The sequence below is a fragment of the Hemicordylus capensis genome, chromosome 5, assembly GCF_027244095.1.
Source record: "Hemicordylus capensis ecotype Gifberg chromosome 5, rHemCap1.1.pri, whole genome shotgun sequence".
NCBI classification, from domain to species: Eukaryota; Metazoa; Chordata; class Lepidosauria; order Squamata; family Cordylidae; genus Hemicordylus; species Hemicordylus capensis.
In genome coordinates this window covers 186425672-186547567 of record NC_069661.1, presented here as the reverse complement: position 1 = coordinate 186547567, position 121896 = coordinate 186425672, and the positions used below count along the sequence as shown (strand labels likewise).

Genomic DNA, 121896 nt, shown 5'->3' with positions numbered 1-121896 from the left:
AACATAACATCAGCTTCAATTCCCCTTGGTAACAGTTAAATGGAACAAGATAAATACAAGGGAGGCAAGAAAAGCATAAAAGTAAAATATAGCATAATCCCTATATTTAATAATTCCACCTTTTGTGGGGAAATACTAACTTCTCATGACTCATAAAAACATTTTATTATAAACCAGACATTTATTGTTCACACGTTGATGTGCATCCATGGACATTTTTATTGTTGGACAATAACTAGGTAACTAGGTACCAAATAACTAGGACAATAACTAGGTACCAAAGTATTTACATTTTCATAATTTTAGAATCCAGTACTCCAAATTAAACAAGTTATAAGATCTGGTTCTCAAGACATATAGGATATTTCCAGATAGCAATAAACTATGTGTTGTGAAGAGCTTGCATGCAAGTTCTAAGTGAGAGCTGACTCACCATCCACACACTCCAGCAAACCTCCTATCCTCTTTCCCAGTAGGATCAGACATGCTGTTGAGATGCCTAACACGGAACATGCACCATTTCTGCAGCACCACCTGCCAGCCAACTTATGTTTTCCAAGAATTACCCACACCTTTTCATTACTACTTTTCTGGCAAATGGGGAAAAGGTTGAGTTATTCTTGGAAAACTAGAGCTGACCAGAGGGTAACACTGTGGAAATTGCACAAGGTCCCTGCTAGGTGTCTAAATAGTACTGGGAAACTAGATTGAATTCTGTGGGAATGTGTGGATGACAAGTCAGCTCTCGTGAAGATCTTGTGTGCTGTATTTACCCAAATCAAAGACAACTCTGAATTTAAGATGACTCCCTTAAAAAGTAGAAGTTAAATACAGGTTATACCTGCATTTACTCAAAAAGAACAGGATTCTGAATTTAAGATTACCTCCTGATATTGAATATCCAAAAACTTTGGGGAAAAACCTAGTCTTGGATTCAGGTAAATAGAGTAATTCAAATTCTCCAGAATTAGATGGATATACAGCAAAACAATGTTAGGTTTTGGAGAATTTGAAAGCTTGCTGCATACTACTTTGTAACATTGTAGTTGGCCTGCCTAATAAAAATACTGCCCTACTTTGGTTTGTTTGTTTGTTTATTTATTTATTTGATTTCTATACCGCCCTTCCAAAAATGGCTCAGGGTGGTTTACACAGAGAAATAATAAATAAATAAGATGGATCCCTGTCCCCAAAGGGCTCACAATCTAAAAAGAAACATAAGCTAGACACCAACAACAGTCACTGGAGGTACTGTGCTGGGGGTGGAAAAGGCCAGTTACTCTCCCCCTGCTAAATAAAAGAGAACACCACATTAAAAGGTGCCTCTTTGCCAAGTTAGCAGGGGTTCATAGATATTTATTTATTGATTTCATACAATGGATCAGCATGGCTGCCCTATTATTTTTAGGTACAATTGGAAGTTATGTTAATGCAGACAGTGTTGATTGTTTTTACAATATAATAGATTATGACTTCTACAGTATTCTATAACAATCCCTATGGATTATAGCTGCAGACTGAAAGATGAAGCAGCTGCAAACCTTCAGACTGCATATCTTGCAACTCAAAATATTTCTCTGTATTTTATAGGGTATAAGTATATATTTAGTTTTAGCCAATAATGCTGAGAGTTATGTATTTTGTAGCATCAACCCCAGCAAGTAATAGACTGCATTTAAATGATGTCCCATAAAAGACAGACTTCCACATAAGTGGTGGTAGGAGAATTTTTTTACATGAAATTTGTAGCAACAGATGTGTCCTGTTAGTAAGGATAATCAAACCATGGTGCATTTTTAGTTCTCCAACATTCCTCTTAATTATGATGATGATGATGATCCTGTAAAATGTTGGCAGGGTCAGGAATATTAAAATCTATAAGATGGAAAGCAGGTGACTTAGAATGTTCAACTAAGAGCTGCTCTTAGAGCAAAATGATAATAATCTTTTGGGTGAAAGGAATGCCTTTTCACTAGTACATGGATTTGAAAAGTTCAAATGCTGGAAGGAATTTGTAATAGCAGGGTCACAAACATGAAAGCAATGATATTCCTTCAGATCTTGCAAAAAGGTACATTTCTACTGAATTTGATGAGGATGCTTCCAGATTGGCCCCATCCATGTAAAAACATGTCTGTCTTTAACATTAGTTAATTATCTGTTTACATGCTCAATAAATATGCCACTTGAATAAATTGTCATATCTAGTTTTTGGAAGATATGATGTCTATTTATGGAGAGTCACAACTGAACATGGATGAACGAACAAAATCTTGTCTATATACCAGTTTTCAATGAAAATGTTTCCAAAGCAATTTACTACTACTATGACGACGACCACCATCACCTTAAGTGGTGCAGTGGGGAAATGCTTGACGAACAAGCAGAAGGTTGCTGGTTCAAACTCCCGCTGGTGCTATATTGGGCAGCAGCGATATAGGAAGATGCTGAAAGACACGGGAGGAAGCAATGGTAAACCCCTCCTGTATTGTACCAAAGAAAACTACAAGGCTCTGTGGGCACCAGGAGTCAAAATTGACTTGACAGGACACTTTACCTTTACCTTACTACTACTACTACTAGTAGTAGTAGCCACTGGTAGTAGTAGCCACAGCAGCAGCCACTGGAGGGATGCTGTGTTGGAAGTGAACAGTCTCAGTTGCTCTCCCCCCACTTAATAGAAAGAGAATCACTACTTCAAAAGTTTTCTCTTTGTCCAGCTGGCATTAATCCCAGCATCTCCCATGGCTAGCATCTCCCATGAATAGATGAGCATGGTCTTTCATTTTCAAAAATCTAGCTAATATTTTTTTAATCAACTTAAAATCAAACTGAAGATGTTTCCTCCCCTGCCCCATAACAAAGAAATTCCAATACTTGGGAATTACTGTTATCCAAAGGTGGATAAATATTTCATTTAAATGATGAAAGTAATTTTATAATGCCACAAGACCTGGTATGATAGGGAAAATATTTTAATTACAGGAAAGAAGAGAAATAAAAGATAATATATTCATTCAGAATTAATTTCTTTTTTCATTTTCTTTGCATTAAGTTGCCTATACTTATTTCCACCTCCAAATGTTAGACTGCCCCACCATGAGGCATTTTGCATGGGGAAAAGACACATCTCAAATGTAAAACACTGAAAACAGATGTCAATTAATGTGGGCTAGAACGCTCTGAAGCAGTGAACTCAATAAATCATCAGTTATGATGGGCTATGTCATCTAGATAGCATTATGAAATACAGTAATGTTAAGATATTGCATGTTTAATCATCTTTTTTGTGTGAAAAACACAGAGGGATTATCCAAAGAAATTTAGTTGGGATTAAGCAGAACTGAAATCTGTGAAACAAGCTAGTTGCAGCTAACTGAAGCCTAGTGACCCGCATCTGGACTAAGTTACTCAGTAATACTACTCAGGAGTTATTCTATAGGACTACTTATTTTCAGCAGGACTACTCAGGAGTAATTTAGTCTGGATGCCGCTCATTAATTTCAATGGAACTTATTTATCACTAACTTTCTTTGGATGCAACCCAGGATATTTTTAAACATGTGAGTTTAATTTATCTGCATGCATTTACTTCAGCTGTGTTGCTTAAAAAACACACACACTGAAATTTTAAGAAAGCATTTATATTTTCAACCCCCTTAATTATTTTTATGTCTTGTGCATGAAGTCCAAATCAAAACATGCACTACTTATTTCAATGAGAAGTGTATTGTGTGTTCTTTTTATTTTTCTTGGATTGTAGTATAAAAAGAACAGAGTCTGAATTCCTGCTCAAAGATCTATTTCTAAACCTTTTGCCAATGTGACCCCATTCTGAGATTTACATTTTCTTATGACCACAGGCAGCAACAAAGGCCAATCTAGCACCAAAAAACCCAAAGAATCCAAGGAATTTCACCAAGCATGTTGTTTAATGTGCTCACCTCTCTAGTCCAACATATGGCCTTGGGTGGGCTGCAATCACTCAGCTATTCACCTGCCCTAATTCCTTTGTCCAGAAATCTCCATGGGCCTTGGGCCTGATTCAAATGCCTCCATGTATTTCCAGTATAAATCAAATCCAGTTGTTGTTTTTAAGATGTACACTCTCAGAGGGATGCATTGGTATGCCAGGACTGACACACAGACATACACACTTGAAAACAGAGAAAACACAAAGAGACACATTACTTTAAAGGAGATGATGTAAAACAATACATGTGGTCTGCATATACAAGAAGGACAAATGAAAGAATAGCATGTACTTAGAGCCATAAATGGATGAGGAAGAAGCAGGTAGAAATAGTATGATTTCATCATAAAATAAAGAAAAGAAGGGGGAAATAGTTGGAAACCAGTAATATAACAAACAGAGAGCGCAAAATGCTAACTACAAAAGGGACAGTTCAGCGTGAATGAATCCATCATCCACACTGACCTGGATCTTTCCCAAACAGCTAGCTTTACTGTGGGTTTACTACTGCGAGTTTGAATTTGACCAAAAAAAAAAGGCCCCCCAAATTGATTTTTTTACCTCAGACATAAATAGGGCTAGGCTCTAACATACAGTGAAAAACCTGAATCATGTGTGAAGTGCTCTCCAATATCTTGCATAGTCTTTGGTGGCACACCCTCCAATCCGAGCTAAAAAGCCCTGTCTGGAAATACTCCTGGGGAGCAATGAAAGAGGCTTAACCTCCAAGCTTTCAATTTAAAGGAGCAGTTCCCCTTAAAAGCCCTAATAATGCTTTGCCTGGCCCTGTTGTTATTAGACAGGCTGCTACTGCAGCTGCATTTTATAGATGAAAAATAGCCACAAATCAGGTCTGAAACTGTGGGAGGGCAAGACAGCAAACACTGGAATGCAGTGATCTGGAAATGTTGTCATGTAGATGCTCCACAAAAAGTGAATGGATAGAACATAGAAGAAGAGGAGGTCTAGTGTAGAAGCAAAGGAACATAGGAAGCTGCCATATACTGAGTCAGACCAATACTGGTCAAGCTCAGTATTGTCTACCCAGACTGGCAGCGGCTTCTCCAATGTTGCAGGCAGGAATCTCTCTCAGTCCTATCTTGGAGATGCCAGGGAGAGAATTTGGAACCTTCTGCTCTTCCCAGAGTGGCTCCTTCCTTAAGGGGAATATCTTACAATGTTCACACATGTAGTCTCCCTGTGACCCTTGATGTGCAGTGATAAAATCTGCAGGAACACAGAGCAGGGCTTTTTTAGTTTTGGCACCTTCTCTTTAGAATTATTCGCCTACTAACTCAAGTTGGGCCCCTGTTTGTATACTTTCATAGGCAGCTTAAGATATTTTTCTTTTCAATGTTTATTTTCTTTTCTTGGTTTACTTCTGATCCATTCTCTGCACCCACCCCCCATGACTGTCAAGTTAATTTGCTATATACTAGTCAAGCAAGTACCCCCTAGAAAAGTGGCTCCCCCCCACCGGTCCCCCACTTTTGACTGAGAAATCGAATATAGAGCTCACCCACTCATAAATGCATGTTTCCTTTTCTGTGCCCTCCTCCCCTCCATTTTTCTTTCTGGTGCCACCACTGATATTAGCTTTAAATGTGTTACTGTTTTAATTGATGCATTCTGATAGCTAACATACTGATTTGCACTTTGAGGGACAGGAAAAACAACGTCAACATTTCATAAATAAAATAATAAACACATTTCTCCCTCCAAGCACCCATCCCTGCAAGCAATTCTATGTGAAGGAGTAGGCGGCCAATAGATGCGGGAGCCATGGATCCTCCAGAGAGTCATAAAACAACATGATGCTGTAGGTACTCGGCTTTAGTATATTTTAGCTTTACAGCTTGGAACTATATGAAAGATATTTGTTAAAAGCTCAGTTGCTAAGGCAGAACCATATTGGCTACATATGTACTTGTGAGGCCGCTTAGGAGAGCAGGTTAATCCTTCTGAAGTCAGCAGAATCTTGGGGCTTTCTAAATTGGCTCCACTTCTGACAGACCTGGATGGCAGCGTTTAGCAATATTAAGCTCTTTTGCTAAACTAGACCATCACACATGCAGAGTGGGTGTGAAGTACCAGGCTTTTAGCAGGAAGGCTGTGTACAATTGGATTATAGCTTCTTTGAAAAAGCTAACCACAAGCCTGACATAAATTTCCTTCAAAAGTTCTGACCTGAGCAAAAGAATTGGGAATGAGATCCATTGAAATTAAAGGGACTTGCTCTAACTACATAATGCGGGATAACTTAACATTTGGGACATTATTGGATGAGGTTTGGCCAATAATTCCTAATGCAGATACTGTGCTTAGTACTTCCAAAGAACATGGGCCTAACATGGGAAATTATTGTGTTGTTGCAACTACAAATAGGATTAGGGCTTCCTTGTTGGAGATTCCTTGCGGGAGATTCCTTGCTGGTAGATCTTGCTGCAGAGATCATCTTAAGATGTTTGAAGCAACAGAAAGAAATTCTGGCATGATCACTTTTAGGATGAAATGTGAACAGGATAGCGTATGTCACTAAATCTCCTCCAATGTTAATAGAACATACCATCTGAAATAGAATGATTTCTTTATTTGGACTCCTTTGTGGGATGGTCCCTCGTGAGCACAGGTTTTCCAGAACTGAATGGGCAAACAAGTGCAGAGCACAGAGAGTAATTGTGAGGGCATTCAGCATGGGCAGAGCCAAAGCATTACGAAAATAACTGGTAGTGGGCATCCATAAGTACTAGCAGAATAATGGGAGTGCAAGCAGGATCAAAGATCAGGAATAAGCAAACATTCATCCCCAATGCGAAGTCCAGAGATCAAAAGCAGAGAATATGTCCAAGAACAAATAAGTTTATAATTCTGCAGTGCACTTTTGGAAGCAGGAGAAGGCGAAGGAGAAGAAAAATAAAATTTTAATCTACAAAATCTGCCACAAGTCATAAAATGATTTTCCTATCAACATTCTCTCTGTAAAATATCTGTTTTGGGGATATGTTCCTATAATTGGGGAAAAGAACAAGAAGTTATGGTAAGAACTAATCTGCGTACTTTCCTTTCACTGTCCCTACAACTGCACTAAATTTGGTCCAAATAGGTTAGGCAGTTCAGAAGTTAGCCCGCTTGTGCCTCAAACGTCCGTGCATCCACCATCTTGAACTGAGGTGGATGACATAATCACAGACTACACCATGGAGGTGTCCCTATGTGTCACTCACTACAACTGTACCAAATTTGGTTCAGATTGGTTAGACGGCCCACAAGTTAGCCCATGCTCCTCAAATGTTCATGCGTCTGCCACCTTGAATCGGGGTGGATGACATTATCACAAACTATGCCATTGAGGTGTCCCTGTGTGTCCCTACAACTGTACCCCAATTTGTTGATATTGGTCCAGGCATTGCAAAGTTCACACACACACACACACACACACACACACACACACACACATATACACAGAGCCAGGTGATTTCATAAGCTTACTTTCCTTAAGGAAAGTAGGCTAAAAATTAATCATAACAATTTATCTTTCTCCAGTCCTCACACCACCATTTATTAATCACTACCAGTCTATGATGCTCTACAAATGCAATCAAAATATTTTGTAAATGCTATACAGTCCATTTCACTGGTATGCAAGCCCTTTCTCAATAAGTAGCTATAGTACTAGTTTGATTTGCTTTTTGCTAGTTGTGTCCACTGTCTAAACTCTTCAGTTTTAGTTTTGTTTCTCATGGTTCTGGTATTAATATCCATGCATTTCTCCAGTCTCTTGTAATTGGGTGCAATTATATGCACACACCTAAATAAATTTGATACAGTGCTTCATAACAAGAGGAGGGGACCCTGAGATGGCACTGTGTATAGTAGCTGGGTTCCAGGATTGTATCAGAGCTAGGTTTAGCTTCTGCAAAAGGAAATCATGAGAACAGATTAGGTGCCTATGGTGACGGGGGCAACATCTTCTTTTAGCATCTTCTTTAGCTTAATACTTTCGTGAATTGAGACAGTAGCTGACATTCAGAGCAAGGATACACTGGAGCAGTAAGAGACAAAACTTCCCAACTGACTGCACAGGTGCGAGGGTGGGAAGTGGTAATTTTTGATGCCAACTCTTGTCTTTGAGGTTGGAGGTTGGGCAGCCCACAGGGATATAGTTTTGGATGGCACAGAGGGCTCTCTGGGGAAGGGGAGGGGTCAAAAATGGTTGCTTCCCCACTGCACTGGTGGTGGTGCAGTTCTTTGGGAAGTTCTGTTAAGCTGCTCTCTTACTAGATGGTAGCCAGAGCTTTTAATTGTTTATGAGCACCTTGAAGGACGGATTTCTTGTGGCATAAGCTGCCATCTCTTATAATACACATGTATGCCAACTTCAAGTCTACAATAAAGGTATTGCCACATTTAAAGGGACGGGCTTTCTCAGTTGTCGCTCCGAGACTTTGCAATGCGCTTCCCGCTGACATAAGACTCTCCCCATCTCTAGCGGTTTTTAAAAGATCTTTGAAGACTCATCTTTTTAACCAGGACTTTTCGCTTTTGTAATTTTAAATATTGTAAATTATTTTCATTTTAAGCAGCTTTTTGGAGTTTTAATTGATTTTAATGTTGTATTTATTTGTATTGTTGTTTTATGATTGTGAACCGCCCTGAGACTTTGGTTTGGGGTGGTATATAAATGTTTTAAATAAATAAATAAATAAATAAATAAGTGCGGCACCTTAAAGAGCTAACAATAAAACTGTTCATCTTTAAGTTTGCATATTTTAAATGTGGCAATAGCTTTATTTATAGTCTTGAAGTTGGCATACCAACTTCAAGTATGCAACCAGGGTTCCCCCCCCGCTTTTCTTTTTTTCTTTCTGCGTTTGCAGTTAGACTAACAGAACTCCTGTCCACCTCAGTCGCTGGAACATTTTTGTCCCTTTTGCGCCCGAGCCTCTGCATGTTTACCCGAAAATAACGCCCACTAAGTTCAGTAGGGCTTGCTGCTCGCAAGCAAGGGTGCATCAGCTCTGCAGGCTTCCACGTGCAGCTTGTGCGAAAAACGGCTAGGTGCACCCCAAGAAGCGAACCTAGAAACGCCTGGAAAAGTAACAAGGGAAAGACCAGTTTGTGTTGCGGCACTCTGCCTTGTCGGTGACTTTAGCAACGCACGCGGCGGGCAAGTTCCGTCCAAGGTCCCTGCTCCCGCGACAGGCATACATTTGGTAATAGGGTTATCGTATGTGTCTGTGTGTGATTTGGCTTGCCTCCTCCCCCTGGGCGCAGCACGACAGCTCCGCGTCATAGCACATCGATCTGTGTGTGTCAACGCTCCACAAAGTACTCGGGACAGCCTCCAGTTGGCGCCAGGTAACCCTTGTTTGTCCTGCACTTTTGCATAGCGGCTGTGTGCCTTGCCAACTGGGCCACTGTGGTGATCGGGAGGGCGGCGGGGAGGGAGGGAGGTCACACACAGGAATGAGACGGCAGTTTTTGTTTGTTTGTTTTTAAAGGAAAGGCATAGTGCAGTCTGCTTGATTTCAGCGTTTGAAACCATGCCTCCTTCCCGCGCCTTTCTCTTCCCCCAGCACAAAATCTGCACAGCCTCTTCTTGATTGGGTTGCTTACTTGGGGCCCGGCGCGGCTCTGTAGCCCCTTTGCTCTTTCTATTGGAAGGGGCGGGGGTGCTAGAAGCCGAGGGGGTGGACTAAGCGCCCTGGCGGCGAGCTGATGCGGCTCCCGCCTCGACCCCCAACAGCCAGCTCTGCCTTTGAAGTTTTCAGCCCCTCCACTTGAAGTGAGATCGATTACAGAAGAACAACAGGCACAAAGAATCCGCTGCTTTACAGGCAGCCACTTTCCCACGATCAGGGCAGCCGGCTCTGCATCAGCAACGGATGGCCGCTCCCCCCACCTCACTCTCTCTCTCTCTAGACACACACACCCCTCTCCTCCTATCCCTTCAACCTTCTGTAATAATTTAAACGGAAAAGGAAAAAAGAATATTTCCTCCATCTATATTAATTTCAAAGATCTGCACGAGTTGGACAATAGTAACATTGCTGCTGCCTTGACATTTGCTTTGAAGAGCAGAAAGAGCAGCAAGCTAACTGCAGATTTTAAAAGGCAGAACGACAAGAAAAACCGAGGGCAAACGCGCACCAAAACAGCGCCCGGAAGTGGTAAAGCTGAGCTTAACCGGAGACAAGCCCCGCCTCCTCTTTCCGCCGTCTTACTCATGCTTTGTGTCACATGGGGTGTAACACAACAAACACAGACTTGCGCGCTCATTCATTCATGGCGCACGATGAGATTAGGACAGGGCACTGTAGCTGGTAACAGTTCACAGTACAAGAGAGTATATACGTGCGTGCTTGAGGCCGGGAATAGGACACGCCGTTTACCTCGATGGCCGAGAAAACAGATTTTGGTTGGGTGTCATTGGAGGTGCTATTACTGTTTGGACGCGGGGGAGGGTGGAGCGAAGACCTTAGTAGAGGGGGAAACAGACATCCAAACACAGACAGCAAATCCTTCCACGACAGGGCTCTTCCACCACTCCTCCCGATGGAATTATTTCCCCCGAGTATGAGTGATTCACTGCAGGGCTCTACCTGAACGAAACTACAAATGTCTTGCCCGCGGCCTCGGGAATTTAAGCGGGCGGAGCTAGGGACACTGCGATCCTCACAAGCCTTAAGCCAGTTGTGCCAAGGATTGTGGCCTGGGAGTTATCTTTAAACCAGCTTTGCGTCTTGGTCTGAGCTGGCTTGAATTAGAGAACAGATTCAAACGGCGGCTTGACTGGTTTAGGGACCGTGTTCCCACTGTGATCTCTAACTTAGTTTAGCCAGAGCTATTTCCTGGTTTACTCGCACTAGGGTTAACTGGATTATAAATCACACAACGCAACCAATCATTGGGGGGGGGGGGGTTACGAGCTTTAAAACTCGCCAGACGGCCGAGGTTTCGGCAAGCTGTCCCTTGTGAGCAAGACCCTCTCCCGCTCGCTCCCTGCTGCTCAGAAGTATAAGAAGCACGGCTTCCTCCTGAATTTCATTTCAGAATTTCTGTATCTGAGCTCTGGGGGCGAAAAAGGGCTGGAGCAGTTTCCTCTGCGCTGCTAGATGTGGAGGAGTCCGCGTGTGCTCTGGAAATGGAGGGTGGGGGGTGCGGGATCTTGATGCACTCGGCGAGCCCCAGAGCGGCACCCCTTCCTCCAGCTGTTCGTTGACTCGCTGCTTGAATTGAGAGAGCTGGAGAGTGTGTTATTGAAGCTCCATGGGACCTCACCACACGTCACAAGCAACGCAAAGCGCTGGATTTGTCACTGGGCCTTCAGTTCATTCATTAAAACCAGCCCCAGAAGGTGCGGAATGAAGACACAGCCTGAGCCAAAGAGTCATGCCTTTCCGGCTTTCAGAAGCCATTCACTTATTAGCTGCGGCCCCGCCCCCTTCCCGGCTGGTCTCCCCCCCACCCTCGCGCCCGCCCAGACTGTTTGGCGTCAGAGCTGCGAGCGAATCGCGTGAACCCAATGAATAGCCTTGGTCACCAACTGCGGCGGCAGGAAGTGTTAGCCGTTCACTACACTAACTCCCGTCCTGAACAAGATCGATTACTTTTCACTGTCTCTCGCCGATTTCTTTTCTTTCACGGGGCAGCGGCCAAGGGGAAGGGAGGGAGGGAGAATACCTTGTTATTCGCTAGCTGGCCAATGTAAGGTCTAGGGCTATTCATCCTGTAGTTTGTAAGTGAATGAATTCTTGAACGTATTTCATCTACAGAAAATACAAGGGAAGGAGAAAGAAAAACTCTTTATGAACATTAAGGGAAGTCAGATTACATTCAATAATGTGATTCGATTCAATTTATTGCGGTCAATGGACCAGAAGTAGAAATAAGCAACAATCATGTACACAACACAAAATATGGAAATTAAAATTCCAACAATGAGATTAATAAATACAGAATAAGTGACTCTAACCCCCACCTCACAAAAGAGTCCTACCATCTGCATTAGTTCACAAGTTGCTTCCTCGTTCTTATAGCAACTGAGAGAAATTTAGCAACAGCAAAAACCAATCCACAATTGAACCTGCCCTTGTATCCCATGACTGCTATGTTTACTCAAGAGCCTTTGGTGGGGAACTTTGTCAAAAGCTTTTTGGAAGTCCAAGTTTACTATATCAACCAGATCACCTTATCTTCATGCCTAACAACACTCTCAAAGAACTCCAAAAGGTTAGTGAGGTAAGACTTGCCCTTGCAGCAGCCATGCTGGTTCTCCAAAAGGTTAGAGTTTGCTGGTTCTTCAAGCCTGTTCTTCTATATGTTTTGCAAATTTGTTCATAAGTATGCTTTTCATCAGTTTACCAGGCACAGGAGTTACGCCTGTAGTTTCCCAGATCCCCTCTGGATCCCTTTTTGAAAATCTGAATTACATTAGCTACTTCCCAGTCCTCTGGTACGGATTCTGATTGTAAGGACAAGTTACATATTTTTGCTAGGAGATCAGCAATTTCACATTTGAGTTCCGTCAGAACTCTTGGGTGGATGCCATCTAGCTCTGCCTTATGCAGGGCATTGATTAAGCTTTTATTATCCAGACTGGACTACTGCAGTGCCCTCTACGTGGGGCTGCTCTTGAAGACTATTTGGAAGCTTCAGCTGGTTCAGAATGCTCTGCAAGGATGCTTGGAGGGGGGAAGTTGTTTCGTGAGTATCACACCCATCCTGCGGCAGCTTCATTGGTTACCAGCCCACTTCCAGGCTGTATTCAAGGTGCTGGTTCTGACCTTTAAAGCTCTACACGGCTTGGGGCCGGTGTACCTGTCGGACCGCATTTGCCCATATGCATCTGCTAGGGCCCTCTGCTCATTGTTTTAGGCTCTGCTCACAGCCCCGCCACTAACAGAGATCCAGTTGGTGGGGACTAGAGACAGGGCCTCTTCAGTTGTGGACCCTCGGCTTTGGAACTCCCTCCCTGAAGAGCTTTGCCATGCTCCCTCCCTCAGTGTTTTTAAAAAACAACTTAAAACACACCTTTTTAAGGAGGCTTTTTAATGCTCCATTTTTTGTTATATCTGGTAGGTTCTTTAGCTTTTTATAATTTTCAGTTTTTAGCTTTTAAAATAACTTAATTTGAACCTAATAATGATTGTGGTTTTTTACCTGGCTTTTAACTTGTTTGTTCAGTTTGGTTAATTTTATTACCTTTATTGTGGCTTGTATCTATTTTATTATTGTGAGCTGCCCTGAGCAGTAGTGTACTAGATGGGAGGGGTATAAATATTTTACATAAATAAATAAGGAAACAAAACTTTGCATTGCCAAGGAAAGGGAAAGGAGGAGCTCTTCAAAAATTAAATGCTTGTTTGATAAAATCTGGGAGTTGCTAGTTATAGGACAAGCTCTCTTCCCAGCTAAAAACCTTGCTCATCCCAATTATCAGTGTTTCATTTTAGAACGTTGGTTACCTTTTTAAATTTGTATTGATGCCTAAATAGTTTGGTGTCATCTGCAAATTTGGGCACTTTGGTTGTTAACCCAACTTCTAGATCATTTATGAACAGGTTTCTTTGGTTATTACATGTGCATCCTACACTTTCTCCAAGGTTATGCTAAAGACATTCCAATCAAAAAATGTAATCTGCATTCATCACTGAGCATACCTGTTTTCCAATAATCTGTTTTCCAACGAATAATAGATCTTGGTTTGTTTTTGAGTGCAATTCAAAGTGTTGTTTTTAACCTATAAATCCCTAAATGGCTGAGGACTAGAAGATCTCAAGGAACCCAAGAACAGCTGTTAACAGCTTTAAAAAAGTTATGAATGTTACGATTCAGTATTGTGGCTATTAAAGCAAAGTGCTACGTGTGTGTGTGTGTGTGTGTGTGTGTGTGGTTTTTGTTTGTTTGTTTACAAAATCACTATATGGCTTGGGTACCTGCCTTTCCCTATATGAATCTGTGCAGAAGCTTCTACCTTTGGAGGTTAGGTGAGTGGCTATCACGGACAAGACTTTTTCCGTGGCCCTCCTGGCTATGTAATGCCAATTTCAAACAGATGCATCTGGAATGTACTTTGATTTCTTTTAGATGCTAGATGAAAATGTTTTACTTGGTTATTACATGGGCATCCCACACTTTCTCCAGGGAGCTCAGGGTGGCTTACATGGGTCTTTCCCCACCCCCAACATTATGAGGATAAAATTTTCATTTTATCTTATAAGAGGGGTTAAGCTCAGTGTTCCCTCTAACAGGGATTCCCAGAATCCCCAGCTGCAATGGCTTTTGCCAGGGAATTATGGGAATTGTAGTCAACAAGATCTGGGAATCTCTGTTAGAGGGAACACTGGTTAGGCTGAGAGCTAATCCCTCAGGGTCACTGAGTGAGTGTCATGGGCTGAGGAGGGATTTGAGCCTCGATCTCCACTGACGTAGCCCAACACACTAACCACTGCACTATAATGGACTTTGGCAGCTTTTAAATGTGGACAGTGGCTGTTATTTATCCCCTTTTATCTGTTTAGTGCTGGTTTTAAGTATTTTATTTGTTTTTGTTCTCAGTCTTGTTTTTTTTTTTTTTAATTGATGTAAGCCACCTTAAACTTTAATGTGATGGAAAGATAGATCTTTTAAACCAATCAATGAAATATTTTCATTGGACAAAAAGTCGGTGGGTATATAGCTATGATCCTCTAGGGAGGATTGTCAGCAGGGACAAGACATGCCTTTTGGTTACTTTTCACTTTCCCACATGTGGAGAGAATTGCCTTCATAGCTGGGCTTTTTGACAACCAAATGGAGATGGCCTCAGCCACTTAAAAATGGTGTATTTCCTCTAATTCCTCTCCAAGAGAAGCAGAAAAAACTGGCAGAGGGCATGGGGATCTAGTTGCTTATATGAAGAAGAGAGGTGAGGTCGGGGCTTCAGGAAGTCTGCTCTTTGCCCACCCACATCGATCAGGCGGTGGGGGGGGGGGAGAGTGGGGGAGGAGGAAATAGGTGTGTGCAGAATCAACCTCATTTCGCCTAAGATTAAACACATCCTTTCCTTGTGGCGGTGGAGGGAGGAAATGCTGTGAAAACTCCAGAGATCCCAAACTCACAAAGTTTCTGTTGCAAGCAACAAAACAAAACAAGCCACAAAGTGTGTGCTAAGTGGTACAATTAAGTTATTTTTCTTTTAATGCCCCCCCACCCAACTGCTGAAATCTGTAGGAATGAATCAATCCAGCTTTGCATTAACCAGCAATTCTTCATTTGGGTTTAGGGAGAGTTATTTTAATCAGCTTGCGTTCTCTCTCCCTCCCTCTCTCTCTCTCTCTCTCTCTCTCTGCAATGCTGAAAACAAACAAAAAGACTTTGCAGTTTATCATCTACAAACAGTATTTGATGAAAAATTGCCATTCTTTGTTAATATGCTAATATGTTCTATACTAAAACTTTGTCATACACTTACCTATTTAAAAAAAGCCTATGCAAAATACTTTCATTTGAAAAATACCTGTTACTATTTAAAATCCATCTTCCAAGTAAAGATGTTTTGATTATACAGGGTTAAACTAACATTTACTAAAAATCAGTATGCTTTAACAACCTTACAGATTACACATAGATACTGGGGTGTATGAATGTGTGCATGAGGGTGAGTTTTGACTTGCATCTTAACGGATCTAATAAGCAGCTATTCCTTGTATGATATCTCCTAAAACCGCAATTGTAGAATGCAGAACATGTTCTTAGTTTTCATTACAGATTGATAAAATACCCTTGGGCTGCCAATTCTATCACCTACTGTAGTTATTTACAGTGTCAATAAAGGTTCATGTCAACCGCTACTGCATATATTCTGTACAAAGCAAGCAGGGCATAGCTGGATAGCTCTGTCTTGCTTGTCAAGGAGAAGGAGAAGGAGAAGATTTCTTTGTTATTGCACGATGATGGCTCAAGGCTGCTCTGGGATGGGACAGGAGACAGGTTTAGAAAAAGCTGCTGGAGGAGGGACAATCATGCACATGGTTCACTGAGAAGCAAAAGGGACAGCAGCGGGATAATGCCTTTATAATGTCTGGAATGACATGAAAGAGTGAGCAAGCTTGTGACTTCCTCAGAGCGCTTCTTCAAACTGAATGTAAAGCAGCAGCCAGGAGGAAGAGAGAGCAAACGATGTCGCTGGTTACAGTGAAAATGCCCCTGCTTGTAGTTTGAGGCAGACATTTAGCTTGAACCCCATGCTAGGTCCAAAAAAAATCTTTAAAATCTCTGCTTGTAATTACCAAAGGCCACTAAAAAAAGAAGAAGAAGGAATAGCTGCAAGCCCTCTGAAGATATCAATAGTCACACTTTTTGAGTGCTGCCTCTAAGACTAATTGGCATATGGAAGTGCCTTGTGGAGTGTAGAAGTAAAAAGAAACATGGGAGTCTTTATTTATTTGTTTGTTGTATTTTTAGACTGCCTTCCTGCCTTGGCCAAGGCACCAAAAGTGGTTTACAATATTAAAAATAAACAAATTACATAAGATTAACAAAGCAATGCTGTATCAGGGCGTTGATGGTCTTCGTTCTCAGGAGCTGAGAACAGGAGCTCCTTGGCCTGGGTGCCTCCTTTCTTGCCTTCCTCTTATCCCATTATTAGTAAAACTGGAGATTAATTTTAGGAAGTGTATATAGTCTCACCCCTTCCCCTGCTTGAAACCCCCTTGTATAGTGCTCTATTCTATATAAGGACTTCTTACCACCTTGTGCATAACCACATGGTGAACTGTCCATGATAATGGGGAAATCACTCACTCACGGAACACCTCCCTAATCAGAGCAAAAGAGTAAGCCGAGCGAGTGACTAGCAATGTGCCTCGGGTCCCAAGACCACTTGAGATAGCCCCATAGTCGTCATGGCTGCTATGAACTCCCAAGCTGCTCCTGGCAACTTGTGCCTGAAGTGAACATTGATCCCTTTCTCACTATCAGTGAAAAAGGGCTCCGATCTGCAGTGGAGGAATTCTTAAAGTGCTTACTTCCCTGGCAGACTATCGAGGAATCCTTCCTGGCTAGACGGATCACCCGCCTAGATGACTGCCAGCTACTACTGACAGGGATCCATCTTCCCAGTCTCCAGAAATTCTATAATGCACTGTGCAAAAGCGTGGTGAATTATAGGGATCCTCCTGGCACTCATGTGTAGGTGCCGTGTGGCACCAACACATGAACACTAAGCCTGGTTTAAGGGCATCCTCGTGCCCAAAATCCGGGGTACAGTAAGTGGCAGGCTCGCTACTGTGCTGCTGCTGGAAGCCACACGCACTGGCAAAACCGGGCTGGGCTTCGTTAGCCCAGTTTTGCCTGCATGTGTGAATAGCTCCATTGAATGGGGACTGATTTCTGAGTAAGCATGTTTAGGATTGGGTCATTACACTAGCTGGGTTTCTGTACCTTTCAACAGCTGGGTTTCAACAGCTGGGTTTCTGTACCTTTAAAAGTCAACGGTCTTTCAAGTTGCGGCCACTGAAATTTCTTCTGCACAGCTATGGAAGGTACCAAAAGCCAGTGGTCAAACATTGGCTGGGCTAAAAGCCAATTTAACTGGTTTAGGGACAAGCCTGATAGATGCTCAGATGGCTTCTGTTAAAACAAACGGCAGAGGCAAGTAGAATTGCAGCATCTCTTGTTTTCGTACGTTTTGTCCTATTCCCTGAAAAAACAGTGCTGAGATGTCCCCTTTAGTTTAAGATGAGCTACTGAAAGACATAAAAGGGCAAAGAGGAGCCACACTGCGAGTGGGGGTGGGTGGGTATTGTCACTACAGATAGTAAAGGCTGAACTGAAGCCCTTGATGTCTCTTTTCATTGGTTTGAAGGCCATTATTGAAATGCAAGTAATGTCTTGTCATGGTTCATGCTCATCTTTCTTTTACAATTAACGTAGCTTATTAAAACCTCAACTTTGTTTTGAGACCTTAGCAAACTTGAGGCTGCAGTACACATCTGGCCATTTAATTAATGTATTAATTTATTTCTCTATGTAAACCGCTTTGGGAACTTTGGTTGAAAAGCAGTATATAAGTATTCGTTGTATATGTTTTAAAGTCTCAACAGAAGGAACTTATGCAGTGACAGATAAAAGATCCAAGCAGCAACAAAATGGGTACCCATGATGGAATCCAGTGGCCCCAGGGCTGGTGACAAGGCTTGGAATCTGTAATGATAACACAGATAGCAATGTTCGCTAAGAGGCAGGGAGGGAGGGATAATCTAGCGGGAGTCAGCTGGGTGGCATGGGTTTGAGAATGTGATCTGCATGAAGAGGAGCCTTAACAAGCTACAAGAGCTTAGACAGGATGGGGAATGGGATCCACAAGTCCCAGAATCCTTCAGAAATGATCTTAATATGGTGATATTAATATGGTGTTATTTGCCCTATATGCTTAACAGCAGTTCTTAAATGGGATATTATCCTGTAATATATTCATGTGCATTATATCCCAGGACAGGGGTTTCCAACCTTGGGCACCCAAATGTTGTTGGACATTGTTGAAGTCCCATCATCTTCTGTCACAATGGCCTTTGTTCATTGTGGTTGCGGATGGTGGGAGTTGCAGTCCAGCAATGTCTTGGGAACTCGAGGTTGGGAACCCATGTCTAGGATATATGTTGCAGCTATTGGTGGCAGAGAAACTGAACTGGTATTAGTCCTTAATAATCTTATAAGAATGCACACAGCTATTTCTGTGTTTCCATCAAACGCATGTGAGTACACACACACACACACACACACACACACACACACTCTGATTCAAATTTCCTTTCCAATCACTGCCAGTTACTAGAACATTTATAGGTTTTTTAAAAAACCTATACAGGAATTAGTACTATGTAATTTTGAGTAGATTAAGGGCCAATTTAAATATTATATGTGACCTTCATGGAGATGTTACTGAAAAGTGCTTACCCACACTGCTACACCACAAAGTGCAGCTGTGTGGGTATCTGCATATAACCAGTGCGGGGGTAGGCAACCTATGGCATGGGTGCCAAAAGTGGCATGCGAAATTACTTTGAGTGGCACCCAGGTGGACCCCTGAGAAGAGGCCGCCGCACTGAATTTAGCAGGAGGCAGTTCTTCTGTACTAGATAGTCTTCCTCCATGTCCAGAAAATGACACTGGAATTTCTCCACATGTATACCCAGCATTAGTGCTGCTGTCTATTATAGGGAATAGTTATCAGCAGCACCATCATAGCAATACATAACCGCTTGACACTGGGAGATCTAACTTCCATTTCTTTTGTGACCTCTCACTGTACAGCTGAGAGGCCACCCTGTAGGCATGTCATCATACCTCAGCTCTCTAACTGGAACATAGGAATAAGTAGTGACTTCACTCACCCTAACCCCTGCTAACTTGGCAAAGAGGCACTTTTTAATGTGGTGATTCTCTTTATTTAGCAGGGGGAGCGTAACTGGCCCTATCCACCCCCAACACAGTACCTCCAGTGACTGTTGCTGGTGTCTATCTTCTGTTTCTTTTAGATTGTGAGCCCTTTGGGGACAGGGAGCCATCTTATTTATTTATTATTTCTCTGTGTAAACTGCCCTGAGACATTTTTGGAAGGGTGGTATAGAAATTGAATTAACAACAACAACAACAACATACTTGTGAGGATGCATAGAATAATGCAGTCATAGAATAATGTATAGGAGCTGGCATCAGCGGGTGCCAACTCAGGCACTTGTTCGGGGCCCAGGGTCATCAGAAGGCCAATTCCTGAGCCCTGGGGTCATGCCCAGTGCTTATCTCCTTGCAGCAGCAGTGCAGTTCTCTTAGAAGAGAGAGTCACTCCCTTGCTTCCTTCTTCTCCCACCCTCTCCATCCACAAATGGGACTTTCTCCCAGAGCCACCTGTGATTACACACATTGGGCTCTGAAGAAGGACCTTTCATGAATGGGGAGGGCAAGGGGAGGTGAAAACAGAGTGAGTTGCTTGGCCAAGCAACCTGGAATATAGTCTCTTCTAGGTACCCTCCCCATCTGCGGATGAGCTTCCTCCAGGGTCTCTGGAAGAAAGTTACCATTTGTCAATGTGAAGGATGTTTGGAGGAGCTGCTGCTGCTGCTGTAGAATCTCTGGAAGACTACCAGCCCCGCCCCACATCCCATGCTAAGGTAAACTAGGGTCTGCCTATAGAAGAAGGAATTTCAGAGCTCACTTGCTGAGGGCCCCGCAGACCCTATAGCTGACCCTGTTATCTCTCCTGAACCTTAAGGGTAAGACGAACTGTAATATAAGTAAGACATGGGGTCCCTGTGTTGCCTTGTTCTTAAGCAATATGCATACAATTCCCCCCCCCCCACACACACACAACCACTGTAAATTAAAGTTGAAATTTTATACATTTATTTAGGAGAGTTCAATATAATCGAGTAGGTAAATGTGTACAGGACTGAGATGTAAGATCTGTGAAATGTTTGAAACCTTATAATGAAGCCTGAAAGGCTACCCCTTTCTACCTACCTGCAGATTATCTCAGCTAGGGCTCTGGGCAGGCGGATTAGCAGCACAGACAAGTGGCGGCTCTCTTGCCATCTGCCTGTGCCTTGCCTGGCAGCTCCAGGGGTCGGGTGAAGGGAAGCGGTGCCATGCACCCCCAGAGCCCCAGTAATGCACTGTGCAAGTGTGCGGTGCATTTCTGGGAGCTCCCTGCTCCCATCCCCCCCTCCCCAAGTGTGAGGAGACACACAATCTAATAACCTGTTTTTTGGGGTGCGCTCACACCCAAAACCCGGGTTAAGTGGCAGGCTCCATAAGCAGACTTACGAAGCCACGCAGCTCCCAGCGGTTCTCACAACCAGGAGGAACCAGGCTGGAATCCCTTAGTCTGGCTCCTGCTGGTCGTGATAGTAGCTTCAATATCTAGTTTGACACTACACCCTGCTGTGTCTCTAATGCAAATCTTCGACTGGAGGCAAGGCTGGTGAAAGTGGAAGCAGGCCTGGCACAGCTCATACCTGTATTGCTGCCTGTAATTTCAAGTTACTTAGTTTTATAGATTTTACTTGCAGCTTATCTCTTTTGCTTTTATTGTTATAGCTTATCTCTAGCTTTTTAGAGAGTACAGAGCATCACCCTATTACTATACTTTATTACTTTTATTATAGTTGTCAGACTCCCAGGGGACATGGTGGGCTCCTGGCCCTTCTTGCACCCAGAATGACTGGATAGGTACAGAAAAGGTCAGCCTCAGGAACAGCATTTCTGCATTCAGCCAGTTCCCGCTACTGGGGTTCACCCAGCTCCCATACTCAGAAGCAGCTCCTCCTCAACAGCTGCTTTGTCTTTAAATACCCTAGTGCAGAGCTGACAGGGCTTAAAGCCTACTTCCAGCCCTGCCCCCTTCCTGACCTTGCTTCCTGTTTCCTGTCCCGCCCAACCTAGCTGTCTCCCTGGAGCTGTTCCCTGTAGGTCTTCCTGCCTTGCCCTCTCAACCCCACCAGGACCCGACCAGCCGGGAACCTTCTCACCCCTGCTGTCCCCTGAAGGGAACAGAAGCACCACAGGAGGGATGCCACAGCTCTTCCAGACTCCACAGGGCCACAAAGGAAACCAAGCAACATGGCATCCTGACAATAGTTTATGTTGTTTTTATTATAGCTTATAGTTATTGTTCTAATTTCATAGTTTTTTTAACAGATTTTCACAGATTTTAACTTTATGCTACCACCATTTAACTCTATAGTTATCAAGGCCTTTCATATGACTAGGCAGGCAGATAGGCATGCTGGCAGTGGGGGAAGGCTGTGTCCAACTCACCTTCCCCCCAGACAATTAAGTAAATGTTGCTGGGAGCATGGATCGCTTTCCCAGATTATCCAGCACAGATCTCCAGAGATCAACTTGTCCTGGCCTCCGGATATCCTTCAATGTACCACACGATAAGTGCGGTGCATTGGAGGATTCTCCCAGGAGCTCTAGGCTAGGAATGTACACAAACAGTTCATGCCCTCCCTGGGGGTGCCTTTAAAAGAGCAGGTAAGGAGGAGCTGAGCTCCTTACCGACTTGCCCCCATCCCACCGCTTTCCCTCCGCCTGCACTCGGTTTTTCAAGAGAAGTGTGGGGCTGCAGCACTGCTTCCTGCAGCCCTGATTGGCATTGGCACACACATGGCTTGGGTGCACATGCACCAACCATTTGCATAGTGTGCTGACTATGCAAATGGCTGGTGCACATATGCCCTGGACATGTGTGTGCCAATGACGATTGGGGCTGCAGGAAGCAGTGCTGCAGTCCACACATCCCTTGAGAAACCGAGCACTGTTGGAGGGAAAGCCGAGGGACGGGGGCGATCAGGTAAGGAGCTCCTTACCTGCTTTTTTAAAGGCAACTTTTTAAAAAGCCATGTTATTATTATAAATAAATAATAAATAAATACCCCCCCCCGCCAGTCAAGCCAGTTTGAACCCTGGCTTCAGCCCTCCAGCTCTTTTTGGCCTCCAACTCCCATAATTCCCAGCTACAGGGGCCAATAGTCAGAGCTGATGAGAGTTTTAGGCCAACATCTGCAGGAGTGCCAAAGTTGTGCAGCCCTGCCCTAAGTGAACTCAGTGGTTGAGTATTTGTCTATTTGGAAATGAAATGGGGCCACTCAAAAAAAAGGTAGTGGCTTTCTACATACATAACTAGGGCTCCCTTGTTATACAGAAGTATATATGTTGTAAATTAAAAGAAAAAGAGAATTAAAAACCACTTGTGATGCTCTTGATAGTTAAAACAGCCCTGTGATCTTCCAGGACCTTGCACTTCAAGGATCTGTGGAATACTGAAAACCCTTGACCCAATAGGTTAAAAAAGATGGGGTGGGATGAATGGCAGGGAGAAAGGGGATTCTCTTGCTCAGGTTTGTAGTCACCAGATGGAGTACACAGAAATCAAATTGATTACATTATTAGTGCAATGAGGTGGAAGAGCTCAGTTATAACAGCAAAGACATGGCCGGGGGCCAGTTGTGGAACTGATCATGAACTGCTCATATGCAAGTTCCAAGTCAAGCTAAAGTGGAAAAACAATGCTATTCCGCTTCCACGATATGATCTTGAGAATGTACCCACCATTTTCAAGGAGAACATCAGAACCACTTTGAAGTTCTGAACCTCATTGATAGGGAACCAGAGGAACTGTGGAATGAAATCAAAGAAGTTGTTAAGGATGAATGTGAAAAGAGACTGCCAAAGACCAAGAAACAGAAGAAAGTAAAATGGATATCAGAACAGATGGTGGAAATTGCCCAGAAGAGGAGAAAAGCCAAAGTCAAGAAAGATAAAGACCTCAGGAAGGAACTTAATAGGGAATTTCAGAAAGCTGTTAGAAGAGACAAGGAACATTACTACAATGACATCTGTAAAGACCTTGAGGATGGAAATAGACACGGAAAAACAAGGCAAGTTTTCCAAAAGATCTCTGAACTCAGAGGGAGGTTCCAACCTTTAATTGGTATGTTAAGGGATGCCAAAGGACGGATAGTAACTGACTCAGAGAAGATCAAACAGAGATGGAAGGAGTATACTGAAAATCTGTACAGCAGGGACGTCAACATCCAAAATACTCTAGAAAATATTCCCTACTTGCAAGAATCTCTAGTACAGGAAGATGATCAGCACTCCCATCACTACCAAGTCGGAAGGCTACAGGAATTGATGGAATAGCTACAGAAATATGGCAGGCAACAGAAGAATAACCAGTCAAGACTCTAACCAAACTATGCCAGCTAATTTGGAGAACAACACAGTGGGCAACAGATTGGAAGAGGTCAGTCTACATACCCATACCAAAGAAAAGAGACTTAACAGTTTGCGCAAACCATCGCACAATATCCTTAATTTCACATGCTAGCAAAATAATGCTCAGGATCATCCAACGCAGATTAGAGCCCTATGTAGAAAGGGAAATGCTGGATGTTCAAGCTGGTTTCAGAAAAGGCCGAGGAACAAGAGACATCATTGCTGATGCACGCTGGATAATTGAGAAAGCCAAAGAATACAAAAAAGCAGTCAATATGTGCTTTTTTGACTACAGAAAAGCCTTCTATTGCATCAACCATGTCAAGTTGTGGGATATCCTTAGGAAAATGTGTATCCCAGAATATCTTATTGTTCTCATGAGAAAACTATACACATGGCAGGAAGCCACAGTCCAGACGGAACATGGTGAAACAGACTAGTTCCAAATCAGAAAAGGAGTAAGACAAGGCTGTATACCTTCTCCCTCTTTATTCAATTTGTATTTATTCATTCATTTATTTATTCGTTCATTCATTCAGTAATCACATTTATATACTGCCCAGACTTTGGTCTCTGGACATATACTGAGAGAAGCTGGATTGGAAGAAGATGAGCGTGGTTTTAACGTTGGAGGAAGAAACATCAATAATGCTACGCTGATGACACCAGTCTGATAGCTGAGAATGCAGATGATCTGCAAGCTCTAGTAATGAAGATCAAGGAGCACAGTGAAAAAATGGGACTACAATTAAATGTAAAGAAGACTAACTAATGACAATGGGTACAGCAACCAGCCTCAGAATTAATAATGAAGACAGTGAAGTGGTGGATAGCTTTTGCCTTTTAGGAACAACCATCAACAGTAAAGGATCCAGCAGTCAAGAAATACGCCGCAGATTAGCACTTGGTAGGGTTGCAATGAAGGCCTTGGAAAGGATATTTAGAAGCCGTGACGTGTCTATATCTACAAAGATTAGAATCGTTTGGACAATGGTTTTCCCTGTGACACTCTATGGATGTGAAAGCTGGACTTTGAAGAAGCAAGATAGAAAAAGCATTGATGCTTTTGAACTTTGGTGTTGGAGAAGACTTGAGGATACCATGGACAGCCAGGAAAACAAACAAATAGATCATAGAACAAATCAATCAGAATTTTCACTCAAGGCACAAATGACCAGGCTCAAACTAACATACTTTGGACACAGTATGCGAAGACCCAGCTCCCTTGAGTGAGAAGTCCATAATGCTGGGAAAAGTTGAAGGAAAGAGAAGAAGAGGATGACCAGCAGCAAGGTAGATGAACTCTATTATGACAGCAATGAATGCACCACTGAGAGTCCTTAAAGGCCAGGTTGAAGACAGATAATCCTGGAGAGAATCTATCTATGTGGTCGTTAAGAGTCAACACTGACTTGATGACACTCAGTCAATCAATCAATCAATCAACATTAGACTACTTTGCGTTTACAATTGAAGCAGCTATAAAACAACCCCCACAAACCAGAATAGCTACTTTTCAGAAACCCCCAGAATCAGGGGTTCTCAGACTTGAGTCCCCAGATGTTGTCGCTGGGGATTATTGGAGTTGAAGTCCAACAACATGCAGGGACCCAAGTTTGAGAACCCCTCTGTGAATAATTCTTTTTCCAAATTAGCTTTATATTCCTTACCCTAAAAACTGTTTTGATTTTTGTTAACTTTTGAGAAGAATGAGAAATGATTTAAAATGAAACACATTTCTGCTTTCAATGACTCAGAATGAAGCCATCAGTTTTTATTTTATTTTTAAAAAAATGTTTATCAGCTCTCTTTTCAACAGAGATAATGTAAAAACAACATTATTTACTACCTTTTAATGTGATTTTCATGAATGCATCACCCACATGCAGTTAAACATTCTGATTTTTTTTTTAAATCAACGCTGTTGCAGATCTGCTTAGCAGAGGTTTAGGTAATAAAGTGTTTATGACAAACACTGACCTTTAGAATTACCCTAATAAAAAATGAAAACAAAAGATACTGATGCTATCAGAAAACCCTACTTTGGAAGCATACTGTTTCCAGTTACTTGCTTATCAGCATTGTTTGAATTAACTGTGACAAATATGCTGTACCCTTTTCCTCAATTAACTTTTCATTCATTCACAAATTCAGTGGGGCTCACCCTGTAATAGGACCCTTCATTCTTCAAAGAATTTGGCTGACCTGCTAGAGTCTTCAACCAATCAGAAAAGGAAAAAACAAAAGGCTGAGATTAAACCCCAAGGAATTGCAGTGATCCTTGGGTTTACTTGCAAGAATAACATATTGGCACTTATATAACATGTAGATAGACAGACATTTAGCAAACCTCAGGTTATCCAGTGCAGCACAGCAAAGATTTCATCATTTGGTTTGTCATCTTATCCATCAGAGTGATTTTGAGACTTGTCTCATCAAGAAGTTAGCTGGCTATTGGACAAAAGGAACTTTCAACATACTTGTTATGGATTTAGACAGACATCAATGTCCCAATTCATTAGAAAATCAGAATGAAAAGAATAGGAAGTGTACTTTACTGCCATCAGCAAGACTGGGAAATCATAGCTTTGAAAGGTCAACTAACTTGTGAGCTTGTACATTAACTACTTTTCAGAAACAGACTGTTCAAAATAGGATACTAAACATCTTCAGCTTTAACTGATTTTAAAATTGAACTTTTATTTGTGTTAGACATTTTTATCCCACCTTTCCATCCAATGAATGTCCAGTGTGGCCAACAACATTCATAAAAAATAAAAAGCAGCTAAAATTAAATATAAATAGTAGAATGATAATAAAATAAAGTAAAGATAGATACAAGCCAAAACAATGATAGTGCGATGAAAGCATTTTAAAGCACTGCCAGATTAAAAGCCTAGCAAAACAACAACAGTTTATTATTAATTATTGTTATTATGTTTTTCCAAAGCACTGTACAACAGAAAGATAAAAACAAACAACAAATTCAGCATTAAAATCAGACAAACTAAAACAAAATAGCAGCTGTGGGAGTGGGTGCTATTTTCACTGGAAAAACATTGAGGGAAGGGTAAAAAAACCTCTCTTCCAGCACACAGGTCACAATCCAAATTTCCCCTGCTATTTGCCTCCTGCTATTTGCCAAGACCGAAAGAGGCAGAAGATCCAATGGGATAGATTTTTTCCTGTTATTGGCCCCAAGTTGCAACCTGACAATACTAGCTTCTACAGAATTGTTAAATCCGCTACCCCCCTCCCCTTCACTCTCTCTTTTGGGCACTAAAGAAACAGAGACAGAAATGTAAGGGTGGATTCTCTTAGGCATATTACTTTTGTATGATGTAGTCCATCAGAAGGCCGGTTCAAATGATACCAGCCCAGCACATGTGAAGAAAGAAGGGTGGTCCCAAGAGTGCACCCATCGGGACATCCTCTATGGATGTACGGATGCCATCTTGGTGTGTCTCTTGAATAGTGTGTGGGGGCTGTTCACACACTACAAATACTTGTATTTGTATAATAGTATTTGTTGTGCATGTTTAGAGGCTTTTCAGATGAGTAGCCCCTACATATGATCAAGACATGTGCCAAGCAGGAATCAGGTTGTCTCGGAGAGGAGAGCTGGTCTTGTGGTAGCAAGCATGACTTGTCCCCATAGCTAAGCAGGGTCTGCCCTGGTTGCATATGAATGGGAGACTTGATGTGTGAGCACTGCAAGATCTTCCCCTTAGGGATACAGCTGCTCTAGGAAGAGCAGAAGGTTTCAAGTTCCCTCCCTGGCTTCTCCAAGATAGGGCTGAGAGAGATTCCTGCCTGCAACCTTAGAGAAGCCGCTGCCAGTCTGTGAAGACAATACTGAGCTAGATAGACCAATGGTCTGACTCAGCATATGGCAGTTTCCTATGTTTCCTGTGTTTGAGAGTGTCCCAATGGATGCACACTTGGCACTGAACCTCTTTCTTCATATATGCCAGGCAAGTATCATCTGCTTTTTGCTGATGTAGTTTTTGTATGCGTATTACCATAAATAGTTGCCTTCAACTTCTTCCAGCATGTGCCTGTCTGCATAGTGTGGAATACCACACAGATGGAATTAAGCCTAGCTTTGCATGTGCAAATTGACTCCAAGTAGAGTAAGTCCCACTGAGTTCAGTTCCTTGTTTCCTCATAAGTATGCTTAAGATTGCAGTACAGGAGGCCCTCTTTATTCACAGGGGTTCTGTTCCCACCTATTTCTGTGGATGATGAAATGGCAAATAAAGAGACCTTAGCCCTATGGGGACAGGAGGTGGGGTTTCCTAAGCATACTGGTGTTGAAAATCACAAGAAAAAGCAGGGGGGAGCAGAAATAAGCACAGTACCTTGCTCTCTAGCTCTCCAGGAATGCCCCTCAGACTTCCAAATCCTCAGATTTGTGTTCTTTTTAGAGGTTTTTTTCTTTTTCCCCCTTTTTTTGCAGAAAGCGGCTACAAAATGGCTCAGCATTACAAAATGGCGGCAGGAAATGACATCAGAACTAACTTCCAGCTACTCAAGATCCACGCAAGACAGGTGAAAATAAACTTATCCCCCCCCCCGCAAATAAAGAAACTGGGTCCCTTTGACCGAACCAACCATGGGTATGTACAACTGTGGGACTTCAGATAACGAGGGCCATCTATATTGGGCTGTCTTCCAAATATGGACTTTGATCATTGATGGAGAAAATCTGGAAAGCTTCCAGTGCAATTGTTTAGACTACTTGACTGATGGATATATAGAAACATTTCCCCCCTAATGCAATTAGTGTGCTAATATTAACAACAAATAATATGTATTAATTTTATTGCCTCAAGAAAAAGTTTTCAACTCTTTTCAAGTTGTGAGAAATGTAACATTTCTTCAAAACAAAATATTGGCTGACATCTTGACAAAATTTACTTAAGAAAGCTCTGTTGAAATTAAGAACATAATACTTAAGAACAGCTCTGCTGGATCAGGCCCAAGGCCCATTTAGTCCAGCATCCTGTTTCACACAGTGGCCCACCAGATGCCTCTGGAAGCCTACAGGCAGGAGCCGAGGGCATGCCCTCCCTCCCTCTGTCACTCCCCTGCAACTGGTACTCAGAGGCATCCTGCCTTTGAGGCTGGAGGTGGCCTATAGCCCTCCAACTAGTAGCCGATGATAGACCTCTCCTCCATGAAGTTATCCAAACCTCTCTTAAAGCCATCCAGGTTGTTGGCTGTCACCACATCTTGTGGCAGAGAATTCCACAAGTTGATTAAGCATTGTGTGAAAAAATACTTATGTTTGTTGGTCCTAGTTTTCCTGGCAATCAGTTTCATGGGATGACCCCTGGTTCTAGTGTTATGTGAGAGGAAGAAGAAATTCTCTCTATCCACATTCTCCACAGACCTCTATCATGTCTCCCCGCAGTCGTCTTTTTTCTATACTAAAAAGCCCCAGGTGTTGTAGCCTTGCCTCATAAAAAAAGGTGCTCTAGGCCCCTGATAATCTTGGTTGCCCTCTTCTGCACCTTTTCCAGTTCTACAATGTCCATTTTTAGATGTGGTGACCAGAATTGTATGCAGTACTCCAGGTGTGGCCGCACCATAGTTTTGTATAAGGGCATTATAATATTAGCAGTTTTATTTTCAGTCCCCTTCCTAATGATCCCTAGCACAGAATTGGCCTTTTTCACAGCTGCCACACATTGAGTGGACACTTTCAATGAGCTGTCTACCATGACCCCAACATCCCTCTCTTGGTCAGTCACCTACAGCTCAGATCCCATCAGCGTATACTTGAAGTTGAGGTTTTTCATCTCAATGTGCATCACTTTACACTACTGGTTTATTGTAAATGTTTGCTGGTCAATGACCAAATAAACTTATAACTAACTCACTTTACACTTACCAACACTGAAACCCACTTCCCACTTTGTCGCCCGATCCCCCAGTCTGGAGAGATCCTTTTGGAGCTCCTCACAATCCGTTTTGGATTTCACTACCTGAAAGAGTTTGATATCATCTGCAAATTGGGCCACCTCACTGCTTACCCCTACTTCTAGATCATTTATGAATAAATTTAAAAGCACCAGTCCCAGTACAGATCCCTGGGGGACCCCACTTCTTACTTCCCTCCATTGTGAAAACTCTCCATTTATACCTACCCTCTGTTTCCTGTCCTTCAACCAGTTAGCAATCCACACATTTACTTGTCCCCTTATCCCGTGACTGCTAAGTTTCCTCAAGAGTCTTTGATGAGGAACTTTGTTGAAAGCTTTTTGGAAGTCCAGGTATTCTATGTCAACTGGATCACCTTAATCCACACACTTGTTAACACTCTCAAAGAACCCCAAAAGGTTTGTGAGGCAAGATTTACCTTTGCATACCTAACTTGTCCTTTTAATTTTAACGGGTTTTCTTCAAATAAATGTTATCAAGATGTCAACTATTTGGAAAAAACAAACACCAAACCCTAAGGGTGGATAGCTCCTCAAAGCTCTGATGTGTTTTAGATTTGTTTGTGGTGAGGATATCTGAATCCAGTAAAAGTTGTATAGCACCAAAAAGCACAGCAATAAGCCACAGTCATAAAAGCATGTCTGTCCAGAATTCACAGCCATTTAGAGGAAAGTATTGAAACAGTAATAGGTAGAATCACAGTCTGAAAATTGCCTAACAATATTTATACTTCGTCCCCCTCCTAAAACTAGCACACACAGCAACTGTACAACGTGCACCGTTCCAAACACAACTTCTTCAAATTTATTAGCCAGTCTCACATAGTGGAAAAGATCCATCTGTCAACAGTACAATGATCACTTAGATCCTGAGCATGAACCAAAAGTATCCCACTTCACACATGACATGTTTTCCAACACAGAGATAACATCCATGGTAGAGGTGGGGGAGAGAGTAAACATCCATGTATCCTATGATGTATGAAAAACACAATAATTTATTTTGCCCCAATTACATATATTCAGAAACCATATTATGCTGCAGCTTCCAAATATTTAATCATGGCAAAACAGAGTGAGCACACTACCAATTCAATAGTGTATCCATTTATGCAGGAAAAGTATCATATGAAGCAGCTTGAGTTGCTTCAAGAAAAAAATGTTTTTGACTCACTAGTGACACGTAAGTCCACCTATCCCAATAGCTTATCTTCAGCTGCAATTACAGTACATGCAATCAAATAGCACCTTTGTTAGGCTGCAACGGATTAAGGAAATCTTTGTTAATTGTGTAAGTTTTAGTCAAGGTTGTTCAGCCTCAGCCGCCTCAGCCAAGGTTGCCATCGCCTCAACTGCCTCCACCAGAGATAAATTATCTGAGAAATGTCAGTGACTGTTAGTCATGATGGCTCTGTGGAACCTCCATGTTCAGAGGCAGTATACCTAAATGCCAGTTGTGTGTGTGTGAGTGATAAATTGTAGATAAAATGAATAACATTTGTAGTTGAATCCCACAAATTTTCAACTGTTCTTTTACTTCTCTTTTGCAAGCACATTAATTTAAAAATCTATTACTTATATTTTATTCCTCTATCAGTGTAGTCTCAGGGGGAGAGATTTCAGGGGTGGGGCCATTTATACAAACCAAGTGTCAATTCTGCATGCATATATATATATATATATATATATATATATATATATATATATACACACACACACACACACACACACACACATTCTGCTTTTTTAAAAATAAGAAAGCTAGTAAATACCACCTGCAATCTAAAAGTGCATACACACAAAATGACACAGATAAGCAGCAGATGGTGGAACAATGGCTGTGTGTGAATGAGCAATCGTAAAAAAACTATTGGGAAGAAAAAGGGTTGGGGTGGGGAACTCCCAACATAGGGAATGCCTTGATCAATCTAACTGCATCATAAACACCATCAGTACTCTGAGAGATCCTCAGCACTTCCCCAGTAGCATGCTGAGTACCATCCAACCTGAGGGGACCATCATCCGGCACTACTTCGACAATCATTCTATTTTGTTTATCCATGTGGTTTTCTTGGTAAAATACAGGAGTGGGTTACCATTGCCTTCTCTCGCGCAGTATGAAATGATTCCTTTGTCGTTGCCATTTAAGTGATCATCCGCCTCCAGCACCTTCCTATATCGCTGCTGCCCAATATAGGTACAGGTTTGCTTTAGCTGGGCAGCTGGGATGACCTTCGCGGTTTGGGTGACCCTACTGGGAGTATAGCGTACTTCACTCATCCCTCCCAGGAACACCCCCTCACACACACACACACACACACCACGATAAGGCAGCATAGCAGGACTTGGGGGAGGGGGGCAAACAAAACTTACCAAAAGTAAAAGGACAAGAGAATCAGCACAAGACAAACACATTCGGGCAAATGGATAGCAAGACTTGGATGGTCTCTATGAGTATATATATTCCAATCTCCAAAGCAAGTCTCATGCACACCTCACAAATAAATGCAACATGTTAAGCACACTTCAGGAAATATGTCCCAGAGCACTTATTATGGACATGTGTCATAATTGTTACAACCAGGAATCGCTTCTGAGTAGTCAAAATTGATCCAGGTTCAATTTTCCTGAATCAAATTGTAGAAAGGAAATTATATTTTCCTTTCTATTCCAAGGAAAATAAATATTAAGGTTGGGTTCCAAAGAGCGACCTATGTGCTGAAGGAGTTTTTTACTCCTTGGGATATCAGACTTGAATACATGCTTCAGAGCGTGTCACAAACTGCTTATGAAACTCTCCATTTTCAAACTAGGTTGTCCTTGCATCACAGGGAGTTGTGGGGGGAGGAGTTTTCTACTCCTTAGAGAAGCACAAGCTCTTTGGAGTAGAATTAGGCATGGCGTTATTTGGTTCCAGGTCAATGAATTTGGGGGTGGGGGGATCAGGTATGGTTCACCTAATCCTGTGAATTTTGGATGGATGGAAGTAAGAGCTGGTTCATCTATTATATACAGGGGTGGTCCTTTCACGAGGCAAGGTGAGGGGTCACCTCATGTAGATTACTGGGGAGTCAGCAAGGCAGCAAGATGCCCCCTGTAGAATCCAGAGGAAAGAGTTGTAGCATGCAAGGACAAGGCAGCGGAGTAGAATCAGGAATATTAATGGTTTAACGAAATAGACTGCTTTTTATGCATTTGCTGCTGGTTGTTTGTTAGCCCCGTCTCTACTCCAGGACTGGACTAAAAGTAACTCGAGCACCATTCAAAAGCTGGCCAGGGTCAAGGAATGGGTTAACCAAAAACACCAACGCCCCACCACTGCCATCAGAGCAGCCCTTCAGGACTGATCTGACTACTGCAAGCTTTGCAAGGAGTGCCTCACTTTACACTCCTTGCACAGCTTTCAAGGTGCACAAGAACAGAAAAGGAGGCTGCTGGGAAACTCCCCTCCTCATCTCTTCCCTTGTGCCACTTACCAAGCTTACAAGGATTGGTTTTGAAAGGAGGCTGGTCTCTATCAGAGTTGTGAGGCAAAGCAGCATTTGGTGCCTCACTTCAAGCATGGCAATCCATTGAGTCACCCCGGGTGCTTTCCAGATTACACACTGTCCAACAGTAAAATACTTCAGCTTGGCAGGATCGTTTTGAAACGTAAACAGCCTGCGCAACCCTCCTACAATGGGAAAATACAGCCTTTTCTTTTCTGCTATGCACATGCAACGTTGAAGGGCTAAAACGCAAGAATAAAATCCAAAAGAAGGCATCGGAAATGTGAACGGCACCTTGCTGACAGCGCAGGGACTGCGATGTTGAAACACAGGCAGTACGGAATGTTTCCCAGACTATGGGAGACACCTATATTGGGCAGCAGTGATATAGGAAGATGCTGAAAGGCAACATTTCATACTGCATGGGAGAAAGGCAATGGTAAACCCCTCCTGTATTTTACCAAGAAAACCACATGGCTCTCTGACGACACCCACTTGATGGCACAACTTTACCTTACAGAAGCACACTTAATGGACACATAGTGACACTGTTGTAGCATGTAATCTGGAAAGCACCCCGCTGACATAGAGATAATCACTGTGTTGGAAAAAGCATCATATAGACCTCATTACCATATCTGAAGTTGTTGTGGGAGAGTTTAGTTTGCTGCTCTGGATGATTCCTTCCAATTATGGCAGTTTGATTCACGTACTTGCTGTGAACGAAACTCGCACATAATACACATCCTGGTTAATGATGTATGTCCATACCTTTTCCTGCTCAGGGAGATTTTTTCATGTAGGGAAAATGTTTTGTATGAAGCAGCTCTATATTTAACTATAATTCATGAATATTACAATTAATCTACTCCTGATCCTGACTGCATTTCTTATTTTTGCAATAACAAAGAAAAAAAATCATGCAGATTCTCCAGGTAATTCAACTGATATAGGAGGATACCCATTCAATACCAGGCCAGTCAAAATATGCAATTCTTACATTTAAAAGGGTTATTTTAGTTGTTTTAAAAAATAAATTATTAATATTATATTTTTAATATAAAATGCCCTGTTATGATCTCCCCCCCAAAATCTTTTTTTTAAATGCAGGTCACACATAAAACTACATAGAACAGCTGGTCAGGCCTTGCCAGGGTAGTTTACATTAGGCTTGCTTCTCTTGAGAGAGTCATAGTTTAAACAAATGGTTGTGTCTATTTTAATCATTTTTGTCCTCCTTTGAAGTGTTTCCCCCTCCCCAACATGAGCATCCCCCCTTTAAGAATCAAGTTTAGCTTTACAAATTGGTCTGCTCTGTCACATCTCTACTAAACACAGCTGTGTTACTACAATGTAAACATAGTTTGAGAAACATGGACAAAGACTTACAAGAGAAAGGTTTCAAGTGACTCTCACATATGGGGCTAGCTTTGCTGTCTGTGGCATTATGAAGTTAATGTGGATAGATACTAAGCCATGAGCTGGATGTCCTAAGGTTCAAACTCACCTCAGGCATGAATACACTGGGTGACCTTAAGCAAGCCACTTTATCTCAGCCCCCACCTGCACCCCAACCCCAGGCTGTAATACCAGCTAATTATATTTGCCTGCCTTGCATGATTACTTTAAGGGTGGAGACGAATATATGTGAAGGACTTTGAGCACCTGAGGAAAGTGCTGCACATGAATATACTAAGCATCATTATTCTAAAATTAGAATAGAATGCATTGCACATTTCACTAGAAAACACTCTGATTGTATCTGGTTTGTACCATCAGCAGAGACATTAGCGACACAGTCATCACAGCAATTGTATTAAATGTTCAATATGCCACAAAGCCAGCATTAACATGAAGCCATGTCAAGCAATTACTTCTGGCAGTAAATTCCAGAAGGGACAACCACTTCCTGTCTCCAAGCTCCATTCTCTAGACAACATACTACTTACTAAACAACGTACATACTTACTAAATAAATAATACGTTTGAAAATACAAAGATAAATAAATAAGCTTGGAACCAAATAAGCAATACATTACTTGGTAATTTATTGCACATTTACTAAATAATATTTTAAAATTAACTTCAGTCCCTGTGTGTGTGTCTGTGTGTGTGAGTTTGCCTCCTTGGTTAGGCCACCTAATCTTGACATTGTTGGTTAATGGTCAATGAGCTGCTATTTATTATCTTCCATCACTCTTAATGATTTGGCAGGTAGGTAAGCAATTCAACAGTATTCCACATGGGTGGCAGGTGGGCCAAGGGAGTTTGCACATCCCTTGTTCCAGAAGACTTCTAGCAAAATATTTCCCATGCATAAACATTTCCATGCTGACTTATATGGTGCAAATCCTTTGCATCAGATGTGCACGATACCTGTACCATGGAGCTCAATGATGACAGCTGGTGCATTTGTACAAGATAGGGGCTAACCTGAGTTTCTCCAGCTGTTGTTGGACTCCTGCTCCCATCATCTCCAGCTGGAGTCCAACAGCTGGAGTGCCTCAGGTTGGCCACCCCTGGTACAAGGTTTTTTTGCCCATAAAAAGGGCCACCTGGAATGTTTTAAATATGCCAAATTAACAGGATTCCCTGGATGGTCTCCATCTGTCTGCATCTCCATTCTATTGCAAGTAGAAGCCATCCCTCCTTCTCGGCTTTCTCCTCTACCACCCAGAATGGATCCATCCCTTAAGCTCAGTGCTACTTTTTCCAGGAAGGAACCTTTACAAAATAATATTTATTTTACTACATAATATTTACTAAATGATATTTAAAAATTAACTTCAGTCCCCGTCTGTGTGTCTGTGTGTGAGAGTTTGCCTCCTTGCTTAGGCCACCTAACCTTGACACTGTTGATTAATGGTCAATGAGCTGCTATTTATTATCTTCCATCACTCTTAATGATTTGTCAGATAGGTATGTTCTGCCCTCAGAAGTGCCTGTTTCACCAGAAAGTCCACAAGTGGATCATGGTGGGAAGAATTGAATAGGGAGTACTGGTGGCATCTGTTACTTGTTGTGAATGAGGCAATTTCACACAGAAGTCCATCAAAACTGAGCTAAGTAAGCTGCTTGCTATTCCCTATAACAGCCAGTCTGTACATTCTCATGACCGTTTTTTGATGTAGCCAAGTTGTTTGTTATTGAATGTGAATGATTATCTTCTTTTTATGCTACTGCCCCCATGTGGAGAAGACAAGGGCTATCATGATCCAGGACAAGGGTGCTGACAAAAGGAAAGTGTTGTGTTCTATCCAGCATCTTCTGTTTGTTGAAATTTTGTCACAGTGGGGATCCTGCAGAGGGTGTGTGAGGTGGAGTCAAAAAGGGAAAGGGAGGGAAAGGAGAAGAAGAAAACTGAGTTGTTGTTTCTGAATAAACTCTTAGTTAAATCTATGTAAGATTACTTTGTGTTTGTGAGGGAAGCAGCCATAAAACAGAAAGCTTGAAGAGCAATTCCTCATTTAAACCTTTTGGGTGTGTGTGTGGGGGGGAGATATGGGTTATTAGGTTTGGTGAGGTGTAGTTCAGAAAAATGAGGGGGGGGGCTCTTCAAATGCTTAGCGGGGAATCTGCGCCCCTGCTCAAACATCACTAGAAAACAATATGCTGAGGCTGTGTTAATTTTGATTTTACCACATAGGGGCAGTACAAAATATTCGATGGAAGTCACCTCATAGTGAATTTACCATATCTGACAACTTTAAAAAGTCTCTAAAGACACATTTATTCACCCAAGCTATTGAACTAGACTTGTGGTTTTAAATTATTTTAAGGTTTTAATTTCTGTTTAATGTTCCTGTAAACTGCCCAGAGACAGAAGTTTGGGTGATGTAAAAATATAACAACACCGCCTAGAGATGTACATATCAGACGGTATAAAAATATGATTAATTGATTAATTAATTAATTAAGATTTATGCCACAATGGAACAGATAAAATGTATATTATTAAACTTCCAACCATCAAGACCATCCTAGAGAATTGTACCACTCTTTTCTGTTGGCTACCCTCTTTAAAATAATATTTGGAACTGCATGCCAATGTTTGTTCAAAAGAAAGCAAATATTTTTCTCCTTGAATAAATCAAGTTATTCAATATACTGAAAACCCAGATGTTTTTCTCTCCCATTTTGCAAGGATGATCTGGCAAATAGTATTGCTTAAAGGCAGATGTGTGCCTGACAATCATAGAGGCTATTTCCATGATCAACGGAAAGCGAGCTCACGGCAAGCCCAGTGCTCCCAAGGCGGCTAGCCCCTCCTAGAACACCCTCCTCTTAAATGAGGTTAATGGAGCAAGCACTCCGTTAACCTCATTTCTTTGCAGTATGCCGCAACACATGCGTAGACCGCCGACCGGGAGGTTGCAAGTGTAGGGCATCCTGGAACTTCTGGAGGCCGTGCAGCCTCCAGAGTCCCCGCCGGCTCCGTGATGGAGCCAGCAGCCGTGTGGACGGCTGATCCAGCCGCCCAGCTACGAGTGGCTGCTCGTCTGCAGGGAGAGCGGGCTAAGCCCGTTCTCCCCGCAGAACCCTGTCAAGTGCTTCGCACGTGTCGTGTCAAGCGCCTCACAATCTCATATGGCAAACCAATACCAGCCACCATACTCAACCATCCTCTGCACCTTTGGGGTGGAATAAAGGCAGAGCTTTTCTGAACAAAGTTCTACACCAGAGGGAGTTATATGAACGTGATACAAAGTCACTGAAATGATGGGAAGTTGTATGCAACCATCATGGAGCATAAACAGTATGATCATGCTGTGGATGCCTATCTCTGCAAAATTTCTTCTCGTGAACATCAGACTTAAACTTGCTATGGGCATGATCCAACTACTGGCAAGTTCCTTTAAGCCTCTTTGATATTGATAGGAGAGCGCATAGGAAATCTTTTTATTGTCAGCCTCCGCAAGCAGCAGTGTGTTGGAGGAGCAGGATAGAAATATTTGAAACAAACTATCCTCAACTCTTCCATTGAAATCAGTGGGACTTAAACATGATGAACAGGCTTATGCTCTATATGATTTTCATCTTATGAAGCCAAATGTGGAGGCTATTGAAGAGGAAGCCTCTCCCCCTCCTTTTCTGCAATGTGTGTCCTCGTCCATACTGAGACCAGTGCACATATGAAAATGATTTTATGCATGCAATCTTAAAAGTGAACACTTTTGTATGAAACAATACATTTCTAACATTTGGAACTGTTTTAAGGCAATACTCTAGATTTCCCACCAGGTTTGATCCTGAATAAAGTACATAATGATTGTGATTTCCCCCCCCTCCCGCTAACTTCCATGACCCTTAATATGTGAGTTTTAACATCAGGCTGTTTGATGAAAGGATTCCATTTAATAATTCATCTCCTATTTTCATCCATTATAATTCCTTTCCTGCTGCCCCCTGGAAATGTTACAATTTTCATATTACAACAGCCTGGCTGGTCTGGCTCTCTCCCCCTGTCCTTTCCGCCCACCCCTTTCCTCCGCACAATTCATTCAGTAATGTTAAACTTCTTGCTATACAAATGACATCCAGAAACTTGCCATATACGGTCAGCTTAATGACTTCAGCAGTTAACTTCAAGTCTGGGCTTTGAACCATGGTTGAAACGCTAAAGGGTCAAGTACAGTTTTCCAACATGTTGGCTGCCTTTCTCTTTCTATTTTTAATGTGTTCTTTATGCACTAAATGGATGTTTGTTTGGGCTTTAATAGAACAAAGCCTATATATAGCACTGGTCAGAGCATGTGGCTGAATTATAGTAACATAATGCAAAAAGAGGGATTCCTCATCATTTAAGCCAATTCTGCTAATTAGCAAGAAAATGTATTGTGTGAGGCTCTGCTACATCTGGCTATGCTTCTGCTGCTGTTGCTGCTCTTTGTCTGCAAAATTCAGAATCCATTAGGCTGATAGCCACTGATCTTCTGAGGAAACCATATCACTTGTGGACCTTCCTGTTTCCTTTTAACATTCTTAATGTGATCATGGAAGAGGATATCCTAAGGTCAGACATTAAAATGTAAAGTTGTGAGGTGATGATTAAATGGGAACACAGTGAAAACTTCACTCTTCATTATTTTAATATAGTCCAGCCTGGGCTTTTATAATTACTTCCAGCAGAAAATTGAAGGTACTTGGGAAAATGATGAAAAGTAGAACCTTTTGTTTATTGGTGTGATTTTTAATGTTTTTCATTTCCCCCCTTTACTTCCCTGTGACTGGATTTAAATCTTGCAAGCATTTTTAAAAAGACAACAGTTTTCGAGAGTGGGGCTTTGTTCTGTGATCTGCAAAGTTGAATGGTTCTTGAGGCTCAAATAACACATGACAGTGGCAGACCCATTTGTTTAAAACACAGGCCTTGCCCAATATAAAGTGGGAGATGGGCCTGATTTTTAGAGCAAAATAGCCATGGAGGTGAGGGGAGCTGAATCCTCCCCACACCACCACTTTCCTCACATAGCCTCTCCTAAGTGCCAAGCCTAGCTTTAGGTTTCTGGTGCATTTGGCAAACTATCCTCCATGCCTCCCGACCTGAGTACGCACCAAGGAAGTAACTCCCACCACCAGAGAAAGGCTATGGGCACAGAGGTAGCCTCAGGGATGAGCAGAAGGCTCTTTTGAGGGCTTTGGGCCCTTGGCCCCCATAATGTTGATGCTGGCCAGGCCTCCACAGTGTTGACCCTTGATATGGGCCCTGCTAGGCACTTTTCTTCCCCCTTGGTGCCAGCCATTCGTCTCTACCCCAAGAGGCCTCAGAGTCCCAACTGTCAGAGAGGAGAGGTTACACCATTTCTTTCCACCTTTTTTCTTGCCCAAGCAGCCAACTCAGAGGGCTGCTATCTATCTGCACCATTGTCAGGCTTCGGCCCCTCATCACTGGCTGGCCTGCTCTAAATAGTCTCCCGCAGGCATTGCAACTCTCGTCAGGGTAGGGCTCAGCTCATACTGACTGTGGAATCCTACAAGAACTGCAAGGCCCAGGACAGAACTCTTTCCTCAACACACATCTCATTCTAATGTTTTCTTGGGGTCATTGGGGTCAGATTTGTACAGGCAGGAGAAGAAATCAGCATTTTGGTTATTAGAGCCCATCTGATGTTGAACTTTGAATCTGAATGGTAAGAGGGACATGTACCACCAGAGAGTCTGGGAGTTGTGGTCCTTCTCCTGTGTAACCATTGTAAGAGCACATATTCTGTACAAGGATAAATGAATGATTCTCAAGATAACACTGAAGAGGCAAAACTGCCCACTTAACTGACAATGCCTCCCATTCCACTGTCAAGTCCTGCCGATCCAGTGGGTGTAGTTTCCTGCTCAAATAGAGGATGAGGTGCTCTTCAGCATCCTCTCCTTGGGAGAGCACTGCTCCCATACCCGTGATGGAGGTGTCTGTCTGTAAAACTGGATTAGGGCTGCAGAGTACAAGGAATGGGTTATGGCATCCCACAGGGTAAGGAAGACCTGGATCACCTCCGGTAATGGGAACAAGGGCTACCATTTTGTTCCCCTGGCATGTGATGGTTAGTCTGCCTTTAGTCCCTTTAGTCTGCTCAGGTTCCCAGGTTTCAGTACCAATTTTTTGGTAATGCTGGAAGTCACTCAGTGCCTGGTGACTGGCATCCTTCTCTACCCCAAGAGGCAGCAGAATCCCAGCTGTCAGAGAGGGGAAGTTATGCCACCCTATTACCCCTTCTCTCTTGCCCAAGCATGCCAGCCAGGCAACTGACTCTCAGAGCTGAGTCATATGCCCAGCAAAATTCATATGCCCAGCAAAAAGGGATGGAAAACTTTCTTTGGATTGTGCTCTTTTCTCTAACATAGCTGAAGCCTGTGGTTGAAATCTGTGCCCCACCCATGGTGGGTGTTTTTATGATGGTTATTTTATTCATTAATATATACACAAAAAGCAGTTCTCAAGATTTCATTACTCTTTGGTGTCACACGCCAATATCACACTACAGCTCTGTTCTGACTTTCCCTCCAACATATGCATGGGAGTCCTACACTTGTTTGGAATTTTAAGAGGAAGCCCGTAATATCAGATTTCAAACCAACCATCACATTTCTGGGCATGGCACAACAAGCTGGTAAATTGGCCAGCTTACCATTCCATTGGTTTCACAAAGAAAAATGAGGAGGAGATATTATCTCCACCACCATTCCACATCAACCCATCATTCTCAGCACTTGTGGTTATCATTTTAAAAAAACCAAAACATGCAATTGGCTGCTTGTACCAGCAACATCTGTCTTTGCAGACTCGAGCAAGATCAATAGCTTGCTGGTGCTAGAACAAACCTAAATAGCTTTTTTGAGAAGATAGGCACTAGTTGCTTGGATTTTGGCCGTCCACAGGTCATAGTACCAGGGCATGATCTGAGGGCACATGATATAGTCACCATCCTGAAGCTAAGCAGGTCTAGGTCAGGTGAGTGTCTGGATGGATGATGACCTGGGAACCGCATGTACACTGCCTTGAGTTCCATGATGGAAGAAATGTGATAACTAAAATGTGGCCATCACGGCAGCTTCTTTTTGAAGCTTCACCTGCCCTGCTGACTGTTCCGAATGTTGGTGGACAGGAGTCATACAAATAAGCAGAGAAGGACTTCATTGCACATGTTAGAAAGAATAGCTTATCTGAGCCTCTAAAATGAAACTCAGGCTGGGGCTAAGCAGATCAAGGCTGGCTCAGTTCTCAGGGGTTCCCCATGAAGTTCTACAGGTTTATATCTGGTTTTATATCTGGCCACCAAGGATCATATAATATTAGATTGTTGATTGATGTATTAGTTTTATCCTCCGAGAAGCAAGACCCAGCCATTATAATTTCTTTAGATGTGGAGAAAGCATTTGACATGGTCCATCTGGGTTTCTTGAAACATGTTTTGCTTAAATATGGATTTTCCCCAAGGTTTTTTTTTTTTTACTTGGGTTACTATTCTATACACGGCTCCTTATTCATGAGTTATCACCAATGGGCTATTGTCCCCTTCAATTAGGCTAGAACAGGGCACATGTCAGGGATGTCCTCTATCTCCTCTTTTTAAAAATATGGTGTTAGAATCCCTGGCTTGTGCTATTAGAGACTCAGATAACTTAAAGAGTATTACATTAGGAGGAATTGAGCACAATTTGGGTTTATATGCAGATGGCATTTTATGGTTTTTTGATAAACAAGAGGTCTCAATGCCTAATCTTATTTCTTTAATTCAGAAGTTTGATCATTTATCCAGTTACTCCATAAATTGGGGCAAATCGGATTTGATGCCCTTAGGTTCTACAAATTTTCCTGATGAGTGTAGGGTTTGGGGTTTTAGGTGGTGTCCAGAGTCTTTTGTCTATTTAGGTATAGTAATTTCTAATTAACTCTATCAATTAGTAAATTTAAATTTTTCCAAATTATTGGTTCAAATGAAAAATGACTTAGATCAGTGGGCTACAATTTTGTTGAGTATCTGGGGCAAACTAAATGTGGTTAAGATGAATAATACCTAGGCTCATATATATTTCAAGAGGTCTTCCCATTCAGATACCTTCATCATATTTTAAGCAAGTTTATAAATTAGTCAATGACTTCAAGGAGAGTCATATGGCAAGGAAACCCACCCAGATTTTCACTTCATGAACTTCAACTACCTATTGAAGGAAGATTTAATTTTCCACATTTTCAGGCTTCTCATTGGGCATTTGTTTTAGCTTCAGTCTTAGGGTGGAACAATGACTCACAGGTTTTGGTCACACCTTGGGCACAGCTTGAGAGTTGACCCCATTGAAATCTTGGCAGGTGTTTGGTTCATCATTTGTTTGTGGATATGGGTCACTGCACACCCAGGCTCCAATAATGACAGGACATGAACAAACTGGAAGAACTAGGACCAACTTACAATTAAACTGCAACAAGGAACATACTAAATAGAGTGTATGTCCTCATAAGGAAGACTGCCCAGAATAGGGTGAAGGACTGTATGTGATTCAGCCCGGCTCCAGGTCCAGAAATCGCCACAACCATGAGGTTTATCCCCACTGAGGGAAGGCAAGTCTGCTCCACCTGTCCCAGGCCGCAAAACACTGAGCGGTGGGCTTAGCCAGCCTCTGAGTAGGGGCAGATCCAAGCCCAAGGGCCGCAAAACCTGCAAGAGCTGTTCCTCGGCTTCCCACTCGCCTTAATTGGTCCTCCAGTCAAACACCAATATGTTATTACAAACCTACCCCAATCTGCACTCTTCCACAAAGTGTCCAAAACATCCTAGACAATGAAATCCTACCAGGAAAATCAGTGAGAAGTAGGCAAAAAAAGAAAAAGGGGGGGAGAGGTCACCCCCAAAGCCAATTGGGTGTGACCCACAAAATTTCCTACTTGGTCCTAAAAAGGTGACCGGATAACCCACACTGAAACGGGATGGGTGGGTGTCTCACCCAAGAGCAACCGAGAATGAGCAACAGGAGCCAGCTGCTTATGCAGCCACTCCCCCATTCCCATTGGACAGCCACCATCACATGCCAGGGGAACAAAATGGCAGCCCCCATTCCCGTCAATGGGGCTGGGCACAAAACTCCACCCCGTGCCTTATTTTCAAGTGCAGCAGCAGGGAGCAGTTTTACTAGTGGTTAAAGGCATATATGGAGAAGTCTGGGTTCTAGACATGGTTTTGATCCTTTCAAGCATGAAAAGCTTATGTTGAAAGCAAATCCCTTTTTGAAGTTTGTTTGTATTGGGAGGCTAACTGGGCCTCCTGCATCGTTATTACATTAGATCAATTGCCCTCTTCTGAAGCTGTTTTTAAATATTTTGACACTTTGAAAGCTTAGTTTGATTTACCTTCAAATGCTAGGTGGCAATTTATTTACTATCACTATCATTTACTATCACGACTCTTTCGTCCTGATGTGGTTGCAGCTTCTCAAACTCAATTTTTATTATTAGATCTCGTGCATCTATTGGATGCACCTAAGCCCGTCACCTTGTTCTATCAGAAGCTTAAAGATATTGATAAAATATTGATTATATCTGAGATCTTTGGAACAATGATGATCTAAGTTGAATACCCTATCTTATTAAATCAATGGTGGTTTACTTTGAAAGCAGTGAAACATGCCTCTTTTGATCTTAAAATGTGGCTAATACAGCAGAAACCTTTATTCCATGTTTATTGGATGGAGAATGTTTAACAAGGGATGGTCTCAGACTTCTAGATGTTGGAGGTCTAATCTGTTTGAGGGTACACTTACGCACATGGTCTGGTCCTGTGTGGTTATTGTACCATTTTGGCTTGAAATCCATAAGGTTGTTGACATGATATTGCAGCAATTATTGCCTGTGAAGGACATTCATGTTTTATTGGGGTATATCCCCAGCATATGGAATCTAGCATTATATCTATAATTGTGGATTCTTTGCACTTGGGATGTTGCCAAAAGAATTCTAATACAACACTGGAAGGACAAATCAGTTCACTCCTTAACTGCAACTTTGGATAACTGATAGGTGTTCCTTGTCAGCATTTGAACTGGTCCCTCCCCCCGTCGGCAAGGTAAAGAAGAGGAATTTGCAGCTATTTGGTCAAACTTTAATGACTGGTTTATGCTTTGGAATATAAGATATATATCTGTAGAAGAAGGTTCCCCCCACCTTCTCCTGCAATGGTTGTATCTCATTATGTTTATGGGATTTTTCTTTTTCTTCTCCCCTCCCCCTGTTTTCCTTTTCATTTCCAGTTATATGCACATATATCATTACCATCCTCAATCGTTCTTATGCACGGTAATCTTATTGTAAGAAAGAGAGGGAGAAGAGGAGAGAGGGAAAGAGAGAAATCTATAATATAGTCTGAAGTAGCTGCAATGTTAGACAATTGAGAAGAGGCCAAACCTGCCCCTAACCCAAGCATGGAGAAATTTAGCTCTGACCCCTGAATGTTTTTTAGTGCACCCCTTTACTTTCACTAATGTATATATGCTGCTGTTTTTATAGGGCTCAATTTGTTTTATATTATGAGTGTATTTTCTGGATTGTGTTTTTCATACAATTATTTTGATTTATTGTGAGCTGCCTTGTGAGGCCTTGTGTCTGAAAAGCGGGTATGAAATCTTTTAAAATTAATTGATAAAGCAAATCTATGCCTGAATCCCCAAGGGGTGGGGAAGTAAAGCATTGTTCCTGAGCATACAGTTGCAGTGGCAGCAAGCCTGTCACTTCTGGGTGGCATCACCAGCACTTACTGAGCTCGAACATGGACTCTTAACATGTAGCACAGGGTACGAAAAACTACTTGACTGTTTGATGGTATAATCTGGGTAGCAAAATCTGCTGGTGCTATTTCAAGACTGTGGTTAGTGCTGGATTAATCAGAGCCTAGACATATATTTGTACAAACAAACACAACTGAAGTTCTTCTTCATATTCATACCTTGCTGAGAACTTTCCTGGGAAGCTGGAAAACCTCCTCATAAGCATGTTATAACAACAGACAGACAGTTTCATCTTGCAGTCAGCCCAGACATTCAAGGAAAACATTCATCCTTCCTGGCCATCAAGGCAAAACTTAGTTTATCTCCTTCTGGGGTCATTCCTGGCCCTACTGGCTGCAAGCAGGCTGCTCTTCCCAGGTCTGGTAGGTTTAGTTCCTTGCTGACCTTGCTGTTCCTGTCTCGCATCCAGCCTACCCGTCAGTTCTTCTGACCTGCTTTGCACTCCTGTCCTAGTTCCTGAACCCTGCTCAGCTTCCTGGCTCTGACACTGTGTTCTTCCTCAAAACTGACAACAGAAGGATAAAAATCCCAGGCCCTGAGTCTATGACTGCATGCTCCTGCCTGCCTACCAGGCAGTAGGTTCCTAACAATACCTCCGGATTTCTTTTTGATCAGCCTGATTCACAGCAAAGGTAAACTCTCTCAGCTGCTGATTCACATTAAACTGTAAATTTAATGGCCCTTAAGAGTTAGTAGCCAACACTGTCGCGAATCCGGAAAACTCTGGAAAAACTGCTTGTGCAACCGCCCATTCTTAACAGTAGTGGGGCTGCCTTCCCAGGGGTGCAGTGGTACATCTCTGTAGCACTGGGCATCATATTAGGCACCATATATAAGCAAAAGGGTGAATGAGAAAGTGAAGTGCAATGGAAATATTTGTTTTAGGCTACAAAAGAGGTGGGACATGGAATAGGATGAAACTGATTGGCAGTAGATTCAGGATAGACAAAAGAAAATTCTTTTTCCAGGGGCTGGCCTACTACGGAAGTGTAGGGAGTTGGCCACCAGAAGTAGTGGACTGGCAAAGAAGGTGGTAGGGACAGAGGTGCACCTAGGTGATTTTGGAGCCTGGACCTAAAAGCCTTTGGACACCCCTCCCCGAAGTTAAGCATCATTTTTTAACACATAGTTTCTTGAGGGCACAAACCACACCGCCCAGGACAGACTAAAGATTTGGGGGCCCTGAGGGGGTGTGGAGGCCCTGGGCTTTGGCCCCAAAGTCCAGGGTAAGAGTGCCTCTGGGTGGGGAGCTTCTCATGCCTGTCTCTATCAGCTGCTTGACCATTCCATTAGTGACCTCTCTGCCCCACCCAATCCAGCAGCAGTGGCAGCATCACCATTGTTGCTCCTCTTTCTCCTCCTCCTCACTGACTTTTCAAAAGGCATTTTTGCCCTGTGTTCCAAAGGAGTTCCAAAGCATTGCAAGAGTTGGACTGGGAGCTCTTGATCCAAGATGCAAATCTTTGGAGTTCAAAGCACTAGCCCTCCCCACAACTTCTGACCTGGTGGTGGCAGCTACCATTCTCCTTCCTTGCCACATCCCACCCTGTTGAAAACCAGACTTTCATCATTTCCTGCCACTCCAACACCCCTGCTCTCTGACTAAAAAAACAGGTAGCAGGCAGGATGTGGCAGATATGGAGGAGGGTGATTGTGGTTAGTGCATATGTGCATATCATTGAAATGTTTAGAGCAGCAGCAGTCCAGGGTTGGATGGGGCACTGGGTGATCTGTTAATCTGTGGTGGTGCCCATGTAGATCTGCCACCTGAGGCAACTGCCTCACTATGACTCATTAGCAGGCTGGACATTTTGCTTGGAAGCAACAGCAGACATTGCCTTCAAGCCCTGCTTGTGGGCTTCCCAAAGGCATCTGATTGGTCATTGTGGGAGGATGTTGGATAGATGGACCTTTGGTCTGATCCATTTCTTCTAATGATGAAGATAAGTCAGCGGGACCAAACATTAATTGAGCGGACATGAAAAAACATGTGAGTGTGCACAGATGCACACACCTTAGAGGGAATACTGAGTGCAAGATATTCACTCATCTGCTTGTTGGTGCTTCTCATTATATCATATGCTGCTCTTTTGTTGTTGGTTGTTGGGTTTTTTTTAGCATATTATGCATTGTAATCAATCTCTTTCTTTAAAGTAATTTCAGGATTTATTATGAGTGTCAGGTATGAGTGTATTCAAATTATTGGCTAGATTTTAGTTTGCCTAGGACAGTGACTTCAAAACTGTTCCTAGGAACCCTGTGGTTCATTGATGACAAGACTGGTAATGGTAGGCAAGATGCCTGAAAGATAGCTTGTCCAGCACTACCAGTCATTTACCAATAAGCCATAAGTGTGTCTTAGACACATTACATAGTGCATTCTCAGTCAACACAGAGAAACAGCCTGGAACAATTGGCTTCCCAGCAGCACTGCAAATCAAGTATACCATGACTGAGTATATCCCAAATTGAGTATATCCCACAATCCTCTATAAAAAAGGTGCACAACTTTAGCCTGCCTGAAGATGTTGTACTACAACTCACATGATCCCTGCTCATTGGCCACTGTAACTGGGGATGATGGGAGTTGTAGTCAGACAACAGCTGGAGGCTCAAAACTGTGCAGCTGTGCTCTGTAATATGCAGGCATTCTATGGTCACCTCTCTGCTGGGTTTCTCAGCAGCCTAATCAGTGTGAAAAGGGTTTCTTGTGGATACAAATTTAGAAGGGGGGGGCACCCTGATCAAGGCTTATAACATATATAGGAAGTATGATTTCTTCTATAATTCTTATTTTGTCAGTTCATCTGTGTTTTTATTATTCCAGACTTTACTGGTTGCAGTCTGCTCCTTTTATGCATTCCCACCTGAAAAGCCGCCTGCCACTGCTAATTTAAAAAAGGAAGAAGGAAGGAAGAGAGAAAGAAAGAAAGAGAGAGAAAAAGAAAGAGAGAACGAAAAGGTACAGATTTAATCAACTGGTAGTAAAACAGGTAGCATTTGTTTTCATTTACCACAGTCTGAACAAAGCATGTACTGTAGAGCTTTAGAACCGCAGGCTTACGTCTGGGCCACCTCTGCTGTCCGCTTTCCCTCTTCTATCACATTCATCTCTTGTCTTTGGAAATTCGATTCATCCCTTTCTGGGAGCATAAAATGTTCACCTTGCCTATGGGTGAGAATATTTCCTTCAGGCAGAACTGGGTATCTTGTGGAAAAATAGGTATCATTGACTCCTCTGAGTGTTGTATAACCCATTACTGTTTTATGGAACAAGAGAGTAAACAGTCGCATAAAACCTTGCATACTATAAATGGCATGGGGATAGTTCAGATTTGCCCTTTCACAAGCTAAATTTACATTCAAGCTGTTGAAGCGGGGTGGGGGGTGGGAAGTGTCAACTTTTTTTGGACATAGTTCAGGCTAAGCATGTGAACCATGAAAGACTTTTATTAGTATTTTTTTTGTTGAACTTCACTCACCCTTTTGGTTTGCTTTTGATTTGTGATTTTAACACAGGATAAACCAACTTGCTAACAGGGGAAAAGCAAGTTAACAGGCCAGGGGAAGAAAAAAACAAAAAGGCAAACACACTCCAAAATCATTAAAAGCATATTGCGGTGCTCTCCACGTATGGCATATGAAGCTGATAAGATCTTAGAATCTTTTACTGACTAAAGGCATTTTATGTTATTGGGAGTTTGCTCCTTCTGAAAATCACAGAGCAAATAGTTCACAGATGCTTTTTTTTAATAACCTGCTTTGTTCCACTTCTTTCACTTCTGGTTCAGTATGTAAAAACCATACCAAGCAGGAAGTGGCTGTCAATCAATCAATTCAATCAATTCCTTTATTACCATCACAGACCACCACAAAAGTGGCTGTCTGATTCTGGACACACCCAAACCGTTTGGGATCATTATGGATAACTCCAACAACAAATTGTCAGTACCAACTGATGGCATTGATCTCCCTATGTTTGCACTTTGTCCCTCCCATCATACCAACACCAATGAATTGTCCTCTTTTCAGGAAAAAGAGTGGAAGTTAACACACATATTTTTGCTTATTTATTTAAAATATTTCTATACCGCTCAAAACTTGTGTCTGACAGAATACGGCCAACTTCTCCTGGTAGGTCCATTTATTCTGTCCAAGCCTCAGTCACAATTCTCTTGCCTCAGGGGAGGGCACCATGTCAGAAAGATTCTGCCCTGTTTAATTCTTTGAAACAAATCCAAACTTTTTGCGTCGAGGTAACATCACAGATTCTGGCAATTGTACATTTATATCCATATCCCAGACCTCAGGTGGAGAAGTTTCATTAGAAACATGTCATTTTCTCCTTCTCATCCCTATTTGGCTTCTGTTTGCTTTCCTTGTGTGTATATATACGTTGACAAATAACAGTAAAACAGAAGCATTTGAGAGGATTTCACAGATTTAGAATTTGGATATTGAAGATACGTACAAGTGCTAGTTTAGAATATACTGGCCATTAAGCTGTGCTGCCGAGGATGCTGCGCACGTGAAAAGCAGACCTAGTGTACATGTGAAATCGGTTCTGGGGGGTGTTGTGGAGACAGGATGTTGCACAATGACCTACAACAGCTTATGAACACCTGTGTTGTGCTATTTCCATTGTTCCCCATGGAAGTAGTGCTGCAGATTAGTGCCTGTGTGCTGTTTTAGGTCATTGCACAACTTCTCACCTGTGCAACACCCCTGGGTCTGCCTTTCACTAGTGCAGCAGTCCCAGTGGGTTGCTAACACTGGAGTTCCACAGCACAAAATGTCAGCCTTTGTTTCTAGAAATAGGATCTTAACAAAACAAGCTCATGCATATTTACAGATTGCAAACAAGATAGATTCCAAGCATCTCTCACAAAAAGATCACATACAATCTGTTAACCCATTTCCAGAATGTTGCCCTAAATTGAGGTCCAAAATCAATGCCTCTATGCATAATTTTAGCCTTTTACACTCCATTTACTATTGCAACACTGTGACTCTGCTGACTGAAAAGCTGAGATTATATTAATAGGATGGGCTGAGTTCAATAAGGCATTGTTATGCATGCTCCCCACTTGCCCAATCAGAGACAAATTCCAGTGGCACAGCACTACTTGGATTCTGGCTTCCTCTGGAGGAGGCTTATGATGTCCTTGTAATATTTGGTTTATTTACATATATACATGTTGAACATTAGATGGAGCTGAAATACCAGAGGACTCCTGCAGGTCAGCAACAGGTTACATCAGATTCCAGAGAGTAACCCTAAGATGCTTCTCTTAGATTCCATTCCAGACTCTCTATATTCAGTAGTTGACATCCTGACTAAGCCAGTGCCAGTGCAGCAGGAAGGTATGCCCACACCATGAAAGGCTTCCAGAGTACTGAAGTGCAGAGTGCACAAGAAGCAAGGTGATTTTGGTTAATCAACCATTGCCAGATGTCTCCCGTGCCACCCAAAAATATGTCCCTGAGGGCTGCATCACCTTCAGGGACATATTTTCAGGTGGTGGAGAAGCTGAGATCAGCAAAAATCTACCCGCACCCACCCTGAACACTCCACACTGCAGAGCCAAGAAGGTTCTCTGCAATTCAGGTGTATCTTCCTGGTACACTGGCATAGTCAGGATGTCAGCCAGGGTATCTCTGTCTCACACCTAGCTGGTTCTGAGCTACTTTCTTTAGTTCTCTCTTTATACTCAGGGACTAGTTCAGAGTAAGTAAATCTTCTACTTCTTGGAACAGGAGCAATACCTTGCATTGCTGTTAGGGGATGTGCAAACAGGTTCAACGGTTAATGGGTTCTATGTCAAACCGATCGACAGTTTGGGGTCAAACCAAACCACCCCCTGTTCAGTCTGACCCCAGAGCACCACCACCCCAGCTGTTTGGTGGGTTCATGACTCAATTTTTTAAAAATTGTTTTTAGTACCTATGCCCTCCTGGGGCTTCTCTGAGCCCACAGTAGGGTCCGTAGAGTTTCCCCCTCCCCTCACCAGCCTTGTGGCAAAAATCAACCAGTTCAGGTATTCTTTGGCTTTTTCCGGGTCTTTCCCCCATTGTAGTGGCCATTTCCGAGGCCACCGTGCATGCACAATGGGCTTCTGCATGTGCGGGTCATTACCCCGGCCATGCAGAGGCCCATTGCGCACACACAGCGGCCTCCAAAATGGCCACTGCAAGGGGCGAAGGCCTGATCCGGGCAATTTTTGCCACAAAAAGGCCGGTGGGGGAGGGGGAACCTCCGCTGAGGCCCTCCCCCATGGCCTTGGAGAAGCCCCCCCCACCCCCTAGAGAAGGTAAGTATTATTAAAAAAATCTAAAACATTTGACTCACAAACCCCCCTCAAACCAAACCAAATGTGTGGGGGTGGTTCGCTGGGGGTCAAAAACGAACTGGCCTGGTCCTGTTCAAACGTGAACCAAACCGGGCCAGCCGGTTTTGTGCACATCTCTAATTGCAACTGTGTTCTGGAAGGCCACTACCTACAATGCATGGTCAGACTGTGGCACCCTAAAACATATAAACCCTTTCCTCATTAATCCAGTATTAAATATGCCACCTACACCTCCCTTGGCCTAATGATGATATCACCCTTTGCGCCAAATCCAACTGTCAAGTTTCAGTCCAGTGCAGCTCAAAGCATTTGCTGGGAACATGGGTGGTCTGATCTAGTCAGGGCTCAAGCTGACAGCTGAACTCGGCTTTAGGCAGTAACAGGCACAACAGGAGAAGAAAGGAAAGTTTAGATTTATTCTATGGAACGTTTTGCTAAATCAGCCATGGAGAAGAGTGGAGGGAAGTGAGTGGCTGCTGGCAAGAGTCCAGCAATAGTCCTTAACAACAGCTTGGTGAGGAGCAGTTCAAAAAAATGGAGGTGGCAGGAAAAAGAGCCTAGGCTAGCCATGGCAGGGCGGAATGCTCTATTTGTACTGAGAATACAAATGTTATTGTTTGCCTTATGGAAGGAGTGCCGCATTTTTCTCCTGAATAATCCTCTCTCCTCATTGAGATAAATGACTCAGTCTCTGGCCTCATGGCTTGCTCACTCACAATTATTGCCTTGTAAAAACCAAGCACCCCTCCCGTGATCCCTTTAATGGTAGAATAACAAATACTGTAAGCACAGAAAAACCATCATAGTCCAGCCATGTTAAGGTTCGGAACAACTGGCTCGAGTCTGGCTTGCTATTAAGGAAAGAGAAGCATTTATTTGTATTCTGTGCGATGATTAGTTCCGATTAGCTCTACAGAACTTTAAATAAACAAAAGCTTTAGAGGCTGATTTTTAAAAAAGAGCTCTAGATTATTTGTTTCATGTGAGGTGGATTAAGGGAAATGCCCAGATGTGACTGAAAGGCAAAGGAGATATGCTCATCCTGCTATTGAAACCATGTGTCTAAGAGAAAGAGGTTTGGTTGAGATAGTCAGGTAGATGTTACATGGAGTCCAATTCTCACAACATCTGTATGATGTGGGGGTTTTGCTAGGATTTTGCCTAGGTGATACATTTGTAAGATTTGATACTATCTTTTCTAAGAGCTATGACCTGAAAATGCTTATTTTTGTTGTGTCTATTAGATTGCAAGGCATTATTTTAAATTAGAACTACCTTGAGTGCATTGGTAGAAATAGATAGATAGATAGATATGCTGTACTGTAAACATGGGTTGATTAGTGGTATGCAGTGCTGAACACGTTTTAGTAATGTGAGATATCAACATTGGCTCAATTAACAACATGGACTAGGCTGGTCATCTTGGATGATAGACATTACAGACTAGAGTGTCTTTCTTGATCTTGCTGCTCTTATTATATTGGTGCCCTGTGGTAATCTGGGGATAGTTCAAGAGATTACGAGCATTATTCCTTCTACAGGCATAATTAATGATATAGTTGGTCATGGAGGGTGAGAGAGAGGGTGGGGGAGAGGGAGAGGGAGAAGGAGAAGGAGAGGGAGAGAACGAACTGCTCTGACACAATCAGTTTTTGAAGCTAGTCCATATAGAGGTGAATATGTGCTGCTTTGGGGCTCTATTTTTACCAAGTCATTGGTAAAATATGTACATCATGGAATGTACATATTACAGTCGATTGATAGAAATACCATCTTCCTCCTAATCAAAGAAAAGTGGGGACTATAAACTCTACTCACAACTCCTTGTGATCAGTCCCAAAGCAAAAAGCTAAGACTTCAGCATTGAGTAGCATCAGATTTATATACATTTCATGTTCTCTCTTCTCTAGATGATAGATAGTCTCTTGGTAGTCTTTGTAGGGCCTGTTTCTTTTGAAGAAGTGTCCTTTGGACTCTTTTTGAAATGTACATGTTCTTGTATTGTGGATGAAATCTTGCCTCTTTACACAGTCGGAGTTCTGTTCATTGTGGCTATAATTTCTCCCATTGGTTGCTTTGTGTGCGATTTGTCACTTGGATCACTCATACAACCAAGGCTACTCATCTGGAAATGGACTCTGTGGCATGAAGAAGGAATCTACAATACATGAGCCATTTTTGGCAAGGACAGGAGATGAAAGAGAAGTAGAAACAAAAAGGCAGAGGATTAGAGGATTATACTCACTCCTCCCATTCCACATGTGTGAAAAAAGGGAGGAGGTAACTGGCCCTCATCCACTGGCCACACAGGCCCTGCAATATTTTTGATTTATATACTAAACTGAACAAGTGGAAGAGACAAAGAAGTCATAAGACCCTGCAACGGTAGCAAAGAAAACCCCCAGCAAGGGTATCAAAGAAAAACCCCAGCCTCACCTGTGTCATCCCCAAATGGTCAAGGCAAAGTGTCCTCATTGCTATACTTTTCATCTGCCATCTTATCTCAGTGTTGCTGCCCACAAGAAACCTGCCTTCTCCCAGAGCTCCGAAAGTCTGCAGGGTCTGAGTCTCAAGTGCACATATAGTGTAGTGCTGTCTAAGGCCCAGGGCAATTGCCCTGATCTACCTTGCCCTAAGGCCAAGTCTGCATATAGAAAAGGCTCATGAACTGTTATGCTGTCTGTCATGAGCTCATCAGTGTCTAATCATCATGTTTTTTAGGAAGCTAGGGTGTTACTTGCACATTAGTTAAGAGCACTCATTTTTCCATGCATATGATGGCAGCATTTCCCTATATTAAGGTAAGTTAATGCTCCCTGTGGGTATCTGTTGGCCAAACAACAACAACTACTACTACTACTACTATTTTATTTATTTATTTATTTATTTATTTAGCACATTTTTATACCACCCTAACCCAAGGTCTCAATACTACTACTATTTACCTCTTTTCAACAAATGTTTCCAAAACAGTTTACGTAGAAAAATAAATAATAAATAAATGATGGTTCCCTGTCTCCAAAGGGCTCACAGTCTAAAAAGAAACATAAGGCAGATGTTAGCTAGAGCCACGGGAGGAATGCTGTGCTGAGGTTGGATAAGGCCAGTTGCTCTCTTCCTGCTAAATATAAGAGAACCACCACTTTGGATGTTCTGTTACCTAAAACATGGGGCTGTTTAAACACACGCACATAGACACACAGTGGTCCTTTGTCTAGTTTCCTCTCCTTTCTCCCATAATGTGTAGTAATGAGACATGAGATGTGACAACATCACAACATTGTTCATAGCCTCACCTCTAACTTGCAGCAGCCAATGATGTGGAGCAAGGAGGGAGGATATGAAAATGCAAGATGTGATAAGATAAAGAGGCTCACAAAGCCTCTTTATTTCAAGAAATAAATTGTTGGACCCTGAACTGCTGTAAGAGAAGGAGCCTGTCAAATGTGTGCTGTTTTGAGAGCTAGTCCAAGGGGAGCACTTCATATTTTATAATCACATGTTGTAATTCTAATACCCCATACTACTGCCAAAATAGACTGGCAAATACAATGAATGGTCAGTCATAGGCAGGAGTGAAGGGAGACCAAGAAGAATAAAAATTTAAAAAACAGTGTTGCTCTTTTTCTCCAAACACCATTCAAAGGCAAAGGAACTCGGTTAGCTATTGTGCAGAAAGGGATATCTGTTTAAGATCCAAGCTAGAAAGCCCCAGGATGAGAAAGGCTATGTGAAACAGCAGCTTTGGTTGGGCAGCAGAAACCCCTATGAGTGGCTGGGCTTGCTTGTTTGCCTCAGAAGCCACAACACAGGCCCAGATGGACTTGAGATCGTCCTCAGATCAGTGGTAATTTCATGATGACCACCACCACCTACGATTTATGCACTGAGATTTTCTAGTGAGTTCTAAGAAACAAATGATCGGCTGGGTTCAGATGAAATTCAAAACCGGAGGACCCTTCACCTCTGGTTTCATTAACCAAAGGCCTGAACCCAGTTATAGTGGGAGGAAATGGATGGTTTCCCTCCCCAAACTCCATTTGCCACCTTTGGTTATCTTTAGGTTTCGTTGTCCCAACCTCCGGTTAGCCTGTGGTGTTTGAACGTACCACCATATGTTCAAACACGGTACTGCTGTTAGCCTTTTCCCAAACTAGCGTTCAGAGAAGCTCCACCCTCGCTCCGGCTGCTATTGGCTGTGCGGCTGTTCTCCTCTCCACAACATCCATACGCAGACGGAGAGCAGGGGGAGGGCAGTTCCGTATTATGTCTGAACTGGGCCACTGAGTTATTAGAAGTTTGGTGTGTGCTGCTGTTTTTACAAATCCAACAAGGGGCCAGTTCAGATGATACCTTTGAATGCACATGTAGTGTATCTGTTCTTTTTACCCACTTGGAAAACAGATTCAGATGAACAGACCAATGTGGGTAGAATGTATTCTTCCAATCATGTGTTTAGAATTCTACTGTACCTTCCTTTCACAGATGTAGGCCTATCACTCCCCTCTCTATGGTTCCCACCCCAAGCTTCCTTTGTTGTATTTCCTGCTTCAAACGTAACACCTTTCCATAGATAGAAGTACATAAAATGATAGAGTCATGCCCAGTGATCAGCTGTTGAGATGCAATTCTTTTCCAAAGCAGAAGTGAGAGCTTTGGTTCCTTTGTCTTCTATGGAGACATGCTTACCTGCCTGCTTGTTCCAAGTACACAAATTTAATAGGCATCCCTGGTGATCTCAGGGTGCACCCCAGGTATATATTATTAAAAAGGCTTGTAGTCTGCAAGCATTCTTCCAAAAAGCAACCTCTTATCTCTGTCACAGTTCTCTGCCACAAGATTTGGTGACAGCCAACAACCTGGATGGCTTTTAAGAGGGGTTTGGATAACTTCATGAAGGAAAGGTCTATCAATGGCTACTAGTCGGAGGGCTATAGGCCACCTCCATCCTCAAAGGCAGGATGCCTCTGAGTACCAGTTGCAGGGGAGCAACAGCAAGAGAGAGGGCATGCCCACAGCATGTAGAACACACTCTTTCCTGTGGGCTTCTCAGAGGCATCTGGTGGGCCACTGTGTGAAACAGGATGCTGGACTAGATGGACCTTGGGCCTGATCCATCAGGGCTGTTCTTATGTTCTCTGTGACTCTAGCCTTTCCTATCTCTATGAGGCTTCATTCTCCATGCTTTTCAATGGGAGAGTTCCCCCAGATTTTCTGGGGAAATGATACATTTTTGTGGGGTTTGGGATTCTTTTGGTAGTCTGGGCGAACCATAAACCTACCTGCAAAAACTAAAGAGATGTTTCTTTCTTTTGTATATCGGTCTGGGAGTTTCATGTGCGTTGGTCTGGGAGAGGCCCAAGCAGCAATAACTAGATAGTGAGAGATAGAGAGATAGATAGATAGATAACAATATAGTGAGCTCCAAACTGGAGGAAACCCCTTTTATAGGAAAGGAACCTCAGTTTCCAAGCCCACAACCCAGATTTCTGCTGGAGAATGATAAAAACAACAGTTATGCAATTGTAAGTGGGGTCTTGGAAGATGAGGAAGAGAAGGCAATGGACCAAGGGTGACCCCTATACCTTAAGGGACCTGCCTAGTGATATGGCTTCCCATACCCCTTCTTGGTCTCTCTCCTCTTGCAACCTTTCTCCTCAAGCTCTCTCCTCTTGTCAATCCTTCACCCCCAACCCGACTGGGATCTTCCTGGGCAAAATGCTCAGTCACATCTTAGCAGGGAGAAACATGGCAGTGGGGGACATGGCGGGGGAGTGACTGAAGAGACTTTAAGTCAGGCTCTGGAAGGTGGAGAGAGAAGACAAGGGACCAGGGGTGACCCTTGCTTTTCCTTGGTGGGTAAGGCTGCCCTCTTTTCCCAGCAAATAAAAAAATAAAATAAAAGTTCATGCCTGAAACTCAAACACAGGTGCATACACAGTTTTCCACATTTATTTTATATCAGAAGGTGCATGAAACTTGTAAACACCGCACTTGTCTTGCAAGCAGCACATGGCAGAGATTAGAAGAGCTCTCTCATAACACTCCACCTCAGGCAGGGAGAAAAAATTGTGCCACAAGTAAGTCCCGTCTACATAACTGGATGATCCAGTCCTGGACTTTGTCCTGTTTACAATTCAAACTCTATGGTTAAGGGGGGGAACCCCATGTTGCAATTCACACAATCATCTAATCACAAGATAGTGACTACCCCACATAAGTCCTACATTACATCTAGTACAGTATTTAAATCCAGGATAGAGAATGAGTGGTTTTCCATTTGGATGATCATTTATACATGGGTAGATGAATCTGATCAACTATTGTTGAAAGTGTCGACTGCACTTGCCCAATCTGTACATATCAGGTGGCATAAAACATGACAGACAGACAGATAATCTACCTGTTCCCAAAGCTGGATCAAAAAGGGAAGAGTCTGTAGCACAGGAGTACTAGAGGCCTACAGGCAAACATTTTCCTGGTAAATTCCAATTAACATGTGAAGTTCAGTCCTCTCTAGCTACAGCCTGCCTTTTTAGGCTACCTGGCTCTGAGTTTCCCAGCCTACAAGATTTTCGTTGAATGTCTGCTGCAGCAACATAGAACTTCTCTTGTTTAGGCTGTGCGAGAAATTTTCCCTCAACGTCATTTTCCCAGTGTTGCCAGATGTTACATTTGGAATCCATGTCTCTTAGAGCCTCAACATTCTTTTTTGTTGTTCAGAACTCAGTGTCATAGGAAGGTGCATCCTTCCTATGCTGGCAGCTGGCATCCCCAATTTGTGCTGAAGGGCATGCACGGCCCTTTAACACACCCCTGCATCTGACATCAGACAAAGTGGGCATAGTAAGATGTGGAAATGGGACCACTTGGCCCCGTTCGTGAGCCACTTCAGCCAGTGCTGGGGTTCCAACCTGGCTGGGAGCAGCTCTCTCTGTTTCAAAAGGGGAGCACCAATCTCTGCTTTTTGAGGCAAAGAGAGGCATTCCCAGCCAGGTTGGAACCCCAGGGCTGGCTGAAGCAGCTCGCAAATGGGGCCAAACGGCCCTATTTCCGCATCTGACTACTCCCACTTTGTCTGATGTCAGATGAAGTGGTGTGGTAAGGGCCGTGCATGCCCTTCAGCACAAATTGGGGCTGCCAGCTGCCAGCACAGGAAGGATGCACCTTTCTATGCCATTGAGTGGCCTGACATCAGATGCAGGGGGTATGGCTTTGGTTGTGGGGGCGGCTCCATGGGAATGGCAGCCCGGGTTCTTTGAGCCCAGGTGCACAATGGTGGCCCCACCCATCAGAACTTTTGAAGGGAAAGGGAAAATCCCTAGCGACTTCATATAGCAACTTGGGGATCTTTATTGCAGAAATAGCAAGCAGGGGGAAAAGCTAATCTCTGCTGTCCCTATCCAGTTCACCCCCTTTCAGTTGCTTTTAAACTTTGTCAAAATGTTTAAAGAGATGGGGAGATTCAGTCACACATTTCCATTGTTACATACAGTTTGGTCCTTAAACTCAAGAAGTTGACATTCAAATCCTCACATTGTTTGCTGGATGACTTTGGGCCAGTCACTATCTATCAGATGACCGCATATCACAGAGTAGTTGTGAGTAGGGGTGTGCATGGTCCGGAGTCCCCCCCGGTCCGGCAGGGGGGGACTGTGACTTTAAGCGGGGGGGTGGTAGTACTCCCCCCACCCCGCCGCCGCTCTTCCCCCTCCGGTGCTGGTCCGTTGAAAAATCTTCTTGGGGCGGCAGAGTTCCTCCCTGCTGCCCCTGCCCCCATCATTGTTAGTTAAGGCTTAAAAGAGATGAGCGCTAGCGGCACGCATGTGCGGTGTGCGGTGCGCGCACTCGTCTCTGATGCATGTGCGTTGCTAGCGCTTGTCTCTTTTAAGCCTTACCTAACAACGACGGGGGCGGGGGCGGCAGGGAGGAACTCTGCCGCCCCAAGTAGATTTTTCAACGGACCAGCGCCGGAGGGGGAAGAGCGGCGGGGGGGGAGAGTACTACCACCCCCCCGCTTAAAGTCACAGTCCCCCACCCATCCGGACTGCCAGACCGGTCCGGCGGTCTTTCCCATGGGGCCGGACCAAAACCATGCACACCACTAGTTGTGAGGATAAAAGGAGGACATTCTAACCACTGCCCTGAGCTCCCTAAATGAAGGCAGGATACAACGATTATTATTTCAAAAACAGGGTGTAGCTATAATTGAGCGAAAGGGTTCAAAGAACACGGGCCCCCAGCTCCTGAGGGCCATCCAGTTCCATCCTTCCCTATTTTCTTCATTATCTCCCTCACTCTGAGGGGCTGCCAGAGAGAGGGGTGAACATGGGCCACCTCTCCCCTAGCTACGCCCCTGTTCAAAAGGTTATCTATACAGCCTACTCTCAAATTTCAATGTAGGGGAAAACATGTATCACACTGAAATTAGGAGTAGGCTGAATTTTCTCTGTATCGTTTACTTATTCTGCCTCTCTTTTCATACAGTATTAACTAAATCAATTTCAAAACTAATAATGTTATTAATTAATAATAATCAACTTTATTTGTTAGCTGCCCTCTATAACAAACTGTTCTGTGCATGTCTCACAACACAAAATTATTGATTTTGATTCAAAATAGATTTTAAAATTATCAATTTTAATTCATGGCCTCTACATGTAGGCAGGCAGCCACCCCATAGACAAAGCACTCTCCTTGCTGGGCTTCAGGATGCAGAGAAACAGTCTGAGAAAATTCTCCAAAATTTCTCCGTGAAGAAACACTGAAATTCAGAGAGAATTTCTGTTCCGGAGAAATTTCTCCACATCAGTGTTTGGGGCACATCTGGGCCATTCATTCCAATACAGGCTGTTCTGAACTTCCCATTCCAAGCATACACAAGCAGCCCCAGTAACCAGTTTGGTGCAAATCTGGTGAAGAATGAAGCTGTAGGTGCTTAGGGTGCCACAGAAGGTAAGGAATGGAACTTATCTACAGAATCTTGTGGGATGATTCTACACACTACTCTGTGGGGTCGCACCCAGAGTCCATGCACATTGGTTAAAAATAGACTGAATACAAAATACACAAAAATATCTGAACAAAACATGAAAAAATTAAACACTTAACTTGGAAGGACTCTCAACTTTGATGAAATTATTCTGTTTTGATTTGATTTTAAAAATGCAGCTTGTTACAAATTGTACCACCAACACCAGCACTTGGTACTTGAAATCAAGTTTCCTCTGATATTAGTGCATGCTTTTCTAGAAGTAGAAGTGTTGGTTGATGCTAATCTGTCAAAATGACTAATTTGGAAATGTTTCTCCCTGTGCCATTCATACTGCAATGCAGTGTGTTTAGGACTGTAGTTTATATAGATGTTTCCTGACAAGGAACAGAAAGTAAGAAAACTACTGTGATATGCTGTGCGAATGTATATAAGAGTCTACTGACAGCACTGATTGCCTATATTTTTTAAGTTTTCGGCTGGTGCTGATACAGGATGTGCCTAGGCTCATTTGGAGATGGCTAAACGGGGGTGCATTCATTGGTTCAGTGGCAGCTATTCCCCTGGTGGTAGGGAATAAGAATAATTTGCATTGGCACGTCAGCAGGCTGAATCAGAAACTTAATAGCCGTTTCCCCTTCCAGCTGTTCTGTCAGCTCTTGGGGAACCAACTGTTCCTTCTGGTTTTAATTTTTAAAGCCCTAAATAGCATGGGACTGGGTTACCTGAGAGAGCACCTTGCCCTATATGTCCAAACTTGGACCTTAAGATCTTCTTCGGAGGCCCTGCCCCTGTCAAATGAGGTGCGGCAGGTGGCTACTAGGGAGAGGGCCTTTTCAGTGGTCACACCTTGTTTATGGAACAGCCTCCCCAGTGAGATTTGTCTGGCACCATCACTTTGTTTTTTTAGATGCCAGGTGAAGACCTTTCTGTTCACTCTGGATTTTTAAATTTGATTTTTTTAAAAAGTTTTTAAATTGTTTGTTGTATGGTTTGTTTTTGGTGTGTTGTGATATGATGTGTTTTATGTTTTTATTGCATACTTTAATGTTGTGTTGTGAGCTGCCCAGAGAATAATTTAACATAAAGTTTTATTATTATTTATTATTATTAACAGTTCCAAACACCCAAAGAACCTCACCTTGCTCCTTTACAATACCAGGTCAATACCAGAACAAACCAGAAACCATCCATGATGGCTCCAGAGGGTCTTGGATGATTCGGATTATCTGGACTCTTTTCAATCTTACTTCCGCCCCGGATATGGGACTGAGACTGCCTTGGTCGCTCTAGTGGATGACCTACGCCAGGAACTGGACAGTGGGAGTGCGCCCCTGTTAGTTCTGCTGGACCTCTCGGTGGCGTTTCATACCATCGACCATGGTATCCTTCTGGGCCGCCTCTCGCGTATGGGAATCGGAGGTACTGTGTTGCAGTGGTTCCGGTCCTTTCTGGGGGAGGGGGGGCAGAAGGTGGTGCTGGGGGACTACTGCTCGGCTCCGTGGCCATTGGCCTGTGGGGTCCCGCAGGGTTCGGTCTTGTCCCCCATGCTATTTAACATCTACATGAAGCCACTGGGAGAGGTCATCCGGGGACTTGGACTGAGTTGTCAGCAGTATGCAGATGACACTCAGCTCTATATCTCCTTGTTGCCTGATCCTAGGGAGGCAGTGGATGTCCTGAATCTGGGGCTGGAGGCCATGATGGGCTGGATGTGAGCTAATAAACTAAAATTGAATCCGGACAAGATGGAGGTACTGTTGGTCAGTAGGAGAGCCAATCGGGATGAGGAGATTTTACCGGTTCTGGATGGGGTTGCACTCCCCTTGAAGGAGCAAGTACGCAGCTTGGGGGTATTACTGGACCCGGCTCTGCTTTTGGAAGCTCAGATGGAGGCGGTGGCCAGGGGTTCCTTTGCATGGCTTTGGCTAGTGCGCCAGCTGCGTCCCTTTCTCGAGAAGGCAGATCTGGCCACGGTTACCCATGCCTTAGTCACGTCACGGCTGGATTACTGTAACACGCTCTACGTGGGGCTGCCCTTGAAGAATATCCGGAAACTGCAGCTAGTGGAAAACGCGGCAGCTAGGGTTTTATCTGGAGATGCCCAGTGGGAGCACATCACACCCATTCTGAAAGAGTTGCACTGGCTGCCAGTTTGTTTCCGGGTCCAATTCAAGGTGCTGGTTTTGACCTTTAAAGCCCTTAATGGTTTGGGCCAGGGATATCTGAGGGACCGCCTGCTCCCCAAGGGTTGCTGCCCGCTTGACGAGGTCATCTGAGGGGGCTCTGCTCTGGGTGCCAACAATGAGGGAGGCTAGGTTGTCGTGCACTCGGGACAGGGCCTTCTCTGTTGCTGCCCCCAGACTCTGAAATGCTCTCCCGGTGGGTATCTGCTCCTCAGTCTCCATCACAGTTTTTAGAAAGCATGTCAAATTGTAGCTTTTTACCCAGGCTTTTATATGATTGTCTCCACTGCTGCTTCTTGTATTTTGTACTGTTTTTATGCTTGTGTGTTAATTTATTATTTTTTAATCAGATTTTTTTATAGTTTTTATGCTTTTTAGCTCAATATTTTAATGTGTCTTTTTTATAATCATGTTTTTAAATTTTATTGTGAGCCGCCTTGAGATTTTCTTAATGAAAGGCGGGGTATAAATTTAACAATAAACAAACAAAAAAACTAACAAAAAAACAAATAAAATGATGGTTCAGGTAGTGAAATCCAAAATGGATTCTGAGGAGCTCCAAAAGGATCTCTCCAAATTGGGTAAGTGGGCCACAAAATGGCAAATGCGGTTCAGTGTTGGCAAGTTTAAAGTGATGCACATTGGGATGAAAACCCCCAACATCAAGTATACGCTGACGGTATCTGAGCTGTCAGTGACTGACCCGGAGAAGGATCTTGGGGTCGTGGTGGGCAGCTCATTGAAAGTGTCAACTCAATGTGCAACTCAGTGTGAAAAAGGCCAATTCCATGCTAGAGATCATTAAGAAGGGGATTGAAAATAAAACTGCTAATCTTGTAATGCCCTTATAAAAAACTATGATATGGCCACACCTGGAGTACTGCATACAATTCTGGTCACCACATTAAAAAAAATGACATTGTAGAACTGGATAAGGTGCAGAAGAGGGCAATCAAGATTATCAGGGCCCTAGAGCCCCTTTCTTATGAGGCAAGGCTACAACACCTGGAGTTATTTAGTTTAGGGGGGAAACAACTGCAGGGAGACATGATAGAGGTCTATAAAATCATGCATGATGTGGAGAAAGTGGATAGAGAGAAATTCTTCTCCCTCTCACATAACACTAGAACCATGGGTCATCCCATGATATTGATTGCCAGGAAAACTAGAATCAACAAACAGAAGTACTTTTTCACACAACGCATCATCAACTTGTGGAATTCTCTGCCAGAAGATGTGTTGACAGCCAACAACCTGGAAGGTTTTAAGAGGGATTTGGATAACTTCATGGAGGAGAAGTCTATCATCAGTGGGTGCCTCTGAGTACCAGTTGCAGGGGAGTAACAGCAGGAGAGAGGGCATGCCCTCAACTCCTGCCTGTGGCTTCCAGCAGCATCTGGTAGGCCACTGTGTGAAACAGGATGCTAGACTAAATGGGCCTTGGGCCTGATCCAGCAGGGCTGTTCTTATGTTCTTATTATTTGATTGTAGATGAAGGTGCCGGCCTGGTATGCATTACAAAGACTTGGTTGGGAGAGGCTAGTAGTTTGGTTTGGTCCCAGCTTCTCCATATGGATACTCTATTGTGGAGCAGGTGAGAGGATGTGGGCAGGGAGGTGGAGTGGCTGTGGTCTGTAGGAATAAATATCTCTCTTACCAGGGTCCCTGTCAGAGCACCAGCCTATACTGAATGTGTGTATCTACATTTTGGGACAAGGGATAGGCTGGGACTTCTGTTGGTATTTATACCAATCAACTCACTGCCCAACAGAATCCCTAAGTAAGTTGACAGACTTGGTCGTGGAGCTGGTGTTGGAGTCACTCAACCAATGATTTTGGAGGACTTCAATGTTCACTTTGGGACCAAATTGTCCTGAGTGGCTCAGAAGTTCATAGCAGCCATGACAATGATGGGCCCATCCCAAGTGGTCTCAGACTGACGCATGTTACTGGTCATACGCTCAATTTAGTCTTTTGCTTTGATCAAGGAGGTGTTCCATGGGTAGGGACACCTATGCTTTCCCCATTGTCATGGACAGACCACCAACTGGTTAATGTTTGATTCACAGAAACAATGCACCTCTGTAGGGGTGAAGGCTATTGGGATGGATCAAATAGGATTCCAAAAAGTCTTGGAAGGTTTTAAGGTTGGTTCTGTTGGTAATCCAGTTGATGCCCTGGTGGAGGTTTGGAGTGACGAACTCACTAGGGCAGTAGACATAATAGTTCCTAGGCATCATCTTCGAACTGCTTAAAAACTGACCCTGTGGTATATGGAAGAATTATAGGAGCTGAAGTAGCAAGGTAGATGAAGAGAGCACAAGTGGAAAAAGACTTGACTCAAATCCAACAGATTACAACATACCGCACATTTGAAGACCTATGCTCTGGCAACGTTTGCAGCAGCGAAGTGGTTCTTTTCTGCTTGCATTGCATCCTCAAGCTTGAATCCAGAAGAATTGTCTATGGTTGTGAGAGGGATAACCCGGCTCCCTCCTTCCTAGAACTTGAACCCGGAACCATTGGTTGACCACTGTGATGCTTTGAATGAGTCTTTCATGGACAAAGTCTCTCATATTTGTGCGAACCTAGATACTACAGTTGAGCCAAAGTCTATTGTGGGGGTGTACCATGTTAGAGGTTGTTGATTTTTACCCACAATAGGTAAAACAGCAGAGCACTAAGGAATGAGCACACACTCCAGTTACAGAGTAGGTAGCAGAGGATGGTTTGGATATTGCAGCTATTTAAAGAAAACACATGGAGATCCTTGTATGACTAAACACTAAATATTTATTGGTTAAATACACTTAGATAGGAAAGACCTATCTCTAATCTAAAGGACTACATAGTGGATCGGTAAGGAGAGAGAGAGATGTTTCTATCTGCTCTCTAGGAGGAAAGGAAGAATTGTGACTCAGCACAGGAAGTGCTGCAGAGTCGGTTCAGGGGTCATAGAGTAGGGACAGATAGGGAGACCCTGACTCACTGTCTCTACTCCCAATGCCCCTAGCGGTCATTAGGACAGTTGGTGCAAAAGGTTGATGCACTGGAAGTTCATCTCCAACACACCATAACTCCTCTTGTATGGTCACATTAGATCAATATTACTTTGAGACTACTGAGGAAGTAGACAAACTACTTAGAACAGTGCATCCTACCACCTCTTGATCCTTGCCTCACCTGTCTTGCCTCACCTTGCCTCACCTGTTCGGAGAGGAGAGCTGGTCTTGTGGTAGCAAGCATGACTTGTCCCCTTAGCTAAGCAGGGTGTGCCCTGGTTGCATATGAATGGGAGACTTGATGTGTGAGCACTGCAAGATATTCCCCTCAGGGGATGGAGCTGCTTTGGGAAGAGCAGAAGGTTCCAAGTTCCCTCCCTCGCTTCTCCAATATAGGGCTGAGAGAGATTCCTGCCTGCAACCTTGGAGAAGCCGCTGCCAGTCTGTGAAGACAATACTGAGCTAGATAGACCAATGGTCTGACTCAGTATATGGCAGTTTCCTATGTTCCTATGTCTTATATTATCATCTAGCAGAGGGGCTGCTGTAGAGGGCCTGGAAAATATCATAAATGCTTCTCCGAGGGAGGGCATAATACCTTTCAGACTTAATGAGGCAGTTATTAGAACTCTTTTAGAGAAGCCTATGAGACCCCTCATAGTTAGGCAATTATAGATCAATCTCCAACCTCCCATGGTTGGGCAAGATGACTGAGAGAATGGTGACCTCTCAGCTCCATACAGTCTTGGATAAAACAAATTATCTAGACCCATTTCAAAATGGCTTTCAGGCAGGCTATGGGGCGGAGACTGACTTGGTCAGCCTGATGGGTGATCTCCAGTAGGGAATTGACAGAGGGAGTGTGATTCTGTTGGTCCTTCTGGATCTCTTGGTGGTTTTCAGTACCATCGACCATAGTATCCTTCTGGATTGCCTAATGGGGTTGGGAGTGTTTCTGCTCGTACCTCTCAGGCAGATTCCAGATGGAGTCACTTGGAGACTATTACTCTTCAAAGCGTGAGCTTTTATATGGAGTCCCACATAGCTCCATTCTGTCTCCAATGCTTTTTAACATCTATATGAAACTGCTGGGAGAAATCATCAGAGGATTGGGTGCAAAGTGCTATCAGCACACTGTTGACACCCAAATCTATTTCTCCATGTCCGTTTCATCCAGAAATGGCGCAACTCCCCCAAATTCCTGTTTGAAAGTATAAATGGGCTGGATAAGGGATAACAAACTGAAGCTAAATCCAAATAAGTCGGAGGTGCTCATTGCTAGAAGCTGCAATCCAGGAGTTGGAACTGATCTGCCTGTTCTGGATGGGGTTAGACTTCCCCAGAAAGAACAAGTGTGCAGTTTGGGAGTTCTCTCTGGTGGGTTGAGGCAGTGGCCAAAGTGCTTTTTATCAGCTTTGGCTGACACATCAGCTGCGTTCTTTTCTGGAAGAAAGTGACCTTAAAACAGTGGTGCACCAGGCTTGACTATTGCAATGCACTCTATGTGGGGCTACCTGCCTTTGTACGTAATCCGGAAACTCCAATTGGTTCAAAATGAAGCAGCCAGGTTGATCTCTGGAATAACCTGAAGGGACCATATTACTTCTGTTTTAAAAGAACTACACTGGTTGCTGATAGGTTTCCAGGAAAAATACGAACTGGTTATTATCTATAAAGTCTTTAATGGCTTGAGCCAAGGGTATTTAAGAGAATGCCTTCTAGAACATGAACCCCGCCGCCAATTAAGATTTTTTTATCTATGTATTTATTTAACACATTTATATACTGCCCTATATCAAATCTCAGGATGGTTTACAATTTTTTTTTAAAAGCAACTAAAACCTAATAAACCTATAAAACAGATTAAAATTATCATAAATAAAACTTTAAAACATCATGAACTAAAAGCCTGATGAAACAGGTGTATTTTCAAAAGTTGTTTAAAAACAACCAGAGATGGAGAGATTCTGATTTCATTTGGGAGTGTGTCCCGGAGCCTCAGGGCAATCCTAGAGAAGGTCCAGTTTGGGGCCGCCACCAAGCAAACCAGTGGCAACCACAACTGGATCTCCCCTGATGATCTTAATAGGCGGCAGGGTTCATGAAGAAGATCCTCAGAGGAGGTTCATCTGTGGTTACCTTTGGCTCGTCTGGTGGACTCAGCAGCAAGACTTTTCTGTAGCAGTCCTGGGCTGTGGAACACACTCCCTAGTGAAGTTAGAGCTGCACCATCTCTGAAGAGCATCGTTAACCCACCTGTTAGGCTTTTAGTTGAATTTTAAATATGATTTTAATATTAATCGTCTGTTTTTAACTGTTGTTTTTATTGTTTTATTGTAAACCACCATGAGGATCTTGTGTTTGGCAGTATATAAATGCAATAAATAAATAAATAAATAAATAAATAAATAAATAAATAAATGCCACTACATTCAGCTACAAATACTACGCCAGTGCCGCTGTATGGAGACTATCAAATGCTTCAGTGGTGGCAAGGGACAATAAAAGAGCCCTGTCACATGCTTTTGAATGTCATGTCAAGTATATAAATAAAATATAACTCGATGTTAAACATATACCAAATAATAGAAGAATATTGAACAGATAGAGAAAAGATGGAGGGGATTCAAGATCAGGGTTTTAAAGGAGAAATTTGAGATGCATTTTGGGGAGCATAGTCACAGCTCTATCGCAGAACCTTTCCCAGGCCTCAGCCTACCCCTGTGTGAGGTTTTAATTGCATCCAAACCGATAGCTTTTCCTCCCCTCACAAAATCTGGACAGCAAACTGATTAGTTCCATGAGAAACTGAATATTTTCTTCTACCACTAGACCCACACAACCAGTCAGTGTCAGAAGCTTCACTATGACAACTAAAATACAATACAGATTGTTGGGCTATTCACACAGTGAGGTCATTCATACAAGCAAAAACTGTTCTACCCAATTTTGTGTGCTGTGTGTGCTCCCAATATTAACTTACTTACTTACTTATTTAATTTATTACTTTTGTATCCCGCTCTTCCTCCGAGGAACTCAGAGGATGCTTATTTTTATCCTCACAACAACCCTGTGAGGTACGGTAGGCTGAGAGATACTTGACTGGCCCAGACTCACCCAGTGAGTTTCATGGTTGAATATGGATTCCAACTCAGGTCTTCCCGGTCCTAGTCCAACACTCTAACCACTGTGCAAACAACTAGGTGGGAGAAGTGATTGTGTGGAAGCCAGGTAGGAGGAAAAGCTACCCAGTTTTCCCTCCTACCTTGCTTTCACACAGTCATTTCTCCTACCTCCTACCTAGTAGTTTGCACCCACACAACCAAATATTGGGAGCACACACAGCTCACAAACCTGGGTAGAACACAGTTTTCACTTGTGTAAATTGTCTCATGTCGTGTGTGTGTACAGGTGTCTGGACGTGTGTGCATTTACGTGCGAACAACTACATATGCATTCATTTTAAAAAGTGAACCTGTAAACTGAACCCCTCACATGTAAAGATTATGTTCAGCAGCTACGCAGCAATTGATAATCTGTGAATAGGACTTATATGCACATACAAATGATTAATCTATGTACACTGTAACAAACTGTACATGTGTGCAATGAATGTGTGAATAGCCCTTGTGTGCCACACTGTTTACTTCTTGCATATCTCATCTAAAAGGACCTTTCATCTTCTTGGCTGTCAGCACCTGAGGTATGTCACCCTGACAGAAGTATTTCTATCCTAGAGAATTCTTTATTGACAACACCTTTCACAGCTTCCCAGACCTTCTGGTGGGGCACCACCTTCAGTCTTATTGAGGCACTGCCAGAGATTATATATGAATGTTGTGGAGTGAGGTAGAAGCCACTGTGTAATTAAAAAGACTCCGAAGGTTCCAGAGTTGAATGTGTTCCTCTGTATGCTTTCCAAGATTTGTTTTGAAAAGATGCCAGAGAGACTTCTGCAGTCTGAGCTAAGTGGAAGAAGCAAGCATGTGGGTCACATCCTAAACTTTGGCTCACTACCAAGAGGTTTTTCCAGTGCCAGTGCAATAAAGCTCACTGGCTTTTTTGGGACAAATTACATTTACCTTGTTCTCAGTAGCAGCTTGATTATTTATCTAAGAATCCTTGTTACAGAAATACCTATGTCACAGAGGCAGAAGGAATTGTTCTGATTTATATGAAAAAGCTGACATGCCAGCATTAAGTCAATGGAAAAAATGCATGACATTTGCCATTTTAAAATCACCTCTGGACAGGATATCCAGCCAGACATTACTACAGTCTAATTAACCTGATAAGAACAGGGGCTACTGTTAAGGTTCAGAAAACATCCCACTCTCTCCTTTTCACCTTCCTGAAACAATGAAAAAAATGAGGATAGGGTTATAATTTTTTATCAGCCTGGTGTCTATTAATGATCATTGCAGAGTAGTGGGAGTAACAACCTCTCTCTAAATGGGAAGTGAATTAATGACTAACAGGTTAGAAGCTCTTTGGAATATTTTCCCCTCTACAGGAACAGTTAGGTTCCTGAAGACATTGCAGTGTCTTCCACAAATGCAGCTCCAATTTAATGATTATTAAATTCCAATCAAATTTAAATTCCAGTCACATGTGTCCTCGACCCTTGTCCTTCATGGTTGTTGAAGGCTTGTAGGGCGGGACTGGGTCTGTGGGTGGCGGGGGTGGTGAATGCCTCTTTAGAGCAAGGGGTGGTCTCCCCTTGCCTGAAGGAGGCAGTAATTAGGCCCCTCCTTTAAAAGCCCTCATTGGACTCAGATGACTTAAATAACTTTCAACCAGTTTCAAATCTCTCCTTCTTGGGCAAGGTGTTGGAGAGCGTTGTGGCATCTCAGCTCCGGACTGCTCTGGATGAATATGACTGCTTAGATCCTTTCCAGTCTGGCTTCCAACCTGGATATGGGACTGAAACTGCCCTGGTGGATGACCTACGCCGTGAGATAGAGGGAGTGTGACTCTGTTGATCCTCCTGGACCTCTCAGCTGCTTTTGATACCATCGACCATGCTATCCTTCTGGGACGACTCTCTGGGTTGGGACTTGGGGGCACAGTTATATGGTGGCTCCGTTCCTACCTAGGCGTACTCAGAAGGTGGTGCTGGGGGATGCCTGCTCCACCCCTTGGCCTTTGGCCTATTGGGTGCCACAAGGATCTATTCTGTCCCCCGCCCCATGCGGTTTACATGAAGCCCCTGGGAGAGGTCATCTTTGGGTGTGGGTTGCGGTGCCATCAGTAGGCTGATGACACCCAGCTCTACCTATCTTTTAAGTCAGCAGACACCAGGGAGGCAGTGGATGCCCTGAACCGGGGCTCAGAAGCTGTTCTGGACTGGATGGGGGCACACAAGCTGAAACTCAATCCAGATAAGACAGAAGTGCTCTGGGTTGGTAGAATTGTGCATCTGAGTAAGGAGGTAAATCTGATCTTGGAAGAGATCATGCTCCCCCTGAAAGACAAAGTCCACAGCTTGGGGGTGCTTCTGGATCCAACACTGTCCTTGGAGGTACAGGTGGCGGCGGTGTGCAGAAACGTCTTTTACCAACTATGGCTGGTATGCCAGCTGCGACCCTACTTGGAGAAGTCAGACCTGACCTCAGTCACTCATGCATTGGTAACATCCAGACTGGACTACTGCAATGCGCTCTACGTGGGGCTGCCCTTGCAAGTTGCTTCATGAGTATTACACCTATCCTGCGTCAGTTTCATTGGCTACCGGTGTGCTTCCGGGCTAGATTCAAGGTGCTGGTTTTGACCTTTAAAGCCCTACATGGCTTGGGGTTGGGCTACTTTCGGACCGCATTTGCCCATTTGAATCTGCCAGGGCTCTCCGCTCATTATCTCAGGCCCTGCTCATGACCCCACCAATAACAGAGATCTGGTTGGCAGTGACTAGAGACAGGGCCTTTTCGTTTGTGGCCCCTCGACTTTGGAACACCCTCCCTGAAGAGCTTCACCATGCTCCCTCCCTCAGTGTTTTTTTAAAAAAATCTCAAAATGCACCTTTTTAAGGAGGCTTTTTAATGCTCCATTATTGTTTTGTTATATCTGGTAGGTTCTTTAGCTTCTTTAGCTTTTTATAATTTTCAGTTTTAATTTGAACCTAATTATGGTGTCTGACTTTTATCTGACTTTTAAAAAATTTAGTTAATTTTATTACTTTTATTGTATCTGTGTCTATCTTCTTGTTGTGAGCCACCCCGAGCAGTAGTAGTAAGTAAGTAAGTAAGTAAGTAAATAAATAAATAAATAAATATCAGGGGACAATCAAGATCAGAGGACAATCAAGACCGGGACTTCCAATCCTGCAACTGTTGATTTTTCCCCGTTCTGCAGCTGCCCTGAGCCATTTTTGGAAGGTAAGGTAAAGTGTGCCATCAAGTCGATTTTGACTCCTGGCGCCCGTGGAAAGACAGTATATAACTCAAATAAATAATAAATATTTTTTTTAAAATGTTGTGAGCCCTTTGGGGACAGGGATCCATCTTATTTATTTATAATTTCTCTGTGTAAACCGCCCTGAGACATTTTTGGAAGGGCGGTATAGAAATCGAATAAAATTAAATAAATAAATAATAAAACAATAATACAAATATTGCACCAACACTTCAGAGTATAAAAGGCCCAGCAATACTGCCTTGGTAGTCCCTGTAGTTAGGGATCCGCAAAGGTTGTTATGCAGTGATATAGCACAGTAACCTTAGTGGACCTTTGTCCGTAGCAAACTTAGTGGACAGTTCAATCCTAACTTCAGGACCAAATCCAGATATCCTAAGGCAGACATGTAACTGTGTCCTAACTTTAAAAAAAAAAATAGTTGTGAAAGGCTGAACATTTGATTGGAGGAGTGGTAGATGGAGAGGAGATGAGGCTGTAGCTCAGTGTGTGCAGAAGGTCCCAGGTTCAATCCCTGGCATCTCTAAGTAGGGAAAACTCCTGCCTGGAACCTTGGAGATCTGCTGCCAGACTGTGTAGAGCAGGGCTGAAGTTTTGTGTAGACAATACTAAACTAGATGGACCAATGACTCAGTATGACAGCTTCCCATGTTCCTTTGTATAAACCTTTCCCTGCTGTTTTCTGCTCAAAATCCCCCCCCCCATCTGCTTTTCTATCCACAAGAAAAAAGATACAGTCCACATCTTCTTTTGCTGATTAAAAATCAGTTGGGGTGCAATTTGAGTGGAATAACAGTCTGCAGGGAGAGGACTAAGCACTTCATCTCCATTCTTCTAATCAATTTTTCAGCCTCCCACACCTGCTTTTCATTTTAAAAAGAGTTAGGAGATTGTTATAAGTCTGCTGTTTAACATCAGGGCTGGATAGATGTTTGGTTGATTAACCAGTAAGGTTACTATATGGTAGAATATGGTCCATCGGTTCAGGCACTGCCAGGAAAAATGCCCTCCCTCAAAAAATGTACTTGCCTCTTTTTGTCTTCTCTGCTCCAGTCCAGTGCAAAGTAGCACTAATAGATAACTTTTAATGACATTGTAGCTGCTATTAGCAAACACACGAGCTTTCTGGATTTCTTCTAGCAGAGTGAGTTCAAACTCAACATTTACCTAACTGCTTTGTAAAGAGACATGCGTTCAACTGGAAACACCTATTTTTTCACACATTCATAAACAGTGGCAGGATGGGAAGTTCTCCTCTTGATAGTCCCTTGATCACCTTTAAAAGGCAGGGAGAGTCACTCTGGCTGTGCTGCCAACATTCTGGCCTCATGTGGCCCCGTTTGGAAGGGAAATCAGCACCACTGCATTGGCAGTGAGGCCAGGAGTGCCTCTCCCTGCCTTTAAAAGCCAGGGAGAGAGACTCCAGCCATGCTGCCAATGCAGCACGGGCCGATTTTGGTCCCAAACGGGGCCACAGGGCCCCATTTGGGAACGAAATAATGCCCCCCGCATCTGATGTCAGACATGGGGGGGAGTGTCTAGAGCAGGCCTGCTCAACTTAGGCCCCCCAGCTGTTTTTGGACTACAACTCCCATACGCCCCAGCCACAGGGGCCAATAGCCAGGGATTATGGGAGTTGTAGGCCAACATCTGCAGGAGGGCTGAAGTTGAGCAGGCCTGGTCTAGAGCCATGAGGTGCAGCCCCTGGAGGCAGTGGCCCGGGATCGTTGAACCTGTTCACCCAATGGTGGCTCCGCCCCTGGCTATGGAGCTTGCTGGGATGCAGCCATGGTGGACCAGGAAGAGGGAAGGGCTCCCCTGCCCTGAAAATGGAGTTTGCCAGGCTACAGTTGGACAAATGTCTGCAATGCAATTCACGGTTAGAAAAGTTAACCCTCAGTTTCACTTGCGAATGCAACCACAGCCTTTCAATGGAGCTGTGTATTACTAGCTGTGTATTACTAGATGGAAACCCTCCCTCTCAGGGTTGTTCTACTTTTGTTCTGCTTCAATAACCAAAGCAGAAGATCCCCCACAACACAAGAACTTGCAGTTGAAGATTACTCAGTTCAGAGAAACAAGGTAAGGAGACTGAAGTGAATTGCAAATCCAGCAGTTTAAAATGTTTAAGGATCCTTTCCTATCCAATAAATCTTAACATGAGGATCACAACTAAGGGGAACCAAGAGACAGTTCATAATTATATTCTCCAGCTCTCTTGCATACTTAATTGCTCACATGACATATCTATGGGTGGGAGCAGGCAGAGGCACTCTTAGGACCGGGCCACGGGGATCTGGCCCGGTTCTCCGCCGCCTGGGGTGAGGCCTCCGACGGTCCCTCCCTCCATGAGCATCACAATAGAGGGGCAGACAGGAGTCAAGACAAAAAAGAAATGTTCTCCACCAGGATGGTTAAGAGGTGGGTTGCCCGGGTGGGTGGGGTGGAATCCTGAGCAGACAGCAGCCAAGTTGCCCCACCCCCATCAAGCCTCTAGTCAGATGGAGAAAGCTGCATTTTGCAGAGGCTTTGGTGGGGGAGATGGATGGAGTGCCTTCAGTCCTCCAGAGAAAAGATAACGAGCCAGACTGGAGATCTGGTCTCTTTGTGTAGGAGGAGATGTGGAGGGGGGCCCGGACAGCAGGGGCAGGAGTCAAGGCTGTGGAGGACAGGAGTGGGGTTGTTGATGGAATGCCGGGGGCTGATTTGGTGGAGTGCTATAGGGCTGAGGTGCGCTGTGGGGAGGGGAAGCAAACTAGCCTGTAAGTCGGGGCTTAGGAGCAGAAGCTCCTCTGCTTGTTCGTTCCATGGATAAGGGAGCTGGAGCCGCTGAGCTGCACTCGAGGCACTCGTCTACTCGGATATTTACATAACATGTGCTTTGAGTCAGGTGAGAGAGGGCAGCTGCTTTTACTATTATTATTTCACCTTCAGACTCAGCAACCTGAGGCTCTCTGTGTCCTGGGCAGGACCTCTGCTCCTCCACGCATAGTTGTCACTGACAACGTCTCTCCCTCCCTCCCCTCCTAACCCTCTTTTATCAAGCTGCCCCCCCCATCCCCACATTCATCTGGTTAGAGGCTTTAAATTATTAATAATTATTATTGTCTTATGGCAGTTTTCTCTCTGGAGTTGCACTAATCCCCCCCACCCCCACCCGCGCTGAATGGAGTGAGATGACCATTTCTCAGCGGCTGCACTTTCCTGCCTTGTACATTACTGGAGGGAATGTTTTCCTTTGCTGTTTGCTGCCCTCCGGCACTCTCTTGGAGGTCCCTGCCCCATCTTAGTCTTCACAGCCCCCACCCACTCTCACTCACTCACATGCATGCTTGCACCCAGCTTTATAGGTTTTATCATGACCACAGAATTGGTCCTCTCTGGCTCAAATGTCTTCAGCCAATTCCACAAGAGCTGGCTTTGCTGAGATTTTAAATAGGTGTCACTTTTCCTCCATTGTCTTTCCCCTTTCCCTTCTTCCTTTCTTTTCCTCATGTGTCTGTTTATTTGGATTGGAGTAGTTCAGACAATATTGTCCATCACAACCACCATGTGATTAAAAACAAAGATGCACATTCTGCCCACCCACCCCTCTGCATTGTTCTGCTCCCACATACTCATTGGGAGAAGGCAGAACTACTTCTAAACATATGGTTTATGAATTAAACCAAACACAGAGGGGGGAGTGGGGGAAAATATGTGGGATGGGAATATGTTAACTTGTGTGTTGAATAGTTTCTTTCTGATAATGCATATTTGCATAAATATATTTGTTTTACATTCTTGTGAGTTCAGTTGCCGTTTGTGCCCTCAAGAATCCACATTAAAAATACTGTGTCTGTCATGGAGTGTGTGTGTGTGTGTGTGTGTGTGTGTGTAGGGGGATGATGTTTAACTTGCAGCTGGGGCGGGGCTTCCAAAGACCTTTAGGTGATGATGTTTAACTTGGGAGGGGGCTCCAGTGAGGAGCCTTTAGGTCCAGGCTCCAAAATTACCTAGGGTGCTCATCTTCGGAGGAGGAAAAACTTCCAGAAGATTTAAGATCAGCTTCTGTGAATAGGGAACACTCCTCCTCCAGTATAGTACTGCTCACACAAGATGAAGATCATCCTCACAAGCAATTACATGTGCAAGATAACCTATGAAACAGCACTAAACACCACAGAGGTCATTCAGAGCTCAGATAAAGATGCCGCTTCAAATGTGACTGAACAGTTTTCTTCACTATAAAGCCGCAGAGACACTTTTTGAGATGCACAACTAAACAAAGCCAACAGGTCATAGGAGAGATGAGATGTATGGGAAAATCTACCAAATCAGAAATACGAATGCAATTATGCATTACCACTGCACAATGTCACTTTCTGTACACAGTGTTCCTTTTTTGGTCAATTGGCTACTGAAGAACAAATACCTCTTTGTTCTTGAAAAGGGCAGCACAGAAAGGGAAGCCAAACAAGACAAATTTTATGTCATGTAATATGGAAAAATGAGACAATTGTAGGGTTGTTTCATTGAACTATACTTGTCTATGAATAAAGCTCTTTGGCTTAAACTCTTTTCTGCTGGAAGGTTAGTTACCTTCATCACTACATTATTCTGGGTTTTAATATGTGAATTTATTATATCATATATTTAAAACATCAGCAATTAGGATGTGCTTTGTGTTCCTTTGGTCACTACGTCCCTGTATGATTGCCTTGCTTGATCTTTTAGTGCCCTGCAATCCTTGTTGATATGTCTACTGCATGCTTTAGCTGTTGGATCCATGTTATGAAGTGGGATATAGCCTAAGGGCCTATCTACACCATCAGTTACCCCATCATTGTTGTTTTTATTGTGACCTGAGGTTTGACCTGATTTTGCGTATATTAATGAAATTTCCAGGACATTCAGATGACTTTTATGTTAATTTTCTTTCAAACGATAAGGATTATTCTGTGACTTATAAAGTAGCCAAATTTTGTTTTTTATCTTCTAGGGCCCATTGTAAGTTGGTAGTTTCTGTTTAGGTTATTTGAGTCAGTGTTGTATGAGTATTTTGTACAAATATACTTTCCTTTCCTTTCCTTTTCCTTTCCTTTCCTTTCCTCGTTTTGTCTTGCTGGTTTCTGACTGTAATAAAGATTGACTGGCTGATTGACTGACCATCAGTTACCCGGGGACAATAGCTCCTCAACTCATTTTACTCTCTGATTTAATTATACATCCAAAGAGTGAAAGTATACAACTTTGGACCAAGACAGGAACTTTCGAGTCACCTGTCATTTGTCTTGGAAGAAATTATGTTAACCGCCTTGAGACATTTGTATGAAGCATTATTTCTGATCTTTTGAGTTCATATTGTGCAGCACCAACCTGGGTTTGCCACCAAGAGCGTGTCAACGGAGTTCAGCAGCCAACTCTAGCTCCCTGAGGATTGTGTACAGGCATGGCCCTCATGTACGCAAACGTGTGTTTGTCACATAACTGCATAATTAACCATTAAATCAGGGCAGTATCAGGGGTTGCTCAAGTTGGTCACTTGCCCATGGCTGACCCCTGAGAGGTGCCACGGCCCGTGGAGGGTGTGAGAAGGAAGCAGTGTAAGCATGAATTCCTTGGCCACCACTGCCTCCTCCCCTCCTCCTCCCAATCTGCAAATGGGAGCATCCCTGCTCCAGGAGTGTCAGCAGCAGCTCCTTCTTCTCAGCAAATGTGGGGGAGGAGGATACAGAATTCCAGGTTCCCAGGACACAGAATGGGAGGGAGCAGAAGGAGATGCTGGGGAGTTTGGAAAGTTAAATCTTTTTCCCTTATTTTTATAACTGCCACTGCATGACAGCAGCACACCAGGGACAGTGGCGAGAGCTCCGCCCACCTCCCAAACCATGACAGGTGAGGTCAGGCACTGGAGGTGGCAGAGACAGCGAAAGAGCTTCTTACACGGGCCACCTTCCTTCCAAATGACACAGATTGGGCCAATTTTGGGCCTCTGTGCAGAGGCTCCAAATGGGCTGAAATCTGTGTCATTAGGAAGGAAGATGGGACTGTGTGAGGAGCTCTTTTGCTGTCTGCCACCTCCAGCACATGACCTCACCTGTCATGGTTTGGGAGACAGGTGTAGCTCTCACTGCTGTCCCGGCTGTGCCGAAACTGTGCAGCAGCAGTTTTTAAAGTGAAAAACAAATTAACATTCCCTCCCCCACAAGATTGCCACTATAGGCAATTGCTTTTCTAAAGCCATTTGTCTAGTGAGTTCTGTATTATCAATTATACTTTCTGAATTCTTCACTACATATAGGAGATCGGTGATAGGACCTTCTAACATTTTTATGTGGGGGAGGTGGCTGAAGTTTCAACATTTCATTTGAACAGTGACACTGTGGAAGTGATTTTAACCCATTCCACATGCCATTTTCCCCAATCTAAATCCTCCCATTCCAAGATGCTATTAGTCTGCAGAGGAAAAATACAGAAAAATAGTGCCTAGTCCCCTAGTGCCTCTGCTCCAATCAAATTTGATAGCCTCCAGCTGTCTTCAAGTTAAAAAAACAAAACCTGCAGGTGATCCAATCAGGGATCCCATGAATAATATGAAGTTTGGACCTAAGACACATCGGCATCCTTCAGGATCTATGGAAACTCTATTTTCAAGTTCAGTATGCAATTTCTTCCACATCCTTCTCTTGGGGGTGGAGGCATCTGTACATTTAAAAAAAAAAAAACCTTTCCCCCTCATTTTTGAGCCAATATGCCCATTGTCTGCTACTCTGTGACTTCAGACCTTAGACATTTTAACCAACAGTGGAGAATTTTGCAAATGCTTTCTGAAAAACTGAGTCTATAATAGCCTTCCCTTCACTTTACCGTGGCAGTAATTTCCTGACCAAAAAAATTCCAACAAATTAGTTAGGCATGATCTCTCTTTCCTAAATTGATGTTAGCTGTCTTTAATCAAGCTCTGCTTTTCCAAGTGTTCCCCATTTGATACCTCAAAAGTGTTTCAGAGATTCCCGCCCCCAACGGTTGGACTGAAGGGTTTGCCTCTCTCCTAGCAAGGACACACACTGTTTTCCTCACTGATGTGCTCACCAGTCATGTAATGTGGAACGAAAGATTGAAACCACAGACTGATGGGCACACTCTTGGCGAGACTGTGAAACCACAAGCTATTTGGGTGGCTCTCAGTTTTGCAGGAGAGGGAGACTAGACAGGGGGCAATGCCTTGTCCCAAAATTGCTTCCTCATCCTTAGTCGCTTAATTCACTCATTTATCTGCTCAGGCAAATGTAGCTACGAGCACTGGAAGAGTGCTCTGCCCATCCCCTGCATGGTAGCCCTGATATATACAACAACACTATTTCTCTGTGTAAACAGCCCTGAGCCATTTTTTGGAAGGGCAGTATAGAAATCGAATAAATAACAACAACAAAAAATATGTATGTACCACTTATCAACAAGTCACCAAAGCGGTTTACATAGAGAAATACATAAATGGATAAATGGATGCCTGTCCCCAAAGGGCTCACAATCTAAAAAGAAACACAAGACAGACACCAGCAACAGTCACTGGAGGGGTACTGTGCTGGGGGTGGATAGGGCCAGTTGCTCTCTCCCTGCTAAATAAAGAGAATCACCACATTAAAAAGGTGCCTCTTTGCTCAGTTAGCAGGGGTATATAATTGGCAGGATGAGAACAGAGTGCCACTGTGATTCCTTCCTATGAAAAATTGGACTTCCTCCACATGCTGAATCTCTGCTGTTCCCATTCACATGTGGAAAGTGGAAAGCCAGGACTATCCAGAAGCAATTTCTGGAACTGTAATGGTTGAAATAATAGACAAACCACTGGACAAAGGGGTTCAACCAGTTCAGATGGGACTTCTTCAAACTGAGTTGAAGCACTTGGATAATTGAGGATGTTTTGTTTGTTTGTTTGTTTGTTCGATTTTTAGACTGCCCTTACAAACTAGCACAGGGCGGTTCACAAACATCATAAAACAGTTAAAATCAATCAATGACTGGGCATAAAATTTTTAAAATGCAATAAAACGGCCAAAAAGTAAAACAATTCAAAACCTTATAAAAACCCAATACATTAAAGACCCTTTAAAACAATTTAAGAGCACTGGAAGGCCAGGCCGAACAGGTAGTTCTTTAGGGCTCTCCTAAATTCCAATAAAGAATTCAAATTCCACATGTCTGCATGGAGTGCATTCCACAATCTAGGAGCGGCTACAGAGAAGGCCCGCCTCTGGATCGCCACCAGACGAGCTGGTGGCAACTGGAGCTGGACCTCCTCAGATGTTCTTAGCGTGTGGTGGGGATCAGACCGAAGAAGGTGCTCTCTAAGGTAACCTGAGGAGATTTTGTTATCTTTTAATGAGTTATTACTTATTTATTCATTTTCTATACCGCCCTTCCAAAAATGGCTCCGAGCAGTTTACATGGAGAAATAACAAATAAATAAGATAAATAAAATGGATCCCTGTCCCCAAAGGGCTCACAATCTTAAAAAATCCATTTTTTCCATTTTATATTTTATGTAATAGTTCTTCATTGTATATTTTGTGTGTGTGTGTATACACACACACACACACACACACGAATGCATTGGTATCGATGTTCACTTTTGGGGGCTCTCCTATCTGGTTCTGAACTGTGTACTGATTTATGATCGTAATAAAATGAATTTGAATTTGAGGATGGAGCAATTGGGGGTCATACTCCTATATTATGGATGGGCAAACCTGGCCCTCCAGCTGTTGTTGAACTACAACTCCCTATTAATGGAACTGCCCTGGGGTGATTGGTGAACACCCCTAAATTTGTGTTTGGACTTGCATGGGGAAATTAGCAAAAGGAACAGTTCCATGTCAGATTAAAATTATGCAAAGTTGCGGACCCAGGGAATAACTGGACTGAGGCAAGGTTGAAGTTTCAAACATCAAAATAAAGTTTTTATTGGAGGGAGGGGTACAGAGGAAAGAAATGTGTGGTTAAAGCAATCCTATTTAAATGTACATTCAGCTGCAAAGAGGCATTTTAGCTTAAAGTCCTAATTGTATAAATTCCCAGGCGGGCTAGAGAAAGAGGAGTTTAGACAAGGAGATGACTAGATTTTTTAAAAAGGAGAAGCGATAGAGATGGGCCCAGCAAGGGGCAAACATTCATATTATCTGAGCTTCTACTGGCACAGAAACCTCGATGCTGCCTGAACAACCAAAGAACCTCGTTTCTCAGGGATAGCTCAGTCAGAAGCAGGGGTGAGAAGACCAGAGGGGTTAGATGACAGAGGTGAATCCACGAGTGTCCCTTCTCCATGGAACCCGCTTCATGTGTTGGCAAGGAAGTCTGGGCAGATCGGGCTCAGCCAGAGAACCAATCTAGAAATTGGCATGAAGAGCTGGACACAGCCTGGTATGTTGGTGTGTGAGCAGCAGATTGCCCAAGCTGCTGGTAACTCCAAGGCATGTGTGGGTTGCATAGGAACACACTGGATCATGGAATGGGGCTTGATATACCCAAGAACATGTCCTGGGGCAACATTCCTGTTGCTCTTCTTTGCTGAATAGGTGTGCTGGGTGGAACCTGCAAGGATTCCATTGTTTCTGATCTCTCTTCCTGAATGTAACAATGTGTGAATGGCCGAGGCAAGCCATGAAAATAGAGTGCTTAAACAAGAGAAGGGGAAATCTGCATGGACAGGGTGCGGGGGATGTCCAATAATCCAATCAATACTTTTAATGGGTGCTCCTCGAGGTCCTTATCACTGACTCAACCTCTTTTGTGAGGGCGAAGAGTTACCTTATCTGCATCCTTCCTGCTGAGTTAATTGGTGCATTAGCTTGCTGCTATCCTTTATGAAAGGAGGGCAGGCTGAGGCAGTCCACTCCAACCGCAGAGTGGCCTTGACTGGGAGTTAACCTGCTTTAGTTAACTTCTGGGGTCTACTTAGGGTATCCCAACATGGGTGATGGCTATCAGCGTACCTCCCTGCTGCCCCGTGTCCTCTTCAGCTGGAAGACACAGGAAGAACCTGGTGCATATGTGCCCGGCATGCACATGCTTGCGCACATTGCACTCGCTTGCTCGCACCCATGCCCAACGTGTGCGTAAGCGAGTGTGATGTGTGTGTGCACCCGGCATGCACACATGCACCAGGTAATACCAGGTACTTCCTGTTACTTCCGGCTGAAGAGGACACGGGGCGGCAGGGAGAAATGCTGCTGCCACGGCAAACACTTTTTAAATGGAGCACTGGTGGGCGAAACATGGCAGGAGGAGTAAGGGCACCCTCCCCCACCCTTAAAGGTATGTCCCCCATCTTCAAACAGGCCAAACAGTCATGCATTTGAACTGGTTTGGAGGCCCTTAAAAGGTTCGTGCACATCCCTACTTATTGTCTTAGTACTAGAGGAAACATTGTTCACTAGATTTAGCAACCACTATGTACTAGATGTAGGTGAGTGGTGCTTATTCCTAATGTCTTTATTCCCCACTTCCTGTCTCCTGGGTGCTGGAGAATAAATGACCCACTCAAAATAAAAAACTTTAGAGATTATTCTCTCCGGTGGATTTTGCTTCTGTTAAGAAAGCTGACACAACCGCAAACCTCAGCTTGCTGTGCATGGTTCAAAGACTCACATGTGTTAAATACATTGAACTCAGTGGGATTGCTGGGAAAATGTGTACATAGGGTTGGGGCTGTGTGAGGCAAAGTTGTATGTGAAGCAAAGTCTCTACAAAGTGTGGAATGTTATGAGTGGGGACATGGGACTTGCCGGGGTGCTAATTCAAACAATCATGTTGGATGTGTTGGAGATTTTTAATTAAGTGGATTCTTCAGGGTTGCATTCTGGAAAGAGTTGCATGATGCTTGCATCACTGGAATTGAAAGATATTCATGGTTTGTGCAGTCTGGCTGTGTGTAGGAACATAGGAAGCTGCCATATACTGAGTCAGCCCATTGGGTCTATCTAGCTCAGTATTGTCTTCACAGACTGGCAGCGGCTTCTCCAAGGTTGCAGGCAGGAATCTCTCTCAGCCCTATCTTGGAGAAGGCAGGGAGGGAACTTGAAACCTTCTGCTCTTCCCAGAGTGGCTCCATCCCCTGAGGGGAATATCTTGCAGTGCTCACACATCTAGTCTCCCATTCATATGCAACCAGGGCAGACCCTGCTTAGCTAAGGGGACAAGTCATGCTTGCTACCACAAGACCAGCTCGTGTGTGTGTGTGAGAGAGAGAGAGAGAGAGTTTTGTGTTATCTGCTGTCCAGCTGAGAGGGGTGATAAAGAAATGAATTCTTCAGTATAGATGCATTGATAGCCTTGGGCAGTAATATTTTAGACTTGATGTTTCTAATATATTGGTGGAATAAAGATTTCTCTTATGCTTGATCTCTCTAATCATACGTTACATGGTGTCATTTAGCTTGTAACTGTGACTTGGCTTACTTTCTTAAGTGATCTGCTCTGCTTGCATTTTTTTGTGTTTAAAAAAATTACTGTATTTATTTACTACATTTTTATACATACTTAAGTATGTAGTACACCGCTCTGGGCTCCTTGGAGGAAGAGCGGGATATAAATGTAATAATAATAATAATAATAATAATAATAATAATAATAATAATAATAATAATACCACCGTTCTGCCTTGACAAAGGCACCCAAAGCGGTTTACAATATTAAAAGAAGCAAATAACAGATTAATAAAACGTCGTCTCAGGCTGTAGGTCTTTTCAAGAGCGGAAGACAAGAGCTCCCTGGGCTGGGCGCCTCTTTTCTTGCCATCCTCTCAAGGCACATTGGTCTTTCAGTACTCCTGGGAATGGGGAGGGGGAGGGGCTGCCCCAACGGTCCTCACAGGCCAGAGCTGGTCTCTATGGGGGCCGATGTTCTGCTCGCCCCTGGCCTGGGCACCTACTTTCTTGCCTTGCTCTCAGGGCACACTGTATTTGACATCTATATACTGTATTCCCATTGGTGGGGGGAGCAGGCTGTTGTGTGCACATAGCTTCAGGAAGTTCTAGGAATTGTGTCTTCTATTCTTATCTCTTCTGTTTTCAGTTGTATAGAATACAATGCACTACTCCAACTGATATTGGGTGGTTTTTCATGGTCATGCCTTTAAATTGCTTAAGCATAAACTTTGTATGCTGTGATGGTCTAATTCTGTGCCTTTCCATAATTTTGGAATTTATTTAATGTCTGATTAGGCCTTGACCAAAGTACTGGGGAGGTTTTATGCAGTCACATCTCAAGGAAGTCACAGAAAAACTGTGGTGGTATTCAGAGGAGCAAGACCTGTCTTATTTTTGAGACTACATGATACTTAAGTAAAGGCTGAAGAAAAAATTGTTATCTTTGAAGAGAAAAAGAATGGATGAAAAGTGAACTAATCTTAAGACTTGCCACAAGGAGAAGTAAAAAAATGTCCTCCTCCGGCTGGTGGGCCCAGGCGAGCAGTACTAGGTTTTAACTTTGGTGTTCTTTTAAGAGAGAGATGAAAAAGCTTAGAGGGAACAATGGTCACTGTGTCTGGAATGCATCTTGTTCCGGGCAGCAGTATCAGGGCAGTGTGTGTACAAGTGCATTCAGACTGGGGCCTTCCTGATGTAACCTGAGTAGAATCTAAAATTAATTGAGCGGACATCAAAAAGCTTGCAAGCATGTGCGTGCCTTAGAGAGATCAGTGACTCAGTGTGTGTTAAACTCTTATGTACATGGTAAAAAGCTGATGCTCGGGGTGGAGCCACACTGGCTCCACCCCTGCACCCTCCACATTGGCTCTGCCCACCACCTGCCCTGCCTGGTGCCCATCAAGTACCAGGAGTCACCAGCCACCACTGCCACAGGATACTTTACAAAGGTGCAGGAGGGAACTCTGGTCCCACTAGAATAGGGAGATTGTCCTATGACAAAACAAATTATTACAGGGCAGGGCCAAAGAGATGTCTGCACACGCATAAGGCCAGCACTAAAGACAGCTGCTAGGCAGGGCTGGGTTGGGTGCAAATGTTAGCAAAACAGCTCACAATGGATAAAAACCATTTAAATTACAACATTGCCTTAGAACATGCTAATGCAACAATAGATGGAATGCAAACAAATGTCATTAAACAATGAAGCAGCAGTCAATACAATAAAAGCAGCAGGAGGGATTTAATAATCCAGCCAAACTAACATGGTAAAGACTCATAAAACAGCAAGTCTGGGCTGTCAGGGACCAGTAGGGTCTGAGCCAAGCAGCATGCTCAAACAGACCAGGGGTCAAGTTCCAGCATGAGCAAAAAAGGATCCAAAGAGCCAAAGGCAGAGAGCATGGCCAAAAGTGGGCTAGTGGTCAGGTTCCAGAGCAGGCAGTCAAGGATATGCGGGTCAGAGGCAGATGACATGATAAGATAATCTCAGAGCTGTCAGACAAGAGGGTGGGGCAAGAGTCTGGCACCTGAGACTGTGGAGCCAAGCCCTGAGGAGTCCTCATCTAGGACCAGCAGGAATCCTATTGGTTTCCCAGGTTGAGCAGTTCTTCCTGAGCTGCTTGGCTGCCATTTGCCTTCCTCCCACTGTCCAGCGGACACTGTGGAGCATCAAGACCATTCGGTTCTGCTCCCTGAGCTGCCTCAGGGTAAGGTATCTAAGCTCTGCTGCCAAAGTCCCTGATTAGAGTTGCCCAGCATCTTATTAACTATCAAAGGCCCTAATGGATGAAATAGGCCTGATTTGGTGCATGACTCCGAAATTTTGCTGGGAAAGGTATTCTATTGATGGAGTGCCACCACTGAAAAGGCCCTTTCCCTGATCATTACCCATCTGCTCTCTAAGGAGGATTCAGAAAAGGGCCTCTGATGCAGATTTTAAAGAGAAGGTGGGTTCACTAAATGTACATCTCAATAAGGAGCTGAATTATACTGAGTCAGGGTAGTTCCTCCACCCTTTTGTTCCATTCTGATTGGAAGCTGCTCTCAAAGAAGTTCTTCTTTAGTAATTTGGCCAGGTGCACATCACCAAAAAAGGAAGATATTCAGAGAGAGTGGGCGGGGGGGGGACAAAAATGTGAATATGATGAATATTTATATACCACTTTTCAGCAAAAGTTCCCAAAGCAGTGTGCGCACACACACACACACACACACACACAAATTAAATCAGAATTATATAAATACAAATAAAGAAAGAAAGAAATATAAACAAACAAACAAACTAATGTATACATACCTTAATGTATGCATACATATATTTGTAAATGCAGAAATAAGATAATTCAAATATAAATACAGCTCACCATCCTGGGGACACCTACGACCAGGTGACCTGTATGTCTGCTGTCTTGGTGCCTCCCTCACCATTGTCCTCTCTGCTGCTCAGCCTCTCGCTTTGCATAGGTTGTCCAAGTGCTTTGGTTCAGAGTCGAAGTGAGAGGCAGAGGAGGTGCACAGCATCAGATCACATGAGATTTTATTCGGGGGCTGCAGAACTTCCTCATTGATTTCCCCATTGGAGGATGCTGTATCCAGGAAGAAAATGTTGAAACTGAGCACCAAGCATGCTGTGGGGTTTTTTGTTGTTGTTGTTGTTGTTGTTTTAAGATTTTAAACTTGGTCAGGGTGGGGGAGCAGCTGCTTACAAGAGTAAGCCAGACAACTCCCAGACAGCACTTCAAAATAGAGGACTGTCCAGGATAGAAGATGACACCTGGCCACTCTGTTCTTCCGTCCTGTGGCTTCAGAGGCTAAATTAGGCAATATGCAGATTCCATGAGTGTGGCCTGCTCCCCCCCCCTTTATTTTAATCCTGAGGCCTTTGTACACTCAAAATCTGTGCTTTGTTGCTTAGTGCTGTTTTAAAACCTGTATGCTAGATACTGTGAGAAAACCTAGTTATTCCAGCCATAAGAGTTCCGTAATGGAGGAGCAAACAGATCTCAAATATTCATTTTCCCAGATCTTTAATTCAAAAGTCTTTACTTCTGGAGCAGCTCACCAAACATAGCTTCTGTGCAAGCTGTATACATTCCAATGAACTGTAGGAATTCCCAGCAATATCCAACCCAGTGAAATGAAAGGAGTAGCATTTCTCAGACATTGTTCCCAATATTTTTAATAGTTTGTTCTTAACAAAAGACTACTTTCAGTTGAAGATTCAGATAGATCACATTTGAAAGCGGAGGGTGTTACAAAGAAGGGTGGTGATTTTTTGGGGGGGGGGGGTTGTTAAATGCCTGTTTTATATATTCAATAGATTATTTTTATTATAGAAATCCGTTCCCAGGCAGCATAGTCCTTGAATGATGAATTCTCAAACATTCCCTGTTATTTGAAGACGTGCTGCAGCAGGTATTCACTAGAAAGTCTGCCTTGGTGGAGTTTTAATTGCCACATATAGCAGCTTCTGAGATTCTGTATATGAAAAGAAAAATCAAAATATGTATGTGAGCACAAGCTCTGCAGAAATTGCAGCTGCCTATAAAGGTAAGATCAAAGTTTGAGGTCATATTCTAAGACCAATATATGCCTTCAATAATTGTCACTCTCTTGTAGGTTTGCTTCTCTTATACTGGATCATCTCATACTTCCGCCTCTGAAAGAATCATTTGCCATCAAGGGTAATGTTAGCAGTCAAAATGCTGATTTGCAACAGCTGGGTGTTGTGGTGTAGTTGGATAGGCAACTACAACTGGATGTAGTTGGATAGGCAATTGCCAGCCCAATAATTCAGACTGGATTAAAATATATGCCAAATTGTATTCTGGGGGCCCATAACCATGCTTCCTCTTCTGCCTGTACTCTCTAGTTCTGCCTCATTATGTTTAAGTGGAAAAAGGAATCATTCTGGGAGAGATGGAGACTATTCTTCCATAAAACAAGCACAGCAGCATATATGTTGCTAATGAAACAGATGTTTCATATATTGCATCGAACAACTGTAGTCTGCTGATTATTTCTGGTGGGCAAGGGCCACAGCTCAGTGGTGGGGCACATGCTCTGCATGCAGAAGTTCTGGGACCAGTCGACACCTCCTTCCCTGGTGAGAAACAGGTCCGCTGTCACCGTGTGGCACCCTCGGGCAAATGCCAAAGGCTCACAGCATGAGAAAGGCCCACTGCTGATACCTGCCCCTCCTGCCTTCTGTAATTAGGAACATAGGAAGCTGCCATATACTGAGTCAGACCATTGGTCTATCTAGCTCAGTATTGTCTTCACAGACCGGCAGCGGCTTCTCCAAGGTTGCAGGCAGGAATCCCTCTCAACCCTATCTTGGAGATGCTAGGGAAAGAACTTGGAAGCTCAGAAGCTCTTCCCAGAGCACCTCCATCCCCTGAGGGGAATACCTTACAGTGCTCACACTTATAGACTCCCATTCAGATACAGCCAGGGTGGACCCTGCTTAGCTAAGGGGACAAGTCAAGCTTACTACCACAAGACTAGCTCTCAGGGGCATAGCAACGCTGGAGTGAGCCTAGAGACAAGATTTTAAAATGGGCCCCCCTCACTGAAGCTCAGCTCATGAAGTAAAGAAATCTTAAATGAGGCTGAATAGTCATAACAAAAAGCATAGACATCATCCTAAATTGTTTTTTAAAAGGTTTTGTCAATTGTGGACGATGCAAGATATTTCATGGTACTAGAGAAAGACATGCTGTTCTGGTAGCTCCAGGTCTTAACACTCACTTCAGTTTCGGAGGATGAATACAACTGAAGGAAGCCCAGGCGGGTGAGTGGCTGGGGGAGTCAGTCATGTGACTTGCCTCTGGGTCCCCCCCGCAAGGCAGTGGGCCCCCAGACAACTGTCTCCCTTGCCGTATTATAGTTACGCCCCTGATAGCTCTCCTTACTTGGCAGTGAAGAGCTCCAAGCTTTGTGAGGTTTTTCAGCACTAAGGGAGAATTTAATGGAGGGCAGGGAGATAAAATGGCAGTGAGCAGTGAAAGTCCAGCACTTTCCCCACCCCCCTCCTCTCAATGTGGCAAGAGAAGGCAGAAAAAGTGCTAGGCTTTGCCATCTCCTCTTCCTTTTTTGCCTCAAGAAGGAGACCGCTGGCTTTCCTATCCCTTCATCTTCCTCTCACCATGGCAAGAGAAGAGGAAGGAGGCAGCAAAAGACTGTGCTCTTCCTCTTGTTGCAGTGAGTGGACAAGGTGGGAAACCCCCGTGCTTTCTCTTCTCCTCTCACAATGGGAGGTGGAAGGGAGAGGATGAGTGACAGGGTCAAAAGACACTGAATGGTGGTGGAGCATGCTTGTCAACTACTTGACATTTTTGCTTCCCTACTCTTTGTCTCATTGGACACTGTGGCAGGAGGAGCAGATGGATGGAGCGGTGAGAACGTAGCACACTCCAGCTACCCAGCTCTTTAATCCCACCATTTTCTTGCCACTTCTCCACCTAGTAAGTGGGGGGCTAACCAATGTCAGGGGCCCACTCAGGGCACTTTGGCCAGGGCCCCTAAAATCTGGAGCCAACTCTATTAAAAAATATTCCTCTCTGAAACCCTGGAGAGCCACTGTCAGTCAGTGTCAATAAAACTGACTTAGATGGACCCAGTGTCTGATTTAGGATAAAGCAGCTTCCTATGCTCATATGGCAATGCAGATTAAATAAAGGAATAAAATTAATAAAATAGATTTTTAAAAATCCAGGACACATCTCCTATCCCAGATGGTGGAGCTTGGTGACAGTTGCTCTTCTCAATGAGAGCTGTTATATGGAGTCCCTCAGGGCTCCATTCTGTCACCAATGCTTTTCAATATTTACATGAAACCACTGGATGAGGTCATCAGGAGATTTGGTGCTGGGTGTTATCAGTATGTGGATGCCATCCAAATCTACTTCTCTCTTCATCTGCTTCATCAGGAAATGGCGTTCATTCCCTAAATACCTGCCTACAGGCAGTAATGGGCTGGATGAGGGATAACAAATTGAAGTTGAATCCAAGCAAGACGGAGGTGCTCATTGTAGGGGCTCAGAATCTGAGGGATGAGTTAGATCTCCCTGTGCTGGATGGGGTTACACTCCCCTGGAATGAGCAGGTACGCAGCTTGGGGGTACTCCTGGATCCAGGCCTCACTCTGGTATCTCAGGTGGAGGCTGTGGCCAGGAGTGCTTTTTATCAGCTTTGGCTGATTTGACAGCTGCGTCCTTTCCTAGAGGAGGATGACCTCAGAACAGTGGTGCACCAGCTGGTAACCTCCAGGCTTGACTACTATAATGCGCTCTACGTGGGGCTGCCTTTGTACGTAGTTTGGAAACTTCAGTTAGTTCAAAATGCGGCAGCAAGGCTGGTCTCCGGGGCAACCCGGAGTGACCATATTATGCCTGTTTTGAAACAGCTGCACTGGCTGCCGATATGTTTCCGAGCAAAATACAAAGTGCTGGTTATTACCTTTAAAGCCCTGAACGGCTTAGGTCCAGGTTACCTTAGAGAGTACCTTCTTTGGTCTGATCCCCACCGCACGCTAAGATCATCTGAGGAGGTCCAGCTCCAGTTGCCACCAGGTCGTCTGGTGGCGACCCAGAGGCGGGCCTTCTCTGTAGCCGCTCCTGAACTGTGGAATGCGCTCCCTGCAGACATCTGGAATTTGAATTCTTTATTGGAATTTAGGAGAGCCCTAAAGAACTACCTGTTCAGCCTGGCCTTCCAGTGCTCTTAAATTGTTTTAAAGGGTCGTTGATGTTTGTGAACCACCCTGAGCTATTTTGTAAGGCTGGTCTAAAAATCGAACAAATAAATAAATAAATAAATCTGAGTTTTAAAAACTTTGGCTCAGTAATGAGGCAAGAGGTTCCTGTGTTTGACCAAACACAAGTGATGTTGCTAAATCCGTAGGCAAGGCTCATCAATTGAATCACAATTCAACCACCAGGTTGACATAGCCTGATCCTCCTTGCTGAATGGCACTCCACAGATTCAATGGTAGTAGAAAAGAAAGCTGTTTTCACTAGCCAGGATGTGGTCCTTCACAAATGACCTGTTGCTTGCTGCACTCAACTGATTTCTTCGTCCTTCATTGATCAATCTTTAGACCAGTGTAAACCTTAAAGGCTTCAGTTTTCTATGACAGAAAGGACCTTTCAAAACAACCCCATCAATATGCTATTCCACTATTCATCTAAGCCACTGATCATTAAAATCAGCAGGCATCTCCCTCAGGCAGGTTGGCTCCATGACTCCTGGATGATAAATTGCTTTAACTGAACTATCACTTTAGTGGTGGCGAGATAGCATCAGAAACCAATGGTCAAACCACAATTGTGGGTCTTTGACACCCGCTTTCAGAGCACTTGTTTCCAGGTCAATGGAAACACCAAATCGAACATGTCTTTCCAGATGTGTCCATTTGGGGTTTCCCCCCCCCATGGACCTAGGGTTGCCAATTCCTCCCACAGAGCCACCCCTTATAAACTGGCACATACCACATGCATGAACAATAAGACTGGATGACCGCAATACCCCTACCTAAATCAACACCATAACCTCACCCAGGGAGTCCATTGTGCAATGGAGTGGGCAGTATAGCAACACAATCCCCAGTCTGCCCCAGGCCTCCAACATCAACCTCCTATTTTTAAAAACAGCCTAGACATTTTATACATTATATAACTTCTAGCTTTTCATCACCACATCTGTACTTTGTCCCAGGAATATAGAAACCACAGCAGGGAACTTGATAGCACATCAGAGTAACTTCTTTTCTGACTTTTAGCTTTCAGAATACCCCCCAAACAATTTGAATTACTTCAATTATTAAAGCTGAGCTTTACTTAAGGTTAGCTTCCAGTTCTTCTCCAGAAATAATAAAACATTGTCTTCCAACAACAAAAAATGAATGTTTTGATGGACCATTAAATTACCATTCAAACCTCAACAGTTTTATTATTGATCTATGTGACTAAGACCTAGAGAGGCTTCTTCTTTGCTAGTACATTCTGGACATTCTTTGGGCTATGCTGTATTGGTCCCTCATGCCTAGCCGTTGGAACAGTTTTGATTCCTAATGCTGAAAATCACATGAACAAGCTTGTAAAGCTCCACAGTTTCTCTTTATCAAATAACAATTCTCAGTTAGCAGCACACTATCATTAAGACCTCCCTGTGTTCTGGAAACATTAACCCAACCTCCAGATAAGTTATTCCTTCTTCAGGTTTATCGAAATGAATGCATTTTTATTTAGCACTTTATTCTTTCATTAGGTCACCAAAAGCAAATTCTGGAGTGGCACTCCACTTCTAGGCCAGAGAGTCTATGACCCTCACTATATTAAGGAAAAACCATTTTCATCTTCTTCAAGATTAAGGCCTGCTTCACAAGCGACATTTGCTTTACATCAAGATAATCGGTGTATAAGGCAAAATAATGTGTATACCTTCTGTGTGTAGTACAGCACAGGTGTTTATGTTGCTATGGATACAAATGTTGGGAAGCACATGTTGGCATTCATGGTACAGGCAACACTTGAATGAGAGCCAATGTAATATACTGTAGCAAGGCTGTTCTCACAAGCAGCCAAGACACGGGCTTGGCTGCCTATGAGAATCAGCGGGATCCCCGCAGATCCCCGCAGTGCCACAGTGGCAAATCCACCCACGGAGCCCACCGGTTGGCCGATACTAAGGGTGCAAACATGATCGTAACTCGGGCTAATTGCTCGTGTGCAAACACTGGCTACTCCCAGCTGGCGCTGGCACAGGAGTGGGCTTCCATGCACTCTCGTGGTGTATTGTGGGATCTCCAGGGGCCAGGACAATGCTCCTAGGGCGGCAGCAGACAGCCTGGGCATGCAATCGGCGCACGCGGCAAAGTCTTCATAATCATTTGCAGGGAAGGGAAGGTTATGAGCCTTCTTCCCTGCCCTCCCGCCCTCCCAGACAGTCATGTGAATGGGCCCAGCAAATAAGGAGCTGGAGACCAAGGTTTATTCCTGCAAGTGAGTGAAACTAACTGGGTGAGCATTACTTCGTACCCGATTTACTTCACAGTACTGTTCTTACAGTATGACTGAGCATGTGTACCACCTTCAGGTTCTTGAGGGAAGGATGGGATATAACTGTTTATACTCTTTTTTTAAAAACATGGAGATTATCTCAGTCTAGGGGAAATTCATGTTCGAAGCAGCCCTGACTAAGCCAACATAATGACAGTTAATATTCAGTTTCATCTTAACAACTTGCATTGCCTAAAGATACATGAAGGAAACTTCCTTAGAGACAACCAGAGGTAATTCAAAAGCATAAGAAATATAGGTATCCTCCCCATTACATTATTATTATTTTACACAGTCAGACAGGTGTTACTGACTGGTTTGTTTTATCCAGACATCGAGTCCTTCCCAAGGACCTGGGATGCCAGAATTTTATTGTCAGTGTTGTTGCTGTTGTTATAGATATCGTCGCAGAATATAGGCTGTTCCCAGTAAAGCTGCTTTTTGTAATTGGCTGATGGTGATTTCTGTGGCCCCTATGGTGTTGAGGTGCTCTTCAAGGTCTTTTGGAACTGCATCCAGGGCGCCAATTACCACTGGGATGATTTTGGTCTTTTTCTGCCACAGCCTTTCAATTTCAATTTGTAGATCTTTGTATTTGGTGATTTTTTCCATTTCTTTTTCTTCTATTCTGCTATCCCCTGGTATTGCTATGTCAATTATTTTCACTTGTTTTTCTTTCTTCTCGACTACAGTTATATCTGGTGTATTGTGTGGCAGATGTTTGTCTGTTTGTAGTCGGAAGTCCCATAATATTTTTACATCTTCATTTTCTTCAACTTTTTCAATTTTATGGTCCCACCAATTCTTGGCTACAGGTAGCTTGTATTTTTTGCAGATGTTCCAGTGTATCATCCCTGCTACCTTGTCATGCCTTTGTTTGTAGTCAGTGCGATCTTTTTACAACAGCTGATTAGGTGGTCCACGGTTTCATCTGCTTCTTTACAAAGGCGGCACTTGCTGTTGGTGGTTGATTTTTCTACTTTTGCTCTTATTGCATTTGTTCTTAGTGCCTGTTCTTGCGCAGCCAGTATTAAACCCTCTGTTTCTTTCTTCAAGTTGCCATTCTTAAGCCATTGCCAGGTCTTGGTGATGTCTGATTTTCCACATATTGTGCAAATATTGACCATGCTGGGGCTTATTTTTCCATTTTTCTGCTCGGTTCTTGACTTGTTCTTTCTTGTAGGCCTGCTTTGTTTCATTGGTGTTGAATAGTTTCTCGTTATTGACCATTTGAAGTGCATCTTCTTCACTGTCCTTGATATATTCTTCAAGGCTTCTTTTCTCCTCCTCTACTGTTTGATGGACTTGCAGCATTCCTCTTCCACCTGAGCTGCGAGGGAGGTATAGCCTATCGACATCACTGCGGGGGTGCAGAGCATGATTGATGGTCATGATTTTCCTGGTCTTACGATCTAGCGTCTCTAGCTCTGCCTGGGTCCAGTCTATTATTCCTGCAGTGTATCTGATAACAGGTATAGACCAGGTGTTTATGGCTTGTATGGTGTTCCCACCATTGAGTTTGGACTTTAGGATTTTTCTAACTCTCCTGATGTATTCACTTCCAATTTTTCTTTTTACTTCAGTGTGTGCGATGTTCTCAGCCTGGAGAATGCCCAAGTATTTGTAATGCTCTTTCTCTTCTAGGTTCTTGATGTTGCTTCCATTGGGCAGTTCTATTCCTTCTGTTTTTGTTATTTTCCCTCTGTTTATTATTAATGCAGCACACTTGTCTAGTCCAAACTCCATTGCTATATCGCTACTGAATATACAGACAGTGTTTAGCAGTGATTCAATTTCTGACTGGGACTTTCCATACAACTTCAGATCGTCCAAGTACAGCAGATGGTTGATTTTACTGGATATTTTAGATGTTTGGTATCCAAGGCCTGTTTTGTTTAGTATTTGTGAAAGTGGAGTCATGGCGATTACAAACAACAGAGGGGATAGTGAGTCCCCTTGGAAAATGCCTCTTCTAATGCTAACCTGTCCAAGTGTCTCGCCATTGATTGTTAACTGTGTACTCCACATGCTCATTGCTTTTTAAATAAATATCTGAATGTTTTTGCTGATACCAGTTGTTTCTAAACATTTTAGTATCCATGTGTGAGGCAATGAATCGAAGGCTTTCTTGTAGTCAATCCATGCAACACTTAGATTGGTTTTTCTTCTCTTGCAATTTTCTAAAATCATTTTGTCAATCAGCAGCTGGTCTTTTGTGCCTCCGGTGTTCGGGCAATTTCCTTTCTGTTCAACTGGAAGCTGTTGGTTAGTTAATAAGTGTTGCATCACTTCATCTGCTATTATTCCAGTTAATAATTTGAACATGGTTGGCAGACAGGTTATCGGTCTATAATTACTTGGAACTGCACCTTTTGGTGGGTCTTTCATGATGAGATGAATTTACCCAGTTGTTAGCCATTGTCCAATATCACCTCCTTGCAAAATGTGATTGAACTGTTTTGATAGTTGTTTATGAAGGCTTGTTAGGTGTTTAAGCCAAAAGCCATGCAGTTCATCGTCGCCTGGAGCAGTCCAATTTTTAATTTTCTTTGCTCTTTCACTTATTAATTCTGGTGTTATTATTAGATCTTGCATTTGTTGCTTACATTTTTGACCTCTTTCATCCAGCCTGCTTTTTTATTATAATCTATTGGATTGTCCCATAGTTTCCCCCAGAATTGCACTGTTTCTTCTTTATTTGGTGTTTCTAGGTTTCTTGTAGTTTCTCCTTCTATGCTTTGGTAGAAACGTCACTGATTCAACTGGAATTGGAGATTCTGCCTGTGTTGTGTAGTTCTGGCTTTATATCTGCTAATCTTCTTTGACACTGCTGTTATTTGCTGCTTTATTATTTCCAGGACTTCTAACTCTAATTTTCCTTGAATCACGGTGGTATTTTTGGATCAGATACTGTTTGGTGTTTTCATTCTTCAGCTTCTTGTCTTTCATATCTTTCAATTTACTAGCATCTGATCTAAGCCTGGAGATTTTATTTTCTAATCCAATCTTCCATTTAGGTGATGTACTACTTTCTTTTTTTACAGGTCCATTGATCTTATATCCGAGCTCTTGTGTTGTTATTGTTGCTTCACTGTACATTAGTTGGTTTGTTTCTTGCAAATTCTTGGTTGTTATTTCTGCAAGTGCAGCATTGACATCTTTTAATACCTGAGCAAGTTGTTTTTTGGCAACTGTTTTTAGAGCTGGAAGTCGAACCCTGGTGGTTGTTTGGTTCATGTGCTCAGTTATTTTTTGCTTTAGTTCTTGTTGCTTTTCTGTTAAACGGCATTTGGGTTTTTGAGGTGAAGGCAAAGGGGAGGTTGCCTGGTTTTGATTTTGAAACAGTTCAGCAACAGTGGTATCCTCTATTTCCAACAACTCCTCCACCTGCGCCTGAGCAACAGCTTCAGTTGGTGGTAATTCTTCTTCCATATCTTGAGCCTGTGTTGCTCTTTGCAGTTCTTCCAGCTCAACTCCTGTGAATACTTTATTTCTTATTATGTATCTTCTCTGGTCTGCTAGCCTTTGTTCTGTTATTTCTGTATCTGGATGCTTCTCTTTCCAGATTTGGTACATTCTTTCTAAATAACCTCTTCTAGTTGGACTAGACTTGTAATAGCAGATCATTATTTCCTTGCTGGCATTTTTCGTATATTTTTTTCGGTTAAGCGACGTTTCTTCCAGTAACTTTGCTGTCTTCAGCCCTGGTTGCTCAACTGAAGATCCTGATTCCTGTTGCCCACTTGCCACCAGATGTCCAGGGACTCCAGCACCTGGCGCGGTCCTTGTTGACCCGGGCGACAACCGATCCGGTATAGATTTATTAAAGTTACGTCTCACCATATTGTTGATGGGAGAGGCACTCTTTGTCTGGCTCCTCTGGTGAGACCTGTCCAGTATGGTTGGACCTCTGGCATAGCTCTCACCTTCCTCAGAGCACGCAAGCCCCACAACCACGCCAAGGTAGTGCCTCACTGGGGGACATTATTATTTCTTGTTTACACAGTCAGACAGGTGTTATTGACTGGTTTGTTTTATCCAGACATTGAGTCCTTCCCAAGGACCTGGGATGCCAGAATTTTATTGACAATTGTTATAGATATCGTCGCAGAATATAGGCTGTTCCCAGTAAAGCTGCTTTTTGTAATTGGCTGATGGTGATTTCTGTGGCCCCTATGGTGTTGAGGTGCTCTTCAGGGTCTTTTGGAACTGCACCCAGGGCGCCAATTACCACTGGGATTATTTTGGTCTTTTTCTGCCACAGCTTTTCAATTTCAATTTGTAGATCTTTGTATTTGGTGATTTTTTCTATTTCTTTTTCTTCTATTCTACTATTCCCTGGTATTGCTATGTCGATTATTTTCACTTGTTTTTCTTTCTTCTCGACTACAGTGATATCTGGTGTATTGTGTGGCAGATGTTTGTCTGTTTGTAGTCGGAAGTCCCATGATATTTTTACATCTTCATTTTCTTCAACTTTTTCAATCTTATGGTCCCACCAATTTTTGGCTACAGGTAGCTTGTATTTTTTGCAGATGTTCCAGTGTATCATCCCTGCTACCTTGTCATGCCTTTGTTTGTAGTCAGTCTGTGCGATCTTTTTACAACAGCTGATTAGGTGGTCCACTGTTTCATCTGCTTCTTTACATTATTAATTATTATTATTATTACATTTATATCCCACTCTTCCTCCAAGGAGCCCAGAGCAGTGTACTACATACTTGAGTTTCTCTTTCACAACAGCCCTGTGAAGTAGGTTAGGCTGAGAGAGAAGTGACTGGCCCAGAGTCACCCAGCTAGTTTCACAGCTGAATGGAGATTTGAACTCGGGTCTCCCCGGTCCTAATCCAGCACTCTAACCACTACACCACGCTGGCTGAAGTCATGTATGTATGATGTGAGTAACAGATCAAAACAGGGAATTTATTTATTTATTACAAGTATTTATAGGCTGCTCTTCAGATATTTTCTTTTTAGAAACAACCACTGGAACTCCATCTGTTTCAGCTAAAATAATTAAAATAATCAAGCTGTTTCAGCTTATAATTAAAAACAGTTTTTTTAAGGTAAGGAATAAATCTTCTCAACGAATCACAGAGGCCATTCACACAATCAAAAGCTGTGTTCTACCCAGGTTTGGGAGCTGTGTGTGTTGTGTTCCCAGTTTTTGGCTTTGTGGATGCAAGGTAGGAGAAAAACCTGGGTATAAGTGATTGTGTGGAAGCAAAATAGGAGGAAAAGCTACCCTGGTTTTCCTCCTACCTTGCTTCCACACAACTAAAAATTGAGAGCACACAAAGATCCCAAACCTGGGTAGAACACAGTTTTTGATTGTGTGAATGACCTCATGCTGCAACTGCTGTGGGAAAATATCATTCCTAAAACAATCTCTTCTTGGGCATGCCTAAGGGTAATTAAACATCCTCTATCCATTCATAACCATATAGTGACAAGAGGTAGATGAAATAATTACCTTTCAACGGCAGGAAAAATGTATGAAAGCATTGGCTGCCTCTGGTTAAAAATGCAGCCTTTGCCAACAGTCTACCACATAATCCGGAGGTAAAACACTATAGGAAATAGCCTTGCTGTATCTCAGAAATCATTATGAAATGACTGTCGGTAAAAGTGGTCTTTTTAGAAGCAACCACTGGAACTCCATCTGTTTCAGCTAAAATTACTGTCTAAGTGACCCTAGTTTCAACCCTGGAGCTCATTTTAATGTGAAACCCAAAGAAAACCGAGGAAGCACTTTCCTTCACACCACTACCATCATTTTCAATTTTTAAAATCAAGTCTGTTTTAAAAGTGCCTTGTTACATTCATAAGTTTTGAATGTGCATCCTTAAGAGATGGCCTCATCTGTAAAGGAGAAGATCCACTTCATGTGCTCAGCCACAAACATGAGCCTATTGGTGCCTATGAACTAACATGTCACTGCTTGATTGATGTTTTCCTATTACTCTTGCCAGAGTACATTAAGTTAAGCCTTCTTTTCATCTTGGCAAATACTTGGGTCTACAGATGGCCCTCATTTGTAATCCTGAGGAACTAGTGCAACCAAATGATTACATAGGTGCCTGCCTTTACCTATTGAATGGCTGACACAGATAAAGTGAGCTTGTGAGGAGCAGAGCATTGTTAATGCAATTAAAAACAAAGTATGTAAGTAAGTAAATAAGACAGAGTGCAGGATAGCAACAATCTGAACCAGGAAACAATAAGCAAGGATTCAGAGCACCATTTCTCCACCATGCAGCGAGGTGGTTATTGTTGTTACAGCCACAGCAGTGGAATCTATATGGAACTGGATTGCATGAAAGGGCAAATGTGCAATCAGTTTCAGAGACACAAGCCTTCAAAAAAATCTGGTTTGAAGCAGGCTTGTAGCCATAAATGTGGGTGGAAGAGGCATCATATACTAGGGATGTGCAAACAGGTTTGTCGTCGAATGTGTTCGATGTCAAACCGGTTCGGTTCAACGGTTCAAGATTGGACTGAACCACCCCATTTGGTCTGACCCCAGACTGAACACACACACACACACACACACACACACACACACACACACTGGCCCGTTTGGAGGGTTCATGAGTTTGTTTGTTTTTTAATTTAATTTAAAAACAAAAAACAAAACTTAACCCCTCTGGGTGTGTTCTCAGAGGCAGCGGGGGATGGGTTCATGAAGGCTCCCCCTCCCCCTGCCAACCTCCCTTCTGTTCAAAACCAGCCTGTTCTGCCGTTCTTCGGCCTGTTCAGGCTTTTCCCCCTGGCACGGTGGCCATTTCAGAGGCCACCACACTTTTGTGGCCTGGATTTTTGCCTCCTACCTATTTCTCCAACCCAGCTTCTGCTTAGCTCATAATCATTGCTGGCTCCTCCGGCCTTGTTTTTAATTCACCGACTATTAGAAAATAGATCATTTGGTCAAAGATCATAAATAAATACTAAACTAAACTATTAGAAAATGGGGGTGGTGTGCAGCTCCTGAACTAGGGTCATAAACTTAACAGCCGTTTCCCCTTCCAGCTGGCCTATCAGCTCTTTGATCTTGGTGAGCAGTGCCAATCTCCCACAGAGCCTCATCTTGCTACTTTGTAATGTCAGTCCAAAACAAACTGGAGATCATCCATGATTTGATTTTGGATGAAGGAGATGAGCTGCTATGCATTGTGGAGACCTGGATAGGGAAGGCTAGTGGTCCAGTCTGGTCCCAGCTTCTCCCAGCAGGATACTCTGTGGTGGAACAGGTGAGCAGATGTTGAGGGGGAGATGGGGTGGCTGTGGTCTATAAGGACACTAACTCCCTTACCAGGATCCCTGTTGGAGAATTGGCCCATATTGAGTGTCTATACCTAAGCCTAGGGACTAAGGATATAGTGGGACTACTGTTGATGTACGGATCACCCCATTGTTCAGGTGAGTCCCTAACTGAGCTGTCAGACCTAGTTGCAGGGTTGGAATTGGAGTTGTCCAGACTGTTTGTGGTGGGGTAATTCAATGTTCACTATGTGACCTGTTTGTCAGGAGTGGCTCAGGAGTTCATCATAGTGACCATGACGACTATGAACCCATCCCAGGTGGTCTTTGGACGAACACATGTTGCTGGCCACACACTCATTTTGGTCTTTTACTCTGATCAGGTTCTGTGGGTTGGGTCTGCTGTTATTTCCCCACTGTCATATATGGACCACCATCTGGTTAAAGTAGGACTTGTAACCACAACCCACCTCTGTAGGGATGAAGGACCCATTAGGCTGGTCTGCCCAAGAAGGTTATTTGATACAATTGGATTCCAAGAGTTGGTTCTTCCAATGATTCTGTCGATGCTCTGGTGCAAACTTGGAATAATGCACTCACTAGAGCAGTAGACACAATTGCTCCTAAGCATCCTCTCCTACCTGCTTCAAAATTAGCCCTGTATTCAGAAGCTGGTATTTGGAAGCTGAAGCAGCAAGGTAGATGACTAGAGCACAAACGGAGAAAGATTTGACTCAAATTCAATAGGTTACAACATACATAGAGCATATCTGAAGATCTATGCTCTGGCAATTCATGTGGCAAAGAAGCAACTCTTTTCTACCCACATTGAATCTGCAAATTTATATCCTGCTGAGTTGTCTATGATTCTGAGAGGGCTAGTACAAGCTCCCTCCCCCTTGAATTCAAATTTGGAAACATCAGATATCCAGCACAGATATGTGCTGCTTTTAATGATTTTTTCATGGACAAAATCTCTCGTATTCAGGCTAAACTGGATTCTGCCATTAGGGCAGAGTCTGTTGTGGAGATATCCAGCAACAACTCTTATGTGGTCAGACTGGATCAGTTTTAATCTGTGACTCCTGAGGATGTGGACAAGCTGTTTTGGACTGTATGTTCTACCACCTGTTCTCTTGACACTTATCCAACTTGTCTTATTTTATCTACAGATTATCAGAGAGGGTCTGGTAAGCATCATAAATGCTTGTCTGAGGGAGGATAGGAGCATAAATGCTTGTCTTAAGGAGGCTATCATTAGACCATACTGGGAAAAACCCTACATTGGACTCCTCAGAGTTAGGCAACTATAAGCCCGTCTCTAATCTCCCATGGTTGGGCAAGGTGATTGAGAGGCTGGTGGCCTCTCAGCTCCCGACTGTTCTGGAGGAAATTGGTTATCAAGACCCATTTCAAACTGGCTTTCGGGTGGGCTATGGGGTTGAGACACTATGGGGTGTCTCTGAAGCTTCCAATTAGGTATTGATAGAGGGAGTGTGACTCTGCTGATTCTTTTGGATCTCTCAGCAGATTTCAATACCATCAACCATGGTATACTTCTGGGTTGCCTGTGGGAAGTGGGATTAGGCAGCACTGTTCTACAGTAGGCATGTGCACAAAAACAGCTTGCCCAGTTCGGTTCGAGTCCAGACCAGACTTAAACTGAACATGTTCAGTTTTGTGCACACCTGAAACCACCCCCACCACCCCCGGTTCAATTCAAGTTCAAGCTGCTCCAAGGTTTAAAAAGTTTTTTTAAAAAATTAAGCTCACTGCCAGGCCTGTGGTAATTTTGCTGCCTCTGGGGGGTGCTGTCGCAGTGTGGGGATGTGTGTCTCTGAAGCTTCCCCTCCCCCTGCTGACCTCCCCCTAGTATTTTATGGGTCGGTTCAGCACATTTTCGGGCCTTTCCGGCCCTCTCCCAGCTTGCGGTGGCCATTTTGAAGGCTGCTGCACATGCACACGGGCTATTTGCATTCCCAGGCGCATGTTCAGAGGCCTTCAAAATGGCCACTTTGAGCCAGGAGAGAGCCGGAAAGGTATTGATTGTGGGAGATCAACACCTGAGAGATGGTTTAGATCTGCCTGTTCTCAATAGGGTTACATTTCCTCTGAAAGATCAGGTACATAGATTGGGAGTACTCCTGGATCCAAAACTCTCTCTGGTTTCTCAGGTTGAGGCAGTGGCCAGGAGTGCTTTTTATCAGCTTCATCTGATACATCAGCTATGCCCAGTTCTGGAGGCTTGTCTATTGTAATGCACTCTATGTGGGGCAGGTACAGAATGGTACATAACTGGTACAGAATGCGGCAGCCAGGTTGAACTCTGGGATAACTGTAAAGGACCATATAACACTGATTCTGAAAAAATTGCATTGGCTGCCAATAGGTTTCCGAGTGAAATACAAAATGCTGGTCATTACCTATAAAGCCCTGAGCGTCTTAGGTCCAGGGTATTTAAGAGACGGCCTTCTCTGTCATGAACCCTGCCACCTATTAAGAAGGTCCGGTTATGGTTGTTGCCAGCTCATCTGGTGGCAACTCAGGGCTGGGTCTTCTCTGTGGCTGCCTCAGAGAACTGCACTCCCTGTCAAAATAAGAGCTTCTCCATCTATGATGGAGATGGAATTTTTTTAATGACCCTTAAAACACACCTGTTTTCTCAGGCTTTTAATTAAAATTAATTTTAGACTGTTTTTAGCCCCTGTTTTTAGTCCATGAGCCCCTGGTGGTGCAGTGGTAAAACTGCCGCCCTGTAACCAGAAGGTTACAAGTTCGATCCTGACCAGGGGCTCAAGGCTGACTCAGCCTTCCATCCTTCCGAGGTCGGTAAAATGAGTACCCAGAATGTTGGGGGCAATATGCTAAATCATTGTAAACCGCTTAGAGAGCTTCCGGCTATAGAGCGGTATATAAATGTAAGTGCTATTGCTATTGCTATTGCTATTTATCCTGTGAAATTATTTTAATTGTTTCACTCTGTGAATTGTTTTTATTCTGTGATAGTATTTTAATTTTTTATTTTTATTTTGTAATTTGGATTGTATACCCTGCCTATATATCAGGCTGTATATAAATATGATAAATAAATAATAAAGAAATAATACATAATAAACCTATATGTGCTGGTCTTTAGTCTCCATATTTTAATATGTTGTTTTATAAATACTGTTTTAGATTGCTTCAGTTTGTACATAACTCTGATAAACATGGGGTAAAAATTATCTGAAATTAAAAAAAATAGTATAATGAGGGAAAACCAAAGCAGTGCTTTACTTGGGAGTGGAGCTGTGATGAGGTCTGTACTTCGAATAACCCTTTCCAACAGCTGTGTCACTCTGTGTGTGTGTGAGTGTGTGTGTGTGTGTGTGTTTCCACTGGTAAAAAGGGTTTTTTCTTTTTTTCTTCAAAAAAGAAAAGAGGTATGGGATCATTCTGGAAGAAAAAGGGCTATAGAAGGCTAAAGCTAATCCAGTCTGTAGCTAGAACTACCTGATCTCTGTTATGGAGGCCCTTGCAAAATGAAAGAATTTGTAAAGTATGTACAGTATAAGAGTACATAAGGTGAACACCTGCATGTCTAAAGACATGAATGTATCTAACCTTTTATTTAATACTCTTCTAGTTTCTTAGGTCCATACTTCCATCTCAGAACTTTACAGATTCATATGACATCTGTTTTTCAGAAATATGAATTATGAATGAAATGGAGGCTGTGTCAAGTTCTAGCTAAACTCTTAGGACAGGCAATGAATCCAAAAGAAAAAAGCCTTTCTCTGCTTGAAAATCCTTTTGTGCCAACAGAAAGAATGCAATGAAATAAAATATTAATCAAAGGACCTGCCTAATCCTCAACCTTTCCGATTGCAATTGAAAATACAACTGAAATGAACTGGCCATTCATGTTGGGTACCTCTGTTTTCCCTGCATTAGCCTTTCACAAAGGACTCAAGCGAGGGAGGGGCATATAGATACACTATGCTGGATCCTCCAGGTTTCCCCCTCCCCTCCCCTCCCCACAAAAAAACACCATAACATATGCCACAGATGGGCCAGGGCAGCTTCCTTTTGATTAGCTAGCCATCTGTGCTGTTTATTTCCATTGTTGCTCACCTCCGTTGATTAAATTCTAACAATAAGCACATTTTCATTTGGTGAGACTGTTGTGGGGGGGGATGCAACTGTGCATCTAAGTATGGGCTAAGACAATTCATAGATTATGCTGCCCCCCTCCCCTGTACCTTAGGCTGTCATCCTTCATTTGGCTGTCAGATCTTCATCTCACACATTTGTCTGTTCTTCCCTGGTGGCTCCACCTAGCTGAACTTCCTTTTTGTAGAGTTAGTCAAAGGCTCAGGTGTTGTCCTGAAGCCACCTGCAGCACATATGGAGAGCAGACTCTCTCCCCCAGCCTAGGATTACTTCCTTACAAGTGGTGGTGAGTTCACTCCTTGACACTCCTGTCGTGCAGGAATGGGGTTGGTAAGGGCTTACACAGAGATGGTTCATTCCTTTGTGTCCTGGTGCCTTTCTTAGATTGGAGTTCCTTGTCTGTTTGCCTCTTCTCTCTATAAAGACAGAGAAAGTAAAAGCTTTTATTAAATTGCTGCCTTCATCTTGCTTTTGACACAATCCTGAATATTTGTTCCACTGAGAATGAAACATCATACATTGCCTCTATGCACCCTGGCAGTCTGAGAACTGATGTAAGAAGTACTGTCAGCTAAGTGTTGGAGACATGTTCCAGTTATCCTTGTATCCTTAAGACTTCTGCATGGTAGCAGTTCTGTATTAGAAAGTAATATTAGCCATATCTGCAAGTTGGGACAGGTTCACCCTTGGAACTATTGCCAATGCACTGCTTGTGCCATGGTATTGTGCTCTCACGGGACTGTCTGCCTGCTCTTTGTCTTTCTCCCACAGGAAGACAGCATCTCTCTGATGATTTCGACACAGACACACTTTCAAACAAGCAGTTGATTTATGTTATCCTCCATGTGTTTTGCTGTGGTATAGCCCTCTCCGTATAGTGCCAAAAAGCACACATTTGAGTTGGTTCTCAGGTACTATTATAATGAGCTGAAATTGTTTGCACTGTATGTATGTATGTATTTAAAGGTTTAATATGCCACCCAATCCACAGACTCAGGGCAGTGTACAAAACAAGAACAGCATCTGAGAATTTAAAATATTTTTTAAAAAAGAATTAAAGGGCAAATGCCTAGCAGAAAAGAAATGTCTTCAATAAGGTTTTAAAAGGGAGAAGGCAGAATTCCAAAGTGAAGGGGCAGCAACAGAGGAAAGCCCCTCCATGGGCTCTAGTATTATGGACCTCTCTGAAACCAGGGACCGAAAGAAGGGCAACCTGAGAAGATCTCACAGGACGGGACGGGACTGTCTGGAGAGGCGGTCCTGAAGGTAAACAGGTGCTAAGCCTTACACACATTGTAGTACACACAGTATTTGTAACACGTGGGTTCTTGAGGGCACAAACAGCAATTGAACTCACAAGAATGTAAGAATATAAAACAGGTATATTTTTGCAAATATGCATTAGCAGAAACATTTCAACATGCAACTGAATATATTATTCCCCTCCCACATATTTCTTGCCCCACTTCCTGCTCTGTCTCTAAAGCAGAGGTCACACGCGGCTGCCAGCACAAATCACAGTCACACTCAGCCGCCTGGCGCACCATGGGCTGGCGGCGTGGCATGGTGACCACACCACCTGGGGCAGACTAAAGAGGATTTGGGGCACGCCAGGGGGTGTGGAGGCCCTAGACGTCCACCCAGAAGTCAAGGGGAACAGCACCTCTGCTTACAATACAGTTATCAGCTAGCTTATGTACAAATTGGTTCTTCTCTTAACACTGATTCCAAACATAGGTGTCTCTGGTGTTTAGGTTTAATTTCCTGGCTGGTGCTTCCACTGTCCCAGTATCCCCTGTAAACCAAGCTGCCTTCATTGTTGGGCATCCCAAGGCAAAGAGAGCATCTCATCAGGCTACCCCAAAAGGCTCCAAACCAACAGATTTTATGTAAAGCAGCTGGGGTTGTGCAAACTCAGCCAGTTAAAAGAAGCCAAAATCCTGCTAAGATTCCAGCTGTTTGGTGGGGAAAGCAAGGTGTGCGTGTGAGGGATCACTATCTAGGCCTGCTTACTCCCCTTCCTGAAAAGCTGATTGGCAAGATTCTTCCAGCTTTGTTTACCAGCCTATGCCTATTCAGCCAAAGGAGCTGAATGAGGCAGAGGAAACTCCCACACAAACCCAACTGCAGCTGTGGTTCCTCTTGTAGCCAGGGACAGGAATGCAGAGGCCTGCTTCCACATGCATCTAGCCACTAACCAAACTGGGGCAAAGCTATGAAAGCATATGTTAACAACCAAACATTATTCTTACGTGCACACATAGGGAATGCCATAGAATCCAGATCTAACAAAAGATTGCTTCCCAATGCCTCATAGTAATGATTTCTCTGTATCATGTGAAGAAGATCTCAGCCCTCCTTCAATGGCATCCTTTCTCTTGGGTCATCAGAACTTTTTCATCACCTGTAAGGGGAAACAAATGATCGAGAGATGGATGACCTTGGGCACCTTTGCATAGCACTTCTTTTCACCTGCCAGACAATGAAACAGCAAAACAAAGCAAGCTGTTTGTTTGTTTCTAATCAATCAAACTTTGCTAACAGTGTGAGACAAGCTTTATCTAGCACTGCTGTTAAGATAAGGTGTAGCTGGTTCACTGCTAGATTCCTACCCTACAATATTTCAGAGATGGAAACAGTGATGCTTTAGTGAAGGGCTGCTCAATTTTGGTCCTCCTGCAGATGTTGGCCTACAGTTCCCAAAATCCCTGGCTATTGACTGCTGTGGCTGGGGATTATGGGAGTTGCAGCTCCAAAACTGCTAGAGGGCATAAGTTGAACAGCCCTGCTTTAGGGTATTGAAGTTACTCCCCTATTCTCATACCAAGTATCATAGCTTGAGGACCCCCACCCATACAGTTGAAAGGTTTTCCCCACCCTGCATATCTGTTTACCCTGTAGCAGAGTAATCCATTGTATCAATTTACTCTGTGATAGTCTGTCCAGCACTGACTTGTGAGGAGAGGTAATGTATGTAGTACTTTGCCTTTTTATTAATACACTAGTATGTGTAAGCCCGTTGTAATAACGGGCTCTAGTGGGGGGGGGGGTTCCCGCTGCCGCCTCACCTGCCTCGGGCGCACTCCTTGGGCTGACACCTCCGCCGCCGCCTCGGGCGCTCTCTCCGCCCGTTGTTTCTTGTGGCGGCGGCCGCCGCCATCGGAGCCAGTCGCCCCGCCACGGCCTCCTTGGCCCGCACTCCTTTGGCCGAGGCCGCGGCTCTGCCGCCGCCTCGGCCGCACTCTCCGCCCGCCGCTTCTGCTCCTTCTGGTCTCCCGTGGCGGCCGCCGCCGCCATCGGGGCCAGTCGCCCACCGGCGGCCGGGTCCAACATGGCCGCCCATCTCCGCGCATGCCCAGAACGGGCGAAAAAGACACGGGCGGCACGGACGCACGCCCAAGGCTTTTATGGGTAAGGATCATGGATTGCTGGACTTGACCTTATTGCAAAAAAAAATTCTACTCGAAGTGAGGGGGCAGAGGGGCAAAAGGTTTTGCAAAATTACCCCACCCCCATAGCTTACTTTTGTCTTGCTACTATGACCTCCTCCTCTGGCGACAGTGGTGATGGAGTTCCTGGGAGTCCTAGCAGCTGGTGGGTGCCATTTTTCTTCACAACAAGCTGCTGAGTGAAGGCAGGAAGCACTGCTCTCCTGGCTTCATTATAATGCCACATGAGCCTCTATCCACTGTTGACTTGGGCATTCTATAATATTTCAAGTTTTCCAATTCATTAATCATTTTAATATTTACATAATTTAAAAGTATATATGTCATAAAATATTTAAATACTTTTTCAAGTTTTCCACATCTGTCTTTCATAATTATTACTTTTTAAAAATACAGCTTGATTGATACAAAACTGAACCCATTAAGTAGACTTATTAATCTAAAAATGTTATTATCAACATCCAACAATGAGATTGGTCCGTAAGACCATAATATTTTGTGTCGTTAGGATGAGATCCTCTCCTCAAAGAGTTGTTGTTCTCCTTTTATAAACCCTCATTCGTTAAGATCAAGTGAACATTTCCTAATATATTGTTATATTTTTATAATATATTATTTTTAAACCATCTGGCCTGGGAGTCTGGTTATTATTTAATTGCTACAACATTTTGAAGTTGTAGAAGCTTTCTAACTCTTTGACAAGTTTTGGGATGTCAGTTCCCGGCAGAAATTCCTGTATCTTTCCTGGTTCAGGAAACTCAGTTGTTTATAAATTCTGATAATATTTCTTGAGTGTCCCACATTTGACCCCACAGTATAATACTATGACATGGCACTCAGGTATTCGCCACAGAAAGATGCCAAAGGTTGCTGCTGCTGCTATAGGGCTATGGCTGGAATCTAGGCCAGGATTGGGGAGGCCAGAGAAAACAGACTCCTGCAGCCTGACAGAAAGCATTGCCAGGTCCACCACTTCAGAAAAGCACAGGTAGGGGATGGGAGAGAGTGGTGGGAGGGTCGCTTGTGTGGTAGAAGGGCAATGCCCCACCTGCCCTTAGTGAGGAGCCTCCACTGGCATCCCTGCTCCCCCAAAGGTGAAATAGGAACAGTGGCCAACATACAGCAGATCCAAAACTGGCATTCCCAACCTGCTGGTGCTGCTGTGTATGTGAAAGGCAGCTTCATCAGTTTTGTGGGGATGGACAGTTGTGCAACTACCTAAAAAAGCACACAGGCATTTCTACAGCACGGGTTCCTTTGAAGCAGCACTGCAGAAGTGCCCACATGCAGAACTGCCCACCTCCGCAACACCACAAGGGCTGCTTTCCACGATCAGAGCATCCCAGGTGGGACAGAAGTGCTCATGTTGGATTGAACAGCATGTTGGCCACTGTTTTACAGGGACAGGTAGGTATGAGAAATCAGGAGTGTCCCTGGTACACAGGAATATTTGGAGTATATGCACACATTTTTAAATGTCTTTAAAGACATTTAAAACAATAAAGATTAAGTTGGCGACTGGCAGTCTAATCCTCCTCCATACGAAAAAGTGAGAGTCTTGAAAATATTCCCATCAGTCCAATCCTTTGAGTGGATGTGCAGGATGGAGAAATACCCTGTATCCTTTGACTGTGCTCTGTTTATAAAGCTGTGGATTATTGTGGACAGGGTGGGGCAGGGGGCGACCAGTAGGTAAGCAGGAAACTCAGAGGGAAAAGTCTTAAGAGGGAGCCAAGAGAGGTGAAGTAGGTTTGTGTTGACATCCTGAAGAGCATGGTTGTTAAGCAAATTATGTTCTCAAGCAAGATACACTTATTGTCAAATCAATGGATTTGAATCAGTGACTTGGAAAGGTTTAAATAAAGGAACACAGGCATTGAGAAGTACTGTGCTTAATGGTGTTTTGGTGATTTCACCCAGAGTTGATCTCAATATAGATAGGAGTCTGTTCTATAACATATAACAGGCCCTTCCTTAATTGTCAACCTTATTTGCATCCTATAAGCAAGACTAGAGCTGACTGAACTCTTTCCCCCAAAAACGCATTCAGCTCAGGACTGAGGCACTCTTTCAAGGCAACGGGGAAGGTTTGCCCTAAGTGATGCTTGAACTATTTTAGAGGATAAGAGAAAGGCATCAACTTGCCTTACAGTTTTTCCAGCATCTCCCCCATAGCAATGAATTAATATGAGAGCTCAGGATTGATTTGTTCTCCAGAATTCAAATTGGCAAGCTTCGTAGTTAGCTGTACTTTTCTATTTACACATACAGTACACAGATCACAGAAATCCACAAAAGGTTGAAGGTAGGATAACTGCTACAGTCATGTATTTCCTTCCAGTAAGAATATCGGCCTGTGATTCATATATGGAAAGAATAATAGCCATAAAATAAGTTCAGATGATATCCTTCCATGGACAAATGCCAGTTGCTTAAATAAAATTGCAAGCTTTTGAATCATACATAATACATTCTTTATGAGGCATAGGTGGCCAGACCAAAATTAAAACACTGATTTTGAGTTCTTAGGGCTGATTCTCCTGTTACAGCTCTCACAGAAGAGGCTACTAGAAACACTGCAAAGGAGAGGCTATAACACTGCAAGCTGCTTACTGCATGGATCTGCAAAGAGAGGCCACTGATGGTTCAGCCTTTAGACGCTCCATGCTGGGGCTTTCCAAAGCTTGTGGCCACTGTATAAACCTACTGACTTTGCTCCCAACTTTATTTATCAGGTGTTTCCCCCACCCACCCACTCAGCAGCTCTCAATTCTAGAAAGAGAGAGGCTGGGACTCAAGAGCCAATCATCTGATTAAAAAAACCCATTCCCCCAGTCCTTGATGTGCAGAGATGCTCTGTAGTTAGTGAGAGGTAAAAGGAATGCACTCTACACCTGCTGAGAGGTATTCTCCAGTATTATTTACTCATTCATTCTCTTGCCTTTGAAGTATATAGCAAATAAGTCACAGAGGGCCATTGAGGGCTCCTCAAGATCCCCTTTATGGACAGATTGAAGAAAGCTTTTAACCATCTGGAAAATGCCACTGGAAAACACAAGGCAGATGCAATGGCAGCAGAGGAATGCCCTTTCTGTTCTCTGCCAACATCACTGCCATGAAATGGGCCTTCATATGAGCTGTGGCTTGTATCATAAGCATTTTGCCAACTCTGTTCCAACCTTCATCAGCTGCCTCTTTGTTTGTTTGTTTGTTTATTAGATTTCTATACTGCCCTTCCAAAAATGGCTCAGAGCAGCTTACACAGAGAAATAATAAATAAATAAGATGGATGGATCTTTGCCTGTAACTCTCTGGTATACCAAGGCACCTAGGAGTAATTGTGTCTATTGTTCTATTCCAAAGACCAATTTGGACTTCAAACAGGAAGGCTTGCTGTATCCCCTGAAAACTCCTCATGTGCATCCTGAAACACAACAGAGAGGTCATTCACACAATCAAAAACTGTGTTCTACCCAGGTTTGAGAGCTGTGTGTGCTTCCAATTTTTGGTTGTGTGGAAGCAAGTTAAGAGGAAAAGCTACCCAGGTTTTCTTCCTACCTTGCCTCCACACAACTAAAAATTGGGAACACATACAGCTCCCAAACCTGGGTAGAACACATAGTTTTCGTTTGTGTGAATGACCTCAGAATTTTTCAGCTTGTAGGGTGGATAACCTTAATTGGTTCCTTACTCCTGCAAAGGACAGAAGGTGCTGCAACTCTAAGCTTCACCATATAGCGATTTTCTATGCCAAGGAAATTGTCACAAAGACTTCTGCCTACAAATTACTCTTCTCTTACTGTGAACAAAACACCAAATGTAGGGCTGTTCCTGACACATTTGTTGATCCAGGTACAGTATATATTAGGACCAGCATTATGAACATACTTGCCAACATGTCCCTATTTTCCCAGCCAGGTGAATGGGAAAATAGGGACATATTAGCAGGTATGTATGAAGTCTTGAGCAGTCCCTTCAAGAGAGGTCTCAGTGTGAATGCTAAACTCTGCCACTATTGTTGCAGAATCGGTTTGGGGTGGTGGGGGTGGGGTATGTCCAACTCTGTCTGTATGGTTAACTTGGATCAGTTTCTATTTGTGATTCCGTGCTTAGAGCAGTACGGCCTACCACCTGTTCCTTTGATCCTCACCCAGCTTGGTTTATAGCATCTATCAGGGAGTTTATCAAAGACGGCCTGGGGAATATCATAAACACTTCACTGGGGCGGGGGGGGGGGGCAGCATGCCTCCATGTTTATATGACACACTTATTAGACCACCTCTTAAGATGCCTGCATTAGACAATCAGAAATGAGTAATTATGGGCTGGTCTCTAACCTCCTATCTTTGGGCAAAGCAATTGAGAGGGCAGTGGCCTCCCAGCTCTAGGCAACCTTACAGGAAACAGATTATCTGGACCCATTTCAAACTGGCTTTCAGGTGAGCTATGAGGTGGTCCTGGTCATCCTGGTGGATTATTTTAATATAGAAACAGGCAGAGGGAATGTGACTCTGCTGGTCCTTTTGGATCTCTTGGCAGCTTTCATTACCATTGACCATGGTATCCTTCTGGGGGAGTTGGAAGCAGAGGCACCTTTACCCCTGGACTTCCAGGCCGAAGTCTAGGGCATCCACAGCCCCTGCCCCCCCAATCCTATTTAGTCTGTTCCAGGTGGTGTGGTCGCCCGGCTGAGCATGATGATGCTTTACAGGAGAGGCCTCCAAAGGCCTTTAGGTCCAGGCTCCAAAATTACCTAGGTGCACCTCTGGTTGGGAGTATGAGGCACCGCTTTGCAGCAGGTCTGTTCCTATATCTCAGGCTGATTCCAGATGGCATTGTGTTGCTTGAAGACTATTGCTCCTCAAAATGAGAATTTTTTAATGGAGTCCCACAGGGATCCATCCTGTCTCTTTAACACTAACAAGAAACCGCTGGGGGAGATCATCAGAAGATTTGGTTCTGATGTTGTTAGTACTCTGATGAGACACAAATCTATTTCTCTGTGTCAGCTGCATCAGGAAGTGGCATGGTTACACTAAGTTTCAGGCAGTAATAGGTTGAATGAGTGGTAATAAATTGAAACTGAATCCAAACAAAATGGAGGTGCTTATTGTGGGAGGATCAATATTAAGGAGATGGGTTAGATCTGTCTGTTCTGGATGCAATTACACTTCTCCAGAATGAACAGCTACACAGTCTGGGAGTACTTTACTTCAGAGAGTAATCCTCTCTCTGGTACCTCAGATTGAGGCAGTGTCCAGGAATGCTTTTTATCAACTTTGGCTGATAAATCAGCAACATCCATTTCTAGAGGAGAATGACCTTAAAATAGTCATGCACATGCTGGTAACCTCTAGCCTTGACTATTGTAATGTGATCTATATAAGGCTGCCTTTGTTTGTAATCTGGAAACTCCAGCTAGTGCTAAATTCGGCAGCCAGGTTGATCTCCAGAATAACTCGGAGAGACACCACATTACTCCTACTTTAAAAGCAATACACTGGCTGCTGATATGTTTCCAGGCAAAATACAAAGTGTTGGTGGTTATCTATAATGCTCTAAATGGCTTAGGCCTGTGGAATTTAAGAGAACACCTTCTTCTGCCACCCAAGACCCACCACATATTAAGATCATCTGGGGAGGTCTGCCCAAAGTTGTTGCCAGCTTGTCTGATGGCAACTCAGGGTTGGGCCTCCTCTATAGCTGTCCCTGAGCTTTGGAACACGCTCCCTGCTAGACTAAGAAGCTTACTAGCATTGGTGGCTTTTCTGAAGGCCCTAAAACCATATCTTTCTAACTAGGCTTTCAGCTGATGTTTTGTTTGTAATTGTTTTCAATTGTTTTAATTGGTTTTAATTGTCTTAATTGTTTTCAACAGTTAATTCTTTCTTTTGTTGTAAACTGCCATGAGATTTTATAATTTGGTGGCATTAAAAATGCAATGAATAAATCCTCCAGTACTAACAGTCTGGGAGGTCCTCAATAGTATTTCCAAGATCACCTTAGTAAGCTAAATTAGAGAGTCTAGTAGGCAACAGAGTAGACCGTGCGCACCAACACACACACTCACCTATTCTGTCCTTAGAAGCTAACATAAATGGATCGAGTAAAAGTAGTTCTCTGGTTCATGGAAATTCTAGTGATAGGGTGGAATTGTTTTTAAAATCACCGCAATTGCACTTCCAAGGCTGAAGCTAGATTAGGTCCCTGGACAGGCTTTCACAATGACGGGTGTGTTCACCTCTTCCAGTCAGGTCCACATAATACAAATCAGGTCATTTGCCTCATCTAGGATTAAAACCTGAGTGGCAGATGTCTTGTTAATGACTGATCTGACATTACACAGCAGGGGCGGTTTAATACTTCCAGGGCTGGGCACTGGCAACTGAAAAAGATGCCGGGTTTGAGCCTTGGTGAGTCTTGGCACATTTTGTCTTGCCCCTGCGTAGGCCTATGTCAATGTAACCTCAAGCATGACCAAGCCTGTTCAAAAATGTAAATCTCTGGATATGTCCTCATGTGGAATCTGCGAAGATTCTAGATATCCAGGAACACAGCAGGCCACATTTCTGGTCTTCTGCACAGAAGAAATGAATAATGAGGGGATTTTCCATTAGTTCCTTACTTGTTGGGGAAGGGAGCTCCTCTCAGTACAGCCCTGGAGAGGACAGGAACCTTTTCTGCAGTTAAACTGAGGTTAATAACAATACTTAGTACATAAAGTACTTTCCCCTCAATGCTCAAAACACTTATCAGTAATCCTTACTGTGCTCGAGAAGGTTCATCTTCATTATCCTTATTTTGCAGATGAGGGCTGAAGCCAAGAGGGTGGCTTGCCTAAACCTAAGGCTGCCCATGACTGAACTGAGACTAGAATGAGAATATTATTTGGCTTATAGGCCATACTCTTAACAAGCACAGCACGCATGCTTCCAGGGTAGAAATCTATTCTTGCAACATTAAGTCCAAGATTCCTGGGCTTTTCGTCCAACATTTTAAATTGTCTATGCTTTAAATTGCTTACATTCAAAAGACAAAAGCAGGGTTTTAAACACTGTGTTTCCTAGATATGATTAAACCTTGCAAGGATTTTCAGAACATTAACCTTCTCCCTTCTGTTTTCTTGATTGATTATACTAAAGGTTGCCCTGATGTGGAGGAAGAATCTGGATTACAACAGAAGGTCCACCTACTGGTCCGTATTCTGGGAATTGTCACTTTCGTGACTCCTGTGCCGCATCCCCTCCAGACTCTACACTCCAATAACAGTGGCAGCCCTACAGGGGGCACAGAAGCATGACATTCATCAGATGACATTCAAGCAGCCCACTGTCCAACAATCCTATACCATAAAATGGTTAGGTGTGCGGCCGTGCTGCCCGTGTCTTTTTGGGCAGTTCTGAGCATGCGCGGAGCGCATGCGCAGAACTGCCAAAAAAGATACGGCCGCCCAGATAGGGGCGGCCATGTTGTATCTGAGCAGGGAAATGCGGCGGCGGCAGGAGGGACTGGCTCCGCTGGCGGCAGCCACCGCCACGCCGAGAAGCCTGGTTCCGCTGGCGGCGGCCGAAAAGACTGGCCCCGCTGGCGGCAGCCGAGAGGACTGGCCCCGCTGGCGGTGGCCGAGAAGCCTGGTTCTGCTGGCGGCAGCCGCCGCCGAGAAGACTGGCCCCGCTGGCGGCGGCCGACGCCAAGAACACTGGCCCCGCTGGCAGCCCAAGGTGAGGCCAAAAGCAGCACTCCCCCACTAGAGCCCGTTATTAAAATGGGCTTACAAATACTAGTTGCCTATATTCTTCTTGCAAGCAATGATGTGTATACTACTCTGCAACGTTTGCTTGGGTGATAAAGAAAATTCAAGGAGAGCACATAAAAAATCACGGGGTTCTTTCAGTTTCTGGTCATCATATGTGATATCACATGTCAGTTTAGAGCAGAAGTTCCTAACTTGTGGTTCCCGGATCTTACTGGACCACAACTTCCATGAACCCCAGCCACAATGGTCAAGGGGACCACAGTCAAGCCACAATGGTCAAGGGGATGATGGGTCTTGTAGTCTAACAACATCTAGGGACCCAAGGTTGGGAACTCCTGATTTAGATGTATGTTTGTGTTCTAAATACTTGGTTCTAATTCTTGTTGATACTTTATTGTCCATGTTATTTGTTCTTAACTAGTAAGGGTGGTATTTGTTTGCTTGTTCTGTATATATTAGATTTCTGCTTTTTTTGTTTCTGAAGTGCAGTGGCTTTTGGTCATAAACAAAAAAATAAAGTTTGTACACTAACCACTATTCTGTATGTCTGTCTGATAGGTATAACACTGCCTGCTAGCATCACATGCTGCTGTGTTTGCTTCAAGGTGGGAAATGTACTACTACTACTACTACTACTACTACTATTTCCATACTGCTTTTCAACAGCAACATCCGCAAAGTGTTTTACATATAATTATTCCTTGTCCTCAAGGGTCAGGTGAATGCCTATCCTCCGAAATTGTTCCCTGTCAAAGGGCTCACAGTCTAAAAACACATTAGACACCAGCACCAGCCACCGGAGGGATGCTGTGCTGCAGTTGAATAGGGTCAGTGGCTCTCCCTCTGCTAAATAAAAACATAATCATCACTTTGAAAGGTGCCTCTTTGCCTAGTTAGCAGGGGTTATCCTACATATCAAATGATTCATGATATACATGTCAAAAAGACTTTGACAACTCTTGCGGTCAGATTTCAAGGAAGTAGTTTATTCGCTTGACTTCCTCTCTCAAAGATGGAAAAGTATGGGGGAAAGTTTGTTTTTAGAGAAGGAGGGGAGATTGTATTGATAGCTTTTTTCATATTTTCTCAAAGTGGGCCACCAACTTCCCCAAGAGTTTTTACACAGAAGAGAAACATTGAAACATGCCGTGGCCTCTGCTTCCATTTCCAAACTGTTACCCAATATATTTGGCCACTACCAGTTAGCCATGTGGCATCTGCTGTTTTTTGTAGAGAGGCCCAGCTGTGTTAGCATACTGTGCCAAGGGGCACGGGACCGTATCCTAGAGCGATGACAACAACCATTTAAAAACACAAGGACCTTTTAAGGTCCTGCCATTGAAATAAAAAAGCAAAAGCCTGGGCTGTGAGCCCATGGAAATCAATGCCAGGCTGTACAGTCAGCCAGAAACCTCCTTGTAACTGGCGGCATTTATAGCCTAATTGGTCTGCATAGCTGACAGCTGTCACTTGAGCAGAATTTGAAATCGGGCCCCTGTCCTGCTGAAAAATGGACTTGGAATGGTTCCACTGTGTTCCATTTCAGTTTGGGTGGCCACATGGATTGCTCTTCTCAAATGAAGCTACAAGAATTAGCCAACACTTCTCAGGTTCTTTAAAGACAACTTAATTATACAGCACAGTTCTGTCCAGGTTTTGTACAGTAAAGCAATGCTTCTATTGGGTCAACAGTGATCTCATTACATAGACATACATTCCTGTGTAAGAAAATGGATGGCGAGTCAAGTGACTTTTTTTTATATGCCAAAAGGAATGACACATTGATCAAAGATATCACACAGGTAGAAGAAATGAGAATGAGTATTTAACATGACATTTGGGTCATTTCTGGCTCAGAATGTCCTAGTCAGGTGGCCCTCATATATGCACATTGAATACACATCCATTTCACATCCATAATACCCAATCTAGTGTGTGATACATGTGGTGAAGCCTGTTGCATGCACAGATGTCAGAAGCTGGACTGGGAAACTAGAGTGGGATCAAAGGCCGAGCTCCATGGTTTTTGGATTATCAGGTTGTTATCTATAACTCAGAAATCACAGAGCTGGGCCTTTGATCCCACTCTAGTGCCCCAATCCAGCTTCTGACATCTGTGCATGCAACAGGCTTCACCACATGTATTATGTACTAGATTGGGTATCATGGATGTGAAATGAATTTGTATTCAGTGTACATCCAAATGAAAATCCAGATGAAAAGGGGGTATTCCATATTGCTCTGTGCTGCATTATATTGCTTTGAATGGGATGCGTGTTCTCATGTATATCCTCATTCATATTCCTGCATAACTAGAAGCACATTAAGAGTGTACATGGAACTGGAGTTGGATTAGAGCCTAAATGTATACATTGAGGGTTTCTTACAAGACAGATGCCTAACAAATTGTATTCTGATATTTCTCCTGTAGACTCAGCACCATGCCTGACTTTGATTTCATGGCAGGTGTAGGTTGTTTGATGTACAGCACAATAGAGATTCTATTGTGCTGTACATCAAACAACCTACACCTGCCATGAAATCAAAGTCAGGCATGGTGCTGAGTCTACAGGAGAAATATCAGAATACAATTGACCTATGCAGTACAGTTTATGTTGTTGTTATTATTATTATCTCTTGTTTACACAGTCGGACAGGTGTTATTGACTGGTTTGTTTTATCCAGACATCGAGTCCTTCCCAAGGACCTGGGATGCCAGAATTTTATTGTCAATTGTTATAGATATCGTCGCAGAATATAGGATGTTCCCAGTAAAGCTGCTTTTTGTAATTGGCTGATGGTGATTTCTGTGGCCCCTATGGTGTTGAGGTGCTCTTCAAGGTCTTTTGGAACTGAACCCAGGGCACCAATTACCACTGGGATTATTTTGGTCTTTTTCTGCCACAGCCTTTCAATTTCAATTTGTAGATCTTTGTATTTGGTGATTTTTTCTATTTCTTTTTCTTCTATTCTGCTATCCCGTGGTATTGCTGTGTCGATTATTTTGACTTGTTTTTCTTTCTTCTCGACTACAGTGATATCTGGTGTATTGTGTGGCAGATGTTTGTCTGTTTGTAGTTGGAAGTCCCATAATATTTTTACATCTTCATTTTCTTCAACTTTTTCAATTTTATGGTCCCACCAATGTTTGGCTACAGGTAGCTTGTATTTTTTGCAGATGTTCCAGTGTATCATCCCTGCTACTTTGTCACACCTTTGTTTGTAGTCAGTCTGTGCGATCTTTTTACAACAGCTGATTAGGTGGTCCACGGTTTCATCTGCTTCTTTACAAAGGCGGCACTTGCTGTTTGTGGTGGATTTTTCGACTTTTGCTCTTATTGCATTTGTTCTTAGTGCCTGTTCTCGTGCAGCCAGTATTAAACCCTCTGTTTCTTTCTTCAAGTTGCCATTCTTAAGCCATTGCCAGGTCTTGGTGATGTCTGATTTTCCACTTATATTGTGCAAATATTGACCATGCAGTGGCTTATTTTTCCATTTTTCTGCTCGGTTCTTGACTTGTTCTTTCTTGTAGGCCTGCTTTGTTTCATTGGTGTTGAATAGTTTCGCGTTATTGACCATTTGAAGTGCATCTTCTTCACTGTCCTTGATATATTCTTCAAGGCCTCTTTTCTCCTCCTCTACTGTTTGATGGACTTGCAGCATTCCTCTTCCACCTGAGCTGCGAGGGAGGTATAGCCTATCGACATCACTGCGGGGGTGCAGAGCATGATTGATAGTCATGATTTTCCTGGTCTTACGATCTAGCGTCTCTAGCTCTGCCTGGGTCCAGTCTATTATTCCTGCAGTGTTGTTGTTGTTGTTGTTGTTGTTGTTGTTGTTATTAAATTAATTAATAAACCCAGTCTACCTTCCCACAAGAGAACAAAAGCAAGGCCAAGCCTAAAGTCAGTTACTCTACTCTAATTTTGATTTTTAGTGTGGCTGTTCTAGATTAATAAAAGTACTTGATTGCTCTTATCTTCGACAGCCTTCCATGAAGCAGTAAGTTCATGAAATCTTACATCTGGAGCAATTGAGTTCTCTAAATTGTTATAGCCAAATCATTCACAGAAGAGACATCTAAACTAGAATGATGTTCCTTGAATATGGTCAGCATTAATGGTAAAACAGAGTTTGAGGCCAGATTAGATGAGACATGAAATGTGTTATTCCATTTCCATCTTGTAACAATTTCTTTTAATAACAGTCATAGGGGCCTGGAATCCAGATAGGAACCACAGCATGGGAAAGGGGTATTCCATTTTCCCCTCAAACTTTTTTTGAGCTGTGTAAGAAACATAGGCCATATTCAGACATAACACCTACCCGCGATTGGTGAACCTGCAGTTTCAATTTGAAACTTTAAATCGCACCACAGACAATCTTTCAACCGCAGTCTGCCAACCTCCTGTTCCAGGAGGGGGAACCCCTCCCTGCTACTCAGCCACTGAGGCTGGTCGATTCCAGCCAGCAACATGGCCAGACTATGGGCAAAGCATCAGCACATCAGCAGAGTGTCTGCAATAGGCCACGAGCTTGACAGGAGCATGCTGAACATAATTGTACAAATTTGGAGCTGTCTGCCCACCCTCGGCATGGAAAGGACATTGAAATCCTTTTAACTGCCATGCCATGCCAGCGCTGCTTCAGACAGCAATGGCAGTGCCGCCTTCCTAAGAGCCCTGCACCTAAATAGTCCATGCCAAGCATGATTTTGTGGGGGGGGGGTATTGGGGGGCACTACTTCCCTGTTGCTCAGGAAAGGGAACATGAAGACTTCCTAGGAGGGCGGGGTATGTATATGGGAGAGGGCAAAGGATCCTGGGGGGGTCTGTCCTGCCATGACCTAGGATGCTGTTGTGAGGAGTCACTGATTTCCCTGATTTCCAGCAACCCTGGGTGAGCAGGGTTGCCATTTCAGGGCACAAGCAAGAGTACACATACATGGGCAGACAGGCTTGCAGGGGGCAACCTTTGACAGCTACTTGGCAACAGTTGCCACAAGACAAGGAGGGAAGTCACCGGGGTACCAATCTCTGCAGCTTTCTTCCATACAGCAACCTGGTTTGATATAGAGCCCCAATGGCCTGGCATTCTCATGAGAATACAGTCTGTGGGAGAAGGGGTTGTTTTGTTGTCACACATGATTAGAGATTTTGCTCTGCAATTCTCTCCCCTCCCAGCTGGTGGTTCTTCTCATGGGTTGTGAGGGGGTGCCCACTCTCTTGAGCGAGTGTGGCCATCCTGGATCGTCATCTGTCATCATTACATATGTCAAATCACTCCTTTGAATGGAGCAGTGCTGACCCTGGTGACCGACCGTGCTCATGAGTAAGCCTAGGGAGTGCAAATCCCCAAGGTGAAGGGGCTGGGACCTCCTTTGCCAACCCTTCTGTGAAAAAAATAGAATTTGGCTGCTCAAGAATCCCTGGTTGGGGCTGCCTTTTAAACCCAAACCTGAACACCCAGCCATTTGTTCCCCTCCCAGCTCTGTGATGGGGTGCCCTGCTTACATTGCCCCTGGAGTGTTTGTGCTTGTGAACATACATCATTGTAGCTTCTGTCTTGGGGAGCAAAGCACTTAGTGCCCGTCCTGTCATCCTGTTCCTTTTCACTCCTGGTTGCCACACAGGGGATCAAGGGACAAAGAGAGGAATGGGAATGCCTTTATGTGACTGTGCCACTCCATAGCCTGAAAATCTTGGGATGGGACATGGTAATGTCCTTGTTGCCAGTCAACTCACTATATGAATAGGTGACAGGAGGGGTGGGACTGCTGCTCGGAGAGGCAGCCAACAAGAAGCACTGCATCCATGGAGCAGCCACATTCCTGGGCAGGTCTGCACCATCGTCACTATGATTGTGGTTTGAAAATCTGCACGAAACCATGGTTATGGCGGTATCTGAGATCAGATGCAATGCTTTGGTGGACA

The 121896-nt window shown here is 43.5% G+C and overlaps 1 protein-coding gene and 1 long non-coding RNA gene across 3 annotated transcripts; one reads left to right on the top strand and one right to left on the bottom strand.

Moving 5' to 3' along the window:
* Positions 1-4277: 4277 nt before the first annotated feature.
* LOC128327428 (uncharacterized) lies at positions 4278-116500 on the top strand. The gene is made up of 6 exons (XM_053256229.1): positions 4278-4296; positions 9032-9331; positions 28197-28288; positions 48265-48399; positions 105530-105669; positions 115350-116500. The coding sequence occupies exons 1-5, from the start codon at positions 4278-4280 to the stop codon at positions 105584-105586; spliced, it is 603 nt and encodes a 200-aa protein (XP_053112204.1). The 3' UTR covers positions 105587-105669; positions 115350-116500.
* Positions 51637-56349, bottom strand: LOC128328454 (uncharacterized). Of its 2 annotated transcripts, none has more exons than XR_008309230.1 (3): positions 56181-56349; positions 54733-54821; positions 51637-53945 (listed from the first exon to the last, which is right to left on the bottom strand). It is a non-coding gene; the product is annotated as an uncharacterized LOC128328454 (long non-coding RNA). The 2 variants fall into 2 exon arrangements; XR_008309229.1 differs by having other exon boundaries at positions 56260-56349.
* Positions 116501-121896: the final 5396 nt, after the last annotated feature.

Excerpts from the sequence above, each read along its gene's own strand:
- LOC128327428 (XM_053256229.1), top strand. Across the intron at positions 28,289-48,264 it reads TCAAGATCCACGCAAGACAG|ACTTTACTGGTTGCAGTCTG; the intron begins GTGAAAATAAAC and ends TTATTATTCCAG. Across the intron at positions 48,400-105,529 it reads AAGAAAGAGAGAACGAAAAG|GAAGACAGCATCTCTCTGAT; the intron begins GTACAGATTTAA and ends TTTCTCCCACAG.